At 43.2% G+C, this 123,598-nt stretch overlaps 3 protein-coding genes across 6 annotated transcripts in view; all 3 read left to right on the forward strand.

Annotated features, from left to right (window-relative positions):
- The window catches only part of ARNT2 (aryl hydrocarbon receptor nuclear translocator 2), a 97,492-nt gene extending 91,432 nt beyond the window's left edge, over positions 1-6,060 (forward strand). For all 4 annotated transcript variants that reach the window (XM_017805159.1, XM_017805160.1, XM_017805162.1 and 1 more), the window contains one exon: positions 1,409-6,060. In XM_017805159.1, the coding sequence (XP_017660648.1) occupies positions 1,409-1,507 (99 nt within the window). In that variant the 3' untranslated portion in view covers positions 1,508-6,060. The remainder of the gene's footprint in view (positions 1-1,408) is intronic.
- A 28,849-nt stretch (positions 6,061-34,909) lies between these two features.
- ABHD17C (abhydrolase domain containing 17C) lies at positions 34,910-63,836 on the forward strand. The gene is made up of 3 exons (XM_017805156.1): positions 34,910-35,921; positions 59,455-59,634; positions 62,323-63,836. Exons 1-3 carry the CDS (start codon positions 35,389-35,391, stop codon positions 62,540-62,542), a joined length of 933 nt encoding a protein of 310 aa, XP_017660645.1. The 5' UTR covers positions 34,910-35,388; the 3' UTR covers positions 62,543-63,836.
- A 10,056-nt stretch (positions 63,837-73,892) lies between these two features.
- Positions 73,893-121,083, forward strand: LOC108492520 (transmembrane protein 2-like). Its single transcript, XM_017804954.1, has 22 exons — positions 73,893-74,262; positions 74,393-74,954; positions 75,236-75,405; positions 75,715-75,903; positions 76,223-76,392; positions 77,213-77,422; positions 81,148-81,353; positions 83,031-83,100; positions 83,735-83,863; positions 84,886-84,971; positions 86,323-86,454; positions 86,575-86,610; positions 87,068-87,220; positions 88,480-88,657; positions 93,866-94,081; positions 100,345-100,553; positions 111,401-111,577; positions 113,392-113,605; positions 114,373-114,474; positions 116,708-116,868; positions 118,120-118,229; positions 120,336-121,083. Exons 1-22 carry the CDS (start codon positions 73,893-73,895, stop codon positions 120,554-120,556), a joined length of 4,071 nt encoding a protein of 1,356 aa, XP_017660443.1. The 3' UTR covers positions 120,557-121,083.
- The last annotated feature ends 2,515 nt before the right edge of the window (positions 121,084-123,598 follow it).

Raw genomic sequence — 123,598 nt, forward strand, 5'->3', positions numbered from 1 at the left:
GGCTCCAAGCAGGGTCTTGCTTGTGTCTCAGGCAAGTGCTGTGTCCCAAAAAAATTCTCAATAAATTAGTGGGAAGAAGACCAGAGGAGAAAAGGAGAGCTGAGCTCACCTGCAGACCTCTTGGAGGTGAGTGTGCATTTGGAGGGAATTAGGATAATAACTGGCTGTGATGAAACTTGGATGAACTCAGTTCAGAGGCCTCCAAGAAGCTGCTTGGATTGTTTGTGGCCAAAGCCAGCCTTGGGTTAGCTGGACATAAGGAGAGAGGCAGACTTGAGAGGGGACCCTGCTGGATCTGTACCTGAGGAGAAGTTGGCCTGGAGGCCCCAGCAGCAGAAATGCCTTCGGAGGTGGAGATGTAAACAGATGGGGGCATCTACAACTTCCCTTTGGCTGGGAGAGAATGTGGGAAAACATTAAATAAGTGCAAGTTTTGGTCAGAAAAGGAAGGCCCTCCCTGGCAGCTCAGACACTGCCAGTTGTGTTCACAACCACATCAACAGGGATATTATGAAGACCTCAGATGGATTTTAATCAGTCTTTATTTTGAGGCGACTTCCCAGTGCGCAGCAGCTCTCTGAGTTATTCTTTCACAGAGCAGATCCTGTGAGATTTCTTGTTTGTTTTTTTGGTTTTGTTTTATTGTGAGGATAATGAGCCATCCCTGGCAAGACTTGGCTTTGCAATAAGAGCTTATTATTGTAAGGACTGACAGGAAAAGCAAGCATAAACTCTGGTTTTCCCAGCAAGGGATATCTTTTCCCTGTGGCTTCAGTCTCCGGCTGAGAGGAAAGGTTGAGTATTTTTTGAAGCCTCCTGCAGAGACCTTACTTGGCTCAAGACACGTGGGAGCAATTACCATGAAATCCCATTTCTCCTGAGAAGTTCCTGCTATTTCCTCTGCTTCTGTACAGTCATGAAGGCTGCTTGGGCATCCTGTGAGCTGGGGTGGGTGTCCAGTCTTTAGTGTTCTACAGAGCACTAATATGTTCGCGGAGACCCTCCCCAAACCCACCCTTACACAACAGGAGCTCGAGCCTGTGAGGTGTTTCATACTTCTCATGTAATGAAACCAGAGAGTTTGCCTCTCTCCATGTGTGGCTACCCATTCTAAGGGGAGCTTTTCCAGTCTGGAAGGAGTAGGAGGCAGCTCAAGTGTGCCTCATTCAGAGGAGCAATCCAAAACTTCTGCCCTGTGTAAGTCCCACCTCTTGCTCAGAAACACTCCAGCAAACCATAAGTAGCACATAAACCTTAGCCTGGCCCCCTGCACAAGTCTGGTTTTCACCTTATTTGTCTAAACTTGGCCTTTTCTGGCTTTACACTGAAAAGATGAACAGGAAACAGTTTGTGTCTGGATAATGTGTTAGCAAGTGACACTTCACTTTGATTTTTCCTTATCGTGCAGGACATGCTGCCGATGCCGGGGGATCCGACGCAGGGCACTGGCAATTACAACATTGAAGATTTTGCTGACCTGGGCATGTTTCCACCATTTTCTGAGTAGCTTGCAAAGCAGAAATGGAAGTTCTTCTCCAAGGCCATTTCAGTGTAATTTTGGCGCTGCTTTTTCTGTGTTGCATTTCTGTAGAAGCTACTAAACCAGAAGACACGTTTCTCATGTTTCAGATAGTGGTGTAGGGCTTGCTCTCTCCTCCTTGGGGTACATCAGTGCCGACAGAGGAGCTCCAGCACTTGTTAGTGTTCATTGACAGCTCCATTTTTTTTTTTTTATTTTATTGTCATCTACCTCAGAGATGAAAAACTTTGCTTGATTTAAAAAAAAAAAATCTCTGAGTCTTAAATATTTGAATGTGAATGATACCTAATATTTCCTTTGAATGGTAATTTTTAAATAGATAACAAAGTAACAAAGACTAACAGAGAAAAGGTAAGGTCATGTCTTGTTACAGTGCCTACCGCTCAATTTTGATGCCTTGCTTTAAGCTTAAGTTTTGAAAGCAGACACAATATTCTGTTTTCTTTGATTCTTGTAGTTTTTAGGTCACTTTAAATGTTGAGATTAAGCAACATAATGTAGGCCTCTCTCACCAGAAGATTCAGCTCTGCCTTTTCTAACTTAAACTTGAATGTGTGTACATTTTGGTACTTTATGTATATCTTGTGCTGTATGAAGTGATTTCCTGTACTGGTTTCTTTTGCCTTTACAAAGGGTCCATTCTGGAGTGTACTGAAAAGTTTGATGATGTATGTGACGGATTTGAATATCGTGAGAATCTTCATCACTTCACATAGGTGTTCTTACTTTTAATTCAGGTGGTTCTCTGTTCAGAACAAACATTTACTTACATAAGCTATTAGTCTGGTTTTGCACTGAATTGAGGCCTATAACCTTGTACATTTCTCACTGGCTGCTTTAATTTCTATTGTTCTTGCTTTCTCAAAAAATTGCCTCGTAAAAAATGACTGTAAACACATTGATATTGCATTTTCTATATTAGCTGCATTTCCTTTCTGTGAAGTACTTTTTTATACTGTGAAACCTCACATTTTAACAGTGCAGGGTGGTGGCCTGTTACTAGGAAATCATTCAAGCTCATTTGCTGCAAGCAGTGAGATGGTTTTGTAGTGTATAATTTTTTTAGAGTGAGTTGGTAATAGATATCGATTGGACTATTGTCCACTGCGTACACAGTGATAACTTGAATTTTTGCTTGGATTCCCAAGCAATTGCTTCTGTTAAACCCTTTTAACCCTATTATGTTAAATATGGGATTTTCAGCTTACCAAGTATGTTGAGGACTCTTGACTACTCTGAATGCCATATGCTTTTCTGCAGAGGTAAGTTAATCATCTTCCTCTTAGATGAGTTGCCTACCATATGTCTTCATCAGAGATGTGGTAGGAAGTTTTTTTATTCAGTATTTCATATGCATGATGAGTTACAAAGGTTGGATTGTAGAGTCGGAATTTTTATCCAGATCATTTCTTCTGGAATGGGAGGAGAAGGAATCGCTCACGAGGACAAGAAACCCCAAGTTCCCACGTGCAGGTTGTTCACGACCTTTGAGGTTGGACAGTGGTAGCCAGCCTTTGCAGAGGAGGAAGGGGACAGCTTCCCTCAGCTTTTGCATATTCAAGGGCCATCAGGGACCTTGAAACAGCAACTCCAGGGCACAGTCCCATCCAGAAGATCTCAGTGTGTGCAGTAATTCTTAGACCTCACAGCACTAAGCTCTTTCTTCTCATAGCCCCACTTGAGTTCTGAGGTGCCTCTGACAGAGAGCACAGTGCACATCACCACAGTCCATCCTGTCAGGATTCTGTCCTGGGAAGCAGGCAGACCCTGCCCTACAGCCCACTCTGACCATGCAGGCTTTGGGCTGTGAGCATGGCCCAGGGACACAGCTGTCACAGGTGGCCATGTGGTGGTGTGCCCATCTGACACTGCTTTCCCAGCCTTCTCCGAGATCAGCATGTAGGTTTCAGTATCCAGGAAGAGTCCTTCCTACTATTTCTTTCACTAAATCTGGGACCAATCTCTTACCCTATGAGCAAGTGGGGTTAGGGACTCCTTTTGTAGGAAATTTTTGTATATCTCTAGGTGCAGTACTTGAGAGGCCTCAGATCTCCTGGTCTGTACCCGCCTCACCAAATCACACTGAAAACAAACAAAAAACCTCATATCTCTTCTCTCCCAGAGATCAGGAAAACACCTTTTTAGGTGAGCAAGCCATGCTCTTACGCACTATTCTTTTAAATACATGGATGTTTATTCTCTCGGAGCCATCTCCCTTTTCCCTCGTGCTGCTGGGATCAGTGAGTGCTCATGGAATTGGACAGGCAAAGCTCTGCTGCCCCAGAGTGAAATTCAGTGATGTCTGTAAGAGGTGCCTGGATGCTGCACTGGCTGAGCGAGGCACTCAGTGTCTGTACAGGGGCTTGAAAGGGGCTGATCACGAGGGAGGGAGCAGTAGGTGAGCAGTTTGTGTCCCTGCACAGAAGATGCTTGACATGATAAATGTAATTTCTTATAAAATGCTTAAAAAATATTTCTCCCTAAAGTGAAAAAATATTGGAAAAAGTGCTGTTCCTCTGTCTTATTTTACCCAACAAACTGCTTTAAGTATGTGTAATTTACATTACTTCCTGAATTCAATTTAAAAATGGGGTTTTTAAAGTAATTTTCTTTCTCCTGACCTCAGCAATGGTAACTTCCTCAGCGTATCGTGGTTTTTATACTACTGGAGAAGGCTTCTCATGTACAGAATTTGGTTGTGCAGTTAGAAGTGCACTGTTAGCAGAATTTGAAGCACACCTCTTTTGTTGTTGTTGTTTTTAAATACAGTATTATTTTTTTTTTAAATCAGTGTACCTGAGGGATCAGAGCATGGACTGCTTCTTACCTTGTGGACTACTCCTGCCTTTCTGGTTGGGAAAGGTGAGGGCTACTCTGTTAAGGGCAGTCTGGACAGTGCCAGGTTTGGGGTTTCCCCGTGAGCCATTATCACCCCCCGTTTCTGTTGTGCCATCCCGAGCCGGTGCTTTATTCTTGGCATCTCCACCCTTCCTCCCCTCCCGTTCCTGGCCATCCCATCTCTGCAGTGCTCTCCCAGCCTGTGTGGGAGGCACTGGGTTGCCATTCCCGAGCCAGCGAGGAGGGAGCAATTAATGAGCTTAAAGAGTTTGGCAACTTTGTGCTTCTGACCGAGCAAACGATCAAGTCGAGCCTTTGCTGCCGCCGGGCACCTGCGCTGCCCTCCCTCCGCGCTCTCTCGTGTCCGTGGCTTGCTCCTCTCCAACAGCCACGCCCCAGGTCTTGTGGCTGACAAAGCTGTGTAGCCTTGGCTGTGCTGTATCTTTTTGTCATGTGTTTGGTTACTAAAGCAAACTTACTTATATCCTATAGCTGAAGTTATAAGGTGCATTGGGAATGCTGATGTTTTTATTACGTGCCGTCGGTGTAGCTTTGCTGGCACTCTGGCTTCCAGTTTCCAGAATTTCACAGGTGGTGGATTTCTTGTTTCTTTTGTGTTTTTTTAAGCTGGAAATAAAGCCGTGATTTCTGATCAAACTGTTGCAAACACAGTGTTTCTTGAAACTGAATCTTTTGGGGTTTAAACTAAGGGAGCAAGAAACTAAAAATAGTGATGGTCTGGGTAAGTTATTTCAAGGAGCAGAGATGTAGACTGAGAAGATTTTAGCTATGAAAATATTTATATTCATTTATTCGGACAAGAAATCCTGTTTAACAAGAGGGATTCCATCACATTACTTGTGCAAGTGCTACTGGCAGTACTACAGTGATGCTTTAACCAGATAGTTCCATTTGTAGCTTTGTTGCCTTTTCTTTTCTTTTGAAGTACAGTATGAAACTGTAAATACTTCTTGCAGAACTGCCTTTTTAACTCTTAATTACTTTTGGCACAGTGTTAAATAGTGTTGGATTTACCCAATTGCTATGACATATATTTTTATACATAGGTGTACTCTTTTTTCGAGAATAATACAGCCATTTTGTCATTAATGCCTTATCGGTGTCATACTGCTGTTGCTCTTTGTTTGCAAGGTATCGAGTGGACTAGTTTCTAGTTCAGATATTTTCACTTTTTCTGGCAGTGCTCAAGTTTGGCTTCAGGTGATTTTTGCCAGAGTCCCATTTTTCACAGTTGTTAACTGTGAGAAGAAGAAGAAAATGTAGGCTTGGGTTTGTTGCTGTTAATGGAGCAAAGAAAAGGTGATGGCATCTAATTGTCTTTAAAAGGTCAGTCTTTTCCAGGGTGCATTTCATGAAACTGATGAGTGTGGGCACTGATTACTTTGTGTAGATTAATGGTATTAAAAAAAAAAAAAAGGAGAGAAAAGAAAGAAAAAGAAAACAACTCCAAAAATGGGCTTCTGCCATTGTTAGGCACTTGGTTACATATCTGTTTAAACTCTTCATATTGATGTGAAATTGTGCTGTGGATAAAGTGTATTTTGTACTTCTGAATGTTCTATATTTATGACTAACAAGTACAGAATCAGTTGTGTGTATGTATAACTAATAACTGCCTTTTTAAATTTCATTAAAATAAAAATGTCATGAGCTGTTGTTAATTCCTGTCTTTCTGTAAATAAGTAAGATATACTGTTGGGAATTGTCAAGTAAGAAGTAATCCTGAATTATAAGATTCATACCAGAAATCAGAAGATGAAGCATTGATCTTTGTCTTTGAAATCTCCTCCTGCACTTTGTGGTTGGGGACAGGATGTTCCCCTTTTATCTGTCTTGTAAAGGCTGTCCAGAGGGAGCAAGAGAGGAATGATAGTTTGAGAGCTCAACTGCTAAAAGAAGTTCCAGAAAAACATTAATTCACAGCCTGTTTTGCTGAGGTGTGTGAATCGGTGTCTGTATTATACGGGGTTTCATTAGAGCACAATTGATTTAGGGTTAATTCATGGTCTGTGGCAATATTTATTCACTCCCTGGGGTGGTATCACAGTGGTTTCCTTGTTCACCTTTTGGTCCCATTGTTCAAAGTTGAAAAATACTTGTATCCTTCCCACAGCCATTCTGGTGACCTTTTCAGCCCTTCTTATGTAAGGCTCATTTGCCTTTCACTCTGGTTCTTCATTGCATTTATACTGTATTTCTTTGTCAACTTGATAGCAGGATTTACCTTTCTAATAAATCCAGAAAGCTGATGACTGGACCATGGCAGGAGCTGAAGATGCTGTGGCCCAGGGCCTGTGTTCCTGATGTGGGGTAGGTGGTGTTTTCACAGCTCATACTCCATTTTCAGGGCTCTGCTTGTGGAGAATGACCATGGGCTCTGCTGGGCCCCAAAGGAAACTGGAGCACTCAGATGGGCTTAGTCGTACTCAGCCACCAGCCCCCCCTGCTCTGTCAGGCTCTGCTCGCTACTTGCTTGTGCCAAAGACAGAGGTTGGTCCGTGAAAATGTGCCATTCGAGCTGTTTTGCTGTGAAAATTGGGTTTTCAGCAAAGTGATGTTCTTTTGGCGTTTGCTCAGATGTTTGTGAGCATCTTTGATGAGTGGGCACATTGTGCCAGACCGTGAGTCCCTTTTGGAAATGCAGCTGCCTGGCAGCTCTTCGGTGCTTTTCCAGGGCATTTTAATAGGCTCTGAGTTGCTTTTGAAGAACATTACGCACACAGAGCGGGTGTTGCATCCATGACAAGCAGGGTACAGTGTGGTTGGGATGTTTTAGGATCCCACCTAGCACTCCTTTCATATGGATCATCATTAAATGTGCTCTCACATGCTAAATCAAGTGTACTTCTGGGCACCGTGGTGACAGCTGGGTGTGGAAGTGCTGGGAGATATTAATTCTGGTGTAGAATATGGGTTTGGAGATGCTGGATGTGGGATGGAGCCACATGTTTGGTGACCAGTAGTCACTGCAGCTCGGCAGGGCACCGTGATAGAAATCCAGAGTCTGGTGTGCAGGAAAGAAATGGAACTAAGCCTCACTGTATCCCTGCACTTACTTAAACTGGCACTAATGACTCATAACAACAGGTCAAGTATTCATTATGATGATAGAAATACATTTTTCTTAATTTTTCCATGGGAGCTAATTCTTAACCATATTTCCATCATTATACCGTCATAGTTCAGGAAGTATTACTCATTTAATTTTCCCAGATTTTCTCCAAGTTGGATGTAACAGGGAGAGATACAGGTTGAATTCTTCCCTCGTGTTTTACCAAGTTCATCATATTCCTGGTTGGGAATACCTGGCAGCATCTTTCTTCAAACTTTGTGGTCTGTCCCACATAAAATGAAATGGAATCACTTGAGCTGTATTAATGGATGTGGGATCAGATCCAGAGGTTGCTAGGGCATCTTTTCATTAGCTCTGGAAAAAATTATCTTCTAATTATAGACTGGCACTAAATACTAATATACATAATGTGCCATTTGGGACCCAATGGAAGAAAGTGTCAACCCAAGGCTCACACCTGGATGATGCAGCAGTGCAGAAGTGCAATTACCATGGCTTTTGCAGAAAAACATATAGTGGCTGGACACACTGCTGTAATTACAAATGTGCAGGCAGAGCTCAGAGACTGAAGAAAGTCCATACTGCAGCTTGGGAGCCTTCCCCAAAGCACACACTCTGTTACAGGAGACTGAATCCCCCAAAGCTGCTGCTGCCTCTTAGAAATAGCAGGTTCCTCTTTTTAGTGAAGAAGGTGAAGTTTTAGATACTTGGAATGCTTTTAAAAACAAGAGGTCTGGAAACACGGGAGCGAGTGCAAGGTTGAACTACTTTGGTGCACCCTGTCATCCCAAACATGTTTTGGGTGGCTCTCAGAGCCTCCCCACAGTTGCTGCCCATCCCTGGCTGCTGTGGCTAATGACCCTTCCCTTGGAGCCCAAAGCAGTTCTGTGTGTGGCCCTGATGGGAAGTGACTTCAGTCTGCAAAATAAAATCACAGTACAGTTGTTTTCCACTTAACACTGGGATTACTGGCCTCACAGACCCATTGCCACTGAGGAGCAAGCATTTTGAAGACCTGAGCTTGCCTTGTTTGAGGCCTCCAATTTGCTAAATGAACACGCAAGAGAAAACACTGCCCTGGCACAGGTACACACAGCCCACTCTGCCTTCACTGCAGTGTGTGTAGTAGGGGACAAAGGCTGGATCATAATACTTTCCATTTCATGAAAGTGTTTGTCCTGTGGAATTATCTCAGAAGCAGCACTCTACTCCCTGGATTTCCTTTGCTGCATGTAATTTTAATGTGTCCAGAGCCAAATGTGTGTGACAGCCTAGGGATACCAAAACATGACTCATGGAGGGGACATAAGTGCTGTGGGATTCCTTCCTTCCTTCCTTCCTTCCTTCCTTCCACTCGCTCAAACAGATGCCATTAGGTTCTGGTCCATGTAATTTGGAGCAGAAGTCATCAGGAGGCAACACCGTAAAGTGCTGGTGATGATAAACTAAGCCAGAGAGAGCCACCAAGAGAGCAGAGAGTGAATGCTCTGAAAATTCACAGCTGCTTGAGGTGACCCATACTGGTCTCTGGATGTGAGGGACAGATACAGTTACCTTGCTCTTCTCTGGGAAACATGAGCAAACATGGATCCCACCTTCATAAGAGGTACCTGGAAACACCAGCTCGTGCCCCCCCCCGGCAGTGTCTCCTTGGCACAGCTTGCAGAGGTGGAATTACATTCCTCCCTGTTCATCCCTGTTCCCCCCAGTACTCTCCACTATGTGACTTAGCCCACCAGAGCTCCTGCAAGGCTCCTGTACCAAAATGGAAAAAAAAAATATGCTATAGTGAAAGAAAATCTGGGTTTGGACATGGATTTTATGCAGCATCAACCAGTCATGGCCTCTTCCTTTAATACCAAGCCCATGTGTCATCATGGTTTTCTTGTGCAGTCAGGAAAGGTTCTTGCCCGATGATTTATTTGGTGACGTCGAAAGGGATCTTTGTCATTGCACCCATGAAGCTTAAACACTGAATGTTTGCATCTCTTCTGGTGTGGCATGGAAAAATATCAAACCCTTTGACTGAAAAATTTTATTCTATGCAACCCTGAAACTTCATGATGGTTACAGCTTTATGAAAAATTACCAGATTACTGATACCACGGTAACTTGATGTGTTTATCTTTGTCATTGTCTGTTTAAAAACTGCATTTCATGGGGTTGACAAAAAAAGATATGCAGTGAAATTTGTTAAATGCCTATGAAAAGTTTTAATTACTGAGAAACTATGTTGTGCACTTCCTTTAAGCCGTATTGATGCCCCCACTCCACAGAGATGCTTAATCTAAAGGAGGTCTGCATTGGAGTTTATTTAGATTCTTCACATATTTTTTTGTGACCTCCATCATTTAAGGTCAGAGACGTCAGCAGGGAGTCAATGGAAGTTGTCACTTTAATCATTTTAGTTCTAAAGATTCATAAAAGTTATGCGAATTGACCTAAATTTTCAGATCCTGCTGAGGGAGTGGGGTTCTGCACTAACCTACCAAGGCTGACCTGGATATATCAGCTGGTAATGAAATACTGGAACAAACCCACTGAAGCAAGTGCCAATTTTATAAATAAGGCTACTAAAAGACAAAAGCCTTACATCAGTCAAAGGCAATATTTGATATTTGTAGATCACTATAGATACACATGACACTTCATCGCAGACTGAGCACCTGCTCCGAGCTCAGGTAACATTTCCTTTGACAGGTTTGTAAAATCCCCATTTTGTCCCATGTTGGTGAAGGGTGAGTAGATTTTTGTACTAATGTTAATAAGGCGTCAAGGCAATTTTTCAAGACTCTTTTTAACACCAGCCAAGACCTCAGCATTGAAAAAGAGAACTTTATTAGCAGGGGTGGGAATATCAGATAACAGATTCCTGTTTTCCTCTTGGTTTTGTGCTCGTTCATCCATCAGGAGCATGTTTCACAGCCGTTTAAAACACTGGAACTGAGCTTCCAGCAACAAGTCCATTAATAACTCCAGCTTCCAGGAGGTTCTAAAATTGGGTTAAAGATATCCTGAAGGCACAAATTCTTTTGCTATTTAAGTCTGCCATCCAGAAGAGAAACTGTTTTTCTCCAAAAAAAAAAAAGGAAAACTTTTAGTTCTTTTAGTTGTTTCTCATGAAGAGAATACACACTAAATGCTGCATTTTTTGGCTCCCTGTCACCTATGACATTGAGTTAAAAAACTACTTTTCTCAAATGGTTTCTACCTTCCTCTGTTCCTCATTGGACTTGGAGCTTGGCAGTAGTGGAGGTTTGTTTGCTGAACTGCAGGTCACAGCAGAGCTTTGCAGACACAACCCATGGCTCAGGAGGTGCAGTTTGGACATTTGGAAAAACTTCTATCAGAGAGCTTGTGCAGTTGGGAACAGGCTGCCAAGGGTTCTGCTGTCTCCATCTTTGGCTGGGCAGAGCCTTGGTTGACCAGATCTCAAGCTGGGGAGAGCCCCGATTCCCCAGGAGGTGGAAGAGGCAGGTCCATGGGTGCTGTAGCTCCAGTGTTCCTGGGATTTGGTGGGGTCAGCTCCAGCCCTCAGCACAGCCCAGTCAGAGAAGGCACAAAGACCTTTATGTGGTCACTGACCCTGAGCCAGTTAAAAAGTCCATCTGGCCTCCTCAGCCAGGCAGAGCAGCAGCAGGACTGAACATACTTGGCCACAAGACTTGGGCTGCGACCACCTCCTCACCCCTTGACTCATCCTTTCCCATATCCAGAGTCCTTGAGAAAGTGCTCTGTACCACACACTGCCTGTCAGATGTTCTGCTGCTGAGCTGTTCCCACACCCATCCTCCTTTAAAGAGCAGATCAGTTCTCTGAAATGACTCAAGTTGTTGACAAAAATCCCTCAAGGCTGCTGACAGGAGCCCAGAGATACAGCCTATCAGCATGGCCAGTCCCTGAGTTTTGCAAGCAACTTTTCCTTTTTATTACAGGCCCTGAGAAACCAAGAGAGGGAAGATAGAGACCATCTTGATGCAACACAATAGCTGTTGCCTGATTTGGAATGTTGTTTTGCTGGAGGATCTCCAATATCCCATCATATAAAACGGTTATTTACAGAGTGAAACGCAAACACAGCAGTTGCCAGACGTAACACCAGTGGGAGAAGTAAACGAGGATCTTTAATAGGTAATGTCACAATTTAGCTGCCAGCTAAAATGTTTTCCTATAGGATTATTTCCACCATCACCCCGAAGCACTATGGATTGGTGTCCATGCAATTTATAGGTCAAATGTGAAGTCTACTCAGGATGCACGATGCTGTGTCAGAAGTATCCTGGATTGATGCAGTCTAAGAAGGGAGGCTGTAATTTCCAGTGGTGTCAAAGTATAGGCCCTAGTTCAATATCATTGAACTATCAATTATATCAATTTAGGTTTTACTTGATTTTTAACTGTCTGAGCTGGAACTAGAGCCAGTCATTCCATGGCTCTTACAATCCCATTGTCATGCAAGCTCCTTTTCAGATGTAGTATTTGATAGGTTCATGAGCTTTTTGGAAATTGATGCTTTTTAGTCCTTAATATTCCTGAGGTAAAAGCACTCTACTTGTTGGCTTTTTCACTTCAGTAAGGATCTGTGAAGCTGTGGGGATCTCTCCAAGAAGGCCTGTGTTCCTTACTGCTGGGAATAGGAACAAGCTTTTGCAGGGTGCTTATGGATGGTCTCAGTTTGGAGCAGGACAACTTAAACAAGACCATGTCAGATGCATCATTTCTGATTCAGAGACTGCCTAACCCAAACCCACCAAAGGTGAAGATGGAGAAGGAAGTTAAAGCCAATCTGTCCCTCTCCAGTCTTTATTTGGGTGTTTTCAACCCTGGGCACCACATCAGGACTCTGATCCCCTCCCACCCCAGAACTCACACATTGATCTTCAGCATCACACTGTGACAAGGAGGTGTCTTTTTGGGACACTGACATACACAGGGGTTAAATGACTCTATGCACCAAAGCAGATCACTGGTGACCCAAAATTACAACGTGGGAGTTCCTGACTCCTAGGACCATGCTCATTCCACTAGACCACACTGCCTCCTGAGAAAATATGTTTTAATGGTATCTGGCCAGCTGTGTAAACATGTCAAGAGACAACCATGTAAAAGTGAACTGCTCCCATTAGGCAAGTTGTAGTCTATTTTATTTGTAAGCAATAATCCCTCCTCCAGGATGATATTTTCACAAACAAAAAATAGGGAAATGAGGAAAAACAAAAGCATTACAGAAAATGTTGATGACATGACCAAGTTAATTTCCCCTTGAACAGTGAGCCTCTTCCCCTCTACCAGACTCTAGTTTCTAGCCTGGCTTCTGATTTGAGAGCTAGTTTTGGGGGTTGATGGGCTGGTGCCCATATGGCAGGTAGGAAAGACACCTCTTTTCACATTATGGGGTTTCCTCAGCTGATGAACAATCACCCCTGCTTAAAAATATGTTGCTGTCAGAGTCAGAGCTATCAGTTAATGAGTCTGAGCACCCTCAGTGTTCAGTGTTGTGATTCCTCATTTATGAGAAGAAAAAACTTTGCCTGATGTTGGACACAGCCAGCCACCCAACAACCAATCGTTATTCTTTTATTAAAATGCCTCTTTTCTGTCTTTGCATTACAGGGTACAGAAGAACAAGGGATGTATTTAACAGTAATGTGACCCATCCTGGTCACCGGTTTTTGGTATAAAAAACAGAGGATGGGTTGCCATTTACTTCCACTATGAAGATAAAAAGCAGTGGGTTTGGTTAAGTAAAATGTCCCAGCACTTGCATGAGCTGATTCCTCTGAGACAAAATGTTTCAGGCTTAGTGGGACTGACTGATGTCTTAAAAGAAAAAGCATTGCTATACCTACTCCCTAGTTCACTGTCAAGGGCCCTTCTCTTGGCTGTGTAGGTGGCACAGGCACCCTGGGGCTCAAATCACTTCCCTTTGCTCCAGCATATGGGCACAGCTGCATCAAAAAGTAGTGACATTTCTCACTTCCAAACAGTTTGGTTCAGGTTCTGGTGTCAATGCAGTTGCTAAGTGATCCCACTGAGTGATCCCACTGCTCTGTACTCCGCTCTACAGCACCGGAATGCTCTATCCAGGGGAGCAGGCTCTGGCAGTGCATTTCAGCTCTCAGCTTTGCCCTTACACATGTATCATGTTGTTTCTGCAGCATTTGTCAGTAGTGCTGTCTCTGTTCCTCTCCAGAAGCTACATGCAGAGCCGGCTTCCCCAGGGAGCTGCACCCATGCAGGGCTGGAGATCCAACACTCTTCCTCTGCTGCCAAGCGCACGGCGACAACAGGAAAGAGAAATGCTCACCTTCTGTGTCACCTGCAACGGGCTTGTCCCACAGGGTCTTCAAGGTCCACACAGGTTTTCTGAGCCTGGAGGCTGACTGAGTAAGTACTGAGCCAAGCACTGCAAAAAGGCACAGCTCAGCTCAGGCTGGGGCTCTGAGCATTGATAATGAATTATTTTATTCTTTGTTCAATGGGATTGTGTTCGAGCCTGCAAGCCCCACTGATGCTATCTTGTTGGGCAGTGGATGATAGAAACTAAAAGGCAGTCACAGTGAAAGAAATCAAAGATGATTCAGAAATTCCAGGTATGCTAATGAAGCAGGAATGCCTGGTACAGGCAGGAAGAAAGTTGGAGTGTTGGATGTTAAAGATAACGCCAGCATTGTCAATGCTGAGAGTGGATATTTCTCACAGAGTAAGTCAGGGGTAGGTAGTTCTCATGGCTTATTTCTTATCTGGGTTTCCCGCTGGGACTGTTGCTTCCACGACTTTCCTCTTCTTCCTTGCCCTCCCCTTTCCCATCCTCAGCCCTTTTCGGGCTGGATTTTTGTCCAGGGTGTCACCCCACCCAGTGGGTGAGAAAATGCCTCTGTGGATGTACTGAGTGTGATACCTGCCCCACAAACAGGGATTTGGAGCTGACACTGGCTGTGCTGGGCCCTGGCAATAGCAGTGAGGTGGATTAAGCTGTGACCTGGCCTTGATGCAGCAGGGGAGCTGTTCTGTTCCCCTGGGGGGGTGGGTCTGGGCCTCCTCTGGCTGTTACACCAGGAGTGAGGATGAGCTGTACATGGGTGTGAAGCCTCATGCTCCCGGGCTGAGGAATCTGCGCAGGGCTCACATCCTGACCAGGCAGCTCTTGACAGCTGTGTGAGGTTGCTGGTGGGTCCTTCAGAACTGACTTTCTCAAATGAGGCTCCTCAGCCCTCCGAGGCTGGAGGAAGAGCACCTGGCTGCCTTGTGAGCTGTCCGAGGAGAGGGACTGACTCTGAATTCTGCTGACGAGGGCTGTGGTGGAGGGTTTTTGTAGAGGCCCCAGCTCAGGGCAGGATTTTAGCAGGTGTTGAGGTCTCCCTGAGGCCGGTTTCCGGCAGGCTGAAAGCAGCCTTTCAGCATTACCAGTGATGACATTGGATGAGAAAACATTTTTTTTTAAACAGTAGTTTCTTCAAAGCAAGATGTGAGAAGCAAAAAGTCCTTCTTAAACTACCATTTGCTTCCTAGAGTAGAGCACTAAAAAGTAATGAAAGCCAGGTGCCTTGGCCTGTCCAAGGAACAGGAAAGGGAAGAAAAGCCAACCTCAGCAGCCTGAAAATCTACAGTTATAGGAACCTGCTTCTGCACCCAGGGTCTCCCAATCAGTAGAGGAGCCCAGGAAGGGCATGTGTTTGTGACACCAAAATAGCATGCATGTGGGCAGTGGAGGGAACTGGAGCTCCTGACACAAAATAAAGCAGCTTCCAGGGGCTGGGCTGCTTCCAGGATTTGCCAGGAGGGAGGGGAGAATGCTGAAAGCTGCTTCAGGGCACTCAGGGCTCTGGTGCACTAAACAAAGCCCCAGTGAGCCCAGAGCCTGGCCTGAAGGCCTGCTGTCGCAAAAGTTGTGTAGGTGTTCAGGGTCCTTCCTAGATGGGGACAGCAATTAGGAGATGAGCTGTGACCAGCTGTATTACACAACCATCAAACCAGTTTGGCCATCCACTGCCCCCCAGTTTCATGTTGAGGTGCCAGTGTGTAAGGCAGCACTGGGCTGACTACACTCCCATGGTATGTTCATCCTGCCTTTCTGTGTCATCATTTTGCAGGAAAAGCGTTGGGAGTTGCACGTGTGCTGATGGAATTACATGGACATGGCAGAAATGATTCTGACACACTTTCTGAAGGACAAAGGCCACTGTATAAATGTGTTTATATGCAGGAATATATGTCTGAAGTAGGTGTGTGTGGATGTATAAATGTATGTCTGTGTGTATACGGACTCCTGAGCAAAACTTACATGGCTAGAAAATACCTGAAAGGGCTACAAAGAATTGCTATGGTGGGCAAGAGGAGCAAGTGCCCCCTTTCCCTGGGCTCCCTCAGCCACCCCAGCTCTGCCAAAGACAATGGCAGCAAGCCAAGGGGAAAAAAAGAGATCGGGGGGAGCAGAACCAGGCTGGGCACCCTCTGTTTCACACTGAAAGTGCGGAAATTCAGGGGCTTAATTCTTTTTGCATGAACCTTTCATCTGGACCAAAAGTGCTTGTACAAGCCTAGCTTGCTTGCCATTCCCCCAGGCTTACTTACAGGACTGCAGATTTTATCCAGTCCTGCTGACTTTTCTGGGTGGAGATGAAACACCGATTTCCTTTCAGGAAAGCTCATCGGAAAACTCATCTCTTCCTGGGAATGGTTAAATAGTGCTGACTGCACGTATAACTTATGGGAGGAACAGGAAAGGAACAAACCCAGCCAGTTCTAGGTTTTGCAAGTGGTGCAGGCATTGGAGAATAATCTTTAGTAATGAGGGACTGATAAGCACTTTGTTACAGTTTATTAATTTACATGCATGTATTTGACTGATTTCAAGGTCAGATATTTCTGCCCTGGTGTCCTGGTTCAGCCCAGAGAAGGATGCCAGATCCAGGCAGCCACAGGTCTCCCTGTGCAGGATCTGGCTCATTCTGACGTGCCTGCAGGGATGGGTCAGCACAGGCAGTGCTTGGTGTGGGGAGAGTCTCTGCACATCCCTCTGTGTATCCCTCTGCATTTCCCTTTGTGTTTCCCTCTGTGTATCCCTCTGCATTTCCCTTTGTGTTTCCCTCTGCGTATCCCTCTGCCTGTCCCAGCTGACTCCTTGTCCCTCCTGCACAGCCCCGAACTCAGCTGCCAGGTTTTGATTAATGATTGATCCACGCCAATGCCATGCAGGTCCTCCAGTTACTGCTGACTCCTGATGGCACCTAGTCCAGCAGACACATGGGTGTTATTAGCACTGCAAGGCCAGCAGAGCAAACAGCTCTTCATTGTACACACTTTTGCCAAGATATTATAGCGCAGTTTCCACTTCCTGGTAATTAACTCCATCTTTCCCATTCAACGAGAAGCACTGTGTGCCAGATAGGTAGGTCTGCAGAGTTGGGAGGGTTTTATTCCAGTTTGAAAACCCCAGGAAATTACTTTGACAAAACATTTTTCCAGTCATTTAAACACAAAGAAGAAGAAAATACTTCAGCAATAGTCTATAAATGTTAGTTTCTCTCCTCTCTGTTTTCTTCCCCCTTATCCTATCTGAGCCAAGCATGTACCAATGACTTTGAAATTAAATAAAAGTGGGATTGAGTATTGATGATATCAGTGGATACTAGTGGATATCTGACAAAGCTTTTCTTTATATCTAGGGTTTTGTCATAAATGTAGTACCAACTTTAGATACTACTTTAGACAGAGAGATGAAATGCAACTGAACCCCTCCTGGAAACAAACACTGTCATGTGTGCCCCTGTACAGGTTTGAGGACTATAGAAGATATGAGTAAGAGGGGGAGGACCTGGCAGAATTGAAATCAAAGCTCTTTTCTTTGCCTTGTTTCTTACCAGGAGAGTCACTGGAGCAGATGCCTGGATTCAATGTGAATTTTTTTTAAGCCTTTGTTTGAGGAAGCTGCCAGGAGCACAGCTACAGCCAAATAACTCTTCAATGTCATCATTACCAGCAACAGGTATTTATCAAAAAATCAAGTGAATCCTTCTCTAAATACATAAGTAAAAGACTTGCAGGCTGATAAAGCATGAGAAATGGTGTTGCTCAGCTGACTGGGCACAGGATTGAGTTTCAGGTGACCTGGGTTCAGCCCTTGGCTGTGCTGTGGACCCTGAGTTAGGGTCCTTGTCTCTCACCCAGCCCTGGTATTTGTCTAGCTTTGTTACCTACAGGAATTACTGAAGTTAGTGGAGTTAAGAATAAAACCATTGATGAAATGAGGAGCTGTTGGGGAGGGAAAGCAGGGCTGAAGGTACCTGGGTTTCCTTCATCTTTGCTGCTGCCCTTCCAGGTACTCAGTAGTGTTCTCCAGGTTGGGGATGGGTATGTTGGACTTGGAGTCAACTGGGCAGGTTGCACAGGTCCCTGGTGGTCCTGGCTGAAAAGGAAGAGCCAAGCCCTTAGCTGCAGGTCTGTTGGTAGGGCAGGCCCGATTTATTCACATAGGTGAGTTCAACTGCAAAGCCTTTGTGGCCAGGACTGTTTTCAATCTGGTGGCTGTGCCCAGAATAACAGGAGCAGGATGTCAGTGGTAGCCTCCAGAGTCACTGCAGCACAAATACTGATCAGTCCCTAACAGATAGTGTTTCCTGTCTCCAGCTTTTAAGAGAGCCTTGTGGGCCAAGGGACTGGAAATCTTCCTCTCTGTTTTACTGGTTGCGGTTTCCAGTTCAGGCAGGTATAACAGGGAAGCGCCTGTTCACTGCTCCATCAGCTCTGTATGTTCTCCAGATGCCACTGGGGAGACCTGATGGCTCCTGAGAAAGAAAATGTGCCCATGAAGGCTCACTGGAGTGATTACTAGCTGTCCCACACCTTGGGAAGCCAGTGCTATCTGTGGCTCTGCCCTGATGAAACAAGGTACTGTCTGGATAACAGCCAGGCCTGAGTGAAATGGTGGGGCAGGGCAAAACAAGGGAGCCAGGAGGAAGGAAGTGAAGTCAGCCCTGTGATCCACACCAGATGCTTTGCTACAAACTCATTACCCCTGCCCTGGTCTGCTGCTACAGCTCCTGGGGGAGCTGCCAAACTGGGCACGGACCTGGCCCATTCCCAGAGTCTCTTCTGGGCAGCAGGCAGCCCTTTAACGTGGGTAACACAGAGCTCTCCCTGCACAGCCAGCAGGGAAGTGTGGTGATCCATAGGGACTGGTGTGATCCCTCCGGGGCTTGCGTGGGGGCTGATGGATGGCCAAGGCTGGAAATGTTGGGTGGGTAGTGATCACAGAAAATATTTGCATTGTTTATCAGGCCATGAAAATCATGGGGTTTAAAGGATATATCCATGGAATACAACCAGTAAGTAGTTGCTTAAGACAGCCTGCTGCTGGGACAGCCAAATCATGGCCTCAGGGCAAACTAGGGAGGAGATCCTGTTCCCTGCAGGACTGCTGGCAGCAGCTCTGGCTGTCCTGAACTCCTGCAGGACTGAGATGACTGCAGCTCTGATCCCAGGGGCCGTGGCTGAGGAAAGAGGAGGCGAGCTCAGAGAGGCAGCTCCACAGGAGCTTCTGACACCAGGAGATGAGGTGAAAGCACTGGAGCTTGGCCTTTTCCTGACTCTTGGTAGCACTGATTTGTTCGAAGAAGTAGCAGTTGGAAGGAGAGGGAGCAGAGCAGACGCAGCTGTGGAGTAGGAGGCCAAGGGAGAAAGAGGCAAGACAAGGGAAGACCACTGCTAAGAGACTCGTTCAGCCAAGCCAGCTGCACATCTCATGTTTTGTTTTTTTTTAATTGATTTTTATACTAACAAACAATTAAGCTGATTTTTTTTGGGGGGGATGTTTCTCTACTACTGAGTCATTTCCTGGGGGTGGGAAGAAAATAGGATTTCTCTCAAAGCTTCAAAACAGTGGTTTGGGGTTTGGATTGAGGACTCTGTCTGCTTCTTCCCTTTCTTTCAATGAAACAGTTACATTTTAAAAAGCATGAAAACAAGAGCCAGTGGTTGACAACCCCTAAACTTCTGCCAGAGCTGCTCTTTGCTCACAGTGTCCACACTGGGTAGCCCAAGGCAGTGTACAGGGTGGAGGATGAGACCGGCCAAAGCGGCCCAGCTCCAGACTGACTTGTCATCATATCACCCGCAGAGGTTAATGCTTTTTACAGCTCCTGCACACGTCACTGGTGTCGGTGCCTGTCTGCTCCGCAACATGCTGACCTTTCTTCTGGTTTACACATCAAAACTGACTGTTTTGGCAGCAGTTTCCAGTTCAGCTCACATGCCTTTGCACTGTAGTGGGTGTAGGGCAAAGCTGCCTATAGCCCCAAAAGCTTATGTGTGGACCCGGGGAAACCTAGTGGTGAGTCTGGATCTTTTTTTGGCCAGAAAGCTGTAAATACAACATGTAAGTCAAATCTTTGCCTAATAAAAGTGGACATCTGCAATCAAGCTAATTTGCTAGAGATTAGAGCCTAATTAAAATTTAAGAGGCAAAGGGGTTGCCAGCCTCAGAGCAGCATGCATTGACAACTAAGGGATGCACTGGCTTTTGGAAAATAAACAGGAGTTAACAACCTTGAAGGAGAAGTCACACCACTCATGAAGCTCCAAGCACCAACTTCACTCTTTCCAGTCTTGCCTGTGGATTGGGGACAGGAAAACCACTGGCTGAGGTAGAACAAACAGCAAAATCTTCCATTGACATCAGTGGGTTCTGGACTCATCGCCTTTTTCATTTGTTTGTTAAGCATGACCTGTAGTAGTGTCCAGAGTGTTTTATGCATAGTTTCTCAATGGAGAAGGAGGCAAACGTACACTTTCAGAGTTATTATGTGTACATCACAAGGCTGGCTTAGTGGGACCATTGCTCTTGGTTGAGCACTGGTGTAATTAAGCTGGAAGTCAAACAGAGTCACTGCAGTTACCTCAGATCCAGAGAGGTTTATTTCACTGCAATATTTAACCAGTTATCCTCCCTAAATAGTGTGCCATGAAGCCAGTGGTGGGAGAAAAGAAGACCTTTAAAGGTGTGCCCATTGACCCAGGGAATGCAGCAGATATGTTGGCACCATGCACAAGACAAACTCGATCCTACTCAACCCCCAGTTTCTCGTGTCTGTCTTTCATGGTGCCATTGCTTGCAAGGACCCTTAGTACTGCATGATGTGCAGTAACACCTGGAATTACAGGCTAGTCTGAAGCACTATCCCTTGGAAGTCAGCAGGCACATGGTCAACAGCAGGGGCTTGTAAAATACAGCCTGTCTGTTGCAAACAGCTTGTTTGCTTATTCCCAGCAGATTGTATTTTAACCCATTCTCAGCTAAGCTTGTGAGGGGCAGTGATTTGAAACAAAAGGAAGCAAAAGAATACGGGTGAATAATTTCCTCCAAACGTCATGTGAGTCGTCTTCCTCATGCATTGTTTGTCTTGCTGATTAGTCTTTAGGTAGATATTCGTATATCAACTGTTATTTTCCTCTGTGAATTGTGGTTTTCTGCCCAGGAGCAAGCCCAGTTTCCAGGGTAATTGGGAAGGCAACTCCTTTCTAACTACGCAAAAGATGAACTGTGTTTCCTGCAACTTTAATGCAGTGGTTGAGTAATAGCCGGACACAACAGTGTCTTCTGTAAGGAAATATGCCAACAGTTGCTGCTTAGAAGTGAATAAAACTAACTTTTTTTTTAATTTAAAAAAAAAAAGTGTTTTGAATGATTTGAAGCTGCAATAACAGCCCTTTCCAGGCAAAGCTTACTCTTCGCAACAACAGGATGCATTGCTCTATTTAAGCAAGTAATAATATTGATTTTAGTCACTGCACATGCGTCGCTTCCTGTGGGGGGAATTGCACAGAAAAGTAGTTTATTGTGCATCAGATCACTAGTTCATTGCGTATTTGCAGATTTTATAGACAGAGATGTTTTCTAAAACCATCTGTGTATAAGAAAATATATCTTTGCAGTAAGCTAGTATGTTTATTGGCTGTACAACATACAACAAAATCAAGGTAAGCAGCTTCTGAAGGATTGTGTTACTCTGTTAGCATTAGCAAAACTGTATTTAGTGTCTCAATGCTTCTGGCTTACAGTCAGAAAAATTTACTGTCATGAACTGCTCATTCTGGTTGTACAAGACTTTTCACCTAAAAACTCGCTCGTGGTTGCTCAAAAGGCAGTTACTCGGAGCAATGGCAAGATTTCGCCTAAGGACTTCTTCATTTGCCCCCTGCTAATGATCTGCTGGGATTCTGGCATCTTCCACAAAATAAGCATAGCAGCAGTAATTCTGATGTCTGTCACTGTTTCCTTACTTATATTAACAGTTTATTTCATGGCTAACTTCCCATCTTGCAGAGTTGGTTTCTCCGTGTCAGGCTGTACTAATGAACAGAGAACAGATTCTGAGCTCTAACTTTTCCAGGGGGTAAAAAAGCCCAAACTCTGCTGAAATCAGTGGAGTTGCTCTGCTTTGACCTGGCATGAGGAGGATCGTCCTCCACCTTCAGGTAAATGCCTTGGGGCTTTTTTTTCTGCCAGGCAGGGCAGCTGCTGACACTGTCCTGGAAGCAATTAACATTTCAATCATCTTTGGGTTTCAGCAGTGCAGTTCCTGTCAGGGCTGAAGCAATACAACATGACAGGCAATACCCCATGCCCCGACCTGAGAGACCATAATAAGATTCCAGCACTTCCCTGATGGTGGAGAGCAGTCAGGATCTCTGCCCTGCACAGTTGGTGGGATGCTGGGGAAGGAAACACTTATCAAAGCTGGTGACAACTTTTGAGCGTGCATACGCAAATCAAGGCTGTGCTGTGCTTTTAAAGAATTATTTTTTAATCTATCTGTATGTCAGTGGAAGATTTTTAATCAGAAAGCTATCAACATCTGCAGATCCAGGCTTTCCTTCATCATCTGAAGTCAGACTGAACATCTGTCGGCCCAACCAATTGTTTTACCATTTTCCTGCAGAGCTATCCACCACTGGGAAGAGGAGGGGGGTGTTAAGCCACCCTCTAACCCCAAGGGCCAGGTTTCTTTGTCAGTGTAAATCAGGAGCCTCCTTCCAGTCCAGTGGAGTTAGAACTAAAATCACAATCAGAATAGACCATGCTCTCCCCAATGCCAACAGCCAAAGGGGAACTGGGTCACAGTAAACAGCACAGACAGGGGAAAAAAGAGGCTCCGGGGGAACCTTGTAATTGAACTTCACCTTTATCCTCTGGCCACATGAATTGCAGTCCCTGAACACTTCAGCTCAAGCTGTTTAGCTCCTTTATCACTTTATCCCTTTTCCATCCTGTTTGTTCCTTTGGCCAGATCTTTCACTGTGGTTAATTGACCTGGTTTCACTGATTTCTGTGAAGACTGGCCAAGCCTCCCAAGCTGGAGAAGTGGGTCACTGTGCATCATGTACACCGAGCCTTCGGGGGGAGGTTTCCTCGACTCTCTCTCAACGGAGGAGCCTTTTTGCCAACACGTGAAGCTGTGTTATCACCTCGATTTCACAGGCTATGACCGGCTTCCGTAGGAGGAACGCCTGGGAGGTGCTGCGAGGAAAAGGAGGGTCTGGTGACTCAACATCTGTGCGAACCACACGTGTGTTGGTTCAGATAAATTTAACTTGGGACTTTGTTTGAGAAACTTCAGACGCAAAAAAACCCCAGCAGATTTGAACTCCCCAATGAGGGGGTTATTGCCAAATGGATGCACTGCATCAAGTGCTCACAAGAAACAATGTAGCCAAAAGGGAGAAGTAATCCTTCTGTAAGAAATTATTGTGAACAAAACTGCAAATGTTGCCTTCACTGTTGAAATTTAAATCGTGAGAGTGGAATTCCATCCCTCAAAAAACCTGCATTTTGGCCCAAAGGGGGAAGCAGAAAGCTTTCTCTTAAAAAAAAATAATTAACAGCAGCCACAAGATCTACCCTTGAAACCACTTTCTTTTTAGATCTGGATAAAATTATGCTTAGAGTAGTACTTATTAAGCTAAATGATCAGCTCTAAAAAGACCTAGTCCAGAAGAACAGGAAAGTTACTTAGTGGATGTGTACAATTTTATTCATTTCAATGGGAGTGTTGAACTGTTTCAAGTTAAGCACCAGATTAAGTACTTAATCGGTTCAGAGCCAAAATTCATCCAATTTCTCTAAGAAAAAATACAGTCCCGTTTCAATACAACTAAAGCAGTGCATTGTACCAGTTTCCCTTTTGAAATATAGACAGTAATTGCAATTTGTGAACACAGACACCTCCCAGGCTGAATCATTGAGATGCCTGGAAATGAACAACAGCATTCAGGTAGTGATATTTGCTGTAAAACAAAGGAGCCTGATTTCACCCAAGTACTGCCATATCCTAGTGTAATGCTACTCCCTCGAGTACAGTTGCAAGTGTTTTTCTTATGATAGTGTGAATGACTCAGACAAAAGGGATTTTTCTTCTGTTTCCCCTGAGTGACCCAATTGCAGAAAGAGGAAAATGCTGCATTTCACACGGGAAGTTTTCCAGTACCTTCCCAAACTCGTCAGACCTTCCTCCTCTGTTCTCCAACTCTGCAATACTTATACTGCAAACTGGTAATGGCCTTGGTCGGACTGAAAAGAGACAGCACAGCTGGACCAGCAGATACACAGAGCAATGTGCCATTTTTGGACCACCAATTCCCAGTGCCCTCCCTACAGAGTATCGCTGCAGGGGTCGAGGACACAGATCCAGCAGTAATGCAGTCACTGAAAGCCTTCCTGGCGTGAATCCGGCTGAGAACTGGTGGGAAGGGGGGATATCCTCTTGATAACCAGTGCACAAAGATCTGTCAGCCTGGTCCCTGCTTTGAAGGGTTGTGAGGCATCATCCCTTATGGCATTTGTGGAATCCAGTCTTTATTACCTGCTGACAGACATGAGCACCAAACTCCCTTTTATTATTGAACGAAATGAGAGCAGTAAGATATTCGGGTTCCTGTGGTCATGGGAGAATAAGGAATGTGTGCTTAGCTGTAGGATAGTGCTCATCAAATCATGACTTACAGAGAATTGTTCCAATGACACCATCAATATATATAGGATTAATACGTGAAAACCCAGGAAGGCAAACATGCACTTTGGGTTTTATCTTCTGCACAAGCCTCTAATCTTTCCTCAGGAAATTACCATGTACTTTATCAGTACCTTGGTGTTAATTTTTAAAATCTCCAGACTTCAGCCAAAAGGAACTGGCCATTTACTGTTTTTTCTTTCTCATAAATGTAGTAGTTGTTACCTAATTAACTATTTAGCACCCTGGCAGGTTATCACAGTGAGTTCAGCTTGGCAGAGCAGCCAGGTTGTAACCCTGATGGAAAATGTCATTGCTCTCTGTATCTGAAACATTTTGGTTAGTAGAGATTTAAAAGCAGCAGTAACAGACCCTTAATAAGATATGTTTGGCAAGAAGATACATAATAACTATTAAGCTGGTTTACATCTGTTTCCTTTTTCATTCATTTTGCCTTCTCTAACTGTATACTTAACATCAAGCTGCTATCACAGTAACTTGGATTATTTTCTTTCTGGGTCTCGCCTCCATGTCACTGTCACTGGGTTTCATTACTGCTGCTTCACCAGTGAATAATGAGTGTCTGTGTACTTACATACCCGGACTCCTGCAGTCAAAGTGATTAGCAGCACATCTCTTTAAACACCCCTGTCAGACAAAGATATGAGGAATGACTGGGCTAGCTTGATTTAGTTCTGTATTGCCAGTGTTCACACGAGTAGAGTCTGAAAATCATATATAAAACAGTGTGAGATTTTGGAAGATTGGGGGCAAATTTGTGGAAAGCTTTATATACTTCAGAAAAAAAATGATCTTTTGAATAAGTACATATGCCCTGAAGTACCTCATATATAACAACCGATGTTACATCACAGGTTCAGCAAAAGGGAAAATAGTTATTTTTTCATAAGATGGTAAGTAGTTTTTATAAAGTTGTTGTGGGGTTTTTTTCTGGTACCATGTGTCAAAAAGAAGATAAATGTTTCTTCTCTAGAGAAATGTGAGAACCTTGCTCCTGCCAGTCACTTTTTGATGCTCAGGAGCAGAAGGCTGGCTCGTGGGGTATGGGTTGGGGTAGGGCTGGTACTTTGCCCTGCAGCACTGCAGTTGCCCAGCCATGGCAGCATAAGGGCCTTCCAGGGAGACCCTCCCAGTCATCCTCGATGGCCAACAGCCGTGGCAGCACGTCATCTATAGACAAGAAGGAGTCTGAAAATAAGGATATTAAGTGTTTCCTAAAAAGGCTGGGCTGACCTGAGCACAGCCCTGTACTCAGCACTGGTTTGTTTGCAACTCTGCAGGTGCTGAGTGTGTTGATTGTATTAGAAGTGGACAACTGCTACCTGATAAGGACAACTGTGATGTTCTGTGTGTTGGTAGGAATAACCAATCGCAAAGAAATGGGGTAAAGAGCTAACAGAGCAAGCAGGAATTGGCTGGAGAGGTATGGGGGGGTTAGAGCGGACTCCAGGCTCGATGGGAGCCAGTAGTCCCATGCAGCTCTTAATTAAAAGGAAAAAAAAAAAAAAAATAAAAAAAGGCAAACGTAATGCTGGGATAGATCAGTGAAAGTGCAATCTGTAAGCTGTGAGCTCATCCTACTATTCTACTCACCATGAGTAAGGCCACAGCTGGGGTACCTCATCCAGCCTGGAGCTATGCACTTGAGGACAGTTGTGGGTCACCTTGAGAGAGACAAAGAACAGGAATTACTCAGAAACAGAAGTTGCAAAGAAAAGTTGAAGCTACTGCAATAATTTCTGAAGAAATGACAGAGTAGAGGTAATGATAAATATGTAAATAAATGTTGTAAAGAGGAAAAGAAATTATTCTTAATGTTGATTGTACGTAGAGTAGTGGTAGGCCTAAATTGTAGTAACCCATAGCTTGGAAATCAAGCAAAAATATTGCCAGTGGGAAGAATGGAAACAGAATGGAATAGCTTGACTGAGGTTGCCTCACCAAATGTATTTAAGAACAGGATAAAATGTTAGTTAGGCATGGCATAGGTTTGCCTCCCAGTGGGACTATGAGACCTCCTAAAAGATTACTCAGAACTACTTTTTGTGCTTCTGTGCTTGGATGTAATTATATGGCCTTTTTAGACGTTAGAGATCAAATGTAGAAGACTTTTCTAGGAAACTTCCCCTAGACTATGAACATCAGGGTCTGACCTTTTGGAAACCACAATGACTAAAAGGCAATGTGGAGGGATTGAGTGTGCCAGCAAAACAACTCTGAGACCGCACAGAGGACTCTCAGCTCACTGCCTTCTCTTTTCTCAGAATTTGTCCTTGAGCTAAAAGGTGCAACATTTGGTTCTAAGTAATGGTAACAGTTATAGGGAATCTGTGAGGAATAAAGCCAGAATGTGTCATTTCTGCTGCCTCCTACTGCTCTTCTCACAGAGAGGAGCATCTCTGCTCATCTGCCTCTACAGTTGCTTCTTTCACTGGTCCCACGTGCCCAATCCACTCAGCCAGTGCTGCATGTGGAGTATACACAGATTTATCTCAGCGGTTTTGGTAGCTTCATCTCTTCCCTGCGCCAGGGATATCTGTTCACTCAAAGTTTGCCCTATTTGCTTTCAGAACATCAGGGTGGAGAATTCCAGATAAGTATTGCAAAAATGAAGATGAGGCTTGGGACAGGCAGCAGTTCTTGATGTCTTGCTGTTGTTGCCATAGGAAGTAAAAAGACTGTCACCAGCACCTTGTGACAGGTAAAGTCACCCCCAACAGCACCACCAAAGAGGGAATATATTCCACAGTTTAGTTCCCTGCTTCTTCAGGGACTGATAAAAGCAGAACAACTAGCTTTATCCAGGCTTTCTAGGGAGAATAGGGGAGATAAGAGCTTAAATAGAAGGAAGGGAGGAGTAGGTGATGCTTGAGAGTTGGGCTGCCTGGTTTCCAGCCTCAAATGCATGTTCCAGGTGAAAAGATGTGGCCTGCTTTTCAAGTTTACTTCTCTGTCGGGGAATCCAGGGATAGTCTCAGACTAATGGCATTTTTGGGTTTGTATGATTTGAGAAAACCAAGTTTGAGTGATGCTGAGAAGCAAAAACATAGATCTCCATGGTTATAAAAACAAATCACCCTTGGCCATTCTTGTGTTTTTTAAAAATGAAATTCAAGCTGATTGTCATAGGGTTATTCCAGGTGAAGAATATGGTTCAGAGTTTGGATGTGAAGATTGACAGACAGTTGGAAGGGTCCACATGTTTCAATAAAGCATTGCTGATTTCTGACAGACAGTAGAATGCAGAAGACTAAATGTGTTTTTCTATTTTAATTACGTGACCAGTACTCATGAATGGGAGCCTGAGCTCCATCTCCACTGACCTTGAAAATGCCCTGGAGGTTTATAATGAAATGAAGCGTATGTTTTCTGATGATTTCTGGAAAATGAGGAAACACAAACAACACTTGTTTTGGTTTTGATTTTTTTTCAGGGAACAGTGTGATACACCATCGGAGCTCCCACATTATGGCAGGAGAATTTGGAAGTTCTCCACTTTAGTTCCTATAACATTCATGGGATATGGCAGTTCTATGCAGATACTCAGGTCAGGATTTCATATATGACAGCCTCATCCCTGAATATCTGCACCAATGTAAACCACATGACCAGTAATTCCAGCTCTTGCTGATAAATCAGATCATTTATTGTAGTGAATGAAATGTATGTCTATGCCTCAGTCACATTAATGACTCTGTAGTGCTGTAGACATACACAAGCTGTCTTTTAATTGATAGCTTGATTATTGGTCTGTCCACAGTGACACAGAGCTCTGCCTTGTCCAGACTTTGGTAGCAATGCCTCAGTACTGTTTCACACCTGAATGAAAATAAGGGTCCTAAAGAGTCTTTGCAGAGCACTTGTTACACCCACACTGAATGCACAGGTGGAAGTGGAGTGTGGATGTGGATCAGCTGCCTTCTGAGGGTCACCACGGCTGTTGGAAGCCCAGCTGGAAGGCAGGACTCCCAGTGAACATCCTGGATGTATCAGCAAACTAAAAATTCTCACTGGGGAATAGGTGGAAAAGTAATGGACAAGGACAAACATGCAAAGAGAAATACATCTATGTGAATGTAATCGGCGGGAACTAATTTGTCTTTCACCCCAAATATTAGGTGACTGCAAGGTAGGTAGATAAAGTGGGTTTGATGTGGTTTCCTACAATTAGTATTCATTCTTTTCTCCCGCTCTGGGTTTTCTATTGTCTTTATCTTCTTTTCCTCTCTCATGAACTGTCTTCATATCCATGTCTTACTATTTTTCACACTTCTTTTCCCTAAGGCTTTCACTATGCAGATTTACAACCCCTTTCATTTCCCAGAATGCTGCTTACATTCACAGGATGAAAAATCAGCCTTTTCTTGCCAGGTTATGTGGTCATCCTCCCTGCCACTCCTGAATGACTCTAGACTGCTATTCCCTTGAGAATTAAACTAGACTGGGATTTATTAAACCCTTAGCCCCCTGTTTGAATGATATGTGGCCTCAGGCAGTAGGCACTAAGGTGAATGCACACTGCTTCTTTGTAAAGGCACAGTAAACCACGTTACGGAGTGCAGTGCCCCAGGCATTCCTAAACTATCTTGTCCTGTGTCAGCAAGATGCCTTAAAAAACTCTCTATAGAGCTTTCATTGCTCCATTCTCCCTCTGCTCCCACCCTGTGCATTTCAATACAGTACGGAAAGGATTTCATCCTTAATTGAAATTCCTTTCATCAGCCTAGATATACCCTGAACAAAGATACTGACATGAAAAAGCAGTCAAGAACATATCTTTAAAATGTCAATTTGCCAGTGACAGGCATAAAATGCAGTCACTGCAAATCAAGACTCTAAACCCTCATTGTATATCACATAGCTGCCACTTCCCTCCCCCCCACTATCCCTCCCATAAGTTTTGATGTTTGTACATCTTTGTTTTCCTTTCCACATTCTTCTCATTCTGTATTCACAGCAAATCTGAGGATAGCTGGGTCTTGATTAAAGCCCTGCAAACCTTAGAGAAAGCTGTTTTAAATCCTGAGTAGTGTCATTTGTCTTAGGCTCATACTTCAGAAGAAATTGATCATTCAAGCTCCATTGGTTTTCTATTTTTCCTTCTTTTATTCATTTTGGTAAAATAATTGAAGCACTTTTGTCCATATAGACCCGTAAGTTTAATGCTGCATGGATTTACATGGCAGGAAATGGCTACAATCTTGCTCGGCTGCAGAAAGAGAAATAAGTAATGAAAGTTCTTTCCACTGGCACAGTGTAGGGAAGGATACACCCAACAGAAAAAAACGTAAGTGTGGGCCATCTACTGAAGGTTATATTTAGCTTGCTTACCCTGGGTAACTAATTTAGGTGTTATATCTTCAAGTCTTGACTTTACAGAGACCAGGGCCTGAAGAAGAGCAGACTCAAGAGAGACTTTATTGTTCTCTGTAACTACTTGAAAGAAGGTTGTTGGCAGGTGGGGGTCGGCCTCTTCTCCCAGGCAACAAGGAATAGGACAAGAGGAAATGGCCTCAAGTTGTGTCAGGGCAGGTTCAGGTTGGATATTAGGAAACCTAATTTCTTCACTGAAAGAGTTGTGAAGCTCTGGAACAGGCTGCCCAGGGAAGTGGTTGAGTTACCATGCCTGGAGGTATTTAGAAGATGTGTAGATGTGGGACTTAGGGATGTGGTTAGAGATGAACTTGGCAGTGCTGGGTTAATGATTGGACTCTGTGATATTAAGGATCTTTTCCAACCTGAAGTACTCTTTGATTCTCTGATCTCTCTCAAGCACCAGGGGAATATATGTCTCCAGTAAGTTCTTGATGCACAATCTGTTGCCGTGCATTCTTTTCCAGACACACCACTTCCCACTACACCTGGTTCTCTTGTGTTGGGGAGGGTCTTCTTCCCTCCCCAAAGCAAATTAATTTTTCTCTTTCAAATTCTTCCTTCAAGCACATTTTGCTCAGAAACTGCAAAGAACTTGACAATAACACGGCTGATGAGAACAGAGCCAAGTATGCTCATTAATAGAGCTTCTTTATTTCCCCTGCACCTGAGTTTGGTAGATTCCAGTGAGATCTCTTGCCTTGTGCTTCAGCTCATGGAGACATTGCCTGTCAGTGTTGCTACTGCTTTAACGTTTTCTAAAATAGGCCTGGGATACACAGTTACTAACTTACATCAGCAGTAAGAAATAATAGTTGCACTTTTCGTGCACTGTTTATCCAGGAAATGAGCAAAAATGCTTTGAGGAACTTCCTAGTCTGAGTTTGGCATCTGTAACCAGTCCTGCAATCGGACGATGGTTGCAGGTGTGCAGGTATTAGATGTGGACTGTTTATCCAGCTGTAACAGTCACACAGTTGGCCAGCGGCAGCAGGAAGTCAGACATGGTTAATGTTTAACATATATAATCTTCACAGAGCTGCTCCCAGGTGTCTTCTTTGGCTTCAGTCTCACTGTCTTCTTGCCTATTCTTTTGTCTATCTAGTGTTCAGGAAAAGGAAGTGGAGTGCAAAGTTCTCTACCCTTGCAACAGGCATGGTGAGGCCACAGGACATGGAACGAACCAAGGCAACCAACCACTGTGTGCTCCATTTGTTATATTTGCCTTTTTGGTAGCTATTTGAAGATCTTCCCTGCTCACTTGAAGCATCTTTCTAGGTCCATCAACAATTAACTAAATGCTAGTTAACTAAAGGATAGTAAAAACATTACAGATAACATGGTTTCCTGTGGGATACATCCCTTCTCTAAGCGGGCTGGACATTTTGTTTATTATCAAATGCTTGCATATTCTTCCCTCACAAACCATATATTAACATTTAGTGAAGAAGCAGGGTACTTCATGGAGGCTTAGTGTCATATTAGCTACAAGGCAGAGCAGTAGGGATGTCTTTACAGATCATTAAAAAGATGAGTTCTGTAGTAATACAACAAGCAGAAAAACCTGTTTTTCTTGAGCATTTTCACAGTATTTGGTCAAGTGAAAACTATGCAAATGCTTGCTGGCTGCAAAAGGAAAAGGAGAAGCAAGAGCAGAGGGAAGTAAGGAGTTGGGGGAAAAGCCATTTGAGATGAAAGGGACTGCTGGATTGAAACAGTGGTATCAGGGGAACACACAGAGGAAAAATCCCAAACAGCCATTCTTTAAGTAGCAATTTCAAATGTTGAGCAGAGAAATATTGACACGCTCCCTATCTGTTGTCCCACCACAGCTGAGTACCTGGACATAATGATGTCAGAAGATTTGCACATCCTGGAAACATCCTCATTCCAGGGAAAGAGTGAGATCTTTATCAAAAGAGGAAGCTGAAGGAAGGAGGAAGCATGTTATGAGGAACCAAAGCTCTCTATGGTGGTGGATGTAGCTAGCATGGTTGTTTGGTGGGCTGCTGGAATTAGGACAGCTCTAAGATTTGTATGAAATGTCAGGAGAGCAAACCAAGCTGTGGGCAGCACCAGGGACAGGGTGCATATGAGAGATGTGTTGGTCTGTGTCCAACTTTCCACAGCCACCCCTCCAGCCCTGCAAGCTGCAATACAGCCGTGGGTCCTGGAAGGTTAGCGATGTAGCTGCCACTGAACAGCACACAAATAGATAGATAAAAATTCTCTTAATTTTCACTCTCTTAAGCACTTGTGCATTACAGGTTTCTTTTGAAAACTCAGGATGCAAGATACACACTAAATGCTAATTTTGAGTCCTGACTGCATTACTTTCTTGAGCTACAACTTTCCTGAGCATCAAACTCATGGACACTGTTTTCATCTTGCCATGATGGCAGCAATTTGGGAACTCCTTTTTCTTACTTCTCCATCCTTCTCATCCAGCATGATATCCATTTCAGTCACTTCCTCTTGCTCCCTTCTTCATTTTGCTCTCCAAGACTTTGACAAATGTTATCTTTCTTGAGGAGGCACCCACTGTGCAGCAATTATTTTACTGTACGAGTGATGGACTGACATTAATGTAAACCCTAGAGAGTGTATGATGTGAACAATGAAGAAATAACTTTAATAACTAATGAGAACTAATGAGGTTTTCACAGCCTTGTTCACTCAAGGAGCAAATTCGTAACATTTCCCCTTTGATTCAAAGAGGACACTTTAATCTCACTACTACAAACATGAGCTAAGGAAGGATCAGGGTGGAGCATGGGAAACATTGTCCTTTTAATTGTCTATTCTTTGGAGTAGCAATCTACTTATGATATAACAGCTTCTGCTGTCTGGCTCTGGGCGAGTCATACAGCCTTTGAAAGGGTTCTGAGAAATGTTAGTTTCATTGGTGCTACATGCCCAAATTCCAGCTCTTATCTTGGTTTCAGTGTGTGTGCAGTGAGAGGGGCGCATAGCGGCAGCACTAGACAGGCTCTTCTCAGATCTCATCAGCCAAATCACTTCTCAGGGTATATTAAGGGTTTTCTCAGGGTTGTATCAGTCTTCCCGCAGATTATTTATGGTGCCTCTTGTAACAGCTTAGGTGGAGCTCGAGGGCATTTGTGATACCCAAGGAATTTCACAGGGTTCCTCATTTATCTATTCTGTATTTTCTTTATCCAGATTTTTCTGTTGCATTCTGTGGAGTAGGAGTCCCTTTCCTCATTTCATAAGGTGTTCGAACAGCCTGTACGTGGGGTGTGTTGGCTGTCTCCGCCACCTGAAGGCACCCAGCATCAGTAGGTGGGACACGTTTCATTACCCTGCCTGATCTCTCACCCTCCCAGCAGGACATTCCTGGAACACGTGTAATTAACTGTCCTCTAGAGAACAGTCTGTCCATGCCAGAGGCCACACATTCAAGCTGGTTGGAGATACACATTTCTCCCTTTCATTTTCTCCCTTAACAGTCAGTGTAGACACAATTACTGCTGGCTGAATTTAGCATTTCTAAAATTCCCATTGTTAGCAAAACTAAAGATTGATGTGGATGGAAGCTGGTCTCATTTTTTATGTTCCAAAGGCAAAGGAATATCACACATGACCAACCCTTTTGTAGGTTTTGAACAGACTTTTCCTAGAGTTGGCAAATATTAGCACTGCAAGAGAAGTTCATCTCAGGCTTGTCACTAATGAAATGACCTCAGTTCTTGATTTTTTGAAACTTTGTTCCTCATAGGTAGCAAGTCGGGTAATGGACACATATTAGGAGAGCACCATGAATGCCATGCTTCAAGTCAGGGCACTGCTTGGATGTACATGAATTTCACAGTAAGAGGAGCTGCACAGGTGTAATCTTTCCCATATTTTCACTTGGGCTACTTTAAGTGTTGTTTTTTTTTTTTCATCAAGCACAGAGTGCTCGATAATTAATTTAAGGCTACTGTTATAAGCTATGTTACCAACAGAATGCGACACATAAATGTGTCATTTGCCCACAATCTTTTGCGTTCTGCCCTTAGCATTGGTGAATGCAGACACAATACCATGACCACTGATCCATGGGGTCTGCCGTATGTCCAAAGTGATTAGCTAATTTATTCAATGAATTATTTGGGATACGGGTTATTACCCTGATTTTCTAAAGAAATGAGGCTTCTGCCATTGCACCACTTTTAGTTTTCCGTGGTACCTCTTGAAACCACTGGCCAGTTTCACCCAGATCTAACACATCCTTTACACCTTTTGAGCCTGGGACCCAGGGAGCGGAGCCCTGGGCACTGCGGAGGGGCAGCTCCACTGGCATTTCTGCACCACGTGGACAATTCTCTAGGAGCGCTGCTCTAGGCCCTGGGGTTGCCCCTCGCACGGGGCACACCCTGGCCCGCTCTGAGGGCTGACGCTGCCCCAGGTGTGGCCGCTCAGGGTGACCCGGCCGGGGAGCAGCGCCCGGGACTCCTCAGGGTGCGGGAGCTCAGGGGCGACCCCGGCGCGTCCCCTCAGAGCCCCCTCGGGCGGCGCGAAATGGCCCCGGCGCCTCCCGCCCCTCGCCCCCGGCCCCGCCGCGCACGCGCGAGGGTGGGCGGCCGGCGGAGAGGAGGGGGGGTCCCTTAAAGGGCCCGGCGGCTCCTCCCGTGTCCCGGCCGGCGCTGCGGGACCCGCCGCCCGCACCTCCCGCACCTCCCGGCGCCCCGCCCAGGGGGCGGCACTGCGGGCACGGCCGGGCGCTGCCCCGCGCCCGCCCCGGCACCTGCGGCGGCGCCGCTCCGCGCCCGTAACCCGGAAGCGCTGCGGCGGCGCGGAGGGGGAGCCGGGACATGGCCGCTGCCCGCTCCTGCCTGCGCGCCGCAGCCGGCATGGCCCTGCCCGCCGCCGCGCGCGGCTGAGCCTTCGCCTCGCCTTCCCCTTCCCTTCGACCCTCCGCATCTTCCTCAGGCTCCTTCTCCTCCTCCTCCCTGCCGGGGCCGGGCCGGGGGCGGTGGCGCTGCGGGGGCCCCTCGCTGCCGTGCGGGGCGTCCCGGGGGCCGGGGCGGAGCGGGCGGAGCCGCGCGGTGTGCGGGGGGTGCGGAAGGTGCTTCCCGGGTTCCTGCATGTTCCCTGCGGGGGGTCGGCCCCGGTGCTGGAGCGCCGAGCTGAGCCGTGGGGTCGGGGCATTCATTTTGTAAATGTGTACGTGTGGCTCATGTTCCGTGAGGGGGGTCTAGAGAGTTGCGCTTGCTGTAGCGTTAGTTGCGGGAGGCTTTAAGGGCTGGTTGTAGTCCATCTGTGTTGCGTGAGGTTGGTTGTGGGTTTTTTTTTTTTTTTGGTTTGTATAAGCAGTTTTGAGGCTTTGAAGAGCTGCACTGCTGCTGCCGAACTGTAGTTCCTCCAAGGTTGCCATTGTTTGCGTTCTGGGAGGGCAGCCGGTGTCCTCGCAGGGAAGGCGGCAGGTTGCGTTTGGAGGAGGGCTCTGGGGCCGGTTCCGTGTGCTTGTGACTTCTTTTCCAGGATAGGTTTAGCTCTCCTCCGCGGCGTCTCTGATGCCAGAACAAGGCCCCAGAATGAACGGTTTCTCTCTGGGCGAGCTGTGCTGGCTGTTCTGCTGCCCGCCGTGCCCCAGCCGCATCGCTGCCAAGCTGGCCTTCCTGCCCCCGGAGCCCACCTACACCGTGCTGCAGCCCGAGCAGCAGCAGGAGGCCGGGGCGGCGGCCGGGGCGGGCACCCCCACGGGCTCGGGCACCTGCAGTCTGCACCTGAGCGAGCGGGCGGACTGGCAGTATTCCCAGCGGGAACTGGATGCCGTGGAAGTGTTCTTCTCCCGTACGGCCCGGGATAACAGGCTGGGCTGCATGTTCGTGCGCTGTGCCCCCACCGGCCGGTACACGCTGCTCTTCTCGCACGGCAATGCTGTGGACCTGGGCCAGATGTGCAGCTTCTACATCGGCCTTGGCTCCCGCATCAACTGCAACGTCTTCTCCTATGACTACTCCGGCTACGGGGTGAGCACCGGCAAGCCCTCCGAGAAAAACCTGTATGCAGACATTGATGCAGCCTGGCAGGCCCTCAGGACAAGGTAAATGGATGTTGGGGACAAGGTATTTCTGTATCTCCCTTTAATCCTAATAAGTCTGGTGTCTGCACAGTTAACCTGCTGAGAGGAGGGGAAGGGTTTGTAGGTGGTTTGAGTTACTTCGATGGCCTCACCACATGTTCCATCCTCACCACAGCTACAATGTGATTTGCTGGATGGCTTCATTTGCTAAAATGATGGACAAACCTTCATCCTTGGATGTTTTCTAGATTTAGGGAATTATTCATCTCTATTATGTGTCAGCCATTGCTTCACCATGGAAGATCTCCATCTTGAGTAGGACATATTGCACTGGTTGTAGTTTGAGCTTGCAGGCTGCCCAAACCCTTTTGCTCAAGACTTGCCCACCACTGTCCAAGGTTAGAGGTAACCCAGGTGAGCCAAAGCTCTGACTGAATTTGGCCGTAGCCTGGGCTAGTGCTTACCAAGAAACTGCTGGTGTTCTGCGATGTGTTTGGTGTTTCAGGTGCGACACAGATGTCTTTCTCTTTTGGCAACCAAACAGCTGTTATCCAATGGGTAGGGTAGCTGGGTGGAAGGAAGAAGTGTTGACAGTTGGAAGTGGAGCTGGGGATTCTGCCAGGAGATGCCAAAGTATATGGTGTCCAGAGGGATAGAGCAGCAGCGAGAAGGCCCTGGCAAGGCAGCGAGAAGGCCCTGGCAAGGCAGCGAGAAGGCCCTGGCAAGGCAGCGAGAAGGCCCTGGCAAGGCAGCCTGGCCAGTGGAAAAATGAGCCCTTGGCTTCTAGAAAATCCTGAGTAGAACTGCTGCCTCTGGCTCTGAGCTACAACTGATTGCCCTCTCTGGGCCTCCTGCTTCTTCTGTCCACAGAAACCATGAGCTCCTTTTGCTGTTGCATAAGTGGTTCTTAAAGTATGACCTCGCAGAACATGTCCTGAGAGAGAGAGCTTTAAAAAGCTTAAATTGTCGCAGTAGGCCAAGAGAAAAGAACGATGAACTTTTTCAGTGCTTGGCTCTGGCCTTGCGTGGACGAACTTGGCTTGCGTGAAACGCGTATTTAATGTCTATCTTAGGGATACGTGCCAGCTTCAGAAATAGTGACAGGAGTTGTTACCAATTTAGATAATTGGCTTTGCAAGAATCCGGGGATTGGTTAGTCGTGGAGTCCAAGCACCTTTTGACATTGCTCTGCCCAAGTCAGGCCTAGAGCAGGGGGGAGAAAGGTGTAGGGGGAAGTTACCCTTTTATAGCATATGTTCTGTCTGTTTGGTGAGCAAACCAGATTCTGGGCTCATTTTCCAGGACTTTCAAATTTATTTTTTTTCCTTGAGTATAAATAATATGGTTTTATGTAAAGAAGTAATTTTGATATGCTGTATGCAGACTAAGTTATTAAATGCCACTGCTACACATATGGATGATACAAATAAGGTTTAAGGGAGGAAAAGTGCTGTGTCTAAGTCAAGCCTGGTTAATGTTTGTCCTTCAGTTGCTGTGCTTTCTCTCTGTTTCACTTGATGTTTAGTTGATGATATTTTTTTATTTAAACCTTCTACACCTCTGAAAAAGTGCTTTCACATCTGCCTGGAAGTGTTTCTTCTGTGCTGATAGGAATTAGTATGTGTTTAAGTTCTACGTAGATCCAGAAACAAGGAGTTCCTTCCCTGGAGTCCTTCAAGAAGCTTCACCCAGTAGATGATGCCAACACATGCACAGCTTGTTAGGAGAGGATCTGGCCTCTACCAAAGCGTGACTGGACAAGTTTATAGTTTTATATTAGTGTCCTTTCTGTGGTTTATACAAGGTCTAGGCTCTGCTTTCCTCCTGAAATTGAGGGGTTGAAATTTGCCAACTTTTACTTGGTGATGTTTGTTAATCCCACATTTTAGTGCTACCTTGAGAGTACTGTTAGAGTAGTTGTGTTATCACTGGTTAGATTTTTAGGAGTCGAAAAGCCATTGGAATTGGCTGCCCAGGGAAATGGTGGCATCACCACCCCTGGAAGTGTTCAAAAGGCACTTGAGGATATGGTTTAGTGCTGAACATGGTAGTGCTGGGTTAATGGTTGGACTTGATGATCTTGGTGGTCTTTTCCAACCTTAACAATTGTATGATTACAGTATTTTAGGTGCCCAGTAAAGAAATTGGTTACTGTAAAATGTAGGTTTAAATAGGAAGTTAATTGATTCTCTTAACAGATGACTGTCTTCGTAACAGGTATGAGCTGAAACCTTAGTCTTTCTGCTGACAAATTCTCAAAGGAGTAGTGTGAACCTTATAGGACTGATTATTTCTTAGTCCTTTTAATAAGTCCAAGTGGCTCACAATTAAGTGAAATGTTCTGCAGTAAAAATACAAGTCTGCCTGTTGATGTAAAATGTCATGTTATACCATTCCTGCAGCAGCAGTTCATTGGTAGCTCCAGGAGTTTGTGTGTGCTTTCATTCTTAATGCAAATTCCTAACGTTTGGCCTCTAGTCATATGGTAGTGAACTGTAATGTGAAGTTAAAAGTGAAGTCTTAAAATAGAGGTTCACTGTGCCATCAAAAGCATTTAGTCATCTGTGCTAAGTTCCGTGGGAAGCTGTTGCTCTTCTGAATCCACCAGACGTTCCACCTGGCAGCAGAAAGGAATCATTAAAATGTTGGAAGTCTGAGACTGGCTTTTTTTTTTTTCCTTTTAAATTGTACCTCTGAAGTACCACTGATACTTAGCAACTATTAATTTATCAGTGTATTTTGAAAGTTGCCTCGAGTAAGGTGGCAATTAACCCTACACTTGGAGAAGGCAGATTGCTGTCAAATTTTAGAAATGATGGTGAGCTGACTGGGGTTTGCCAACATGGCTACACATTTTGACTGTATTTTTTCAAGGTATTGGAATGAGGATCTTTCTATCACATACACATTTAGGAATTAAACCTTACATAATGAATGACTTTAAAACTATCTTGTAAACAGTGGATGAAAAAATAAAATCATCAAGTTTTTTTGTTCAGTTTCAGTTATCAGCCTGTCTTTGCAAAATCAGTCTCAACTGTTCTCCATTTTTTCAGTCTTTGTAAAGGAAACTTATTTGCCTTAATTTAATGGAATTTAGTATCTCTCCTTATGAATAAAGTATACTCTCAAATGATAATTTTACTAATTATTCATTCTGAATGTGAACTGCCAGCCCAGTAGAGATGTTGACATACAATTTTATTCCCTTTAAATGAGGCTTTATAAATTTTTTTCTTCAGAGGTTGTAACTGTACCATTGGTTATTCTTGTTCTGATATCAAGTATTAATCAGTAATTAATTTGGGCTTTTATATATATTTTTTTTCCACTTGATTAACAAATTTCCATCTGGTATCTCAGTGTTACTCAAAAAGAGTTTTCTGTCTTATTGCTACAGATGACATTTTTTTTGAAGTGTTTTATTTCAGGCAGGTTGGTTTATTTCTGTTCTGTTTGTGTCAAAACCAGAACCAGAATGAGGAGAAGGTTTATTGGACTCTGTCTTCTCTCATGTTCCATGTGGTTTTAAGTTCCTGCTTTTTATTCAGATGTGACTCTTATCCTGATATCTGGTTGTGTTAGTATAACATCTGCACAGAATGCCTTGATTGTCCTCGTCCTCCCCCCTTTCCTGAATACCACATGGGAAGGTTGAACTTTCTAACACTTTTACATTAAGACAATGTACAGTCCTTAAAAACAGGATACACACGTAGGGTTTGGGCACAGTGCTTAAGCACAAAACCAGTACTGCTTTGTTGACTGCATACTATTTATATTCAAATCAATTTGTATGTTCCCTAAAAATTCGGAGAAGATTGGTGAAATCTTTTAAAATCCCAGTCAAATGAAAGAAGGCACTGCTGCCCCACTCCCCATACTTCTGGAGTAAAGTATCAGAGGAGAACCTGTTAGTCCATCTTTTGTATCCTGAAAGGAGGGGAAGAAAATGTAATTAATAAATACTTTAGAAGAGCAGTTTTTATTGCATTTAACAAAATACAGCTTAACGTGTTTTTCATGGTGCACCATACAAACTAGTATTTTTTTTAAGCTTTTGATAAGTGATGGATGTTATTGTAATGTTTGAATCCTTCCTTCTCAAAACGTGCACATTTGAATTTGTCTTTCAGTCCATAGGAGAGCATTGGTTCGCTTCCATTTTTCCTTATCCTTCTTGGTAAATACGGCACGAATTGTGAAATGGTTAGGAAAATCCAAGGGCTTTTGATCATTGGGTAGCAGATAGATTAGAAAGCTTAAATAGTTTTTTTTTAAACTATTTTCCCAAATTTAATGTTATAAATAATCCACACCAAGCCTTTTGTTATAGAGAGATTTTATTATTTGTGTTGCAGATTATCAGCAGATTATTGCTGTCTCCTTTGCAGGAGTTGGTGGAGAAGTCTTATTGTATTCATTTGAGTAAAATCAGGAAATACACTTAATTGGATTAGACTAGAGTAATAACTAATCTTCTGAGGTTGTGTCAGTTTAGTTTGTCTCCATGCTGATGTGATGAAGTGGTTACAGCTTTCCAGGTGAATAATGGCTTCAGTGTTGTTTTTTTTTTTCACCTTGATGAATCAAAATAGTTAATTTCTAGTTTAATTTTCTTTGCCACAGAATCTTCTTTCACTAGCACTGTATTTCTGTGCATGATCTAATCTGAGTTCTTTAGATTGAATACTTAAAGGTTTTGATAAAAGGTTACCAACTAAATTCCTGACATGACTAAAGGCAGTGCTTGGCAGAGTCACGACAAACAGTCCTGGAGTAATAGGGTTTCCTTTGCTCATGGACCATCATCTGGTACATTTTTCTGTCACTGACTTTAATAGGATATTTCCCACCACCGGTTTTTCAGTAATGTTGTTACAGTGTTTCCAAAGGATTGTTCAAAGATACTGTTCTCTAAAACTTAACTTATTCTACCTACTATGGTCAAAATTTAAAGAAAAACTGCACATAACTTTATTCAAAAATAGAAGCACACAGAATCCTCTCCTCTTGTCTATGCAATGAGCACAGATTAATTCAGATGATGAGTGTCCCAGGGACAAATACCAACAACTGTTTAAAACAGGTGCTCTGATGTTCAAAGTTATTCAAAATGTTTGCTGAGCTTTGGTGTTATGTTAGCTCTTCACTGAAGTAAAAGTAGTTTTGTTAAATATTTCCCTATTTCTGTCAGGACTGCAAGATCAAAGCTCGTTTAAAAAGAAAAAAAAAAAGGAAATTTTTCACTATCAAGAACATTTTGCAACTGGTATTATTTGGGAAGAAAAATGAGCTGCCAAGGAGCCTTTGGCTAACAGTACATCTTATCCTGAGTGTAGATAGTCCTGAAATTCAACTGCCTGAACTGGAGATGTTGGTTTACCCTGATGTACATGGGTTGTAGGACCTGGTTCTCAACACAATCAGAGCATTGAACATAAGGATTTCTAGAGGAACATGTTGTTAAGTCCTGCATGCTGAAGTAACCGAAGGTTTCTGTCTGCTTTTTAGCACTAAATTGCATGAAGTGCACGAGAAGGCTTGCCTTTCTCACGGGGTGGAGAAGTGTCACCTTTTGAGACTGAGCTGATGGTTGCTATGCTGTGGCTGTTTGACCTGTGCATGTTGCTGGTAGCTGTTAGATTTGTTCAGATTGGTCTTGACAGAGTGTGAGCTGGACTGTGTAAACCTCAGTGGCTTTGCTCTGAAGCCTGGATCAGTCTCCAGTCCATCACAACGTCAAAACCAAAAAATCCCTCCAAAATTCAACCTTTACCCTACATTACTCTGCTACCTTGGAGCGTTTTTAAGAGCTGGGCTAAACTTACACTTGTTCATTACTTGTGAGCATAAGTAAAAAGAACAAAAAGAAAAAAATTAGCAATGCTATCCAGGATTGTAGATACCTGTGGGTATAGACAGATGGAGACCATTTCAAGCTATGAAGGTGGGTTATCTGCCAGCAACTGCCTTTGTGGGGAAAACTGACACTTATTCAACCAAATGAATATTTCTGTTTCCATATTGAGTGAAGAAAACGGGTTCTCTTCAGTTTTCTGGGGATTTTTTTGGTCCTGTGATGTTTCCTCATGTGGAGATAGACTAGTAGAAGGGATAGTGCCAAGCAGTTAGCTGTTTGGAGTCCAACTGGAACATAGGTCTGAATTTCCTATTTCCTTTTAATATGATGTTCCTGGTGGAGAGGCCAATGTGATGATAGTAACTTTTAAACTGTGTCTCAAAACTGCTTTTAAGCAAAATATTGAGAAATTAGTTCTGCAGTTGCATTCTCTGTTGGCTATAAGGCCAACAGTCTCAAAATTATGCAGCACTAGTAAAGGAAATGAGCAAATAACATAGCCTTTTTTTTCTTAAAGCTAATAATAAATAGAATGAGTAACTAACACTCCTTTCTGCCCTCCCTCACAAATATAAATCAATTACAAGGCTGCATTGGAAGCAGTTGAAATGAGTCATAAAATAAGGTACAAATGTGTTGTACCTAACATGCTTGTGCACATACAGGCTTGCTTTTGTCAACTAGCCCCTGAAAAGGTCAGAAATGCTTCCCTGTTGATTAGGAGACAGCTTCAGTTGCCACTGAACCTGAGACAAATTGAAGGCACTTACCTGTGGGCAAGATGAGGGGTTCCTTGTGTTTTCTGGAATCTGGGAAAAGTGCATCTTTTTACAATTTTTGAATGCTAGTGGCTCTTCAATGTCTGAAGTTAATTAAGAGTTCTTTTTTGTGTAACTCTACAAAATTGGGTTTGTATGGGCTAAAATCCAAACCAAACCAAGCCACAGGCAAACTTCTTGTATCTCTAGGAGTCAGTTTGTGGTGGATAATTGAGGTTGCTGGAGACAAATACTGGTGAATTGAATAAGCAGTGACCCATTTGCTGCTGCTTCATCTTGACTGCCCTGCCCCCCAGTTTTTAGGTGAATGACTTATATTGGTCTTGCACGCTCAGCTGACATCTGATGATGAAGCTGAATTTCATTCCTGACTCCGAGTGTTTTGTTAGCATTGTTTTTTTCAGTGTGTCAGGTTTTGGGACCAATGGGAAGTGTGTGATTGTAAACCCAGGAAACACTGCATGAACACAGAGGAATAAAGATGCTTTTAATTGAAGGCCAAGAATGTAGAATGGGATGGATGGATGATGCATAGTGTCAGCTTAAGGTCTGAGGAACATCTTTGCATTCTTTATTCCAAAGGCTAATTTGAGAAAAATGGGTTATTGTTGCTTGCACACTAAGCTCTGCTGCCCACAAGCAATCACAGAAAAGTGCAGGCGTAGGCCAGTTGTACAATGACAGCACTATATTGGCATTATCTGTATACATATCTTTATATTTTTTTAACCACTCTGTTAACTTTACAGAACAAAGCTTCTCCTGTTGGCATAAAACACTGTGGTTGGATTTTCTGACTATGAGACCAGATAATACAAAGGCACAAAATTGGGCTAAACAGCAGGATCTGGCTCAGTGCCCACCCACCTTCCCACCCTTGGTTTCATGTCTCCTGATGAGCACATGCATGTCTTTGGGGAAAATCCCTACAGTCATTAAATAAATCTGGAACCTCTCAACTTTCAAAAAGGGGAATTCCATGCGGGTTCACAAATGAAAAGTGATGTTGATGTGGAAGATGAGGTTTTAAGTTAGTACACTTGCCTCAAAGTCTAGAGGGAAAAATTTAAATTAGAGGTAATCTCAAAGTATTGCCTCTGGTTTTTATTTTGTATTGCAAATTTGTTAGAAAAACTTAATGTATGCTTTCCTGACAGTAACATTATTTATTGGTACAGTCTCTTGAAAATCTTTCTAGGTGAAAATGTCATTTTTAACTGTTGATTTGGAATTGATTGTTGGATTAGACAGTTCAGGCTATGCTTTTAGGAAGATTTGTGTTGCCATGCCTGATTAAAAAATTCTGCTTACATATAGAAATATTACTTTGAGAACTTTGACTCGCAGGAGCCTTATTTATCAGCCAAGGCATGCAACCGAAATAAGCTGCATAGCTCAGTGTCTGGCAAACAACCCTTCTCAAGGCATGCAGTGCCAGCTAGTAGCTCAAAGATATTCTTTCTTTATTTTCATTATTACTATTTTTCAGGATACTGCCACATATCTTAAGATCCCAGTACGTTTGACCGGTGAAATTCAACTTTTTGTCATGACATGGCCATTTCTTTTTGTGTGCAGCAAATGAACAACTGGAGTAATGGATAATGGGATCCAAACAGTCTGAAAGTTCTGAGACCAACTTCCAACACATTTCTCAGGAAAGCACCCTTTAAATAGTATGGCTTGAAATGTTTCTCTTTTAATAAGGTTGTTTAGAATGGGTTTTGCTCAGATTATGGGATCTTTCCTAACTTTCCTCCTCTCTGTGAACTTCTAGTTAGCTTTGCTTTGACTCTCCTCATAGAACTAGAAAAATGGTGTTCTGTATCAGCAAAGAAGTGGAACCAGCTGTATGGTTTTTTTCCAGTGTGCAGATAAACTGAGATAAGATTCAGATTATTTTATCATTATTCCATGAATCTTAATTGCTCTTTATAATAAATTAAACAAGACACGTTGTCTTAACTATTGCACTACACAATAAATTGCAAGCCTCAATAACATGCAAAATAAAAGATAAGCCAACAGTAATAATGAGTGGACTTCTGCTGAGCATTTTGCATCCAAAATGTTTTATGGAACCATCTATACTTTAAGGGAAATCTTGAGAAGTGAACTTGCTACCTTAAGCATTGGACCAGTTTGTTTGTGCAGAACTTAATCCTTTTCCCAGCTCTGTATAGTCTTCCCCAACATCTGATGAATTTATTTGAGATGCTGACTGTATGACAGGCTGGGGAAAGTGGCATCTTTCAAGGAAATGGTCTTGTTTTTGAAGCATGTTCTCCAGGGCAAATTTACAAAGGTCTTCTCCAACATGCTATTTGTTCTTTATATTAATTTCTCACAAAAACCTGTGTATGTTTAGGTGCCTTTTTAGTGCCTTTTTTTTTTTTTAATGAAGTACTTACTTTTGTGTAATATTAATTTTGGAGCTGTTGACTGGATAGTTTTTACCTTGAGGTAGCTGATCAAGAGCCAGTCAATCTCCTCCTTCCCCAAAAACTGAAATGTACCTCAGCTTGCACATTACACATTTTCTAAATAGTAATTTTTTATTGCTCCCTACTGCAAAAAGCTTGTCTTTTCCTGGTAAAGCATGGGGTTTAATGTGTGTTAATATTATGGAAAATGTTAGTGTTTCAGTTTGAGTATGAGCATCTTACCAAGTTTAACAAATTGTACAAGTACCAGAGTGGTAGGAAGAGGTGGGGTAGTGTTTCAACTATTTTTGTGCATTCTGGTTTATGCACATGTAACCTTTGCCTCAGACTGGTTAATAAATACCCCAGGAGTTAGCATGCATTGCAGGCAGCACTTTCTGATGCAAGAAAAGCACCCTGTCAGGAGTCAGTTTGGTCGTTTAAGGTATTAAGTGGGGTTTCAACCTTAAGCCTGACCAATATCCCTGAAAGGTTTTGAGTTTTGCTGTGTCTCTGCCAGCGTTCTCTGATAAACCCTCTGCCCTCTCCCCTGAACTCGTGCTAATTATTCATGTAATGTGATGTTCACTTCTGAAGCCCACTGTGCATAAACCCAGTACAATTAGTCCTTTATCCTGTCTTTGAAATTTGTACTAAAAATCAATCTGATAATGCAGAAACAACTGTCTGTAAAGGAATACAGGCACAAAGTTGTCTTTTAGAAAAAGAAGTGGTTCTGATTTGTATCTGCATTAACCAAGAATGAAGATGACAGAATCTACTTGAATATAATTTGGATCTGAATTATTGATAGATCTGGAATGATATGACAATCTTGAAAGATAAGGTTGTCATAATTCCTCCATGTTCCTGCAGTTTTGTAGAGAGGGTTGTAAAGTCTCCTTGATTTATTGAGTTCTTTTCTACCCTGAGATTAAGGAAGTTGGTGCCAAGTATCCCACCCTTCCAAATTGGATGTCCTTCTGTCAAAGCTCATCTAAGACTTGTAGATCATTTTGTGTAGAGCATTGAACAGACAGTATTGATAAAAATAAGATCTGGCACCTTCCAATTATTTCAGGAAATTACTCTTTCCATCCAAAACTCCACTTTAATATTCATAATAAGGAACATAAAACCTAAGGATGTTTCTTACCTGGATGTAGTAGTAGGAGAAACTGCACTAAAAATTATTCTTCTGTTTGGTTGGGCTTTCAAAGCAATTTTCTATTCTTTTTTATTATATTGATTTGTGTGTTAATTTGAAATAAAGGTACAAATGTTAGTTTAAACTTAGCTTATTTAATTACTGGAATTTTGAGGGGGAGAGGAGGATTTAACAGGCATCATTTGTCATCCTTTACTCTGGTTTTCTTCCTTCCACTACGGCCAGTACTTCTGGGCATAGCCTAATGTGAACTATGTTCTTTCCTGCTCTTCACTCTAGAACTGACCAGATTTCCTCTTTAAATACTTTTTAAAAGTCTCTTTAAAAATTTCTATTTTGTCTCTGTCTTGAAAGCTTTATGATATTAGGAGAAAGGGAAACAATACATTCATTTGTGAAATGTAACTATGTGCAGAGATAAATAGGAAAAATGTGTGTTGGGGGAGAAAACAGCAGTAGTTTATAACTAAAGTGCCCATGTCGTGAAATGGTGAACTGCAGAAAACCTACCTGGCCAAATGCCAGTTTGGATAGTAATGTAGACATTAATATACTTCTTTTCCAAGCACTGTGCCGTTATCTGTTATTTCAAAAATAGAAACTCAGACAGTACAAGACTTCCTTATGCTGTGCTGGTTTACTGGGAGGCAGTTAAGTGCCGGTGAGGCATGGGCTGGAATTGTTAACATTTTTTCCTGCATAACCAGTTGTTCTGTGGTGATACTGCAATCAAGTAGGGAGCCTGTGTGCTTTACAAGGACTGCATCATAAATAGAGGCAAATAGGGTAGTGATTAACATCAGGAAGCTGCTTTTCATTTTTATTTTTTTAAATTTCTAAGATGCATCCACAGGTCAGTTTCTACCTTTAGCATCAGCTGAAATAATGACCTTAAGTGATTGCATTAACAGTTGTCCTTGATCCACTGCTAGGTACTTCTGCTTCTTGTGGAGTAGCTGTTAATTGTTAAGCATCCTTTTTTGGTGGGAAAAAGTTGACTAGCAAGAAATCTTTCACCAAAAAACCAACAAAAGCAATTGGCCCTGTTAACTAGGTATGTTGGCAGAAAACACAGTATGCAAATGTTCTGTTTAACCATTGTTAAAACCTCTTGATTTGCACAATCTGAGCAAAATGTCTTTTACTCTGTAGACACTCGGATGATCCCAGATAAGGCAGCTGGATAAGCTGAATAAGTATATATGACCTGGTTTCAAGATTGAATTTTCTGATGTGATTTTAGGAAGGTTATGAAAAAGTTAGTACCTTCCTGAATGTACAGAAGTACTGTTCCCTTTTTTTAGAATAACATTTGATGCTTTAAGACAAGTAAAGTTTAGTGATGCTAATTTTTTTGCATGTAATTAAATGCAGATATATGTTTCTGTAGTAAATTACTTTTTTGTGCTGTCTTTTCAGATTCTTAGCACAGGGCAGGTTTTATGTGCACTTCAACCAAACAGAAGTACACAGAAGAAACTTTGGCTCTGTGATAAATTTTATTGTTCACAATTCTAAGTAGTTTTTACTGGGAGGAGGGATTTAGCCCCTAGGTCTGTGATGATAAAGGCTGTGGCTAGGAAATTTGATTTTTAAGCTCTGAACTAGTTATCTGTGGTCTGCTGTTCTAGAACATCTGGTGCTGTTAATCCTGGTGATTGCTATATATTTTTTTAATCATCTTAGGTTTATATTGACTGTTACTGGGGGTTGAACATTGATTGTGCTAAAAGTTCATTAAAGAAAAATGTGCAAGAGGAAATGAAGGGTGAAACAGTGCAGGCTTTAATATTTGCTTGATAAAGTATAGATTTCGTGGACCAACAGGTCTCTAATCCTGGTAGAGTCAAGTCAGCCCATCTTTGAGTGACAGGAATGGAAGAACTTCAGGATGAAAGGAATTGATGAGTCTGATTTAAAAGTCAAGTGCTGATATAAAAATGGCACAGAGAAAGACAGAACACTGAGGTTTTCTTGTCTCTGGAAAGATGCTGGATGAATCTTTTCTAGTAACAGATTGCTTTCATGAAATGACTGTCTTCCATTTGGCAGTTATCGCTCTTGGTATTTGTTAGAATATTTAATGAATCTGTCTGAAAATGGATAATTGAGAGAGGCAGAGGAGACTTATCAGGAGGGTTGTGTTTCTCTGTGAGGCTGCTTTTGCCACTTTTGAAAGCAGATGCTTAAATGTATACAGACTCAGTGTAACAAAGCTCAGTTTGTTACAAGTAAAGTAAATTGGTGTGTGTTTTTTCCACTTACCTGGGGATGGGAGAAAAATAGAGGTTACAGTGTCACTTATCCAAGTAGGATTTCTTCCTGTTTGTGATTCATAAGACGTGTCAGTGCAGAGGAAAGGCCTCTGTTGTTTTGATTTCTAAATCAAAAGAAAGTACTGCCTTTCTTCAAGTCTTTAGAAATGGTTAGAGTAACTCAAAGAAACGTGAAGTGTTTCCAGAGAATTGAAGAGTATTATCCAAGTGGGATATATGGTCTCCTGGATAACACAGGCCATTGTACTTCTTTGCTTGGCTTGTGCATGGAGCCCTTCAGTGTTTATAAGATATTGCATTTCTTTGAGAGAAGCTCATTCCTACTTAATAACTTTGTTCTTCTACAGCATTTGAGCATATTAATGTAAGTATAAAAGGAGAAAGAAATCCAAGTGCCAGCTGAGTCATCTTCATACAATGCTGGCTGCTAAAATACTCATTCTGGGGACAGATGGATTCATCTACTGTTGGTGCCTTTTAGGAACATTAGACCAGTTCATTGGCATCGACCACTTTTGTATCAGGACCTCTCTGCCATTCCTGTTCTCCATCCTGCCTGCCTGCCCTCTCATCCCTTTTGTCAGAGACTCTCAAATTACTGCCAGAGCTGTACTAATGCTTCTGGATGGGAAGAAATGCTGCATCCAGCTTGTCTGCTCACATACTTGCAAGGCCTTATCCATTCCAGCTTCCGTGTAATCCTCTGGGGCTCTGGTTCTGGTGCTCTGTGGGAGACACTGCATTCAGACTCACAGGGATCTTTGAAGAACAGTGTGAAAATGTCAGCTGTAATAGGATTTTGGATACAAGCACCTGCTGTTTGTTTAGACGGTTCAACTTTTTCTTTGTTCTCCCCTCTTAGCACTATGGTGATAACACTTGAATATTTTACCAGCTTGTGTTTTAGATAGAGTTGCAATTGTCTGTAAGTGATGTAAGGAAAATGCTACACCAGTGCTGCATATTTCACATTTAATGGCTTGTAAGCTGTATCAAAGAATCGTAGCAAAAAGTCATTTAATGTTGTTAATCTTTGAAAATGTGAAGTTCTTTGTAAAACCTGTAGATTAAATAGCTTTTACTTAGAGACTGAAGCATTAATAAAATGATAATAAACAGATGAAAGAGGATGCAAAAGCAAGGCAAGAATGGGGAAAAAAAACCCAACAACAAAATCAGAAAAACCACAAAACAGAAACTTCCCCCACAAAAGAAAATGTTAAGTAGTTAGTTAAGTTAAAACAGTGGTGGGACTAGTTACCTGAGTAGTTGAAGGGCCGAGATCTATAGATATCAAACTTTTTGAGTGGTGTGCTTTGAATTTTTTTCATCTAACCTTCCAAATGTTCGTCCCAAAAGGATTAATCCCAGTTTAACAAACCATTTAATTCTTCTAGAGAATCCAGACAACTAACTGCCTTCAGCAGAATTTACATATATACTGCTGGTTTAAGATCCTTAGGTCAGGAATACCTTTTTTATTAGTTGCAGTGTGTGTGGCTAACCAGCTGTGCAAACCTGCAGGTGTGACATTTTAGGTGAGCTTTGCAGTTTGATTACAGTTTTAGGGTTAGTCCTGTTTCATTGTGTGCTTACACAGTGATAAGTGTTTTCAGAAGTTACTGCCTGATATATTGAAAGAAAACTTAACTGGCGCCATTTCTTTTCATCTTGACTGTTGTGGTTTGTGCACTTCAGCGGTTATTCCCTGCTTTGTGGCAGCTGAGCTGTACCTGGTGGAAGGGTAGAAGTGTCAGAGGTGGGTGGAGGCAGCAGCTCTGGTCAAAAGTTGCTGCACTCCTTGGATAAGTAATCCCAGCTCATGAGTCAGAGGCTTAAGTCTGGCATAGGTGCAGCTCGTGGCAATTAGTGCCACAGCAGGGTGGCCTTCACCTCCAGTGTGGTGCTGTAGGTGTGTGGGGGTAAGGGGAATACAGCAGAAAGTTGGTGTTTGATGTGAGGAGTCAAGGCAAGAGCAATGCTCGAGACTGAGGTGTCAGAGGTGCTTCAGATGGGAGTACTGAAAGAATAATACAGTGCTTCTAAACAAAAATGCTTTGAGAAGTGTTGGAGAGCAGCACGATTGCTTCCTCCAGGCTTGTAAACCCTCAGTTTCCCAGTGCTGAGCCAGGGCCGGTGAGGGGGTTATGTGATGGGCTTGGGAGGTGAGCCAAAATGCATTGGCTCACTGTGAATTTTCAGCCTGGGATATAAGGCAAGGCTCTCCAGTTTGGAAGTAGCTGAAATCTAAGAAACAGCTATGAAAGCACAAAACTTGTGGGAATGCATAACCAGCGTTAATATTTGCGCTCAGGTTTTCTTAATGTCTCCTAGGGAATCAGTTTCTGTGTTAGTTGACATATACTTGTTTTAACTCAAGTCTCTATTAAAACGTAATGTGTTTAGGTAGATGTATAGCATCAGATCTTTCTTGTTCTTCATAACAACCCTTATTAGAAGTACAGTTCTAGGGAGTGGTTTACTCATTTTTCAGCTTTTGAGTGTAGGATGCCCAAAGTGAAAGTGCAGGCTTTTTGCAACAGTAAAAGGATGGTTGCAGTTTTAATGTCACATTAAGTGTTCAGGAGGAGCACACTCATCTGGTCTTAGTTCTTCTGTGTTATAGAGCATAGGTGCTGTGTGCAGTTGAAGTAAAAGTACTCCTGGAGGATTGAGATGAGATAGAAGCTGGAGGTGAAGATAATGAATTCCTCACTTCAGAAGATACTATAGACTGACCTTCTCTGTGAAAGTAACTGAATTTTCTCTGCTGTCTCAGCTTATTTGAATGTACCTCAGAGACTGACTATATAGGTTTTGTACAGCAGTTACAGTAAAGAGTATATAATAGAATATAGCTGACTGAGTTTTTGTGAATTATTGATGCTTTGGTCATGAAAGATAGTTCTCAGTGACCAGTAAAGGTTTCCTGTCCTCTGTATTCCAGGTTTATTTGCTACAGAGCATCTTAATTGAATGCAAAATACTTCGTTAAAGTGAACTCCAGTGCTCTATTTTTAAAATAACTGGAGTGAAAGATACATTTTATTATGCCATCTACCCGTTGTGTCTTGAGACTAAATGGTGTGAATCAGGATTGCTCAAAGAAAGCAGGAAACTATGAAGAGTGGAGAGCTTCCATGCATGTTCAAAGCTATTATCTCATGCCAGTGCTGGCTGCAGAACTCCAGCTGATTTTTAAGGTTGCAAAAGCAAAGAAAGTTGGGGGCAATAGGAATTATGCTTGAATATATATATATATATATATATATGTATATATACATAGCTCCAATTTCCACTGCTACTAGGTTCTTGTATTTCAACTTACAGTGGGTTTGGTTTGTATTTGCTGCTGTGATTAGAGAAATAAAATAAATAACCCCCTCTAAATGTTGGGAGTTTAGGAAGGTGCTCACTCCCTCTGAGTGCACTGAGTATTGGAGTGTTATTTGCCTTTTGTCATAAAGTAGCAGAATGGTAAAGGTAGGTGTTCAAACCAATGGCTCAGCCACATCATTTTACTGGATGTTTTACAAGAGTCTTTTTTGCTTGTCATTGGCCTTCTTGCTAACTTTGACTTGATATGAAAGAATTAATTATTGTAGAGGAAAAGTCACTCTGTTCTATTACATCATCATGCCCATGGCACAAGTTCCTGCTTAAATTTCAATGCACGTTTAATGAAAACTGTTTCCTCATTCCCTGCTATCTAGGGAAAAAAAAAACCCAAACAACCAAACAAAAAAAACCCCAACAAACCCTCAGTCAGGCAGAAGCAACTGTTCCAAATCTGTTTATTGTTTATACATGAAACTGATACTTCATGTGGTAGACAAATGAGCAATCTATCATAAACCAAACACCAAAATGAGTATCCTGGGTTATTGTGGTGGTGAAAAGTTGTGTTATAAATACAGTACGAGAGAAAACAAATGGATTTTACTTTTTAGCTCCTTAAAAACATACCAAAGAGATCTGCAAGCACAGATTGCCAATTTTCTGCCCATTCTGCCTTTTGTATCACAACAGTTTGTTACTGTTCAGGTAGCTTGGAAGAGATTTCTTCCAGAACACAAGTTTGCAGAGGTTTTCTTTCCTGGCTGATGGTGTGTGCTATCTGTTAATTTTTCTAATGCTCTTACGTTTCACTTCACTTTTGACTCCTATTTCTGAAAAATGCTTGAAAATTTAGAATGGATAGATGCAGTTTGATTGCAGTTGTTAAAAAAAATCTCTGCTGTGAGATCATTAACTGTAACTAGTTGTGGTGCTAGAGCCTGGTTTATGAATGACAGAAGAGAGACCAGACTAGATCTGTACCTGCAGGTTGCTGCTCTGGGCTGGTGGTACAGTGGTGGTAAGCTGGCTCAAAAATGTGTGGTGCAAGATAAGCACTTGGAAGTGCTGCTGTGGTGTGGTATGAAGTCCTCCAACAAAATGGGTGCTGAAGAGGGAAAAGGAACTTCCTCATAATGATAAAGCAGGGGGGGCAAAAAAGAAGGGAAGTGGATTTACTGTTCAAGAGCACTTGGTTTTCCTCTGAGTCCTGAGCAGTTTTACTTGAGTTAGAGAAGGTGTTTCCCACTTTGACACGTGACATCCTCAGGAGCCTATGTTTGAGGTGGATGAACACAAGGTAGTTTAAGGCTGTATTTGAAAAAGGAGCAATTTTTTTAGACGGACCAGTATTATTTGTATTTTATATATATAAAAAAAAAGATATCCAGCTGTCACCCCAAAGCTACTCAGTGCAGATTAGCATAAATCAGTTAATTTAAAATGTAATCTCATTACAGTCTGTACTAGGGAATGCTGTGAAATATCATTTACCTGGTTGTTCAGGGCAAACTTGCAGAGGGTGGCTCCACTGCTCAGCAGTGTGTAGATCACCTGCTTCTGTCATGGTTGCTTGAGCTCACCAGTGATATTCAATAGCCTTGTTAGGACTTGGTTGAACTTTGAGCACAGTTCTCAATATTTGATAACAGATCATTGATAGTCACAAGACAGTAATCAAGAACCAGTTGAAGTGATTCATGCTTTGGTATAATTAAGTTACTGTACTGCAAAGGATCATCCTAAGGAGTGCCTAAAAGTTGCTTCCACTTGATCCTTTTATTTATATGAAGAGATGGTACATCACTGGATTAGTGCTCCAGTCACAAAATCCAGCAAGCCTGTAATAGTGTAATATTTGCTGATAATTTAGAAAATAGCCCTTAAGAGGGCATTTTGAAGAGTCATAGGTTCATTCTGTAACTCCAGCATTAGTTAGCCTATACTGGTTGGCACTGGGGTTTCTCCATAGCATAACCAAATGGCTCTCTGATGTGGCAGATTCCTTGATTAAATTTCTCTGGCAGCCATTTAAATTATTTTGAGTGTGAACACATTTGTGGAATTGCTTGTCTGCTCCTATGACAGTGTGCTGGGATATATGCCAAAAAAATCTGTCTCTTTTTTTTGCAGCTTCATAAGACAGAATACTGTACAAATCATTTTGGCTCTTACACATGAAAATGGGAAATCAAAGATAAAGTGTGGTGTACCTGAAGTGGAATCTCATAGTACTTGTAGACTTGGACAGGAAGGAGGTAGAGGAGGAGGAAGGCATCTCATAATTTAAAGAGTCAGTGTCAGTAAAACTGAGGAATTTTAGACCTATGTTTGTGTGAATTCAGGGAAACTGGAGAAACTGGCACAGAGACTCTAGCTGTGTGCCAGGGTTTCCTGTGAATCTTGAAATTTGATTTTTCTCATTTGACAGTTGTTGTTATAGTTAACTCCAAAAATCCTTAATCTAATGCCTTCCTCTCAATTTAATGTTGGCATTTAGGCTGCAAATCTGCTGTAATTTCTATGGTATTCTGGCTGACATGCTGGAGTGGTACTTGCTGAAGCACAATGCAAAATTCAGTGTTTTGTTCTGATACAGTAAATTTCTTGCAATAATCTTTATTGGCTGAACTGCTAGTGTTGATTTATTTTAACATAAAAGGCTCACAACATAAAGTCATGCTCAAGGTACACAATCTGCATGCGTGACTTTTCCTTAATTGAGGATTTTTGTTTTTCTTTCTATCCCCAAAATTAGATTTTTAGATTCATAGCGGATTAAATTGCCACTTATTTCTGAAAATGTACATGGATATTTTACGGAAGTGTATCATGATGATGGAGAAGAACCTATCTGTGTTTCTTGAAAAGCAATCTAAATTCCTCTGGATTATTAAATTTGGAGATAATGCATTTTGAAAAGGGGATAAACAGTATGTTGTAACAAATGGTTTTGTATAAACAGACAAGCAGACTTGAATAGGTTATGAAGAACTGAGGACGTGTGTTCTAGCAAAGGTACTCTAGAAGTCACTATTTCCTCCAAATGTGACATGATTGGTGTCATTCTTGGTGTGTGCTGTATTTTCTTTGTCTTTGAAATGAATGATTTCATTGGTGTTCTGCTGGAGAGGGGAGTGCCCAGTTTCAAACTCAGTCCCCTTGCAGGAATGCAGGAGCTGGTTACCTCATTTTCCTGGCCTTGTATATTTATGGACTGTGTTGTAAGGAAGAGCTTGACCATCACTCAATGCCTTAGTTTAGTAGCAGTTAAACAGCAGGTCTCAACAGCATTATGGAATGGGTTTTGTGCCATCAAAATGCTCTGCCTGGATAGTTTCTGTGGCTGATCTTGAAAACTAATTTATTGCTGTTGCTATATCCATGCTGCTCTATATGCTTTCCAGTTCAGGTAAGGGATAATGGGACGGCAAGAACCATAAGAATTCAAACTGAAAATGTAAGGTGTGGTTAACTTCCTGGATTCAGTAAGCCTGAAAAAAGAACTGGCCTCATTACTGAATATGTATTTGGCACCTTTGAGGATTGGCACAGATGCTGTAGCTTTGGCCGTGAGCATTGCAGGGCTTCAGCTGTGTGACATGTCTGTAGTCCCACAGCAGCATTCCACTGGCACTCTCAACTGAGTAAGGAGAGAGTAAAAATAGCAGTGGTAAACTTTCCATCTGTATCGCTCGAAGCTGAAGCCCTGGGGGGGAGGAGGGATTTGGTATCTTATGCTTATAATTAAAGATGCTTTATGATAATACATAGTTTGTACATAGTGCTGTCAGCCAGAAAACATTAAGTACTGTGCAGTGGCAGTTGATGCCATTATCCATGTTGTGTGAGGAAGCTGAGGAGGGACATGGCCCAAACCACAGCCATATGGCCGAGCAGATGAACTACAAGTAATTGTGTCCCATCCTCCTTTGCTTTACTCCCTGTCAGCAATATTCCCAGTCTCCTCTGTCCCGCTGACTGCTGGCGTGACTGAGGTCTCTTATTACTCTGTGCAGGAGTAAGTAAAGAGTCTGGGGTGTGGATTCTTAATAACCAGCTTTGGTGCACGTAGTTCATGCTGGCATGGGGAGACCAGAACTGCTGGTAAACCTAATTTGTTTAAATTGAGGCAGTAACATGGGGGGCTGGAAAATAACTACTATGACTGTTAACTGTAGAGTGTGTTGGGGCCTTTCCTAGACCTGGCCTGAAGTTGTAGGTACAGACAGCTGTACTGCTTGTGAAGGTTGCTGGTTTGGTTTTTTTTCTACACACATAAATGCAATCTGTAAGCCACACAACATACTCATGGGTTACTGAGAGTGGAATAGGCTGGAGAGCTTTGAGCTTTGCCACCTGATAAGTGTTTGTGGGTAAGGGGGAGCAGAAGCGATTGCATCATTTATGTAGCAGTAGCTGCAGTTCTCAGTAATGGAGTTCCCTCTGGGAAAAAAAGCATGCCTATCTTTTCTAATTCTTTTTTTTTTCCCGTTTTCAAATTGGTGTTTTGCATGTGCCCACGGTAACTGAGTTATTTTCCTCTTTGGCTGTGCTGAAGGCTGGTTTCCATGTTGCAGTGTTGCCCTGCTTGTTTAGAACTCTCCGATGGGCTCCACAGGAGAAGTGCCCGAGCATATCCAGAAATTTAACTTGACTCTCCCGCTCCGTCGGATGGAGCTCTGTTTCCACAGAGACCAAAGCTTGTGTGTTTCAAGGAAGTTATTTTTAGGAGCTGCTGTTTAGCTGGTGGAAAGACTTTCTTCCTTAATAGGCGGGCAGATTGTAACCAGATTCCTCTTTTTCCAGAGTATCTTTTGCTTTTTTTCTGTCACATTCTTTCCATTTTTCTCTGTCGCTCAGTTATCCTTTCGTGTCTGCCTTCTCACCCATGTCTGCTCTTCCTCTCTTCTCTTTCACTTTCTGTATCCCTGTTCCTGTTGTGCAAGGATCTAATACCACAAGGAAGTTTGCAGAGAGCGAGGGAGGGACCCAGCCTTTGCTTTAAGCATGTTGTATTTTAAAGATAAAATCCCCAGGTCGGTTTGTACCCCAGCTGAGCGGTGCTTGCTGAGTCACCGGCTGGGCAGCGTTTGGGAGGACACAGAGGATCGTGGAGCCAAGCCATGGCCCTCAGCTCTGAGGACCTTGCACAGGTCAATTATTCATGGCCCTCATGAGTTGTCCTGTGTCCTTTGGCCTCGCGATAAATAAATTTTACTTGTAGCTGTTTCTGCTGATGTTTGCAGTAAGCTTAGTGTCTCACTTGTTGATTGATGGCCTAATGGTGAAGGGCTTAAAAAGATAAATCTGTTACAGTAACTTGTCTATCTTGGAAAGTTAGCCTGTCCTTAAATAAAACAGTCCCAGAGATTCTTTTAGTTGTCAGTCAGTAGGAATACAAAAATAGAAAAGACATTTATGTAATGGTAGGCTAAGAGTGCGCTAACTCAGTGTCCTTTTATGATTATTTCATTTGTCAAAGTTGTCACGTTGACTTTCTATGGAGTTAGATACTGAATAGTTGTAGCATTTATTTAATGATGAAGGGCTACTTTAAGTTTAGAGATCTCTGGGTTTTTTAATGATTCTGTAGACTGTATCTGACTTTAACTGGCATACTAAGAAACTGAGATTTTTCAAACAAAATAACATCAAAAGGAGTGAATCCAAAGCAGATGAATGTTGAAGAAAATTGCTATACTTAGGCAATTGTATGTGTTGAATTCTCTTGCCACCCTATGCTGTCCTGTTACCCTGTGATTCCCATTCAAACATCTGTTTCCATATTCTGCTTGTAGTGTAAACCTTTTAGAAAGGGAACTTCATGCTTGTCACGGCCCTGGAGTTCAGATGGTATTGCAAAACCTACCAGCATTAATATATCATTCCATCTCCACTGAAGTGCCATGCAGAAGATCTTGTTTCAGTCCTGTTTTCTTGTATTCCCTGATGTTGATGCATTTCTGCCTGTTTTTAATACGATGTAACAGCTGGTCCATCAGCAGATTGGATGCCTGTGCTGCCTTCGGAGCTGCATGCCTGCAGCCCTCCCCACCCAGCACAGGGAACGAAGCCTGTGAGGACAAGACTTTGCTCCAAGATCTGATAACTGAGTCAACTGTGCTCCTCTGTGTGCTGGACTATATCTGACACTAAGGGAGGGGAAATAAATCTGCTAGAAGAGCTTCACAAGATCTCTTTAAGAACATCAGGCCGTGTCTGTGGTGATAGACCACCAGTGTGAGCTGCTGCTTGGTTACCAAGAGGATAAAATTTTACTCCAGGGAGATATTTTTATACAGTTGCTTATTCATATTATGGTAGATGCCAAAAGCACCCTTATGCTCAACAGTATAGAAATACTAAGAAAAATTCAGTTTCACAGAGGCTACAATCCAGTCTAGTTATACTTCATCATAAAACGAGGCAATCTTGACAGCCTGTAATTGCATGATTAGTACTGGATTATTCTTCTATTGTAATTGTAATTTTAATTATTAATTGGTTATTCTTCCATTGTAATTTTTCTCTTCTGCACATACTAAATCAACCATTTCATGCTTGAAAGCTGAGTACTCTCCAGGCCTGACCATACACCTTGCAAACAGCTTTGCAAGGAAATCGAAACCTTCTAGAGACAAAGGGGGTATGGCCTAAACTGTAGGGTTTGATTTTAATTGTCAGTGACAGCAGGACTGTTGACAGTGTAGACAGGCAAAAAGACATGTTCTGCACAAATTTATTTTCTCCTAGAAATGCATTCTCTTCTGCACTTGATTATTCTTTATACAGCTTGCAGTAGGAAGTGGAGTTACAGATAAAAATCTTCTGGGTAAATATTTTATAATTGAGTAACAGCTTTGATTTGCAGCTTTTCTAACAAGTTGTGGTGGCCAAATGCTCTTCACTTCTTCCTATCCACTGTCACCTCCTCCTGTGCCCCTTCCAAATTCCTGTCTATTTTGCATACTTCAAGTGAAAACTTAGTCTCATCCTCAAGTTTTTTTGCAGTATGAAACAGCACACAGGCTAGGACAGTATTACAGACTAAACAGGAATATCAGGGAGCCATCCAAGACTCCCTGTGAACCCTGGATTTTATGGAGTGATGTATCTTTGTAGTTACAAAATAAACTTGACACATTTTAAACTGGAAAAGAAAAATGAGGAATAACTTATACTAATCAGAAATTGGAAAAATTAACAGACCTGTCTTTGCTGTCTTCAACTACACTAACAAGGCAGTTTTGACTTTTTGTTCCAACTGCATGGAAGGAAAGGTGGGCAGAGGAGTAACTATCGTGTTTAATGGTGGAAAAGGTCTTTAGCACCTTGGATATCCAGCTGAAATTCCTGAGAGTGACTCTGGATAGGGGGAAGGTCTGATTTGCTGTGCTGTGGAGTGAAAAACAAGAGCTGTTGATAAAGAAGGTGAAGATTAAGGAACAAATTGACATTCCTTCTTTGAGGACAGTTCTCTTTAACCTTTGTAATATTTTGATTATTTACTTTAATGGACTGCTTTAAAATTTAGATGTATAAGTTCATGTCTCCTAGAAACAGATTTTAAAGGCTACGGAGGAAAGGGGGGATGCTCCTAATTTTAGTTTCTTTGGTTTGGTTTTTGCTTCTGTGATGTGAAATGTGTTGTGTTTTGGCTTTTTTTTTTTTTCTTTTTTTCAAAGGGATCTTTCTTTTCTCTACAGGTATGGTGTTAGTCCTGAGAACATCATCCTGTACGGTCAGAGTATTGGTACTGTCCCTACAGTAGACCTGGCATCTCGGTACGAGTGTGCAGCAGTAATCCTTCATTCTCCCTTGATGTCTGGATTACGGGTAGCTTTTCCTGACACTAGGAAAACCTATTGCTTTGATGCTTTTCCAAGGTACGTATAAATGCTGCAAAGATGGTTGTTCTATACTCAGCATGCTCTTTAGGTGTTTAAAAGGGACTAGTATGCAAATAGATACCAAGACTTGCATTTGTTGCTCCCTGCTGGGGGTCGTGTAAGATCCCGATGTTTGTGACCAAAGCAAAGTAAGTCGATGTCCCTGTTTTGGAAGATTTTGAGATTGTTTTAAGAAGCTCTTGAATATTTTACATACAGAAAACTATATACAACTGGTTTTAGGATAAAACAGTTGCTTTTATAGCGTGATGCTTCATTGGAAAAGCAATTGCAGCAGACCTAAATTAGAGTATCCAAATATTTGGGAATAGTAGAGGTCCTGAGAACAGCAGATATTCCAGGAATCTTTAAGAACTCAGTTTAAATTATGGGAGAATATGAGAGGGGAATCTAGTCTCTCTGTAGCAGGGCATATAGACCTGGGGGCGAGGAGGGGAGGCACAGATAAAAACCTTGGTGGTCCATGGAAGGGAGAAGACAAAACAGACACTGAAGTCTTGTGCAATACTTGGCTTTGCTTCAGGTCATGCTTGCAATAAGTCTAGTAAGGGATATTTATAGCATTTCTTATGTTTGTTTTATCTTGGTTACAACAGATCAAAATTAGAAGGTGGAGGAGGCCGTAGGTACAAATCTCTAGCCAGAAGAGCTGGAGGGAATGGTGACCAAGTCATAGTGGCTCTCACAGTGTCCATGTCCAGTCCCCATGTTTAGAATTCTTCCAAACAGGTTATTAATTAAGTAATTAAATTGTTGGAGGTGCAGACACAATTTGAAGCACTTATACTCCAACTCATTCATCATCCTTAAACCTGAAATCCAATATTTACAAATGCTGCTGCAGGAGCAGGAAAAAACAAAGCCTTAAAAATAGCTCTGATTACAGAAGTAACAGTGATTAGCTGTTACCAGCCAAATCAAATAACAGTTTTAAAAAGAAAAAGTGGAAGGGGAAACAGTGACAACAGATGTACTGTAGCACTTGAGTATTTTGTTCTTGCCCTACTGAGCTTTTCATTGCCGTCAGTCTGACTTCCCTGGTACTGGGAGCAGTGAAAATAAACAGCAGTGCACTTTATGAATGTGTGCAGCTCAACTGTCTGTCTTCACGGTGGGAAGCAAAATAGTTCTGTGTGCACCTACAGTGAATTGCTATTATGTGCATTTTATGTTGGGACTCTGTGAGAGTTTGGTCTCTGTAGATTTTTCTAGCTGCAGAGTCGTGTGGCTGAGAATACTAAGTAAGGGTAATGTGCAGTTTAAATACTGCTTTATGAGTCGCTGAGTTGGCAATGGGACGCCTTCCAATTTTCTGCAAAATACAAATATTATCTGGCTTAATGGTCTGTGAATATATGTGAAAAAAAATAGTTTCATTATCTGAATACTGAAGTGAAAGGGGTTTCTTACAATTGAGAACTTAGTATCTAGCCATGAAAATTATGCATAAATATCTCTGTAGCTGTATGTAGCTGATACATCTGTCACATTGTGGAACTTCGGGATAGACCTTTTCCATGGGCTTAAAACTTCAGTTTATATAGCATGTTGAATATAAAATATTTGCAATTTACATTTAGCTATGATATTAATTTGGGGATGAAAATTATGGGGAAAACTAAAATCTGCGTTATTCTGAGGCCTCTCTTATGTTGGAATTTTTTCCTGTATGCAGCATGATTGCACACAACTCAAGTTCCAGACAGGAAAAGCGAAATAGGCTACATTTTAAATAGCACCTTAAATTACTTGAATCCTGCTTTTTTATTTTTTTTTTGAGAAGTATTGAGACAGGCAGAAATGTGTTTACACTCAGATGTTTACTGGAATACCAATGACGGTTCTCTAGAATACTGAATGCTGAGGTTTGTATGCGTGACGCTTAGTGCTTCAGTTTACATCTTAGGTTTTAGGTAACTTTATAGTTTCATAAAGCTTCTCTGAACCTGTTTTTAAGTCAGCATATGCTGGCATCTGTAATTTTTAAATAATTTTAAGCAGTCTTGATCGTGTTGTAAAATCAACAGTCCTGCCAGAATTGGATGCCTCCATGTTCTTCAGGAACAGGAAAATCCAAACACCTTTTATTAGGTAGGATAAAGAAGTAGACTTGTCCTTCTGTCAAATCAAATATTACCAATATTCATTTTTCCACCCACTTTAGCTGAATCTGCCTAATTTGGGGGTTCAAAGAAGAGGTTCAAGCCTCATGAGCCAAGGCTTTGTTTGTTTGTTTTTTTAAAATGAAATCTTATGACTGGAATGTAGTTAATTAGGTCCTAAGCTGTTAAATTGGACAGTGATAATGTGTAATATGAAGAGTCCACATTTGCAGCATGTCCCATGGAATCTCACTTGCCTCACAGTGTTTTTTGTAATAGATACACCCTCTGTTTTGGTGGGGGCTTTTTGGTGCCAAACCTTATTTGCATGCTGCCCATTCAAACTTCGTGTTGGTAGCACTGGTGGGATGGTGGTGATGGCAGTGCAGGCTCCTGTTTACACGTGTATTTTGGGAATGAGCCTTGTCCCATATCAGTTTTGCACAACTCCAACGATTTGCAGCCATTTGAAAACATGCAGTGGTAACTGGATGTATCAATCATTTAATAATATGAAACTTAAAGCCCCGAACTGAGCTGTGTTTCCTTTTCCTTCCCCCAGCATTGACAAGATCTCTAAAGTGACCTCTCCTGTGCTGGTCATCCACGGTACCGAAGACGAGGTGATCGATTTCTCGCACGGCCTGGCCATGTACGAGCGGTGTCCGCGAGCCGTAGAGCCCCTCTGGGTGGAAGGGGCTGGGCATAATGACATAGAGCTTTATGCACAGTACTTAGAGAGACTAAAACAGTTCATATCTCACGAACTCCCCAACTCCTGAAGAAGCCTACCTGATTTTACCTCAGTTACTGTGAACGGAAGAAATTACCTGGTTTTGCACATGCTTTAACTGGATAGCTGTAATAGCTTTATACTATGAAGAAATGCCCTGCCTTGAGGGTGTTCTAATCAAACATCTGATGAAATTTGTCTTTTATATCTGGAAATGATTCTACTAATGCACACAAATATGGTCAACTACTGTAATTCCAACAATTTTTAGCTTCGTTGCCCTGAAGGAAGTGGGAATCCTAGCTGCTTATGGGGACACTTTTTACCTAGTGCTGTATTAATCGAAGATCAGTTTTCTCTGTCTCACTTCAGATCATTTATAATTCTGTCCTACAAAGACTTTTTCCCCCAGTGTTCTCAGTGTGGAGAACACAACTGTTATGAGCTACAGCTTGTTCTGAACAATCATGGGTTCAATCTAAGGGAGTACTTTCTCTGTGAAGTTTCTAGCTGTGGTATTGTAACTGGAAAGTTATTGTGATGAAGTTCCCCCTCCTCCCTTCTAGTGTTCTTTTGTTAACTTACTGATCTTCCCAAGTAAATTATTTAAATATACTTTTACCTGAAAATAAACAAACTACTATATGGGGCTAAACTCTGTAACGACCTCTCCATTACTTGTATAAGCATAACTGGAATATTCTTAAAGGATCTAGGGACAAAATTGCTTTTGTTTAAAAATAAGTGTGTAAATTTACTATTAGAAAACTCATTTTAATATTCAGATTGTCTGAATAATAGCCATAACAGACATTTCCTTCTGTAAAGCATTCCTGTAGACTTTTTAAAAGTACTGTACATATTTGAATTTACATTGTGCATAGATTCTTAATTGGTAGTTTTAATTTAAGTCTAGTTACAATAAACTGCAAAATTCTGGTTTGTATATGATTGAATACATTTTGTTAAAATATGTTTTTATCCCTATATTATTTTGCTATTAAAGTTTTATAAAGTTTCCAGGACAAAAAAAAAAAAAATTTACACATTTATGTTTTGATGAATTATGTAACTAAATTTTCATTGAGCTGATCTTTTTAGTTTAGAAGTAATTTGATTCTTTGACACTGGAATCGCACAGATTATGCATCAGAAATGCAAAACACTTAAAAATTGTTACACTGCTAGCATAGGTCTAATTTTTCCAAATTTAAAGGCCTTAAATGTACTGTAAGCCTCAGATTGTTGTATAAATTGATCGCGATTGATTGCAGTTCGTGTCCTGTTGCTGCAATGCAACACAGTGATTGTAATGGAATAAAGGATGCATGGATTAGAGCTTGCTCAAGTTTTGAATCTTATTTGGTGCATAGTTTTCATACACAAGGGAAGTATAAATACAGATTTCTTGATAGAGCAACCTGGGTATGTAAATCAGTTGTAAAAGAGATTATGTTTAAATGGTGTTCAGCTGGTTTTAAGTAATGAAAAATCATGATTTGTTGCCTGGAAGAAATGTTTGAACACAGTTGTTATGAATCCTTATAATAGGCCTGCAGTTAATTTTCAGCACTGCAAGCGTGTATTGTCTTTGATTATTGCCTTGGCCCTATTTCTGCAAAAGGAGAAAAACTGGTATTTTCACTTACAGTGGAGGGAAATGAGGACATGCATCCAGCTCCACACCATCTGGGTCCTTAGGCTCTGGATTTGTGCATCTGTGTTGTCTAGTTGGGGAGTTTTAAATGTCCCAGGCAGCAGGGCCCCTAGCTGTTGTCTTGGTGACTCTTCCAACCAAAACTGGCAAGTTTTGCCTATTCATCACCTCAAGCTCACCACTTCCCTCCTGTATTTTAAATAAATGTTCAGATACATGTTTGATTTTATATCATATTTATTGTACTTTCATAAATCCACAGTGGGTTTTTTTTCAGTGCGTGCTTCCTGAGACTACAGCCCTGGGAGACAAAGCTGCTGTCTGTGGTACAGGTAGTCAAGGTAACTTTGAGTCAGCCTGTCAATGTAGTGACTTGGGGGATTTTTGCCTAATTGGGCACTGGTTTTTTTCATACCCAGGTTGAACTTTGTGTTGCTCTGAAACTTTAGCCTGCAATGTTTCTTGTCCTTATGACCCCTTATAGCTACCCTTTTATTTAATACAAACTTGTACGTTTAACCTTTTCCCTATAAATTGATTTCTTTGATTACTACTTTTTCAACACCTGCAGTCATTTTGTGACTTGTCTTTGCAGTTGCTTTGCATTTTGTCAGTATTCCTCTGTTAATGAGAGCCCCAGATCCGAATTCAGCATTATTGTATGTGTCCTGTGGTCTCTGCACAAGCAGCCTGAGTTCACAGTGTTCTGGATGAACATGAATTTCCACTTGGACTATCTTTTATTTGCCTGAATTCCTGCTTAACTAATTCTCAGAGGTGCCTCGCTAATCTGGTTTCTGCATTGTCTGTTTTGCTTTGTGAAGTTAATCTGCATTTAAGTAACACAGATGTTTTGCTCTTAATTAAAATGTTAATGACCTATCATTGATCCACTGGTATGGATCTTCTTACCACTATTTTAATTCAGTGATTTGTTTACCTGTTTGGTCCCTTAAATAATATTCCTTGTAGCCTGGTTCTCATCCAATAGTTGTTCAATTAATTCTGATTTTTTTATAATTTTCTGACATACGCTATACACAAAATAAATCCTGATAGTGAGCTGCTTTATATTGTAAACTTGTATCAAAGCATCACTTTCAGGCATTTCAGAACACTACTGGTCAACCTTAGAACTATTAGTTGAATAAATGTGGCCAAGTCATGAAGCTGCAGTTAATCCGTGACAGTGGATTTCAGGTCTTCATTTTTTTTTAAAGAAAAAAGGGTTAGAACAGAGTTTTTAAATGATGGGAGAGGAGATAATGTGAGGTTATGAAAAACAAATTTTGGGCTAAAAAAAAAAATAGTCTGTTCCAGCAAACTGCTAACACTCTGTCATTTAAATGTATAATATGGGCCTTTACAAGAACTTGTTATGCATATTTTAGAGCTATCAAGGTGTCACTGTAAAAATGGCTCTGTGTGCCTGGATAAATTATGCAACGGGTCTTCCAAGGGTGTGAGCGATCACTAACATTTTATTGTTGATGGGGATGCTCTGTCCATTTTTCCTGTGTGACTGACCATTTGTGTTCATGTAGTACAGCCACTGATGAGGTGTGGCTTGTTCGCAGGAAGGTAAGGTCTGGGACATCTGTTTACTATCAGTAGTTGTCTAACGCTTGCACTTTGAAAAAGCCAGAGAAGAATATTTGTTACAACTTCAAAGGTGGCATTTTCCAAGGAGTCTGATATGTATCCTTTTAAAATTTATGTAACTGTTATAAATTTAACTTGTACTCACATGGAGGCCTGTTACCTGTGTTGCCTCTGCCGCGTTTTTGTTCCTCGTTCTTCCATGTCATTCCTGTAACTTGTGCTCTGCTCGGGGCACTGGCCCTTTAGCTCTAAATACCCAAACCTGTATTTATGCTTGGCATTGTACACATCTTCTATAAACTCTGTATTGTATTTGCTTTTTCTAAATGGTGCTAAACATAGAAATAGAGACCCAATGTACCTGCTTCCTCTGGTTATTCGTTCAGCCGTAAACCTTGATAGTTCTCATTTGGAAAATGTTTTCTCCCTTAGGTCTGTTCTCGTGAATGCAAACTGATGATCTGGTTTAAGCCCATTTAACTTATTTCTCTATATCCTTTTTTGTGGAGTTCTCCAGCTATTTCAGCTCTGAAATTTCTTGTGTGGCAAATGCAGTCACTTGTACTCCAGCGCTGGGTAAGGGTAAGGGGCCTCTTTGATGGTGGGCACTCTGCTGTTGAGAATGAGGTCAGGCACAGAAACTACCTGTGGAGCCTGTATTGCTTTCCAAGTCCAGTGGTAGTTCTTAGATCAGATGGGTGTGAATTTCAAAGTGAGAGGTTGAATTTGGGTCTCATAACTTTGCCACAACAGTAAAAAGCAGGAGCTGGTCCTTGCAGTGGGAGAGGAAGCACTGCTCCTTTGACTCTGCCTCTGTCGATGTCTGGTTTTGAAGCTGGGTTTCTGCAGTAACTAAGCTAAGTCAGCAGAAAGTGTTAGGGAGACATGCCTGCTATCTTTAAAAAAAAGAAAAGAACCCCCAAGAAGATCCATACACCATTAGTATGTCAGTTATAAATTGCCTGCTGTTTTCTGTACGGGTAAAGGTGCTCTGCTTTCCTTAGGGCCCGGCGGTGCGGGGCTGCGAGCGCAGCACGTCGCTTTCCAAAGTAGAATTCCGGGCTGGCTGTACCTGGGCGCTGCTGAGCGCGGCTGTGTTCGCTTCTCCCGCTCCGCCTGGGACGGAGCTGCACTTCCCTCGCTCGCGGAGGCCGGAGCATCCCCGCTCCCCTGGGCCGTGCCAGCGGCGGCTCGGGACAGAACCGACCCTTGTGTCCGGCGGGGGAATCCCTCCGGGGAAATCCAGCCTCCGTCCGCCTGTCTCCGTGCCGAGGGGCAGCCGGGCTGCGCTCCGTCCCTCCCCGCGGGGCTGCCCGGGGTGGCCGCGGCCATGCCGCCAGGTACGAGGGCGGGCGGGGGGCGCCGGGCTGGGAGGGGGCTCTGCGGGACACCCCCGAGGAGCTCCAGGGCCGCCCGGCTGCTGCTGCTCCTGGTGATCATGGTGATGGTGATGGGCGCCCGGCCCGGGGCTCAGGCGACGAGCAGACACGGTGAGTGACGACCCGGGGACGGGCGGTGCTGCCGGGGGAGGCGGTGCTGCAGCCCCAGGGGCAGAACCTTCCTCGGGGCTGGGGCCCGGCTGCCAGCTCGGGCTGCCCGGGCTGTGGCTGCTCCGGGAGAGGAGAAGGCGCAGGGCTGCTGGAACTGACCCTTTCTTTGTCTGGAGAACCAGCGGAAAGGACACAACACACCTCTGGATCCCACTTTGACTTCAGGACAAACATAGGTGGCTCGGTTTGACTGTGGCTTTGGAGGTGACTGCAAGCAGTGGGTCCTTCATTTATTTTTTCCTTTAGTCTCTTAGGCCTTTTTTAGTTTAAGGGCTGCCTCTGAAGACAGGACATCGATCCAAAGTTTGGTTTATTCTAAATAACGTTTTGCAAAGCAGTTTGCTCTGGAAGCTTTGCAGACCTGCTTAAAGATTTAACATTGCTTACATTCCAAGTCACTCGGCTGCAGCGGTGCCATTAGGTGCACTTAGGAATGCTTTGGATCTGCCCCCAGACCGTTTCCCTTTGGCTCAGACCAGCACCAGTGGGATGGCAGCGGTGCCTGCCAGCTTCCTCTGCATGAACCATCAGCCCTCCAACACGTCTGCCCAGGAGGATGGGTAATGTGGACTCCACTTTACTGGGGTCCTCCTGGAGCTGGGTCCTCTTTCCACTCTCCTTGGGAATTCCTCCCAGGGATGTCACACAAGCAGTTCACCTCCTTCCACATCAGCCCATCGCCAAACTAAACGGAAGAGCTCATTGATCTGTCAGGGGTCTTATGAAAAGGGCTCTTGCAATGCCTGTCGATTGCTCTGAATGAAAGATGCCATAAAGGTGCAAAATGCTGCTTTTGTTATGACGTGTTCCCGAGTTACCCGCTGCCATCTAGTCCCACCAGTCATATTTTACAGTTTCTAAGTAATGCAATGTTATATTTCAGGGATGATCCGGTCTGTCCAGCCAGAGCATTTGGATTAAATTCAGGGATGAATTACAGCCATAAATGGGCATTTTGATATGTGAAATTCCAACATAATAGTAGAATACTTAACTAATACTTAGTTAATACTTAACTAATACAATATGCAAGCAATCCCTTGGACCCTAAGTCACAACTTTAATCTTAAATCAAACAAAAATCAACAAACCTGAAGCTTGTCAAACATGCTGGGCTGGGATGCCCCTGTCGGAAATAGAAGAACAGTCTTAAAAATCCTGTTCTCTGCTTGGAAATGAAAGGAAAGGCTGCAGGAACATTCCAGGGCTCCCAGGACATGACCTCCAGCCTTTAGCAGGATGCTGTTACACTAAAACATTCAGCATGTTGAATGGCAACATGCCATTGAGTTTTGGGTTCCTTGTCCCTTTTAATTATCGGAGCTTTCTTGTGTGTTTGCAGCCCTACTTATCATGAAGTCCCAACCTACTTATATTGCATGTAATTGTTTTATTGATTAATTCTCAGAGTGTAAATTGAACCTTTGGGCTCAGCCTGGAGAAAGGAGAGGTGGGTAGGGGCACTGCCTTAGAAGAAAGTTTGTGCTTCAGAGAGTGACAATTCTCCCTTATCAGTACCTTCTTACAGCAGGATGAAGCTACTGTGGCCTTTGAGCAGCTACAGCTTAACCTTGTTACACTGAGATATTGGCTTTAATCAGCAGGCAGAGACCAGAGAGGGCACCTAGAAAGCAAAACTGAGCTTTTATCTGTTAGATATCTATATCTGTTAGAAAGTTAGACTGTGCTGGAGCCTGGGGCTGGACCCAAAATGCAAATGGCTCAGTGGGAGTGTAAAAGTTACCTTTCTTAGGCAACTATGAAAAAGGTTTTTACAGTCTTTATTAAGAATCATTATTTTTCTTAACGTTTTCCAGCAAAATTTATATGGAGTAGTACGTACTCTTTTGGTGATGAGGGTTTTTTTAGGAATCTGTATACTCTGGCGTGTATGTATGAATAACTGAGATAGTTTTCCTGAGCATTACAGAAAACAATAGTTTAAATTAAAAATTGCAGATGATCATTGTTATGTTATAGTACCTATAAACAGAAGTATTTCAAATCTATTGATTTGGCCTGTTGAAACATTCAGTGTTTGTCAAAGTAGTGCAGTGACCCTCACTGTATCCAGGGCTGCAGCAGAACATCCATAAATGCAGATATATAGATATATAGATATGCATATATTTTGAGGAAACAAACTGCCTGGGATTCTTTGCTTTTTATGTTTAATAGGTTTTACTGTATTTATGATTATTTCAGAACATGACTTGAATCCCAATAGTTCTTTGTGGGATATGGATTACAGAAGACTGTTGCACAGTAAGAAAAACCTTTCTGGGACCATGGCCTCTTACAAACCCTCCAGCTCCTTCAGAAGCAGCTCTCTCCTGAGTTACCATGGAAGGAAAAGTTTGCTTAGTCAGAACCTGAACCAGAAGCCACAAGAAAAGCAGTTGTCCTGTGATATGCTCCTTAAACTCTCCAGATACATTTTAATGGATATCTTTAGACCTAGCTTGGCCTGGAATCTCTTTCGGTTTCATAACTGTGATCGAGAAGTCAACCTTCCCAAACTTCGTATCAGCCCCCTCAAGGTGGCCCAGCACAAGGTGAAGCCGTTCCTGCTGCACAGGGTGCTCCGGCTCCTCGGGAACATGGGAGTGCTGTTTGAAGCTCAGCAGTCCAAGGCCTTCTCTCTGCTCAAGAAGCAAATGATTAAACCAAGGAAAACGCCGTTAAAGCCCGAAGAGGAGCAAAGTGGTAGGTACACAAGGAGGAGATGTGGGTTTGGTATCTCTTTCTGGTGCTGTCTGAGCGGAATCGCAGGGCCGGCCATCACTGGATGCAACCCAGTGGTCTGGTCTGTGCCAGGAGGCGCACTCGGCGCTCGGGCTGAGCAAAAGGCAGGACGCGAGGTGCTCATCCCTGGGCAGGAGGGGCGATAGGAGGGCGGGATCCTGCCGGGCTGCGGGAGGTGTTCCCGGCCCGCGGGCAGCGGCTGTGCAGGGGCGCCGCCTCCCGCCCGGCCGCGGCTCTGCAGGGACAGGTCGTGTTCGCCCCGCGGGAGAGCGGGGCCCGTGTCCGTGTCCGTGTCCGTGGGGGGCTCCGGGCACGCAGGTTTGGTGGCTGAGCTGGCGCTGAGCGCACCAGCCCCACCCCCCCCACGGCCGGAGTTCATCCTGCGGCGCCTCCAGTTCTCTGCTCCGTGGGAACGGGGTGTTGCTCAGGGGATGCTGCCTCCGCTTCTCCTTCCTTTCTCGGAGCAGTAAGGAGGAAACAGGAAACTGCCCAGCGAGGGAGTGTGCCCGGGAAAAAATCGCTTACAGAGGAGGAACCATCCTCCCTGGAGTGCCCGGGAAAACCGCTTTCAGAGAAGGAACCTCCCCGCATTCCTGTGCGAGAGCTGAATCCCTGGGCGGGGGTGTCTGTGCCTTGGGAGTCGATTCCGTCAGGCGACTCATTCAGAGCAGCTTAGTTCTCTGCCCTTGCCTTAACATGAAGGTTCTCAGCCATCGATATTTGTTATTGAACGTTACAGCTGTGTTTGTAGGCAGAGCATCACAGTCATTGCAACGTGCCAAGACACAGGACAGTCGAGGTTGTCTTGTTCCTGGCAGCCCGTTACAGAAAATGATCCGGTTTTTTTGTTAGAAAGGTGAACTACAGTTTATAACTCACTATAGCACTCGGAGGAGGGGTTGGGTTGGTTATTTTTGTGAGGAAGAGTTACACTGGGCGTGTGTTGGAGGCAGTGAGTATTAGTCATGATTTCTCACTTGCAGGTGTGAGGATGTTCAGGAATGTTCTCATGCTGTGGATGCATCCTGTAATGGAGTGCTGTGGTATAAGCTTCAACACAGTGCTGCTGCAAAACAGAAATCAATGTGGAAAATGAAATTTGGAAAAGAGTGAAAGGAAAAGAGTTTACCTCTCGAGCACCAACCTACAGATAGTAATGGGTGCTTCTGTGTTTATCTTAAAAAGAGATAGGAATCTTTAGGAAACAGGGTAATACATCCAGTCTCATTTAGTCTGCAATTTTCTTCCTCAGGCCAGTGAAAACTTAATGTGGGGTGAAATGGCACTGAAATCATTCACCTGAGAGTAGTTCTTTCAGAAAAAGAATCAACCCAGTCTATTTCTGTGGATTCTGAGGCTACAGAGGAAAAACAGTTTTGAATTATGTAAACAGCGCTCACACCTCAAAAATTTTGGTTTCTTGTTCAGGGAAAAGTCCCAGGTAAGCAGGAGTGACTTTGGCTTTGTTGATTGTTCCATGAGGCCTGCAAAAAGCTTAGCATTAACCGAAGCCTGGCTTATATTTACCTCCACTATTACTGCGTTAGATTAATCATTGTTGCCTTTTATTTAGATTGCAAGCCCGTGAAATCTTTTGCATGAAGTAAATATTTTAAATAGCAATGTATGAGGTTTCTAGGGCCCTAGCAGGTGTGAAATAGAGGTTCAGGTCCTCTTCCACCTCAAATTTTGAACTTCTAGAACCATTGAATTCAGAGAATTTAGTGTGTTTTAAGACAAAATACTCCTATATGTCTCGTATTGCCTGAAATTTCCACCAGTAGATAAATCTTTCTCAAAAAAAATTACTATTTCTGGTAGCAGCTCTGCTTTCCCATGACCTGCATTCATATGTGTCATATTCAGATAAGGAGGAGGCACAACGCTGACTAATGCTGCTTTTTTGGAAGGAAAATGACAAAAGCTATTTGAGACAGGAATAGAAGTGCCAGCACTAAATGACAGATGAACAGCCGGTAGCAAAGGTGGCAGCTCTAACGTTTCCCAGTATTTATGGAGTACTGAAACAAGGGAGTGTTATCGGGATTTGTTTCTCTGGGCTGGATGCTTATCTTCAGATTCAGCAATTCTCTGGGTCCCAGGACCAGGTGTAAGAGAGTGGATGGGTTTTGTTTAGCATAAGTGAGTGCTGCTCCCTCTTCAGAGCTGCTGTCTGGAGCGTGGGGCATGGCTGTGCCCCACACCCACCCTCCTGCTTCCAGTCTGTTCCTATATTTTGTCTGACAGCACTTGCTCCTTATTAACATGACTATAGTCTCTTTGTGCCCTCTGTCAGAAGAAATCCTGCACCAGAATAAATTTCAGAGGTGACAGATTGGAACAGTTTGACCAGATGATGGCACACAAATGTCTCAGAGACCGACAGCACCTGTGGCTCTGCACTTCTTTGGCTTTGGCCTTGGGCAGGAGCAGTGGCTGGCACAGTTGCCTGCCCAGTTCCAGCTTGTCCTCTCTGGATGTTGTGTTGTGGAGTGGAGATGAGGGATTACAACTCTGGGAGAGAGAAGGCAGTGGCTGCAGTAAAGCAGGGACCTGTATTTATGTGCCACTCAGAAGCTCAGTTGTGCTGTATTTTAGAGCCTATAAAAAAATGTGGTGTTCTGGTACATGGAAAACAAACCAGCGTGTGATGGTCAGTGAGAGATGTGAGAGGTGTGATGATGTGACTGACAGTGCCATGTTCTTTGAGACTGGAGCCTGCAAAGCCAGGAAGGCAGCCCCAGGCCAGGGGGTTAAAAGCATATGGTTTTCTCTGAGGCTGTGTCTTGTCAGAGCATCTTCTAAGCCTTTTCCTCTCACTGCAGACTGACTACAGGTTGATTTGGAAGATGATGGGAGGTGAAGTGGCAGATACCTCTCTGCTCACCCACTGTCAGGGGAGCTTTTGCAGCTGCTGGGTTACAGTGTTGTCCATAGATCTGCCAGACACAGGACAGCACAGGGCAAAACACCCCCACGGGAAGGTGCCAGAGGTGTCAGCTGCCCCTCAAGAAGGGCCGAGGCATGCCAAGCTCCGGTAAGCACTTCGGGGTCTGGGGCTAGAGCCCCCTCAGCCCTTGGGAAGGCAGCTGGCACTCAGAAACACGCTTTGCACGGGGCTGTTAAGCACAGCTGAGTGCTCTGTGGGTCTGCACAGACCCCCCGAGGCCGCTCCCCATCACCCCTGGGAGCTCGGCGAGGAGCCCGCAGCCCCCGGGGCTCGTAGCTGGGGAAGACCTTTCCTGCTGGCAGCGGGGCTCCTCCCGGTCCCGGGCATCAGGGCGCCGGTCGCAGATATACGTCCAGGCTGGAGGGATCGTCCCCGGCTGGGAGGAGCCAGCGGCTCCGCCGCTGTAAACAGTGCGGGCACCGCCAGCGGTTGGGAGATGGATATAAATAGGGAGGCGGAGGGGAGGCAGCCGGAGCGGCAGAGCGGGAGCTGCCTGCGCCTGCCTGCCCTTGCCCTGCCTGCCCCGCTGGGTGCCCGGCAGCCCGGGCCGGCAGCTCCGAGAGGCGTCGGGCAGAGTCCGCGGTCGGCGCTGCCGGGACGCTCCAGGTAAGCGTCTGCAGCGAAGTTTGGAACGCGCCAGTGCCGCTCGTCGATCCGCCGCTGGGTTTGCTCCGCGCCGGCTCCCTCTGTCCGCGCTGCTGTTCTGGTGCCTCGCCGTGTCCGGGGTTGTGTGGAGCGGGAAGGGGGGTTCTGCTTTCGTTCTTGCGACGTTAAGTGGAGGGGGGAAAAAAGGAAAAAAAACCCAAACAACAAAACCAAAACGCATCGAAAGCAATATGTGCCACTCGCCGGCTCCGTGCACAGCCGCGGCGCACGTGTTGCGGGCGGGCCCGGGATGCAGGTAGAGGATGCGGGACTGCCCGGGACGTGCCGAGCGCGGGGAGCCTCGGGGAGCCGTGGCTCCTCCTGCCCTTCACGCCGGACCCGGAGACGGTTCCGGTCCTGGTGCCGACGCGGGACGCGCCTTGGAGCAGCGAACGGCGGCAGCGCATCAGGTCGGTACCGCGCCCCTCCGCTCCCCTCCACCTCCCGACCCCGCCGCTGCCGCCGCCCGTCTCTTGCAGGGCCCTGCCCGGAGGCCGTCCCGCACCTCGTCCCGTGGCGACCCGGCTCCGACACCCGCCGCGCCGCCGTGGTGGGCCGGGGGGCGGCCCTGCGCCTCGAGAGCTCCGCCGCCTTCCACTCCCTCGTCATCCGCGACGGAGGTAAGGGGGGCCGCCGCCGCCCCGGAGCCCGCGTACCGCGGGGGGCAGCCCAGCCGTGCCCACCGGTGGGGGCACCTCCCGGCCCGGCTGTGCGCGCACCCAGCCCCGCTCCGCTCCCCTCGCCACGCAGGGATGCTCGTGTTCGCCGACCGCCCCCACGGGCCGCCCATCACCCTGCGGGCCCGCTACATCCTCATCCACGACGGCGGGGAGCTACACATCGGCTCGGAGCGCTGCCCCTATGGCTCGCGGGCCACCATCTCGCTGTACGGGCGAGCCTCCGAGGGGGCGACTGTGGAGGGCTTCGGGCAGAAGTTCGTGGGCGTGGGTCGCGGCGGCGTCCTGGAGCTGCACGGCCGACGGCCCCGCTCCTGGACCCTCCTGGACAAGACGCTGCACCCCGGCGGGCTCCGGCACGGCCCCTACTCCTCCGAGAGGAGGTGGGGCAGCCGCGGGCTCAACCTCCGCGTCCTGGACGGCGGCACGGCGCGGGTGCTGGCGGCGGGGCGCTTCGACACCCACCTGCGGCCGGGCGAGGGCCGGCGGCTGAGAGCCTTCCTGGCCCGGCAGCCCCCCGGCAGCGTGGTGGCGGCGGCCGTGGGGGACTCGGCCGCCCGCAGCCTCACGCCAGAGACGCGGCTGCTGCTGCGGGACCGCCTGGGCAGCAGGTTCATCGCCCGCCTGGGATACAGGTGAGGCGGGGGCGGGAGCAGAGGGGGGCGGGAGCGGAGCCACCATGGACAGCTCCGCGCGGGGCCGCGCTCCGCCGGGGGCTCGTCCCGACCGAGGGGCGGAGCGGGGCTCGGCAGGGCCCGCGGGCGGGGGCGGAGGGTACCCCGGGTAGGGGTGCGGCGGGCAACCCGTGCCAGAGGGAGGGAAGTCGTGTCGCTCTGCTTGCTCCCTCCTTCCTAAGATTTCTGCGGGGTGGAGGGTTCGGGATGTCACTGGTTTGCTCCTTCCCTGTCTCCTTCAGGCAGCCCTGGGCGCTGGTGGGGATCCTAGGAGGGGATCAGCTCTCCACAGCAGAAGATAAGCGGGAGTATCACGGGAATGGAAAAACGGGGTTAGCCATAGCCAAAAGAGATTTCCTCACCTACGACGGCACCCGTTTCACTGTTACTGCTTTCAGTGGGTGGATAAAAGGTTCGGTCTTCCCTGACAATTGCTTGTCTTCTGTTGCTTTGCTTTTTTCGGCTGCTGTGAATCTGAACAGTGAAATGATAATCATACCATAATCTTTGGCTCGCATGGACAGTGACCAAACTAACAGCAGTTCTCTCTCAAAGTAACATTTTATCTGCCCACAAAGAGATGGCACTGGCATAGTTAATGGCTAGAGCACTTTTATCATGCAGAGTTATCTAGACAAAAATTAAATTGGTATGCTCTTCAGTTAATTGCATGATTCTGTCATGTGCAACTGTAAAAATAATTGATTGCTTCATTTTTCAGGGGTGCCTCATAATGGATTTAAAGTGGAAGTGACCAAAGGTATAATTATTCATCTGGTGGATGAGGTTACAAGTTGGCTACCTGGTGACCGTATAGTCATTGCCAGTACAGACTATTCTATGCATCAGGCTGAAGAGTTTAATCTCCTTCCTTGTCCTGAATGTAAAAGTAATCAAGTGAAAATTGATGGTACGAAATATTTTTATCAAACTAATTGTTTGTAGTAACTATTTACATTGTCTCATCTTTTACATTCTAATTACCTTTTTAACACATGGGTACATATGAGAGCTGAAGGGCCCAATATTGTATTGGGATATGGAAGTTTGTTCAGAGGCAGCAGTCCTCTGTAGAAGCCTGAGGAAGTGTTGATCTCTTCTGGGATCAGGTACTGGGCACATCCCCAGAATTGGTGACTTCTTAAATGAAAGGTGTACACTTACTCAGAACAATACAGTAACAAATACACTGTGCTCACTCTGAATTAAAAGGTTTGTGATTTCCACAGGCAACCCACTTTATCTTCACATGGGAGAAGTCATAGATGGTGTCGACATGCGGGCAGAGGTTGGTCTTCTCACTAGAAATATACTTATTCAAGGAGAAATGGAAGACTCCTGTTATGGGCAAAACCAATGCCAGTTTTTCTCTTTTGATACATTTGGAGGACACATAAAAGTGAGTAACTTTTAATGCATGTGCTTGTAGGCGGTTTCAGATAGTTCCTTTCCTTTGTAAACAAGTGAAAGGATTCATGCACGAAACTAACATTGTGTCTGGGGGAAAAGGTATATCTGTCTATGAAGAAAGGGGAAGTTTGTTGGCTTGTTTTGCAACGGACTTGCTGTAAGTTTGTTCCATTTTCTTCACTGTGTCTGCGAAAACATACCCTTCTATGGGTTAGAGGGGATTCTTTAGCAGCATTGCTGTCAGTAGAGTTAATGTGAAGTTAGTTCACAGGGTACCACTGAAGCAATTGTGCTTTCTGCAGAGCACACTCGCTCCCTCAGAGAAGTGCTGGATCTCACCCTGTTATGCTTCATGTTCTAGGTGGAGGCGCTCTTGCTGTGGTGGGGGCTTTATATAAAACTGCTCCTCCACCAGTCGGTGGAAATCAGGGAGCTGTGCAAGTCTGGGCTAAAAATCACTTAAGAGTAAAAGCTGCCAGGAAATAGAGCCTGGTAGCAAATGCTCCCCCTTTCTGTAGTTGGCAGGAGTACCGTGTCTGTCACTGCTATTGCTAAACACTGCACATGCTGTTTGGCAGCTGCTCCTTGGCAGCCCTGAGCCCGTAGGTGTGCAGCTGCTGGCACAGGGCTCTGCAGGTCCTGAGCTGATGTGAGTGGAAATAGGGAGCTGACACTTCCTCCTGGGATCAGACCCCATTTTACTCTGTAAACATATTGCCTGATGAGAGAAAAAAAGCCCAAACCTGTTTTTCTTTTTTGTGTGTGTTTCTATTGTAATGCTTTACTTGGATCTACATTTGTCTCAACAGATCCTAAGGAATTTTAGCTCTGTTCACATGTCAGGAGTGGAATTAAAAAACATGGGGCAGCAAATCCTAGGCAGCTACCCGGTGCATTTTCACTTGGCTGAGGATGTGGATGAGAGAGGAGGATATGGACGCCCAACGTACCTCGATAACCTGGCTATCCACCACTGCTTCTCTAGGTGTGTTGCCATACATGGAACTCATGGCCTTCTGGTAGGAGACATATTTTATTAGTACCAAGTTCAGCTCTTTGCTTAGCCAGTGCTAAACAGCACATGCCATTTGTGATGTAAAGAGAAATCAGAACATTGAAATAAGGCATCTTTTACCCAAGAAATATACCAACTTCTCAATTTTATTTGCCTGGTGTTGGAGTTAGGACTGTTCCTCTGGTAGTGCAGTTCTTTGAAATGAATGTAAGCTTCTTAGCATAGCCTAATTAATATTATCAAAGGTGTGATCAGATGTAGTGAAATCTTTGCCTTGGTAATTCTGGACAATTTGTGATAACAGGAACTTTCATTTAAAATTAAAGCAATGGACTTTAAATGGAGTTGGCTGAAGCAATGGACCTTTAATTTTCAATGGTGATAAAAAAAGACAGAGGTTGTTCAAGTCAGGGCAATGTGAAATATATCCAAAAATGTTCACATGACAAAGGGAATGAAATATGAGCAGGACAGACCCAAACGACCGCTTCAGTGCCAGAAAAGACCTCAGGAACTTGGCTTTGACCTAGATCCTCACAAGGGCATTGTAAAGAGGAAAGTAAAAAAAAAAAAGAAGGCTTTAACAACAAAAGAATCTCAGCTGGAAAAGAAAGATTCCTGCTCCAGTCCCAACAGGTCCAGTTGCTGTGTGCTCTGCAAGATCCTGTGTAGTGTTTTGGTACCTGTGGGCATTTCCTCTTCACCTGGTGTGTGCTCACCCAGAGACATTCCCTGAGTTATCCATGACCTCCTGTGTTTTTCCTGACAACTTTTTCTCAGTCCTGAAGATAAAGCTGTGTAAGACACAACATACATGTGCTCTGTGTGTGAAAAAGTCCCCCTGAAAGGATGCATTAATGAAAATGGGATGCTGTACCATTTGGGAGCACTGTTCATGTATTCTAAACTTGATTTATATTGTCTATATCACTCACAATTATTAATTGCCTTCTAATATTCATCATTTACTCTGTCTGCAGAGCCCAATTCTGTGTAGAGAGCCCTTAGGTTGTCAGAAGACTTGTCTAGTACATGTGGATGTAGTTTATTTCTTTCTCCTCCTGTGGGTATTGAACCTTTGGAATTGAAGTAATCTGCCTAGGATGAAAAATTAAGCTTTATGCAAATAATGGTCCTTTAAAGAACAGCGTATGGTCTTGCTCTTTATCAGAAAGGAAGTTATCAAAGGTTTATCTGGATATGTGGGACGAAAGAGTTGTGAAATCAAGACTCAGAGTGTGAGACTGAGCCCTACTCATGTGATTGCTGTGGGCTTTGAGCCTGTGAATCAGTGAATAGATTTTAAATATGTGATTTAAAATGTGATTCTGTGGAAGAAATGTGGTTTTGATATATAGTCATTAAAAGAGTAATTAAAATGTAATAAAAAGCCTTGCTTTAAAATGAATTAAAATATTTGCATTTCCTGAGAAGAGTATATGTATCAGAGCAAGGCAGTCAAATAACACAGAGGGCAGTTAAATAACATCTGATGCTTCAGCGTCAGATTATGAAACTCCAGCCCTTGAGGCAGAGTAAACCAGAGAGGTGGTTTTCCCCATTCCTGTCCTGAGGGTTTAGAAGACGTAATTTTTAGAGGGACATTGGTTGGTACTCTGCTGTGCACGGGTTATGCAGAGCTGCCCGCAAGGCCCTTCCCCATCTGCTGCTCCGCGTGCCAGGCTGGTGCTGCTCTGCAAGCCAGCGGCAGCTTGGGTTCCTCACGGAAGCTGCAAACAGGCTGTGACCTGCCTCTGTGGCCAGACCCACGTCAGGCATGTGCAGGCTGCTGCAGTCTTTCATGTCTGATGTTGCAGTGCATAAAGGTCACTTATATTGTGTTGCTGAACTATATATAATTCAGTGTTTAGAGGCACCTTAATCATCTGCTCTTGGACACAGCAGCAAGGCTGCAGCCTGTGTTGTGGACAGTGTTTCATGCTGGCACACACACTAATGTGCCACTGTGACAGTGCTGCAGGTGGGTGCCTTTCCAGGCTTGTATTTTCTACTGGTGGTATGCTGGAATTGACTGGGGTTTTGTTCTGATATGTGGACCCTTATCTTCCAGTGCAAATGGAAGTGATCTTTTAATCACGTTATTTCTAGTCAGGAGAGTGATCACTCTAGTGTCCTGTGTGTAACTTTTCAGGCCTGCCATGCAATTCTGAAGCTGGGACTAATCATATTAATTAAAGCTAAAATCTGGTTTTGGATACAAGTCTGGTTTTTCATGGAGCCATTTGAAGCACAGAGTAGCCAAACTGCAGCTAAATGCAGAAGAATGAAACTCTACAATCGAAATGCTGTTTAAAACAATGAGTGGTTTGTTGTTAGTGTTCTTTCCAAAATTAATCCTCCGCGGCCTCCTTAGCGCAGCTTCTGCCCATCATTTGGGAGAGCAGAAGTAGCCAGGCTTATTGATCTTAGCAGGCTGGCAGAGACAGTTGCATTTTTGTCTAAATCCATTTCCTAGATCTGTATTTCCCAGACTTGGCTGGCAGGGAGGGACATGTTCAGTGTTGCTGTACGTAGGTTCTCTGTCACTCTCCCTGCAGCTCATTCTGAGGAGCTGTACCTGTGTGCAGGGTCAGTGGATTTCCAACACTCCATCAGTAGAGCTGTGTTGTGGTGTATTTTTAACTCTCTTTTGAACACCTCATTGAGGGAGAAACAAGAGCAGCAGATGAAAAGTCAGAGGGGTGACTGCCAGGAAAACAATGAAATCCAGCAGAGATATACCTATGGGGACTATACTGTTTGTGACTCCAGATGTTATGTACAGTTGCAGCCCATTAAAGGGAAATTACAGGATATGATTCTATGAAATGGATTTATTTCAAGTATCCCTCTGTATACAAAAATAACCAAGTAGGTTAATATTAGTTAATCTTGCAGTCTAACATAGACATAACTGACGTCAACAGGAATTTTGTGTGCCTGGAGAGGGAATATATATATGCTGACAGGGATCATTTGAGTACAAAGTTAAGATTTCAGAAAGATTTAGTAACAAATAGCTGGTATTTTAACTAGCCTGATCTAGTATTTAAATTTAAAGGAAGGATTTCTGAATTTATCTTCATAAGACTGTACATCAAAGGAGGATTGTGCTAAGTCCTCTTGGTCGAATTAGGGTTTAATGCAATATCCCTGAGCATGTCAATTAATATTAAATAGACTGAAATGGTAAAATATCATCTCTGCCCAAGATGATCATTACAGGAATGAAGTGGCCAGGCACCTTCTGAGAATGGAGGAGAAAAACAGAAATCTCATTAATATAATTTACTTCACGTTTAAAGAATTTTTTACTTTATTTTGGAAGTGTTGCAGTCATGAAAATTTCTGGATTAACCAAGCTAATTTGTTGGTTTATCATGCGAGACACACTTATATTTACGTATCTTTATGCAACTAGTCACTCCATGACACTGACTCAAATATTCTCTTTTAGAGCTGAGGGCGGTTTTAAATCAAGCACTTTGAATTTTTCCTTTAATTATGCATGTGATCTTCTTCAGAGTAATCTTAATAGCAGTTTTGCTATATCAGATCAGTCCACAGCTATGCACACTGCATGTACTTCGAGTCAGCTCAGGGACTGATGGAGGCACCTCTCGCTGTGCAGAGGGGTGGCAAACCCGCTCCATCAGTGTTTTGGGAATTTATTGCTAAGCAAAGCACATCAGTTGTAGCTCCTACTGTAGCCTGTATCCTTTTTCCCAGGTAAAAGACACCATTGGCTATGACACCCTGGGGCACTGTTTCTTCCTGGAAGATGGGACGGAGCAGAGGAACACCTTTTATCACAACCTGGGCCTTCTCACAAGGCCGGGGACGATCCTGCCTTCGGATCGCAGCGAGCTCATGTGCCTCGCCATCCGCAGCCACGTCCATGGGAATTACACTCCTGTGCCAAGCACTGACTGCATGTAAGTGCTCCAGGAGCTGTAGCCAGGTTTTGCACTTACATTGTGCTTATAGCTGGGTCCTGGAGAATGGTGTGGTGAAACTTCAAAGGTGCTATTTAATATGAAATGAGAAATTGTAGCTTTTTCTACCATTTTTCATTTTAAAACTTGACCATGTTTTGCTTGCAAAGATATCTACTAACACCTGCATGAATCCTAGGCAAGGAATATTTGCTGGTGGTTATTCCTGTCACTGTTTTTAGAGAATCATGGAATCACAGAATGGCTTGGGTCGGAAGGGACCTTAAAGATCATTTAGGTCCAACCCCCTTGCCATGGGTAGGGACACCTTCCACTAGACCAGGTTGCTCAAAGCCCCATTCAGCCTGGCCTTGGACACTTCCAGGAATGGGGCATCCACAACTTCTCTGGGAAACCTGTGCCAGGGCCTCACCAACCTCACAGTGAAGAATGTCTTCCTAATATCTAATCTAACCCTGCCCTCTTTCAGCTTAAGACCATTCCCCCCTGTCATATCACTCCAAGCCCTTGTCAAAAGTCCCTCTCCAGCTCTCTTGTACCACCTTACAGGTACTGAAAGGTGCTCTAAGGTCTCCCTGGAGCCTTCTGTTCTCCAGGCTGAACAACCCCCCACTCTCTCAGCCTGTCTCCATAGGAGAGGTGCTTCAGCTCTCTAAATCATAAATATGTTAGAGCACTTTGCTCATTTCTGAACACCTTTCAGTTCTTTCTGAGTACGATGTTAAAGGCTCCATGAAATCTTTCTGATAAATGCAAGTTTCTCCAGCCCTAGTATAGGCTGGCAACACAGTTTAGCAGAGGAAATTTGTATTTTCATATTTTCTGTAAAAGAATGCAGTGGACAAACTCTACTTAACTGAATTAATTGCAGTTATTGTTGCTGAAATGCTAAGGCTTCTTGTGTGGTTATTACAGATCTATTTTGCATCTCTTCAGTGGATTTTTGATTATTTAACAGTTAAGGTGGATAAAAAATGTTTGAAAAATCTCTGCTTAGAATGATCAAATTAATTGGTACAGTCATGAGAGAAGGTTTACAGTGTTTTTACATGTGGTCTTTATTACTGACAAAGATGTTACCCAATGAAGTAAGACAACAGATGACAATGTTTCCATAGCTATATTGGCTTCTGTTTGTACCACTACTGATCTTCCCTCTGAAGAAAAACTCCTTATTGGGACAGACATAAAAATTATATCTCCTTAATCTTCTGCTTAATGGGTTATTTGCGGCTTGCAAGGAGAGTTGTTTTGTTTTGGTTCCCACAAAAGCTTCAGAAATTCATAGAGAATCCCCTAACTCCTGCCATTGCCCCTGAAATTTCAAAACACAGACCAAAACTTTCACTTTCAGACATTTTCCAAAGCTGCTTAACTTAAAAAAAAGATCCTGGATTTCCTTCAGCTGCATGAACAGAGCATGGATTTTGTGTTAATGCTCTCATATAATTTACAATAGGTTCAGCATGTGGTTCCATAAATGACCATGTCTGACATTACTAGATGGTTTCTTTTCCTTTAAGAGTGTCATTAAAAGGTTGTGGGGAGTTTTAAAGTCAATAGGAGAGTTGTGGCTCAAGTCCAGTGAAGTGCTATGAAAATGTATCCCTTCCTGTTTGGTAACTGCTTAGGATCATTTTGATTTTGGTTTTTCAGGGCTGTCAGCACGTTCTGGATTGCAAATCCAAACAACAATTTAATAGAGAATGCAGCAGCTGGTGCTCAGGTAACCATTTAATGGCAGAGCTACGCTTTGCCTCCAGTTCCCATATATTCCACTTTTATTGGTGTCATTAGTGTGAGGGCAATAACTGTAACATTTAGATATGTACTTTTGCAACCTTTGTCTCTGTAAAGAACTTCAGTTATTTTAAGATACTGTAAGTATTTGCCTTCACTCCTCCACTGACTTCTCTCACAACTGTAACTGGAAATGGTATGTGATGTCTCTTAGCAAATGTTGATTTTTATTAGTAGTTAATAGTTAAATGCTCAATCAAATTTTATATTTGTGTGTATAAATATACACTCTCCTTGTATTATCCTTTATGTTTACCCAAACCGTGTTTGTGTTTAATATGCCTGTACAGATTGGCTGTTTTCTAATACACCACATGAATTTCACCCACAATAAATGCATTTTTTAAATCCATGTGTGTGCTCCCCAGGGACCCACTGTGCATGCCAAAAGATAAGCTGGGAGGTGTAAGAGTCATGGGCTTGTGTGTGTCCCCAAGGACCCAAGTTTGGCAGGCTCAGGTTAGAAATCTGGCCAGCACAGTGTGAAATCCTAAATTCCCCAGATAATCTGTATCATTAATTGCAAGGTCCCATTTCTCAGACCTCCCTTTGTCTTCTAGGATGTCGGGATATGGTACATCTTCCACCGGGTTCCCACTGGACAGTCTGAGGGGCGATATCCAGAGGGACAGGCTGAACATACCCCCTTGGGAGTATTTTACAACAACAGAGTCCACTCCAATTTCAAGGCATGTGGATGATTTTTATGTTTCTATCAATGTAATAGTATGGCATGGGGCTGACTGCGTGTGCTTCTCTGAAATCAGATGATTGTGGGTGTCTTACATTTTGATAAAATTCTTTTTAACACTATATGAAGACACAATCAACTTTTGGGGGTGATGGTCTTTTTAATTATTAAAGAGGGAGCTGAGCAGAACGAAGGTCGCATTCCAGGCACTTCAGTTGCATGGGTGCATTAGAGGGGATGTGCTCAGGCCATAGGTACACCTACTGCTAAATGAGATTTAAGGAAAGACAGGCAGCACACTGAGCACTGCTGTTGGCTACAATGGTGCCAGGATATAGGGGGATGAGCAAAAGTCCTTTGTGCCAGGGCCTGCTCATCACCTCTGGAAAATGAGACCAAAAATTCAAGGATATTTCCAAGAAAAGCACTTTCCTCCAATATACTGTTTACATGAAAACATAACCTGTAAGTTATAAAATGCATTTTTAACTCCTTTCTCAGGATTCTATATTGAAATCAGTGGTGTTCTGTGTGACTTGTATATTTTACATCTTGGTCTAGGGCAGTTGCTGCTCTTGCCCAAAGCCTGTAAGTTGGCTACAGCAGCTCATGTTCTCTTTTGACTGTCAGGGGACTTGTCACTTGTTATTTGAAGCCTTAATTCTTAACAACACTCTTTTTCCAAAAAGTTATCAAGAGCTTGGCAGAGTCCCTTATTGCTTTCTGCGAGGGAGAGAGAGAGTGGGAGTTCAGAGCCTTGCTTTGGGTCAGAAGACAGCCCAAGATGCTGATGCATAACATATGGCAGGGCAGGCTCTGTCCTGACTTCAGCGTGCTACATCCTGTGCTAATGTCATGCTGAGCAGTGCCAAGTGACACCGAAAGGGAAGAGAAAGCCCAGGCTGCAGGCGCTCCCTGTGCCTGCACGCACTGGCTGCCCACATTCATTGATAAAAATCTGGGCTCTCTGGTCTCTGTTGAGCGATCTGTTAAAGTAACTGGAGTCATGTGCATTTTCAGGCTGGTTTTTTTATTGGAAAAGGAGTAAAGACAACAAGAGCCAACGCTGAAGATCCCAGAGAGTATCTTACTGTCGATAATGCCAGGTAAGCACATGCTGTATGGCTGAGTATTTTGGATGGTTGTATTGCTTCTTGGCTTCTGCATTGCATTTAGCAGATCATTAATGCCTCGTTATGGCTGGAACGTCTGAGAAAAGCACACAAGCTATCTCTCATGTGCAGAGGAAAATACTCCACAGATATGCACTGAATTGTTTGTGTTATTGCTGACCAAAAAGGACACACGTGCACTTGGGGTTATGAGGACTAAGCAGTGAAGCATGTGAAAGAGGATCTAGATTTCATTAGTCCATTAGTGAGTTTGTAAACTCTAACATTTATTACTAATTACTTAGAAGAACTTACATCTGAGACGTGATGTAAGAGACTGCTGAGACTGGTCTAGGATTAATGAAGAAAATAAGTAGCCTCAAAGGTTTTTGTCAGCTGCTTTGAAACCCCTGAGCTTCCTTCACAGGGTGGAAGCAGGTAAATTAAGGCTGTTTTCTCACTCACTGCAGTCCTATGGGTGTATGTGAGGAGGTTGTGACAGAAATCAGCTGATGCTCCTGGTCAAGCCTTGTTTTTTTCTCTCCTCCATTATGCTCTATCAATGCCCCATAGGATGTTCCCACAAGGCTGAAAGGAAAGGATGAGTATGTGTCCCTTGTGAGACTTCCCTGCCAGGGTCACCCCCTTGGGCACTGAGGAGACATGTGCCTCAGTACATCAGCTGGAAGAAATGGGAGGTGAAGGTAGACTCAGATAAAGCAACAGCGATTTTATTTCCAATTTGTCCAAATCTACCATTAACAGCCAGTATGGCAAGAAACAGCCTGTGGGTAATTGAGATGGACCCAGTTCCCAGGGTGAATCCTTTTTTCTTTTGACAGCTTCTCTTTCAGCAGACAGAGAAGCATATGGAGGTCTGGTCTGTACAGGCAAGGAGAGCAGCTCCAATTACTCTGTTATCTTTGCTGAATGAGATTTTTGAACGTGCCTAATTGATTTTCTAGCACCAACACAGGGATTCTCAATGTAAGGACATCTACAAAAGGACCCAAGTGACTTCAGAAAAATGTTTTCTATGCCTCTAAATCACACTGAATCAAACTAAGGAGTAGTTGTGGGCCAATTGTAGTCTAGTGAGAACTCACCTGCTCATTTCACTGGTGCCAGAATTTAATCCTTATGAATGTTTCTTGTTTTCTGCTTTGTACCAAAGCACAGAAATGAAATCAGGCTAATGGCCTGACTCTGATCCAGACCATATCACCTCTTTAGATCCACCATGCCAATATTTGGAAGCCAAACAAGGTCTGCTGGGCACAACTGCCTCTGTCTGAGGTCAATTCCTGTGTCTCCTGTGCTGTATTAACTAAGCTTCTCGCTTCAGGTTTCGCCCACATCAAGATGCTGATCCTGAAAAACCACGAGTTCCTGCTGTGATTGATCATCTTATTGCTTTCAAAAATAATGACCATGGTGCCTGGGCCAGGGGCGGTGACATTATTTTCCGCAACTCAGGGTAAGTTACTGTAATGACCTGTTCTATCATTCCCCTCACAGCAGACATAAATAGGTCTGTAGGCCAAATTCACTGCAGACATTCCTCATCATTTACACTATTGTGTTTCTTCTGTCCCAGGTTTTCAGACAATGGAATTGGACTCACTCTGGCAAGGTAATTTCCTAAAATAGACTTTCTTCCCATTATTTTTCCTCAGCGTAACATGCTCAAGAATAGAAGCTGAGACGCTCCCCTGGTAATTAGTATTAGACAGGAGAAAAGCTCACATTTCCCTCTCAGACCACATCAAGTTGTCCCTGGGCAACCATTAATACAAGGGGCAATTTATTCTTTCTCTTTGTCTCAGCATGTCTGGGGAATACATCATAATGGCTGGATATTTCCTCCTGAATGGGAGGTCCTGAACGGGAGGTCCCGATGCTGAAGCACGAAGCTACCTTGGCACTAACTTGCAGGTTTCTAAACGTACTTCAAGGCAGCTTCTTATAGCAGTGCATGCACCTTCTTCCAAAATAAAGAAAAACTCCTTCTGCGTCTGTGGTATAATTAAAAGTGTTAATTAATCAGTAGTGCTGTGCTGCATGGTTACATGTTGTTTCTCTGCTTGCAGTGATGGGACTTTCCCGACAGATGAAGGCTCCAGCCTGGAGGTTACACGCTCAATTTTTGTTGGAGAAAGCAGCAACTTTGGCTCCCAGGGAGGCCAAAACAGCTACTGGGGAAAAGGGGCAAATGGAGAATACAGAACACTGCCCAGAAACAAGTGAGTTATTCTTCTGCCATTTCTTCCTGGCATGAGTAAAAGCTAGAAGAAAAGCCTTAGGAATTAATGTCACTACTGATGAGTAATTTATTCCAGGTGTTTAAATTACTGTACAGGCCAGAAATAATAAGCATGCAAATAAACTCACTCTTTAGGCCAACAGCTTGAGAGCATTCTTGAGTTAATGTGTTTGATTTAGTTTTCTCCTTAATTTATTAGTCACTGGAGAATGGATTAGACAATCTGAGATATACCACTGGCTTTTGTGTAGTGCTTCAGTAGCACAGCACTGAGGTGATGGTGCAGCTCCCATACACCATGATACCCTCCCTCTTGCAAGTGTAGGGGAAAACACGGCTGGTTTGACAAAGGAGAAATCATTTTTATAGCATCTTCTTTCTTTTTTGACAGCTGTATGTTATTTTCCATTTTCAGCAGCACAGCCTCCTCTCTAGCAACTACAGTGCCTACCCCTATCCTCACAGCAAGGTGTGCTTCTCCAAGCCTAGATTCTACCTTAATGTTTGGTTTTGGTAAAGCTTACCAATTATTAAACCTTCCACAAGGTATATAAAATTAAGCAATAGGCAGTACTCATTAGATATGCCATGCACACAGCCCTGGCTATACATGTCTCGGCCATAAGTGATAACAGGAATGGGATCTCTGTAGGACAGTAAGAATAATCAGATCTATCCTCAGTTATTATTGGTGATTTTATTGAAATTGAAAAAAAACCTCTTTTGCAGTTCAGACAAGCTCTAATCACGTTTTTAAGCAACATGCTCTTGGAAAGGGGTATGACAGAACATCTGATATCTGTCCTTCTGCACTTGCTTCCAAGGAGACACTTGCCTCCAGGGAGTCTGACTGCTATCATTTTCCAGTCATGCTCATGTTTTCCTGAGAAACCTGCCTGCCCCGGAACAAGGAACCTGATGGCAATGCTGACATACAGCCCTTTGGGTCTTCATCGTGGTGATGAACTCCTGGGTGGCTGGGGGCAAAGGCTTTGAGCTGCTTTACCCCAGCCTGCAAGCCTTAGGCAAGCTTATGAGTCAAGTTTTTGGCTTTTGAGCCTCATCCTGTACAGGATCTTCAGCAGAGTTTCATCTTTCCTGTGTGAGGAGTCTTCAGATCCCAGATTTGGGAAAGAAAAGGTGGTTTAGCTGCTTGTTAATATCCTTCTATGCTGTCAGAAGACTCGGAGTTTTCCTAAACTTTTAACACAGGACTGTGTTGGTATTTAAATCTCCCAGGACATTCCCTATTCGTGGATTCCAGATTTATGATGGGCCTGTCAGGATGGCAAGATGCACTTTCAAGAAGTTCACCCCAACTGTTGACAGACACTCAAGTGCCATTGGATTCTTCATGAAAAACTCCTGGCAGATCAGCCCCCAGAACAATGTGTCGCAGATCCTGATGGAGAAAAGTGTAAGTAAGAGAAACAGAAATGTGTGCTGTGTAGATGTGCAGGTTTTTGAAGTTTTTAGAAGTGATGAGAGATCTATCCCACAGCAGGATTTCCAAGCCGTGGTGCTTGTTACATTGGTACATGCCAACAATTTATTTTGCAACACTTTTTTTTTTTTTTTTAAATTAAGGTTATTTAATAGGCAAGTAAAATATGATGATACCTTATGCCTGGGCAGACATACATAAAATAACTGCATTGGAAAAAGGTTTCACTCTGTAACCAGAAGACCCAGAACACAATTCTTAGCTGGTGTAGCACTGCCAGCTGCTGAGGACCTGGTGAGGACCTGGCCTCAGAGGCTGAGAGGGTCACACATGAGATGTCAGGAGCTGGTGAGCTGCAATACAGTTCTTCTACAGAAATAGCAAATGCACTTAGAAGCAAAGCCATGACCCAGTTTCTGGGATCAGCTGTGAAATTCCTGTTGAGCACAACAGGGACTTGCTTTGAGCTGTGACAGCAGAATGAAGCTCTGTATCTCTGCCTTGGCAGGAGCTGTAGGATGCTGAGCAATTCCAGTCCTTGTCCTGGATTCCTGCAGGGATCATGACCCTGGACACTTGGCTTGGGAAATGACGGATTCCACCTGGCTCGCTCCCAGGGGTCGTGACCTCTCCTTAGATTTTTTTCAGACAAGGTCCATACTTGTTATGATGTCCATGAACTGTAGTAACTTTGGCTTGAGGTTTGGCTTTATCTTGAGGAAAATTTCCACTGCTCTGAGATTGACCAATATCACCCCCTCTGACAACCAGACAGTTTGTGTCCCCTCCCTGGGACACTTCAGACCAAGAACCTTCATGAGAGGATGACGTTGACTGCAGTCACTTGACTGCTCCCCTAAAGAAAACGCAGTTAGTGTATTTTGGTAAGGAGATCTTAGTTACCTTAGATGCTTTATGGAGCTTTGGAATAAGGGCTAATTTGCTGTACCTTCTTCATGTCCTCCCTTGGGGAAATGGTTATGAGATGGTCATGGGGAACATGAATGAGAAAATCAACCTGGGACTGGGGAGGGGAGCCTAGAGAAAAAAAGTCTGATCAGTGGAGTAGAAGAGAGTGGAAAATTTCCTCCAGTAATGGCTGTAGGACTCTGTCCACCAGAATGGTTTCAGACGGTTGATATCTATGAACATTACACCTTGAATGGCTGAAAATGCAGCTCTTTAATACAGTCACACCATTTGAGGTCAATGAGCCTGTCAAATATCCAGCATTTTTTGTCTGAGAGGCAGTTTAGTACTGCAAAGTCTTTAAGATACAAGGTTTTCAAAGCAAAAATGGCCTGAAGACATCCTAAACTCTTCTGTAAAGCAAATTAATGTAGTGGAGTGTAAGCCTATTACAAAAAAACCTAAACAAACCCAAACCATAATGACATTATCCCAAAAATTATTTATTGCGTGTACATTTCCAAAAAATATCCATTTTTAAATTTGGTATTTTACCAACTTAAAAAACATCTATATTTGTAAGCACCTGCATCCCACCAATTTTCACTTTGATTCTGTTTTATCTGGATTCAACCCAGATGTGCTACATCTGATTTCAGACTTGAAGGGCCACAGCCTGTTTATTGTTGTTCATTGCTATATGGGTTAATATATCTTTGACTTGTTAAGATAGAGCCTGTAGACAATTTTAATTAATTTTCCATCTCCAGGGTTCATTTTATTACTTTTTAAAGGGTGGCTAAGTAGTAATTCCCTAAAGGACATCATTTTACCATAATTTTTTAAGAAGAAATTAAACATTACTGCAAGTTTTATAGTGATGACAAAACTATTAGTCATCTGAAGGAATAATTGTGTAATTAATCAGACTAATCAGAAGACTGGTTAGAAAACAAAATAATAAAGCCAGTCAGGTCTTGTTTAAATCCAGCATAAAAATAACAGTCAAGTAGAACAGAAGACCTAAACATTACACTGCATAAAAAGTATTTCTAGTTGCCTTTCCTTTGACAAAGCTAAATCTGTGCATTTAACATGAACAACATCATTGCTAGGCTTGTTTGTTTGTTTGTTTTAAAAAGAGTGCTTTAAAAAAGTTATTTCAAAGCAGTGGAAGCAGTAGTTGGTTTTAACCCAGCTGAGGTCATGACTGATGGTTGTGGTTGACTGATGGTTGTGGTCTCCTGTAGATCTGTCAGTCAGCAGGAGCTGGAGAGCTCGAGGAAGATGGCACAGCCCAGAACAGAGCCATGCCCAGAACAGAGCCATGCCCAGAACACTGGTGCATCATTTCTTAAGAAGACCTGACAGATCTCTTTTTATTCACAAAAAAGCAACTCATTTATCCCCCACCCATTTGGGGCACAGGTCCTGTAGGGTGAGGTGAGGAGTAGGAGGGTGTACCTGACCTTTTGGGCTCCCATGAACAAGACCACCTTCAGCAGGTGCAGGAGACTCACGAACTCTCCCAAACTCCGCTGCTAAAAGTCCCTCTGGTTATTTTGTCCCTGCAGCCAGGAGCTCAGGGTGGATTCAAGCCTATTCTACTCCTACCTGTGCCAACACTACGGCATCTTGGAAACTATTTGTGCCAAAGAAACTCCAGCAGTCTGTGCTGGAGGGGTCCCCAGAAGAGCCCACAGGGGCCAGTGCTGACTTCTGGCTATGGAATAGCGACTCCCATGGGATTGCAGTCCTGCCTGGCCAAGAGATGTTGACTTTACTATGTTCAGCCTGAGTTGTCTTAGTGCTGAGTTTCTGTGTCAAAGCATACATTTACAAACAGTTCAGGATGGGAAAAAGAAAAGTAGGCACTGAGTTAAAGTCTGTTATCTCCTAAAAATGAGGGCAGAAAAAAAATTATCCCAACCCTACAGAGGCGCCTGACCAAAGGGAACTTGGCAGGGTGAGGGTTTGCATCACTCCAGCAGAGCAAAAGCCATGGGGGCAGAGTCCTTGGGTGGTAAAACAGAGGAAGATTCACACTGGATGAAAATGGTTTTCTTAAAATGATAACAGCGATACAGTGGTATGGTATGTCTTTTATTGGCAGCTTGTGCCAACACTTGAATTTTAGAAAAAGTTGCAAGTTATTACAAATACTTTCCAGTACATTATTATTTTTTAATTTAGAGAGTGCAGTCGTCAGGTCTACCCTGCAGGTGTGTTAGATGCCTGCCTTTGGACAGGCTGAGTTAGCAGATTCCTAAGAGATTACATACTCACATAAACATCATCTGTCAGGTCTCCCTGTCAGGCTTCAGACAGGTAATTCAAGTGACCTTTATACCATATCACTCTGAGGCAATCCACACTTAGTGAAAATTAGGTGTCTGAATAGCAGTATGGTATCTATACATGACCTGTCTCTGCACCCTCTTCTAGCTCATTCCTAGCTCCATGTGAACATACCTGAGGAGCTGAGTTTTTGTTCCTGTGTGTGCACTTAGAAAAAAAATATACAGTGCCATAGCTGTAATTGCAGACTCAGTTACACCCCTATCCCACAGTGTACCAAACTAAGGTAACCTTGAGGCTTATACAGGAAGTGACACTGCTCATTAACATTTCCATTTAATTTCTGACTTTCAGACTTTTTAGAGGAGAATGTTAGAGATCAGAAATAGCATTAGCACCAAAACTGTCTGCTGCTGGATGGAAACACTGAGAGTGTTGATCAAATGTAAGCTGTACTGGCTGTGCCTTCCTTTGGTTTGAAGTGCAGCTGACTTTGTTCTCCTCCCAGTGAAGTGCCTGTTTTCATATTCAACTCCAGAACTGCACTGTCACAAAGTATTTATAAGAGACCTTTGAGCTGCAGCAGTGTTTACATTTTTTAAAATCTCCTCTTTTATAAATTAAAACAAGAGAAAAAAACCAACTTTTGGGATCCTCCTACTTTGCCAAGTAGCCTTTTGGGAAAAACTTCCCGCAGTGCAGTAAGAAAACGTTCTAACAAACTCAAAAACACACATTAAATTTCCATGTGTTTGAATGTCCTTTAAAGGAGACTGTTTCAGGTGTTTATTTATGAGATTCATACTTAGACAAGAAGGTGGCAGGAAAACGGTTCTAGGCTTCAATTTAATTTTAAAGGAATAAAGACTTTTATTCTGCAAGCAGTTGTTGCTGCAGTGGTCATTCTTTTTAAGGCAATGGGCATCCCATCTAACTCAGAATCACAATAACCCTCCTATTCTCCTAAGCCCTTCTGTTTATTATTGTTAAAATAAAGCCTTTAAAGCCTTTAGTAAACTTGCAGCCTAATCCTGCTGACCCTAATTCTTACTCATGTGCACAGTCCAATTAAAATTAGTTGGGCTAAATGGAACAAATTACAGTCCTTTGGGTCGGCGTGATCCAGTTGCTATTTATGCTGTTTGCTTTCATGCACACTGCTGCTGGATTCATTTGGAATGCTTGACCTGGAGTAATTATTTTCTTGATTACTTCAGAACTTAATCTTCACAGACTGTAATAATTTTATCTGCAGACGTTAAAATATTCCGTGGTTGTTTTTTTTTGGTTTGAGTTTTTTTTTTTTTTTTTTTTTTTTTTTTTTTTTTTTTCTGAACATCTGCAGTTTCCTTGTTTTGCTGGATTTTCATATCAGGGCAGATATTTTTACTTAGCTACTGAAAAATCTTGAGAACAGAGATAATGAGGATAATGCTGCTTCCTGTTATTTCTATTTCCTAAAAAAAAAATAAATTCTTCATGGGATATATTAGAATGTGCACAAGAGCCAATTCTGAGAATTGATGTCACTTTTAAAAGTTTTATAGGGCTTTAGGAGGAACAGACATGGAAAATACATGAGAAAATTCCCCAAATATCCAGTAATTTTTGTTTCTTTATTAAAAACTGGGATATTCTTCAGTAAATTTCCTAATCATCCAGCACTTCCTCCACTTTCAGGCATCTTCTTCCTTTTGCCACCACTCAATCTGTTGCTGTATGACTTGAAGCAACACATGGTTGTGTAGATGTCCAGTTTTTGTGAAAACATCTCCTGGGATTAAGAAACAAGAGGGAAAACCAGCATGGCTGGCATTTTTTTTTTCTAAATAGAAGAGGCAAAACAAAACTCTTTGCTCAGACAACAGAGCTCTCCAGTTCCAGCTGTACCACTGTTTTAGCTGTTAGAACGCTGCAAGGGCAAGTCCTTACTTTGAGCTGACCAGTGATTTTTCATCTTATTTGCTCCTCTAGGTGGGACTGAAGGTGTTTTTTGGCAGACCAGGCCAGTGGTTTGGAAACAATGACAATGACGGTGACAAAATGTCAATCTTCCATGACCTGGATGGCTCAGTGACAGGGTACCCAAACACCTTTGTGGGCAGAGCAGACAACTACCTGCTGCGTCATCCCGGGTGTCTCACTGTCCCACGCTGGAATGGGGTGATGTGTACAGGGAAATTCGCACAGGTAACGGGGGGCAGCTGCTGGCAGCACCACGGGGTGTGCAGGGTGGGCATCCTCAGTCTGTGAGGGGTGATGGAGCGAAGTGTCCTCAAATAGTCTGTGAGATAAGAGCTGAATGATAAATTTGGCATAATCTTACTCCTTTCAGTGTCGTCTGCCTAATTCCAAGGAGTCAGTAAAGCTCCTGCTGTGCAGTTGCCTGCTATAAGGAGCCCCATCTCCTCCCATTGCCCACAAGAGGCTGCAAGTTGAAATTGTGTTGGAGGAAAGTTTGGTGTTTTCTAGTTCCAGGCATTTGTCCACTCTGTTGTGGGATTCTAGTGGATAGTTCTGGTGAATCAAGTTTCAGTAATGGAAGATGTTACTTCTCTGGTACACCCTACTTGTGTTCAGGATGGTGAAACGGGTGGTTGAGATGAAAACCCCCACTTATTTCCCATCCAGAAATCACTGACTGAAGGATAGTCAGCCTTAGGTCAGGATGATCTTAAACCTTCACAGCAGTGAATATCCAAGGTATGTGTGTCACCTTAAGCTAGAAGAAATTGTATGTATTTGTTTTAGTTGCACAGCAGAGAGCAGGAGTTGCTATTTAAGTATCTAAACATTGGACTTAAAAAACCCTGGTGTGCTTTGGCTAGGCAGAAACAGGACTGGGCTCCTCTGAAACACACCCATTGGATTAGGGCTTTGTCCTTGGCACTTAGTTTTGCTCTGTTTCTCTAGAGAAATGGTCAAACCTACTCTGGCAACCCAACAGTTAAATTCAGAATTGCAAATAAGTAGGCATTTATGCTTTTATTTCTATTAATATACTCCTGGTTATGGCATTCTACTTGGTGAGGAAGTTTTTCCACCATAGAAAATTTCCTTGGCTAGGTTTAGGCAAGCATAAACATTTGCTTCTCTGGGATCCATTACTTACCAGAGTTTTTCAACTCATCAGCATCCAGCAGGATGAGTAAAGGTCATATTAAATGCTTCACTTTATGGGTTTTGGGGAGGGAAATATATGTATGTGCAGAAGAAGCATGTAGAAGAAATTGGTCCTGTGCAGCAGGGTTTGATTAATTTGAAAAGTATAATTGTCAGAATATTTCAGCTTAACTCTGATTCTCAGCACCCTGAGTAAGTGGTGATTTGTTTACTTGCTAAATTCTGAGTGTCATACTTCAGATCAAAAGCCTAAAACAGTGAATCCGATTATAGAGAAAGATGGTTTGCTTTGATCTTAGCAACTTTATTACAAAATCTGTTTTTCTTTTCCTTTTCATGTAGCTCTGGTAGACAAGAAATTTTATTCTTCCCTAGTTCAAGCAGGTGAAAATGTCCTTTCAGCTGAAGGAAATACTGACTCCTATGTTACTGCTGAATAGAGCCCAAGATAGTCAATCTAGGGATGGGCTACTTGGCATGGAAAACTGAGATCCAAGTCCTTCAGCTAACATTGCAGGCAAATCCTTTCTGAGCTAAGTGCCTAGAGTACAGTTAATTCCTTTCTGCTTGGTTTCTTTCATTCCCATTTCATGCTCCTCTTCTCCTGGATGTAATTTGCCCAAGAAAGGAAACGCCTGGGGAAAAACAATTCCTCTGGCAGTGTTTTTAGCTCCAAAAAATCCTGGGGACAGGCTTTCCTGAGGGTGTTTTAATCTGGCAGCTCAGGCTGACATTCTCACCCTCTTATGGTTAGTTCTTGGCCTTCCTCCTCACTGTCTCCAAGCAGCATCATGCCATGTTTCCCATGTGGTGTCCAAGACCTTCCTTGAGCAGGGAGCACTAAATAATATCTCATGCTTAGGCTTCTTTGGTAGCCTAAAAAAAAGGCTAACAAAGAAGGGTTCTGGGACCAGCTGAAAATCATGAAATTCACATAAGCAAGAACTATCAGGTCTTTCTGTCCTCCCCTTTTGCTTCTGGAGCCTGTAAGGTTGCTGTTGTCCAGATAAGACCAACCCCTTTGCTCTTTAATGATAGTTGAAACTCTCATGTTGTAATGTAAATAAAGCAAGGCTTTGAGGAGGAACATTAAATAGAGGGAGACTCACAGGGAAATCCCAAGAGCTGTCAGCTCCACATCTTCTGGCAGTCTCTGTGAGTCACTCAGATTCCATCATCAGGGCACTGAGGTCCTTGGTATTCTGTCAACCTCCCTGTTGCAAAAGCCAGTAATAGAAAATGTAGGGAGAGACTCATTTCATAGTTCTCTTCATGTAGGTGTGTGAGATTTCCAATAGCAGTGAACTGGGACTCCTTGGCACCTCCATTACTTGTTAAAATGTAAATTAGATTCCTGAACCTTTTCTGATTTTTATATAAATTTTAAGACAAGTGCCTTGGCTCCCACTGGGCAGTTGAAGCTGTGCACTTACTACTTGCCCGCAGACTTCACAGCAGCTCACGAGGGGAGGTTGTGGAAATTCTCCTTTTTGGTATTATTCTTTATTAAAATAAGCAAAGTTTTTGGCAGTATGTGCTATTTTCTTTTATAAGCTTAAGAAGGTGTTAGACAGTCATAAGAGACTGCCACATAGCCAAATTAGTGTCAGCTTTGAATTAACAAAAAATGGATGCCTTGCAATTCTAAAATACCTTAGGAAATGCTGTTGATTTTGCACCAGTTCACTTAGTCACTACCAAACTGCAGTTGGCTGAAATAGAAATTGTTCCATTTTTGTTAACTCTGTTCTTTCAGTGAATGTTTGCAATTGCACTGATCTTGCACCTCCAAGGTTTTGTGGACTGGGTATCTCTGTGGCTGCTTTTGCTACTGATGCTCCTAAATGTACAGCAAGCAAGAGATGCAGGACGTAGCGAGTGGGGCTTTTCTAACCCCAAGGAATCCATACAGTCCCTGGGTATCTGTGGTGCTTGAGGATTATCAGAACCTCACAGACTGTGAAGAAAGAAAAGCCTGTGAGGTGGTGTCTGTTTTCAGCTTATGGTATCTGTTTTTGGACAAAGATGTCCAATTTCGATCTCTGATGTACACCAATTAAAACTCAAAGTAGTTTTCCTGGTGTCAGTGACACCCCAGCATGTCAGAGAAAGCAAACTACATTTTTTAATTTCTGCAAGAAAGAATTTTTAAAGTATTTACTTGGAAATTTCATCAACAAAAGGTTTCTCCCTAAGAAATTAACCTTTTTTGAACAGTCAGTCAACCAGAAAGAAGATATGTTTTGAGCTTCTCATTATTAAGGTGTTTCTCCCCAGCTTGATAGCTGACAGCACCACAGAACAAAAGCAAGGGTAAAGAAACTAGAAAGCAAGAAAATGTTTTCTCAGAAACCAAGACTGTCAGTTCCAGTACTTTGCATGTTGCTTATCTCCATACTCAGTATCCAGTTGAATAGCAGATTCCTCTGAATTGTAAAGAACTTATCTTCTCAGTTTCACAATCTACTCGGGAAAATTGCCATGTAAGCACAGGGAAATCTGACACATCTCTTTAGCATGAAGTGTTAAGCAGCTAAAATAACAACTATGTCCATTAAACCATCTAGGCAAGTAGAAGGTTCACATTTTATAACATTTTAACCAGCTTTTCTTCTTCTATTACATTAAGTTGTCACCACTTCTCATATTGTAAAATCTCTTTATGACCCACTTTCTTTTAAAGATTTTGATGGAGTCAACCAAAAATTGTGGAGATGTTGCTAAGGAGGATGGATTTTAATTCTGGAAAGTGGATGGATTTTTCACTCCAGAGTCCTGTTGACTTAGTGATGCTCCCTGTGGGCAAAACAGGCTCTTCACACAGAATCTGGATTGATTAATCAGGGCATTTACCTGCTGGGACCTCCTCTAGTGAGAAACATTTTGCAAGATCCACCAATCCCCACGGGTCTGAAAATCACATCCTCAGTGGCTGGCAGTTCTGGAAGGCAGTCACTCAGTGGCTACCGGTGGTGACTGCAGGAGACAAGTCATTTTACAAATGTTTCTATAACACATATGTGACATTTTTCCTTGTTCTGGTAATTACCGTTTCATTCTCAAAACAGCTGTGACCATTATCCTTAATGTCAGACCTGTGATTTGGTGCCTAGGCCTCTGGAGGAAAATGTTATCAACAAATCTGTGACATGCTTTCCTCATCATCTTACTGAAGCATTCTGCAAACTCTTCCTGCCCTTTTTTGGACTCATTAACCATAGTAGCAAGCATCTTAGGCCACGCATACCTTGCTGTCTTTTTTTTTCCCCTCTTTACACAAACAGCTTAAATTACATAGGAATCTTTTGTTCTTGGTAGTCTGTAATTTAGGAAACTTTGGGGATCATTGAATGCACCCCATTCTTTTCTTGGTTTATTCTATCATTGGTCCATTTAATTTTGTAGTAAGTTCATTCCAACTGTTCTTTGTTAGAAAATACTGTTTTGATTGAGATAAATTAATATACTGATGGGATTTCAGATCTAACCCCACGCTCTGATCTCAGTATTTCCCCATCCCCATGTAGCCAAATGAGATTGAAATATGGTTCATTGTATTGCATGTTACTTTCCAATTGTGGTTTGCATATGAATGCAAAATAGGTTTTTCTTCTTGGTCTCATAGATTAAAAAAAATCTTTTATCAGACTGTGCAAATAATTTATTCTTCCTTGATCCATCAAGAATGAACAAATGGGCTGTGTCCAGAGATTTGTTTGGAGAGAATTACTTGATCAATTCTTTCAGCCATCAGGAAAAATTTATGTCAAGGTCATTCTGGGATTCACTTTAATCTTTGAGGGTCTGCAGACATCACTCAGGATAGCTTCTCATCATTAACATGTAATGGTGTGAAAGGAGGAATGGACTGAATAGCCAAGAAACATTTACAACCACTTTTGGATTGCTTCTTTGACATGAGACCCAAATTTTTAACTTGAGCATTCAGCATGAGGCTGCTGAATTCAGGGGTGAGACAAAGGGTAGACAAAGATGGCCTGTCTTTTGGAGGTCCTGAGGAGCTCAAACTCAACATCAGGAACAGGCACAACCACAGAGTCCTTCTGAGCATGGAACTGGAACTGGGAGCTGAACTCCCCAGAATCCCCAACTAAAATAAGCCCATATATAGACCAGTGAGAGATAGTCTGGTTTTGCAGAGCTTTTGGTTTGTGTAGAAAAGAGGAAGAGAAGCAGATGTGGAGATGTGAGGGCCCTGCATTGTAAGGCAGATACCCTGATAGATGGACTCATGATCTCTCTGCTAGTCTTGGCTGCACTTGTGTCCTTGTGGAATTAAAATCTGATAAGAAACTACTGCCTCCATTTAGATCTACCTCAAAGACACAAATGGAGTTTAAAAATAATTTTGATGGATGTATGCTCATGTGGAAGCTTAGACATTCCTGAGCTACCATGGATTTTTGTGTTGGATGTTTTAAGTTCTTGATGCAAAGAGCCTTATTCTACGCTGCGGGAGAGTGAAGGCAGCAGGATTATAGGTGTCCTCATCTGTCCTCAGTGCATCTGAAACCCTTCAGGGAATATGACAAGCTGCCTGCTACAGCCTTGCGTGCAGAGACAGATTTATATGACTAGCTGTGCATCCTAGTTTTGCACTGGAATTTCACATGGCAGAAAGCAGGGGAACATCATGCGTCAGCCTAAAAACTAATGTTTGCCACATGAACTGGCCTTCATTTGAGTGATGGCAGGGCAGAAAAAGCATGCAGCTGGAGTGTGGTTTTGTAATTGTTGTGTAGAGTTGAGCTACAGGTCAGAGGCATCTGTTGGTCTGTGCACAGAAGAGCTTTGCTGAAATCTGTGGAATACGGTATTTAGTCTATAAGGTCATATAGTCAGGCCAATGATTTTTAGCCCCCAGAATTTCAGCCTAGTCTGCTACTTGAGAGTGAAGATGTGGATTCCATTAGATACCTGGACCTAATCCAAAGCCCATTGAAATAATTTCAGCTTTCTGTATTTTCAATGGAATAAGCCTGTTTTTAAAGTACAGTTATTTGAATTCATAAAAAAGAGTTACTCTGCAATACTTCCGTGATTACCCTTCTCCCTAAAGATTTTGAATAGTGAACATTTTTATGGCACTGTACAATTCATATCTCACTTCATGGTGTCCCCACGGATGGCTGCAGATGCTATTTCTGGTTTACCTTTTTATTTGAACTGGAAATGTTTCAGTGACTTTCCAAATGCTCTGAACTCTTCATTGGCAAAAGCCATTTACAGGCAACGATGATCAAATGCACATGTAATGGCTGTGCCTGCTGGTTTAATGGATGTGTTTGTCATTTTCCTTTCACCCTCAGCTTTATATCCAGGCCAGACGCCCCGAGAACCTGACCTTGTCCATTGCCAGAGCAGCCTACCCTTCCCATCCTGTGAGGCTGCAGGGCGTGAACAGAGGAGCACCGTACCAGCAGTACCAACCTGTCGTCATGCTCGAGCAGGATTATGTCATCCAGTGGGATGGCAGAGCACCTGAGGATGTTATCCTGTACCCCATCAACTTCAGCAGGTACTGCCCTGTGCTGTTTTCAAAAGGTCTGGAGCTTTATAATTTTTCCAGGTTATTCACAAGTGACCTTTCAAAGGTCTCAGCAAGTTCTGAGAGTGTGGAAGCAAGGTGTTAAAGGTTGGCACTTACTGATGCAGGGAGATGCTTCTGCTTTCACTTTATTCCAGCTTTTTTTGATGTGCAGAGATGTTTCTCTTTCCAGAAAGTTTTGAAATAGAATCCAAATAAGTCCTGGCTTGCTGTCCCTGAAATCCCTCCAGAAGAGCTCTGGCTCTGGTTCATTTGTTTGTACTGGTTGCTGCACACATAATTTATCTCCCATATATATAAAGTGCAGAAATATATCAGAATGTGCTTAAAACTTTACATCTTCTGTAATCCAAACAGCATTGGAATCACTGTTTCTTTTTAACTAAAGTTTTAAAATGTTAGGTTTCAGCACAGCAAAATTGCAGGCTGTGCTGTGTTTATTTCCCATGTTTTCTTCTAGCATTATATAAAGACAGGGTATATCCATTTTAGACGCTACTTTTGTCCCTTGCAATCTGTTTCACTTTGCATAACTTAAGTTATGGTTTTTAGTACTGTTCTTACTTCAGTGAAATTACTTGTGCTTTGCACTGGTACCACTGTTAGGACAGAGTCCTGCAACCCAGTCAGCTTAGCAGGGACGTGCATTGCCATGGTCTGCACAGAGGAGATGCTGCAAGGGATGAGCACCACAAGAAAGCCTGGCCATCACCTTGGGTTCTGCAGTTTGTGTGAGTCCTTGGTAATTGGCAAAAACATACTACAGTAAAAGAGAGAGGTTTGTAAATGAAACCTTACATGATTACACACAACAGAGGCTCGGGTTTCCAAAGCAGGTTTTAGATAGTTGGAATGAAAGAAGGCAGAGGCACTGAGGGCGTGAAGCAGCACGTACTGCTGGTGAACCTGGAAGGTTCCCAAGTCCCTCCAGTATTATCCACAAAAACCCCACACCCATCCACTGCTCCTCCAACAGAGTCTCCCTGCTGTGGTTTTAGCGTAGGATAGTTTTGGCAAAAGCTTGAGTTCTATTTGGTTCCTCTGAATCTTGGAGCTGAGAAAATCTGGGGGAAAAATACTGTCCTTAGTTCCCACTATGAAGCCCTGTGGGAATGGACCTGAGAAGGGCAATGTTTCCTCTTTAAACATGCCCATTCCAGCAAGTGACATCCAGCTGGTCCTCTTGATTTAAAGATGTAGTAGTTGCAGGGCCATGACTGAGTCTCTAGATGATTGGTGTTTGGGCACTCCTGTCACAGGGGAATTATTAGAATTAAATCAGTGTTTTCTGTATTAATATATCTTTGTGCACTTTAAGGAAGAGGAAAACCCATTAGTCACTCACGGACAAGCTGAGCTTTGCAATTATTATCTGTCTTAAAATGGTGAGCTATTTCCTTGCAATTACAGAGCTAAATCTTCTGACAAGTAACTGGTTGCTCTGTCACTGTGCCAATCCATACTTGCCAAAGCTTTGGCCCAGAGTCTTCAGACACAGATTTAAATTTGAAGGCAGCACTGAGTCTCTGGTCGATCTCAGCTTGAATTTTAGCTCTTATTCAAACAGCAACTTTAACTACATTTTACTATTGAAAACCACAATGCGGTTGTGGTTCCCTTTGTCTTGTTTGAAACAAGTTATTTGAACTGGGCAAAGGTTTGTAAAGTTTTCTGATCCAGAAACAGTTGGCAAGATATCTGTTTTGAAGAATTATAAACAAGAAGTATACTGTAACAAAGGAAAACCACAGTTTTACTTAATTTCATTTAGAGCATCTTGCTAAGAAATAATTGGCAACGAATTGTGTGGCTGCTCTGTCTACACCTCAACTATGCTGGATGCTCACTAATGTGAGACTTCAGGCTGATGCAACAGTGAAATGTCCAGACTGCATGGAAAAACATGGAGAAAATAGATTCCTGCGGAAGGGTAAAGGAATTGAAGCAAAAAAAGAGGCTTTAGGAGTTTGAAGGAAAACAAGGGTCTGCCTAAGCAGTTCCACGTATGACTTTTACTAAACATTGTATTTTAATCATTTCTGGAGTAGAAGAAATCTTGGATTGTGGAACCCAGAGTAATCAGAGATAAAAAACCAGGGAAATTATTTTACCTGTCCCAAGTGGCTTTATGTTTCGTTTGTTCTTTTAAAATTCATAATACTGAATAATATCCCAAAAATGAACTCTTAATATCATAACATCTGTGCCAAGTATGATGCAAAACAAATCGTGTTTGATGAACTTTAATAGCAATATTCTAGGATTAATAATTTCAGACAAAACCTGAGTGAACAGTTAAACTGTTGGAAGGCTATATCTGGGATGCTGCCTTTGCAGCTAGGCAGCCCTCGTGCTTCTGGAGTGATTTGCTCTGTGCTGGCTAAAGGAAGGTCAGAGGGGAAATAAGGAATTTGACAGGGAGATGTGTACCAGGATTGGGATTTCTGTGCAGGTCAGGTACAGCACTAATGTTGAATACTTTCATGATTAACACTTTACCTGCCCCTGAGCCACTGTGGAAAGACTCAATAGAAGTCATGCCAGTCTGTTGGAAGACTGGAACGCCCAGATTCCTGGGGTGGGCAGGAGCTGGTCGGGATGAATTCACATGACTCAGCTGAAATTGGCAGCTGTGAGCTGCAAATCTTGTCCAGTGAGTTCAGAGGCACCGCTCGGGTGGATTTGCTCAGCAGAGGAGGACACCACCTAGAGCAGTCACCCAGCAGATCTTTTTCTTGTGCTTTCTAACCTCTTTCTTTCTATCTTGCTGCAGTACTTGTGTCTTCCTTGCACTGATTCAAACCATGTTTAGAGTAATCCTTCCATTTCTTCGCTTCCATCAAAATATGTGGCTAAACCAACAGAATTGCTGTGTCTCCACTCGCTGCCCTGTGGCGCAAAGGGGCTTTTTGATGCCTGCCGGTGTCGCTCCCGGGCAGGGATGGACTGGTTTGCATTTGCCAGGGTAGCTGTGTCTCTCCTTGGCTTGATGGGCAAACATAAAGCCACGGTGGAGACCCACAGGCTCTGTTTTCAGGCTGCTGGGGAACATTGCTGGCTCAGCAGAAATGCCTGTTTATGCTATGGACCCGGTTGTCTGTCTAATGGCTGGGAGTCTCCCTGTGAGGATGAGAACATGGATGGGTATTGATGCTTCTGGAAAGAGGCAGTGTAAGACAAGTAACTTCTAAATGTTTTGGCGAGTGAACAGAGGGAGAGCACAGGCTGGAATTTTAATGACTAGGAATGAAGTATGCTTCAGAATCAGCCCAGATTTGTTGAGGGTGTTTTTCAGGGCAGAAAGTGTGTGCAAAACCTTCATGAACCCTCAGACCCCTTCTCCATGGGTTTTGTCTCTTTGTTGGAGTGGTTTTCACCTTCTCTGCCCCCTCAGAGCTGTTTGTATTTTTCCATTTGTTGTATTTGGTTTTTTGGGGGTTTTTTGCTGCTTCACAGAAGTATGAGAGTTATCTGTAAAACTGAGTTAAGGGCTTTCCTCAAAACTATTATCCCAAAGAACAAAGGTCCACAGAGAACATTAAGCTTGTTACAAGACAGGGGAGAGGTTGGTAAGTCAGGAGAAGAGGATGGAAAACATAATTTGGTTGCAAGTAAGTGCCTTCTTTCAGGAGCTGGAGAACAGTACAAAGATTGTCACTTCATACATTAATCAAAGTCAGAAATGAAGTCCTTCAATTTAATGACTCGGGCTTTGTGCCTGTGCAAATTTTCTAATCACAGAAGAAGCGAAGGTAAATACTATTATCAAAGGCACAGGGCTGTTCCATAAGTCAGCCAGACTTCTTTGTGCTATCAGCACATCTAAAGATAAGAACGAAATCTCCTCAAAGCACATATCTGAAGTATAGTGTAATACGTTGTGTTGTTGGAGTGGCCAGAAAGCAGTGGCAGCTAGATTAAGCATTCCTTGCTTTTAATGAGGACAGAGAAATACCTCTATACCTGGTCTGCTAAGGCTCAGAGGGAAGGGTTTTCCCTTGTTAGGGCTCTCTGCCATGGTTTGACAGGGCGAATTCAGGGAACTGTGAGCAGTTAATAGTATAAAGAGGGTGGGTTTTGTAGGTGGATTGCCAAAGTCTTGCAAGAGGGGGCTTTTCTTTGTAATGCATCTCTCCTGCCAGATGCTGGCTCCAAGGACAGTGCCGAGCAGGATTTCCCAGGCTCTCTCCATAGGTACCCTTTGAGCTTTGTCTGGAGGGGCACAGTGAGGCTCATCGTATTGGTGTTCTTTGGTGCCTTGATGCAGGAGCTGGATCTTTATGAGAGTCTTAAAAAAAAAATAAATTAAAAAATAAAAAAGGCAGGGAAGGCCCAAATTTCTTTTCAACAACAAGCAAAAGGGCAGATGCCCATGTGTGTGCCCAGGCACGTGTTCAGCCTTTCCCCTGCTGCGGTGTTTGTGCAGGGATGGGCATGGATTCACTGCTCAACTCCCGTATTTGCTAGGCTGAAGACCTGTGCTTGGGCTTGTTATCTTATTCACCAGTGAATAATCTTAATTGTCTGAAAATTCAAGAGCCCAGAATGAGCTTGGGTCTAAATTTTTCATTAAAAATACTGTACCCTTTCGACCTTGAGTGGTACAAAGCCTCCAGGATGCTGCAATCCATCCAAAGGTGGAGATTTCAGTGCAAGGAAACTCACACAGCCCAAGTCTGCACTGAGACTCTGGGGGACTCATTATGTTTGTATTTGCCAAGGTTGTGTAGGTAGGTTTTTTTCCTATGGCTTATTATTCAATGCCAGTCTGATTCATACTTTCAGCTACTTGTCATTTTTGTGATTAAATTCCTTAGTGGTGATAAGGTCTGGAGAAAAACAAAGATAACAAGACAAGGCTAGAATGTGCTCGTGGCAGTCTTGCCCAGTTTAGGGATATTTCCTAAATTGTTTCTTTTTCAGATTAGCTTGAAATGAGCTTTTCCTCTTGCTTCCCAGATTGATAAATGCACAGGAAGGCATAATTGGTATTTCAAAGTGGAGCTAACTGTTTAAGGCTGTGAATACTTTCTTGTTCTTGTACGTGCATGAGTTCTGACCTGGATCCCCCAGATCTGGATGGAATACAAGTAACACCACCACTATTTCCAATAATAATAAGTAAAGTGCTACTTGGGTTTCGTAGCCTGCCCCTCCAGATAACATCTATAATTCAGAGTTAATCATCCACACAACACAGAAGTCAGCAGATATATTTAAATTCCCTTCTGTCTATTTAAACTCCTAAATTATCCACAGATCAACCCGTGGATGAAAGCCACAGGGTATTTTTTTTTTAAAAATTGGACAGAAGCTAAAACATTTGCCAGAACACCAGGTTGCAGATTGCACCATTTAGTAGAGCTGGGCAGGAGCGAGTGCTGATGTTGCCATGTTCCAGCCATGCTAAAGCCCCCAAAGTCTTTGCCTCCCCACCTGCTCCCTTGCTGCCCTCTGTCCTCTGCAGCCGGGATTAACAAGGAGACATGTCCTTCCTGAGCTGATCATTTTACAGCATGAATTAGAGCAATCTGAGCATCAGACAGTCCCCAGATGGCTGTGGCAAACCAGGCTGCTTGTCCCTTTGAAACCCAGCATTGGAAACCTGAGGGTTTTTCCTCATTTTCACCTTTCTCATGGCCCATGGATTGGGGCTTGGGGGTCCTGAAGGAGCCTCTCCTGACCTGTTGTGTATCCAAGGCACAGCAGTGAAAATACAAAGTATGCGGAGATAGAGTACTTGGGAAGACATTAAAAAGATAGAAACTGAATTGGGATGTGATTCTTCCATGAAAACATGCAGGGTGGGAAAAAAGATGAAAAGATTATGTACTGTATTTAAACGCAGGAAGTTTTTATTTTTGCTTGAATACATTTGTCTGCAAGCCAAATGCTGTCTGAGTCAGACCCTGGTTTCATGAGGATCAGCAGAACTGTACCTCAGGGCAGGATCCCTCCTGTAATTTGTTGAGCTTCACAAAAGCAAAAATCATTCTTTTTGCCCAAGGAGATGTGGATAAAGCAAAAAGTTTTAATTTATATTAAGATATGATATTTTTAATGGCATTTCCTAAATAGCAACATTTAGGAAACGCATTTAAATCCCAATACACACAAATCTAGTTAGCTAAACACATACCTGACTTGTTGCTGTCCCTGCAACAGTCCTTCAGAAGAGTCTGTCCTTAACAACAAGGCCCTGAAAAACTTGGCTGGATGTTCACCCAATAGCCACGTTTGCCATCACAGGGGGTTTGGGGTGTGTTTAATGGACTTGACTTGAAGAGAAGCTGAGGTTGGGAGAAATGTTTTGAGGGAAAAAACATCTGTGTCCTGACTGAGAGCAAGGAGCATTGACCTCCTCTGATTTATTCTTGGGATGGGTTGGAGGCTCAACGGTGGCTATGCTTTTTTTTTTTTCCTTTGAAGTTTAAAATTCAGCCCGTGAAAGACAAACTTACCAAAGGAGTACGTGGGGATTTCTGCTTTGTTCCCATATTATGAACAGGGAAGTTTTAAATTCTCAGTTCTCTCACTCCCTTTGAAAGTTCAGCTCACGTAGATGTTGACCAAAATGTCAGAGGGGTTGTTTTTAAATAGGAGTAATAACAGTTGGGGGAGACTGACTCACTGGATAGAACTCTCTTGTTTTTTCAAACCCAAGGGAAAAAAAATGTAATTTTTAGTTGTACTCTATGGCATTCCCTCATTAGCTTACCCCAGATTTTCATCAGTGAGATCAGGATTTGGACCTTGCACTTCCATGGTCATCAGCTACGTGACACACCATGTCAATAAACATGGTGGGACTGTTTTCTAGAATAATATTCATCAGCTTAGAGGTTCCCTTTGCTAAAATGCAGCCAGGATTGACATCCAGCGTAACCAGAAACTAGATGATACCCATTTGCCCAGGACTCACACTCCATCCAGGGCAGCCAATATTGTGAATTGCTCACAATGTTGAACAAGTGTTATTTATCCTCTCACAGGCAGTAAGAGCCGCAGACATGCACTTTTTCTGTGTTCACTCCAGCCAAATCTCATCTCCAAGTTACATGACTCACTTTATATCCCACCACTGACAAAGGTCTCCCCTTCTTTGCCTGTTTGATCATGTTTCTCTGAGTGTCTTTGCTTTTGAGAGTTTGGGGTTGAACTGGGGGGGATGTTCTGAGGGTTGTAAATGAGGTATGTATGTGTGTACGTGCAGATCTGTATCTACCACATGTCCAAGAACAGGAAACCTCTTGCCTGCTTTTTTGCCTTTCCCTTGTCCTTTTTATGCTTTTGCTTATCCCAGGAAGCCTGCTCATTGCCAAAACATAAGAATACTTTTTTAGCACTTTATCTGATGTTTTTGCTTCACCTGAAAGAGCCAGAACTGCAAATGCCAATATCCTGGTGAAAAAAGAGCCATTTCCAAAAGAAAATAAGCAGGCTAAAGATGTTGGTAAAAATGCATGAAGTGCACTGTGGGGATTGTTGAATGACAGTGACAGAGGGGCAGAAGTGCCAGGTTTTATACATGTCGGTGTCGGCAGATTCTCAAAAAAAGTAATCTTTGGAACTGTTAGGACCTACTAAAGTCTTTTTCCTAGCATATATTTAGTTTTTCTCCTTTAAATGCCAATTTTATTTTTGTTTTTTTGCAAAAACACAAAGAAAAATGTTGGCCTGATTAAGAACAAGAATGAAAAAAAGAAAGAAGAATTTTACTTATTTATAAGATGAAATTAACTTTTTCACTAGAAAAGCTCGAGGACACAATCACTTAGCTTTGGGGTGCAAATATCCTAAATAGCTCAAGTTAATTTTCTACACATATTAGTATGACCTTCATTTAAATTTGAAAGTCAGACTTTCTACCTGAGAATATTTCAATTTGTTTCTCTTACAAGAAATTCCTAGAATGAAAGTTGAAGACTCAAAAAAAAAAAAAGAGTCCTCTGTATTGCTACATTGGCATTTTGTTTATCAAGTCTGACTTCTACCCTCGTGTTTTAAGGGAGATTGTTTGTGCTGGTCTTTAAGCACAAGAGCACCTAAAGCTACACACGCTCCCTCAGCCTTCAGGCAGAAATTACTTTGAATTCATAATTTGGGATCTACTATGAATTCAGTGTTTTCATTCCCTGCCAGTGCTGTGTGTGTCCCCAAGCCTCTGGGCACCTGTGACATTGTCAGCTCATGTGCTGGTACTGAGAGCAGCAAAACCAGGACTTACCTACAGCATATTTAGGCTGGTTCAATTTTTTCTTATTCTACCTACAAATATTCACCCCAGAGTAGCAGCTGGTAAATAATATAGAATTGAGAGATTGAAGCAGAGAAATAAAACAGAACCCACAGTTAATGACCACCCCGAAAAAGAGGAAGGTTTCCTGTACTTCAGCCCAGCCAGGAGGGCCTTGTGCAGTGGCTGAGGAAGATACACACACATCTGTTTTACTTTGGACTCAACATCCAGGATGTCCCACACCTGGTTACTGCTTTGCCTGAGGCTGCATTTCTCCCTCAGTTTTGGCAATGCCATCTAACCCCCATCCAGTGCCCAGCTCAAAGGCAGAGTCACAGGGTCTGTGCTATGCACAGGGACAGCAGCTATGCTGACATCTCTTGCTTTGATTTCCTGGAGGTGCTGGAGCCCAGCTCAGCCACACAACCAGGTATTTTGGAGGCTTTATGGTGGGTTTTGTACAAGCTGAAGAAACAGTCTGAAGTGCAGAACTAAATAGGAAGCTGTTATAATACCGCTAAATTAAAGAGAAAATAACCACCTTATTCCTTCCTATATTTACATAGAGGATAACTTCTAATGCCTTCCCTTCTCACATCTCCTCCCAAGCCCTCTGTTGTGGGAATGTACTAATTTCCATCTCTTCCTCCACAAATTCCAAAGTAGGTGCTTTTCATTTGATCTTTTCAGTCCTGGTGTAATTTATTTCAGTACTTCACTCAGCCTGCTCACGTGCACACCAGACTGTGGCACTCCTATTCCCAAATGCCCCGGCAACTCAAGACAGTCACAGCTGTAGATTTTTCATGCCTTTTTTTTCCCCTTTCACCCTCCAGTTTCCTTTTCTAATGCCTTTCTCATTCCCTGGGGAGGTGGTAATCAGTGTAGCACAGCACCAAAGCTGGTTCCCAGCATCTGGGGGAGTGACCAGCTCTTTTTGTGATGGTGACTTCAGGGGATGAAATGTGCTAACACAATGCAAATCACCCTTATGAAACAGCCAAATGTCTTGGGATTCCATCCTAAAAATACTACACAAATATGGCTTTGGTACATTTCTTTCATTTCCTCTAGTCGGAGACCAGATCATCTGAAAATATATCCGTTTTCAAGCTGTCCTGTGTTATGACACAGCTGGAGTTGGTTAAAATCTAGAGGGCAGTATCTGGCTTAAGCTGATGGGTCTTTGTGTGGCTTTGATTTATTATCCTAGAACAGCCCGTCCCCTCTTCCATCCTGTAGATAGCTTTGTTTTGTTTTAATGAAAAAAACAGAACAAGGCTGAAATAGCTTTGCTTTATTGCTCTCCATGTGTAAAGCAAAGTAGAGGTCTAGGCATGAAGATTCCCAGATTTCACCAAATTGAAGTAGTTTCCCCCCATTTATTGCTCTGCAGTCAGGGATGGGTGGCGGGTCACTTCAGGGAAGCCTTTGGAGAAATTTTTACTTCCTGAGGTGTGCAGGATGCAGAGAGACAGACAATGAAGGTGATGTTTGTCTTTTTCTAAGCCAAATTTATATTTTCACATTTTAACCAGGAAGTTAAAAAAATACATTTAAATCCTTGATGGTTTTGGTGGCATAAGGAAAGCAAACTATGGTACTGGTTCAGGAGTCCTGGTGTTACAGGCTGAGCCACTTCAGAGGGGAGGAAGGAGGGAAAAAAAAGCTAATTATCTTGGTATTCAGTTTTTCTTTTTAAGTGTAAACTTCTTGTGGCTTTCTGCTTTGCACAGCACAAGTGCATCTCACAGACAGGAAAGAGTGTTGGGATCTTTTGTGGAAGAGCCTTCCCATCAGTATCTGAATTACACTGTAGCTGCATCTTTGATTCTAAGTCTAAAGGTTTCTAATTTGGAGCTGTTTTTTCTCTGCAAGAGGGTGGCAGTCAGAATCACAGAATGAAGGAAAGCCACGGGGCCAATCTTTTTTGTAAATATGTAAATTGGGGTAAACAAGAGTTAAAAGGTGATTTAACTTCACCCTTAGTTACTCTCAACTGACATTGCAGAAAGAGCCACAGAGAGGGAGATTTTAATGGAAACAATAATAATAAACTTTGCTGTAAAGTTGAGGAAGCAGGTCTCTTTAGACCGTGGCTCTGGTTCAAGTCAGAGATTACTTTCTAATTCCTGAATCTGTGCCCCCAGTGAAATGTCTGCGGGATGCTGGTTCCCTCTCCCACAGCAGCTCCGGATGGACTGAAACAAGCCCCAGCTGCCTCAGGAGATGTGAGTGGGTATGTGACTGGTTGTACCTCAGCCTTATGGGGCAAGGAAGAGAAAATATCTGATTTTAAGCCATCCTGGCACCTGTCTCAAAGTCCTCTGAGGTCAGCTGGGGTCCCTGCATCAGACCTTCATAATAAGCAGCCGTTGTTTCCAGACAAAGCAAAAAAATCTGATTTTCTTTGGCTTTGAGGATTTGTTGTGTTTTTTCAAAGGAAAAAGAGAACCTCAAAGGACATTTCTTTGTTTTCCCCTGAAGACTGTACTCTTGGCTGCAGACCATCTCTCTTGTGCTCGAGCCCTGAAGTGCATTTTTTCCCTTTCCCCCTGCCTGCCCTTTCTGCCGACAGAGGAGACTGGCTGCGTGTTGCCCTCTGCTATCCCAGGGAAACCGTTTTCCAGGTGGTGGGAGACATCTACCAGCGACGGACAGGGACGGTGCACAGTGTCCAGCACTACCTTGCTGCTCCTTCCATCGCTCTCAACAGAACTCGTGAGCGGCTCTTCTACTTCGACAGAGGATCAGGGTGAGCCCTGCTGTGCCCCTGGGTGGGCAGCAAGCCCTTGGGGTCTTTCTCTTACCAGCCCCAGCACCTCCTTTCTTCTTTCTCATAGTTAAGATTCAGGTCTGCCCATCTTGCATGCTCTCTTCACTGATTCAGGTCAAAATGGATTTCCAGACTGGAGTAACTGGGGCAGGTCTATGTCTGCATCCAAGCAATGATTTGCATTACTGCTCAGAGAATGGCTGATTTCTTGGCTGGACTGAGCACCTTGTGCATCCCTGCTACTTAGATCACTCCAGGTGTGGGCACAGTGCAAATATTTGTTTGAACTCGTTGTACCCCAAAGGGCCATGAAAAAGAGCCCTTTTGCAACTGCTGTGGCTCCAACACTGAGACAGTTTGGGAAGTTTCAACTTCTGCATATTCCCATGAAGAGAGATTTCTAAAATAATCACATTCTAAAAATCAGATTTTGTGAAAAAAGGAGAGCACCACAGCACATCTCTTATTTGGAAGGCGTGAAGATGGTTCTATAAATCTTGCACTATCTTTGAAAGGCTTTAGGACACCTTTGGTTAAAAAAACATATTACGAAACTGTGTTTCTCAGTCAGCTAAAATAGGGAGAAAAAAAGTGTTTTGTGGTTTAACCACGAGTCCCATGATGCTTCACCTGACTAAGTAGCTACTTCAGGAATCAGTCCACAAATGCCAGATTTGAAAATAAGACGGGATATATTTATTCATTCAACCATAACACATGAGCAATCGAATCCCGGAAGGCCTTCCTTGCTAACCAAGCTCCTTGCTGATGGCCAGGTCTCTCTCATCACAGGAATTGTGAAACATCAATTCGCTAATTAATCCTCCTTAAAAAAAAAAAAAAAAAAAGCTGCCCAAAGTCTGTAAACAGGTTGTTTACTACTGAATAGCAGGGAAAATGGTCACACGTGTGGATCTGTGGGGGAAAGGCCATGAGCTGCCAGCAGCAATCTGGACCTGGCACATGCAGATTGATGGGTCTAACCTAACTAAATTCTGGCAGTATCAGCGTTTTGGTTCTCCATTTAGTTCAGCAGTGATTTTTTTTTAGCCTGTCAGAGCACAGAAGTTACGGGATTGGCATTTTTCTTTTCCTGTTGTTGTTTTTTAGACTTTATTTCATAATGAGTGGGATGTTTCCCCTTCTTTTTTTAACCCCACATCCTTGGAAAGGAACTAAGCTTACTCATTATTTCTTCCAGACAAAAAGAAACAAATATTTAGTTTTTAAAGAAAGAGAATGAAAATTCCATGCAAAGCTCATGTATCTTTTTGATCCTGAAGCTGAACTGAGCTGTTTATGTAATTTCTTCAGCTTGAATTGTAGCATGGAGAGGATTGAAAACATACTTGGAACAGCCAGAAATAAAAATGAACTCCAAAGGCCAGAAGGCCTGGCTGCCTTGGAGCTTCTGTCATGCATGCCTAGGGCTGAGCTCTGCCGTGAAGTGAGCTGAAGGGCCAGTGCTCATAATTCCAAACAAACCTGTCTCCTTCTGCACAACAGCCTAAGCACAGCTGCTGCTCCTTCTCTGGTGGGATGCCACCACACCCAGGAGCAGCAGGAGCGCTTGGGGATGGAGGGGGGTCTGTCCCACATGCTGCTTGTGTGGTGAAGGCTTGGGCATGGGGGCTGCAAGTGCTGCAGTTCTTGTCACACCAGGATGAGAGGGCAGCTCGACCTACATCCTTGCAGGACCCACTTGGCAATGGATGTGTAGATCCTGTCTCTGCTCAGCTTGTCCCCTAAGCCCACAGGGGGTGTCTGATGCCTCTGTTTGCTCCCATTTGTAGGTACCTATTTGTTCACCTGCAAGCCCATGAAGCTCGGGAAGGACACAGTTACTGCTCTCAGCAGGGCTGTGAACGTATCAAAATCATGGCGCACATGAGCCCGGGGGACTCCTGGAGCTGTGACCCCAACCCCTTCCCTGAGAGGCCAGTGGCTGCCCAGCACCCTGTGTCCCAACGCCCAGCTGGGCTGTGCAGGGCATGTGGAGCCCCACAGGTACCACCACGATGCATGAAACAGCCTCTGAGGTTGTGCAATGTATGTGAACCCACGCGTGGTCAATTTGTTCTGACAGCATACAAGGAGAAGCCGTAGGGAATTCCCACATGTGAATCTGCCCAGCATCACATAACCTGTGTAAAGGGGAGGGTTTTGCTCTGAATTGCTGAAGCTTTCTGTACTGTGCTTCAAAGATTGCCTCAAAGAAAGCGCCCAACTGGAAGCATGTGGATGCACATTCATGGCACCTTTTTTCCCCTTTCTTTCTTTTAAACTTAAACAAAAGGACCCTTGGGAAGGCTTATTTTGAAGTAGCTTTGAATTCAGAAGTACAACACTGCCTCTGCATTTAAAACTGGGAAGTAATTCTGGTTAATAGGAATAACTGAAAAATTAGATCCAGCTTTTCTCTTTGTTTAGTGTAGATTCATCCCACTCCAAATCCTGTAGAACTGTTTCAGACTCCTACAGACCTGCACTTGAGTTTATATTCAAACGAAATATAGGAAATCCATACTCAACTTTTAAACTTACTTAGTGGCAGAGTCACCATCAGAGGTCTCTTCCAACCAGCCTTCCCACGATCCTTTGACAAATGCTGTCTTAATAATGAGCACTTAATTGTGAATCAGGATCACAATTTGAACAAAGGACTCTAAGTTTTGCAATCACATATATACAAGCATGGATACCTGGTGTCATTTTGCTGATGAAAACCAGTTTGCAAGCCAACTTTTAAGGTTCTATCTCTGGTGTAATTGCAGGTTGCCATCACCAGCACACCCTCAGTTGAGTATATAAGGATCCAGATCCAATCTCTCAGCAGGGCGGACACACAAAACCACTTGACATCTGCGTTCATTAAGGTATGTTGTGTTTCACTGCATTTGAAGTAGTGGTTAAACAGAGAAAACTTTATCTCCAAGGAAAGCTACTGCAGAATCTTGCTGAGCTTTGGCAGAAGGAAATGGGAAGTTCCCCTGGAAGAGGCAAGTGCATTGTTCTCCCTTACAATTAACTCCATTAAAGTCACTGGGAGTTCCTATTCTATTCAGATGAGGATTTGAGCTTTTATGGGAAAAAAAGGCCTTTTATCACCTCAGAAGAAGAATTAACACCACCATTCTAATGTAGAGGAAGGGGAGGAAAAACCAGAAGTCATTGTTTACAAAGGATGTGGGGGAAAAAACAAGTTTGTTTTCCTGATTTTCTCTGCTGGCATTGCACTAAAAGATAAAAATAACTATATTTCACTACTGAAGCAGTTTGGAGCTGTCAGGTTGTCCCTGCACGTGCCTTATATGTCTGTCTAGACAGTGAAGGGTGATTGGAATCATTCTTGCAAGAACACTGTCCAGGCTTACATACCTGTGTGCTACTGAATTATAATTAATGCTAACAAATGCCAAGCAAAGCTGGTACAGCATCCTTTAGAAGTCTGAGCAGCCAAGGTTTCTTGCTAGTGCACTGGCTGCACCATCAAAATTTATTCAAAACCATTAGCAAGCAGGTGTTACTGGAGGCAGCATCCTCACCCATGGTGAAGCACAGACACCTCTGTGTGTGCAGCACTCATGGGACAGGTGCAGTATCCTCAAAGCTTCTTTGCCTTTTCTTAGGCTTTAATGCAAAGTGCTGTTTTCCTAAGGAAGTTTTATTTCTAACACGTGTACCCCTAGCTGCAGTAAAGGCTGGGCTAGGCAAGTGGTAAAGATTACTGTCTAAAGGATGATTCTCACCCTAAATCTTAAAAGGTTTCAGAGAATTTGGAAATAAAGAAGTACATGCTTTGTTTTTGTTTAGCTGAATGAAGTGCAAAGGTCAGAATTGTTTTAAATTTCTGATCCAAGCTTCCCCATGGATTGAGTTAGCCAGATGTGGTGTGCCCCACCCCAGTCCTGTAGGGCCATGGGGGCCCATGTGCTGGCTCCTCTGGGGGTCTGTAGCACGTGGATGTGGGACAGGACACACATCAGAGCTGTTTCTTTGGCAGAGGCTCACACTTGGGTCTGTTTGCAGTGGTGGTTTCTCTCTGCTGCGTGTGCACCCAGACTTTGTCACACTTCCCACGCTTAGGAGTGTGAGACAGCCAGGACAGGCAAAAGATTTAGTCTGTCTTTGCTCCTCTTCACTCCCCTCTGGCCACCCATGGCCTGGAGATTCATGTTTCCCTTACCCTTGACCCCCTGTTGCATTCAGCATCCCCTGACATCTTGCAGAAGCCACTTTTTGACACTTGGCTCCCTCATTCAGTCTGGCCCTATATTCCCTGAAGACATTCATGTCTCAGATTGATGGGATTCATCTGAGCTCCCTGATACCTGTGGGCTTTGGAATTCTGTGTGGATTGCAGCCTTGTGTATCCTGGGTTCAGCCTGACCTTCATACACTGTTGCTCTCCTTGGTGGAGGTTGAGTTCTCTCAGGATTAGCTGTCCCTCAGGATGCTGGGGGGATGCACCAGTGCCAGGCACCTCAGAGAGTTTTTGGCTTTCTAAAAGTAAATACTGTGGCACATCTTGGGAATTGTAACATGGGGAAGGAGCTCTTGCTGTAGGAAAGAAGAAGAGTAGGAGCCATTTCTGCTACAACTTATTTGAGGCATTGATACAGCCCTACCAAGAAGGAGTAGTTTGGTTTTGATATTTAAATTTTCAGAGAAAACAATAAAGTGCATGTGTTACTTCTATTCCCCCATCTGCTGTCTCAGCACCTCTCCCTTGCTCCGTGGTCAAATCCACTTTGCCAAGTGACAGTAATTTCCCCCACATGAAAGGAAATTGTATTAAGGCTGAACTAAGCATTTTACTCTCAGGATTCTTGGCTTCCCAAATGTATCTTCCTAATCCACAGAAGATGCTGATGACCTCATTTCTCATGTTTTTGTACCCATTTTAGAACTAAGGGTTTTTCTTCCTCCTGCCACTGACCAACTATCCTTGATGTCACTTCATCTGTACTAATGATACATTTAAAATTATAGGTATTTTTAAAATGTGGATATTTTCCTTGCTTACAATTTCCCTTATGGAGGAGCAGGGTCATAATCTGAGGCTCCCCAACCTGCCTCCATAAAACTACCTCTGTTTCTTTATTACAGGTAAATGGCACAGTGTTCCTCTTCAATAGCAGTGGGATATTCTTCCTGGTGCTGGATGCATGTTCAGGAGCAGTTGTGAGTAGGTGGCATTTTGACACAGTTGCCAGTGAAAACGCTGCCCATGCAATAACTGATTATGTTCAAACATCCATAAAAGAGAGGTAAGTAAACTGCTGAGAGCCCAGTTCATGTAGCAACCTGTGGCTGACAGATAAAGAAAGGAAAACGACCTACTTTCATAACCAAACCTGTGCTCTGAAGAAATCTGGCACAGATTAAACATGTACAAATCCCAAATATCAGCCAGACAATAAGAGAAGCAGCATCTCTCTCCCAGGATTGTACAGATTAGAGCAGTCAGGAACAGGTTTTCTGGAAAACTGGCAATTTCTTCTAAATAATCCATTCATTTTCCATTATGGAGTAGATAAGGTCCTCACAATGACACTTGCAATCCTGCACACCCATCCCAGTGCCCAGCCATTTCCTGGCAGCCAATGATTCAGTTTTCCATTTCGGAAACAAGTCGATTTCTATTTACTCTTACTGATTGTTTTTGCCTCTTGTGGCAGATGAAAATCATAGGTGTGCCAGATTTTCCAGTGGGACTTTTCTTGGGTAAGCCAATGACTAGACGTGCCTGCCTGCTGGCTCTCCTACCTTGTGTATGTCTGGCAATGGTCTGGATCCCCTCTGTTTGTGTCTGTCCCACATTCCTTTTGGTTTTATGTGTTGCCACATAAACACGGAACAACAGAGATTGGTAGATAAATTCTTGGCTGCTGGTAGAAGCAGGTCAAATAACCAGAAAACAGACTTTCAGTCCAAGACATTTCTGAGCAGTTTATGACCAACAATTTAAACACCACTGAGTTATTACATCTGTATTTATGCACATGAGTATGTATATGTATCAGATGTGCATGAAGGGACATATATCCATGTGATGTCTGTACATTTGGTTTGTTTTTCTGGTAGGATGAGTATTTTGCAAGCCTAGGCATTCAGCTAAATGCAACCAGTTGTGCCTGTAATTCACTGCAGGTACAACTCACTGGGGGCTGAAAGCACATCTCCGAGGACCAAAGCAGGCTGAAGCCTGACTGAAAATCAGAGCCAGGATGTAGATAGTTTGAGTCTCACAGCAACTGAGTATCCCTCTCCCATAAGGGATGGATACACTCAGAGTCATTTGTTCTTGTTTTGATTCCACGTGAAGAACAGGTTTAATTCAGGAACAGTTAAATGGAGGCTTAAACTTGTGAAAGCTTACATGTGATTGAAAGGGATTTAAACATGTTCTTAAAGTACATGTTCTTACGTACTTTTCTGAATTGGAGCTTAAAGGTCTTGAAGATTCTTAATGAAGCAGTATTTTCCAATCATGCAGTAATTACTGTCCTTCTTTTCAGATCACTTGTTCTTGTGTGCTCTAGAAGTATCACAGACGTGGTGGGCAGCTCTGAAATGTCTGTTTTTACCAGGTTAGGTTCAGCAAAGCCTATTGTCTTCCATAAGGGAGGTAAATATATTTATTCCATTATGTTTCTTCTGCATTTTATTGCTTTTCACGTTTGTTTTGCTTTTAATTGGGTTGGGAAACACACCAGTAATTCTGGTGTTTCCCAATCAAAAATGTATATACATTTACATAGTGCTTATCAGTATATTTCCTGCCACAATATGCCAGTGTAACCTAGTAAAAACCTCTTGGCTTAGGGATAGTGAGAAGTAGGATAGTTATTTAAGGGGTTTCACCCTACTTCACCCATCAGAAGTTGCATGCTGCAAATTTTTCATCCTAAAGAGAGCTTGTTTTCCTAACAAAAAAAAAAAAAAAAAGGAGAATCTTTTGATAAAATCTCCATCTCTAAAATTCTATTGCTTTGTGAGGAAAAAAAATCATAACCTGAAAAGTTGATGAAAAAGAAAACAGCTTGCAGTGAAATAGGAGCTATTTATTTTTTGGATAGAAGGAAGGTGAAATCAACAGTTTGGGAAAGTCCTTTTTACAATTTTACCTTGGATTGCTGCAAGAAATCCATTGGTAGCATTGGTCCAGGAAATTCATGCTGGCTTTCCTCCTGGAAAAGTGGGGGCTATTGAGTCCAGGTTTGGACGAATAATGTGAGTGATAAGGGAACAAGAAAACAACCAGCCAGCTTGATTCAGGTTTCAGGACTTCACACAGAGATCAGATGGAAAATTAGCTGTAATTCCAGCTTCTTTTTTTTTCTCTAGAGTTTGAGGATATTTTTCCCTATTGCTTTACTGAAATTTCTATCAATTTCTGGTCAAAGCTTCAAAGCTCATTGCTATGACCGTGCCAGGGGAGGACAGCACAGTCTTTACAAGAAAGGCAGTGATTTCACTTCAGTGCCTGTTTTGATTCCAAAGAAGCTGTTTCTTGTTTCATCCTTTGAAAAGCAAAAGTTTGAGGGTTTTTTTTGGTTCTGTCCTGAAACTTCATTGTTTCATTCTTTCATCAAAGCCCTGAATACTTTCAAAAGGAATTTTTTTATTAAAAAGGGATCTTTTTTTTTTCGTTTTGCCAAACTTGGCCCCTTGAACCACCTGTGCCACTCACTTGGCCGTTTTGGGAGCTTGGTTCAGCCTCCAGTCCTGACTGCTCCTGGGGCACAAAAAGCAGCAGGCAGGGCCAGCACCCTCCCAGGGACATGCTGGTTGGTGGCCACGTTCTTGCCCTGCCACCTCGGTGGGATGCTGGCAGTGGGACTAAGCTGCTGATGGCTGTTCACAAGCCACCCCTGTTTTGCTTTTCCTAAGGGCAAGGGTGTTCACCCATGTGTCTGCCCTGATTTCCAGTCTGGGTAATTATGTTCTGCTCCATGAGCTTCCTCCTGCTGGTTCAGGTATGTGCACTATTTGACTTCACAGCTCCAGGACTGCTCCTCACTGGGGGGGTGGGCTGTGTTTCAGGGCAGGCTGGAGCATTTCTCCCAAGTGCACATTGCTTCTGCCAGGGATAATGCAAAAAACCCCTCTTGACCCCAGCGGGATCAGGATTTAGGGTTTTGTTTCCTGGTTTTGCAAAACCTTATTTAAATTAGAAGTGTTTACGGGAATAGTCTTGATCCAACCAGCTGCAAATAGCCTTGGGAGTCTTTGCAAGGAAAAGCATAATATAAACACAAGACATTATTATTAAAATCGAAGAATACATAATGCCTTTGTACTTTGGGACAGCAGAGGACCAGAGCAGAGCCGACATGGGGGATAGTTTAGGCGTAACAGGAAGAAATGACGTAAACTAATAAAAGAAGGATTCAAAGTGTCTAACCATTTTCAGGTAGTCAAATATGAAAAAAAGTAACAGTGTTACTTAAAAATAAACAGTAAAACAATATTCCTGATAACTGACATCTGGGTGCCTAGCTCAGCCTGTTGAAATATCTGCAGATTTGTGATGCAGCGAGGTTACGGCTTCAGCGAGGCTCATTTCCTCTTTCATCACCCTTTCTCTCTCCTAAATGTTCCGTTGTATTAATCCAAGGAAAAAAAAGAAGGACTAAAACCTTTCCATGATGTGTGGAGGGAGTCCATGCTGTGCTGCTGCTAAATGAACTGACACACCCAGAAGGTCATTCTCTCTGTGTCTGTTTTTCAGGGAGTTTTGCCATGCTTGGTTATAAAGGACAAGCCAAACCCTCCTGGATTAAAGTCCTTAATCATGCTGGTTATCAGAAAGCTGCTTCTCTACAGCATTATGTTCCTTTGAAGCTGAAAGAATATCAATGTCCAGCTAATGCTGATAAGTCACTAAGGTTTGCTTTTTCTCAGATTCGCTCAGAGCACATCCCTGCAAAGGCTGTGGCACCCCGGGGTTAGCACTGCTGGGGAGCACCAGCCAGGCAGAGCCCACCCCCTCACCAAAACCTGCTCCTGTCCTTATAAAGTTGTACCAAACCAATGATGTTCACCTGTATATTTTATAACCAATAAATATATTCTCATCCTCTGTGGTAGAGCTTTATTTTAAAACCAGTGCATCTCAGGGCAGAACAGGAGCAGCCTGTGGGTGAAGAAGTGTTTCTATATATGTGATTTGGTATCAAAAGGTGAGTTTTAAAGGCAAGAGCCTGCTTTCTGGTAACACTGGGACTGGAAATGAAATTTGGTGTGGAAATTTTAGCAATATCCAGGGAAACAGCTGAACTTCAGCAGAGGTAGGGAATTTCTCCCTTCAGTCCTGTTTTCACTCCATTAATGTCTGCTTTTAAAAAAACCAAAGTGTCCATCTGCCATGGCACCTTATGTGAACTCAACATCTGCTTGGTCAGTGTGCAGTGATCTTACAACAGTGTCTTCTAACTGAATTGAATGCATAGGGTGCAACAAGGAGTTATAAACGTGTTTCTGTCTGAAGCTAATGACTAGTGAAATGATGTTTGTCCAACTGATGTAAACATTTAATTAGAGACCTACGAAGTACGTGCTGCTTAGGATAAAGTCTTGCGTTCCTTTCAGGCAATGCTCATATTGACTTTCTGCTCCCATTGAGGACTGAAACACCACCAGCAGTAGTGGCTAATTCTCTTTGCTTTTTTATGTGCTGCTGGTTGAAGTCAAGACAAAACCAGAGCTTTGTATGCAAAGTGAGAAACAACTGATGATCTCACGGACTACAGTTAAACACACAGTTACCCCAAAATGGTGACAGACTCACTTTGGTTTAAACATGATGTTACTTGGTGACAGCAGTGAAGGGGCAGGTGATTTCAGACTATCCCTGTCTTCTTCTCAAGACTTACTCAAACAGGTAGGTGTAACAGCTTTGTAATTAATGTCCTGTTGTTTCTTTGGAATTCTCAGAAACGGCCAAACAAGTTGCTACAGGGAAAGGTTAGTGTTTTGTTGGCCAGACTTTTGCTCCCTGGTGAGTTAGTTGCTTTGGCATCCACACACTGGCCAGCTGATATTGTGCTCTGAGTGGGGACTGACTGCCTTGGCTGGGATGCTTGACTCCACCAGACACAAACCGCCCGTGGTCCTGGGACATGGGGTGAGAGGACATCTGAGAGTTTTATGGGCAGAGAAGGAGATCGTGGCTCCACCCCTACACCAGGTAAGAGAGGTGCAACTCAGGTTTGGCCAGGGGAGAGGTCGTGGCTTGCTAGAAAGTGTGAAGAAATCATTGATACTACTCAGTAAAGGTAAGATAAAGCGTGATGCACAGGACATCACGGGGATGAGGATTGGTACAACAGCCTGAGCATCTGGGACTGACCCTCTAAGGAGCTCCCTGAAGTCCTTTTGAGCTCCTATTGGTACCTAATTGTTATGATTTCTGAGGCTGTACAGGGGAAGAAAAGCAAGATGTTTTTGGCTCGTGAGCATAAGCCCAGCATTGGAACAAGTACTTACAGAGCAAGCATTTAGCTTCTTGGAGATTTATTTGATAATCTGTGACATGTCCAGACCCTGGATCCCAATAAAACTTTGCAGAGTTCTAACCCCAGGCTGAGACTAAACAATTGGCAAAGGAAGAGCCTGGTGAAGGAAGGAGAGGAATGTGCCTAAACCTCTGAAAAATTTCTATTCCTCCTCCCGCCGCAGAAGGAGAGCAAATGGCAAATGTCCTGGAGAGGAAGGCGTGGAGTCGTGGCGAGCCAGATGCAAACAGTGAAGTACCACAAAAGCAAAAAGAAAAATATTTACATCCTGATGCAGTTATTTGGGTAGTTAAAAGCAGCAGTTTGAAGAGGATTCAGGATGCTGTGATCCTCTTCAGCCACTGCACACACTTTTCTTACCTGGGAGGGAAAAAAGCCTTCAAACCAGGGACGTTCTGCAGAGGGTACAATTCCTCCAGGGACCCTTGGGCCGTGACATTCAAGACGATGTTTTCAAAGGCTGCTGCTAACTTGGCATGCACCAGGAGCCTGTGTGTGTGAAGCTGCGGGGTAAGTGTTGCACGGGCATTGTGTTTGTGGGAAGCTGCTGTATTCCTCCTGCAGATTCCCTGAGTGGGAGGATCCCCACTCGCATGCTGGAGTCCACACAGACTGTGCCTGTCCTTGTGGACTTGCAGCTGATCCAGGCATGTTCAACGCATCTAAGGCATTTAGGGTATACAGCTGTTGTGGTTATCCCCAGAGTATTTCTGCAGTGGGAACACACTAGGTCTGGCACTCCCTGGAAGCACAGGCTTGGCTATACACTGTCTGTCAGCAGGCATAGCAGAGTCAGTGCACCCTGAACCTCAGCAAACAGGGCTCAGCTTCCCAACACTTTGCTGCTTTGAAAACTTCATGCAGTGGATGAGGGTTTAATGCAGTGAAATGCTGAAATTCAGAGCACTTTGAAAGCTTGAGAAACTGGGAGTCAGTCAGCCTCAGATGGGTGGAGTGATGTGAATTGCAAACGATTTTGTTTTAGTGAAGCCAAAATTTCCTTTTCAAGGTCTGTAAGCCTCTGTAAAAAAAGAAAAAAAAAAGGGGAGGGGGTAATTCTAAACAAAAGCATAGCTTTAAAATAACTTCCCCCTCCTTTCATTTCTGTCTCAAAATAGTGTGCCAATATTGCAACAAATTAGCAAACACCTTAGCTTTCTTTAATATGTTAATTGTAAAAATTTTCTCTATCTCCTGCTTCTCATTCAGAATCTATTTTTATGGGCATCTGGAATCAAGGAATTTACAGTGATATTTATAAAGAGAATATATGAGCAGAACCTTCTTTCTTCTTGGGAAAGATATTAGATAAATTTGTAAGAAACCAAGGTTCACCGGAAAAACAGTCAGAGTGCTGCTTTTGACTCCAGTATCGATTCATTGAGAATTAAAGTCTGTTCCTGAGTTTAATCCTCCTCTTCTTGCTAGTAAAAACAAGCAGCAGATGTGTGGGTGGCAAGCATAAGAGCAAGATGTG

Source organism: Lepidothrix coronata, unplaced genomic scaffold, assembly GCF_001604755.1.
Source record: "Lepidothrix coronata isolate B3197 unplaced genomic scaffold, Lepidothrix_coronata-1.0 Scaffold11, whole genome shotgun sequence".
Taxonomy (NCBI): domain Eukaryota; kingdom Metazoa; phylum Chordata; class Aves; order Passeriformes; family Pipridae; genus Lepidothrix; species Lepidothrix coronata.

Bases quoted from the DNA above. Each gene is read 5' to 3' on its own strand.
- ABHD17C (XM_017805156.1), top strand. From the start codon at position 35,389: ATGCCAGAACAAGGCCCCAGAATGAACGGTTTCTCTCTGGGCGAGCTG. The intron at 35,922-59,454 runs GTAAATGGATGT...TTTTCTCTACAG, and splicing joins TGGCAGGCCCTCAGGACAAG to GTATGGTGTTAGTCCTGAGA. The intron at 59,635-62,322 runs GTACGTATAAAT...TCCTTCCCCCAG, and splicing joins TGCTTTGATGCTTTTCCAAG to CATTGACAAGATCTCTAAAG.
- LOC108492520 (XM_017804954.1), top strand. From the start codon at position 73,893: ATGCAGGTAGAGGATGCGGGACTGCCCGGGACGTGCCGAGCGCGGGGA. The intron at 83,864-84,885 runs GCATGTGGATGA...GTGCATTTTCAG, and splicing joins GAGTCCACTCCAATTTCAAG to GCTGGTTTTTTTATTGGAAA. The intron at 116,869-118,119 runs GTAAGTAAACTG...CCTTCTTTTCAG, and splicing joins CAAACATCCATAAAAGAGAG to ATCACTTGTTCTTGTGTGCT.